Source organism: Crocodylus siamensis, chromosome 1 (assembly GCF_052110815.1).
Source record: "Crocodylus siamensis isolate JL-2025a chromosome 1, ASM5211081v1, whole genome shotgun sequence".
NCBI lineage: Eukaryota > Metazoa > Chordata > Crocodylia > Crocodylidae > Crocodylus > Crocodylus siamensis.
The window spans coordinates 356,300,111-356,444,289 of NC_143395.1; the positions used below are offsets into that span (position 1 = coordinate 356,300,111).

General features: G+C 39.4%; 1 protein-coding gene across 1 annotated transcript; it reads right to left on the bottom strand.

Moving 5' to 3' along the window:
• Nucleotides 1–9,748: 9,748 nt before the first annotated feature.
• Nucleotides 9,749–120,104, bottom strand: PCDH17 (protocadherin 17). Its single transcript, XM_090024733.1, has 4 exons — nt 117,423–120,104; nt 86,580–86,638; nt 86,264–86,436; nt 9,749–14,278 (listed from the first exon to the last, which is right to left on the bottom strand). Exons 1-4 carry the CDS (start codon nt 120,024–120,026, stop codon nt 13,596–13,598), a joined length of 3,519 nt encoding a protein of 1,172 aa, XP_089880859.1. The 5' UTR covers nt 120,027–120,104; the 3' UTR covers nt 9,749–13,595.
• Nucleotides 120,105–144,179: the final 24,075 nt, after the last annotated feature.

Genomic DNA, 144,179 nt, shown 5'->3' on the forward strand with positions numbered 1-144,179 from the left:
AAATATTTCACAGGGAATTGTGAGATTCAAGATTTAACAGCAGCACCTGGTGGCTCCTTGCTGCCTAGTGTTGTCACTGCCTGTAGATGCTTGGATCTCATCCAGGCAGGAGGTGATATGAGCAGCACCTTAGACTAAAGGAATTACTAGTTATCAGCAGAGCTGTCTCAGTTTTACATTCTTGATCCCACGTTAAGCTTGGCAAACCTCCAGCAAAGCTTTTCAAGCATGAGAGCTTAATTCAGATGTCCTCCAGTCTTTCCTTCCTCTCCTCCAATTGCAATAATATGGCAGGTCCCTAGTATTTCAGTTCTGCTACAGAGGTGTAAGCAGCATCTGCCACCTCCAAAACATCTGTCCCCTCTCTTCCCCACTCTCTCAGTTCCCACCTTCATCCTCATTACAAAGATATTTGGATTTTTTTTTTTTTGTGATGTTAAGATTTACCATTTTTGGCAAAGGTTGAAACATAAGGACTTTACAAAGTGCTTCTGGTGGAAATGAAAGTGAATGAAAGCACTGCACAAAATTTTAGCACATTGTTGTCACCGTCATTTTTTGTCATTTTTTATTGGTTTGTTTTTTGTTCAGCTCTCATCTTGTAGATAAGATAGCACTGTTGAATTTAAGATAAGGGGTGTCCTAATAATTGACAGTGGACAGACATAAGGTTTGTTCCATTACATAGTAGGTATGTCAATCATATGGCCCACAAGTCAAATCTGGCCAGTGGAGCCATTGCAGCTGGCACTCCCAGCCACTGGTGGACAACCAGAAGCTGGGAGTGGGGCCTGGGATAGGGCCTGTTGCAGAATCCAGGGTACCTGGACCCTGATGGACATGGCTATTGGTGGCTAGAGTGAATAAGGGCCCGGCAGATACAGCCTTCACTACCCTTCAGCCACCATATCCACACCGCTGTGCCTGGACCTTTGCCGCCTCCTGATCCTCACTGATGTTCCCAGACACCTGCTGCTCCTACTTTGCTTCTGCTGCTGCTAGACTCCCACTACCAGCACTGGACCTGGGAGGAGTCCCAACATCTGGATTCAGCCCAGCGCCTAGTGTGAGTTTGACATCTCTGTCTTAAAAGGATGCCAGAGAAGGGTATGTCATATTTTTATTATTTTGACTTTTCCTTAGATTATTTTTAAAGCCTTTTAGGTTTTCATAATCTATTTTTTTCCCTTTTTCAATTTTGAAATGTACAAGAATGTAAGATCACTGAAATGAATTAGCCTACTGCCAGTATTTCAACTTACAAATGTAACCAAGGCATCATTAGACAGGGGGTGGTAAAGCAGCACTATCCTGGTAGGTAGGAAACTTGTTGGTGTAGAGAAGTGCAGACTTCATCAGTATAGTCATTAGCCTCTGAAAGTTCAGCTAAAGAAGGGCAGGCAGAAAGCTACTTTTTAGCTTTCCACAGTCTAAACGGCCTTTCATTAACACAAACCTTTCTAAGCCTGGATGTTTTTAAGAAGCCATAGAATATAAAAGCTGAGAGTGTAACTTATTAAAATATTTTCAGATTTTTTTTTTTACAATACATTTATTTTCTTCATTTAATGTAATATGAGTCCTTAGCAAATGATACAAGCCCTGATTCTTCACATCCTGGCACCTTGCCTTAAGTGTATACTAAATGCTATTCAACAAAATAGCAGTGGTTAACTCTCACTTTTCACTATACTTGGCACATTACACAAGACAGTAGAAATTCAGACCCGTGGCTGATTATAATGGTTGTCAACCCTTTTACACTCAGAGTACCCCTCTTTAGATTCAAATCTCCCCTCAGAAAATGCCAGCTCTTAGCTGTCACTCTTTTTTTTGACTATGGAAAAATGATAGAGCAATTTTTTTGTTGCAAAGAACTCCAAAAGACCACAACAGACCAGAATGTTTTAGACGCTGTAGATTCCCACTTGAAATCTCTTATGAATCACATGTAGGTGTCTGCATACCTAATTGTGCTAATAGAACATGTCCAGATGAATGTGCATGTGAGTTTCCCTGGGGACAAATAGCAGTGGCACATAGTTGTGCTGCTGCTACTGTCCCCGGGGAACACTCATGCATGTATGCTCTGGCTCACAGCAAATTGCCCCAGGTGGGTTTGGGGAGGCTGGGGCCAGCACTGGGCTGGCCCAAGTAGCCTTACCTGGGGTCCTGGGAGCTTCCCAAGAGTCCAGTATGGATCTGGTCAGCCAGGCTCCAGTGACATGTACTGCTGCCATATGTGCTGCCCCTCTTTTTCAGGCATGGGTTTTTTGACACCGGAATTGCCTGGTTCAAAAAAAATCTGCTGCACTGCAAATTAGCATGGCAAATTCCTGAATGTGCAGCACATGAGGTTTGTGGTACCACAGATGACTCTGCAGCATCTCATAGTGCACACGTGCTCATCTGGATGTGCCCTGTGTCCATATTTTTCAGTATCCTGAAACACTCTTAAAAGGATCTCATGAAACCCGAAGGTACTGCAACACCCTGGTTAAGAATCACTGGCCTAGTATCTAAATATTTATTTTAGGTTACTTAAACATAACAGAACCTACAGAAATAGTGCAGTTTATCTCTAGATCTGTTCTGTCAACATGTATTGAAAATTAGGATATTTAAATTACTATAAACTATCCTACATTTACTAATTATGAAATACACTAAGGGAAGAATTTTATTTACCTATGTGCTCTTACATGGCTGTTTTCTATCTGCGTAGTAGACAATTTTTGGCCCCCATTCTGTACTTGGGATGCAAAAGCGTGAAACTGTAGACTATATATGCTCATTGGGCTATGCACTGGCCAGGCATATACATGACAATATACAGGTGTAAGTCTGGAAAAATTTGGGGGATAGCAAGGCCATCCCATATTTTATGGCCAAAAGTTTAGCAGTTAATGCACTTACCCAGGAAATCATAGAGTCCTAGAGAAGTAGGGTTGGAAGGGACCTCCATTTATCATCTAGTCCTGCCTAAAGCTAGATGAACTCTATCCAAACCATCCTATACAAATCCATAATCTAACCTCTTAGTAAAATTACCAACAACCTTGAGACAACACAAGACCTTAACCTTAACCTGCCACAAGTAAAGCAAGGGGACCACAGCAACCAACATCTAACTTTGGTAAAAGGTTGTTAATATATACTCAAGAGGTCCCAGGTAAAGGACCACACTCCCCCACTACAGAAAAAGGCAAAAACCCCAACATTCCATACCAATCTGATAATAGTATAATGAATCTTGAGAGGGTGCAGAGGAGAGCCACGTGCATGATCAGAGGTCAGGAGAACAGACTTTATGATGAGAGGCTGAGAGCAATGAGGCTCTTTAGCCTGGAAAAGCGCAGGCTCAGGGTGATCTGGTAGCCACCTATAAATTTATCAGGGGTGCTCATCAGGATCTGGGGGAACGTCTGTTCACCAGAGCGCCCCAAGGGATGACAAGATTGAACAGTTATAAATTCCACTGTGACCGATTCAGGCTGGACATAAGAAAGAACTTCTTCACTGTCCGAGCCTCCAAGGTTTGGAATAGACTGCCACCGGAGGCGGTTCAAGCACCCACTTTGAATACTCACTTTGAACACCTTCAAGACACATTTGGATGCTTATCTTGGTGGGATCCTATGATCCCTGCTGACTTCCTGCCCCTGGGGCAGGGGGCTGGACTTAACGATCCTCCAGGGTCCCTTCCAGCCCAAATGTCTATGAAATCTATGAAGTCTTAAACCCTCTTATGCAAGGGGGGCAGAGGGTTGCAACTTGTATATCGCTGACTTCTAAGCACAGTGCTCTAACTCCTACACCATAGACTTCTTTCATTCTCCTCGGCAAGTCCCCTATCACTCAGCTTTTTGAGTGAAAATATTAGATGGCTCTTCTCATTCTCCATCTATTACCCATGAGTCAGAGGTCTTTGGCCACCTATGTTTTTGGGACTTCAATGCACTTGCACTTCCAGAAAGGTGCATGTACATAGCCATGTATGTGCTCAACCAGTGTGTACCCTGCCAGACCTGCTCAGTCTGCTTACACTCACTCACCCATCCATCATATAGAGGTAACAGAATTATTACCTGTATGTAAGTACTAAAACACCACTTATGTCACTAGAAAACTACCACTTGGGTGCACAAAAGTAAAAAGAATTCTGCCCAAATTGTATAGAAACTGCAGACCAAATAATTCGACTGTTTCCCATTTATTTGATAGTAGATCTTAAAATGAATGAGGATTATAATAAACTATACATTTGTTTTCCTGTTACAGTAACAGCTTGATTTAAAACTCTCTTGTCTACTAAGCAGAACAATTAAGGCATAACACCATGAGTGGGAATGTGCATTTCCCCTGGGACAAATAGTAGTGGAACACACTTGTGTCACTGCCAGTTGTCCCTGGGAATGCCCCTACACATGTGCTCTAGCAAACAGCAAATTGTGGGTGGGGTAGGGGAGGCTGGGGCCAGCACCTAGGCTGGTCTAACCAGCCTTACCTGAGGTCCTAGGGACCTCTTGGGGATGTAGCAACAGTGATCTAGGCATGCAGAGCCTGGCCAGCACACAGAACATGGCTCCGGCTGGCCAGGCTGCAGTTTCAGGTGGTGCACACTGCAGCCATGTATGCTGCCCTGCTTTAATTTGGCACATTTTTATATATATATCAGGATTTTCTCGTGTCAGAAACACTGCCATTTTTAAAATTAGTGGAGCAGTGAATACATACACATGCAGCACGTGTGGGTTCTGGTGCCGCAGATGGGCTTGTGGCACTGCAAATCCACATGTGCAAAATCTACGTGTGCCCCATAGGGTATATATAAGCATTGCATAACAGGGCTAGGTTGATATAAATGCCTGGCTGTGCCAGGAGTTCACAGGGCTCAAATTGCCCAGAAAATGGTGCATGCGATCTAAGTTATTTCACCTCAGGAAATTAACTTTAGATCAATAAAGGGTTAACCAATCTAAAACAGGTTAACCCCATCTAGTGAATGCTTCCATACATTCATAGCACATTCTTAGGGCTGGGAAAGTCCAGCTGCTTGCCAGAGTCTCAAAGCTGTGGTGTTCCTACCACCCGCCCTGGCTAGGGACAGACATTCAAAAACCTGAGCCTGAATTGATTCAATCTTCGCAGGTTAGTCTAACCTGGCTAGGCTAAGCCAGCTTGTAACCACACAGACATCCCCTCTGGCCTGAAAAAATGCAGGCATATTACTGCAGTGACCTAGACAGGCTCAGCAAATGGGCAGACAAGAACCTGACGGTGTTTAACATTAAAAAATGCAAGGTTCTCCATCTTGGGAAGAAAAACCTGTAGCATCCTTATATGCTTACCAGTGCTACACTGGCTAACACCACAGAAGAAAGAGACTTGGGAGTCATCATTGACCACAAGATGAACATGAGCCTGCAATGCAATGCTGCAGCTAGCAAAGCGACCAAAACAGTGGCTTGCATCCATAGATGCTTCTCAAGCAAATCCCAGGACATCATTTTCCCCTTGTACTCAGCCTTGGTGAGGCTGCAGCTGGAGTACTGCGTCCAGTTTTGGGCCCCACAATACAAAAAGGATGTGGAGAAGCTTGAGAGAGTCCAGAGAAGAGCCACACGCATGATCAGAGGTCAGGAAAACAGACCTTACAACAACAGGCTAAGAGCCATGGGGCTCTTTAGCATGAAAAAGCGCAGGCTCAGGGCGATCTGATGGCCACCTGTAAGTTTATCAGGGGTGACCACCAGGATCTGGGGGAATGTTTGCTCACCAGGGCGCCTCAAGGGATGACGAGGTTGAACGGTCATAAACTACTACAAGACTGTTTCAGGCTGGACATAAGGAAGAATTTCTTTACTGTCTGAGCCCCCAAGGTCTGGAACAGCCTGCCATCGGAGGTGGCTCAAGCACCTACATTGAACACCTTCAAGAGCAAATTGGATGCTTATCTTGCTGGGATCCTATGTCCGCAGCTGACTTCCTGCCATTTGGGCAGGGGGCTGGACTCGATGATCTTCCGAGGTCCCTTCCAGCCCTAATGTCTATGTAATCTATGAGGGACATTACTAGCTATCTGTTGATTCTGTCTTTGTTCCATCTGCTACAGCACAGATTGTAGCCATCATGCAGTCTGCTACCTAATGCTGTGCGTCTGTGCAAGGCAGATGGGACTGCAGAATCCCTGCTTGGAGGGGAGGAGGGAAGCAGAAGCCAGGCAGTTGCCTGCAGTCTCTGTCAGAGTTGCAGCCAGGGAGCAGAGGGGAGGGGCCAGCTCTGCTGTGGAGCAGAGAGCCCCACCCAGCCCAGAAAGCATGCCAAGATGTTGGGCGACTCTGATTTAACTTAAACCAGCAAGAGGTTTGGGACAGACATTACATAAACCGGTGTGACCCAAATCAGTTAAGATGCTATATTCAACCAGGGTTATCTCAAAGCAGTTTCAGCCATTTTCAAACAGGTTTATGTGCATTGAACAGCTGTTCTGTTACAGGTTTAAACCAGTTTCTGATCACTTAAAATGGTTTATGTGTAATGACTGCCCCTAGACCCTGAGCCTGATCAGGTTATTTATTGCCCCCCAAGTACTTCTCCTGGACTTGGCAACCTCCTTTGAGGACCTCTCAACCTCCTCCCCTAGACCTACCTGCCCCCCTCTGATTCTGCCAGCCCCTACCTCTTCTGAGCTAACCATGATGAGCCCTGTAGCAGTGAATACCTGCACACATTGCTCTGGTTTTGATTTAGGCAACCTAACATAACCTAACTAATCCTCAAGCAGGTCCCATGAATACTTGTTTGCATCCTTACACTTCTTCTGAGGCCCCATTAAGCTCATTGGTGATTTCAGTAGCAAGGAATGTCAGATCTGTCTGCAAAAGGGCAATGGAATGTAAAGATGCTCTTTCTATAAGCTAGAAATGTTAAAATGGCCACACGGTTTTTTTTAAAAAAGCTTATGATCTGTCTACTAAGTACAACGATTACTATTGTTCATATACAAATAATTGCCTAGGTACTTAGCTGATGGACATGGGCTCTTTGTTCCCCAAATCTAAAATATGGAATAAATTTGTAATAGAAAAGTAGAATAATGATAGCTGGTTCCATGTAATACTTTTTGTTATACATTTTTAGTGATTTTTTTTAAAAAGCAGAAGGCAATGGCACCGAAAAGGCTGCAACTTATCAAATAAGCCTATGTGATATAGAAGTTTTTTTACAATATGATCCCAAAATGAATATTAAATTGAAAAACAATTCTGCTGAACATCTAGTAGTAGGTATGGATAATATTCTTGGACATAGGATAACCTTAAGACCATTTGGCAACTGCAGTTAGTAAGTATGTAATTAGATTCAAGGATCTATTGAGGTGTATTTCTCCTTGGGTCTAGGACAGACATTGCATAAACTGGTTTGCACCAAATTGATGAAATCTGATACTACATTCAACCAGGTTTATCTCAAACTAGTTTCAGACATTTTGAAACTCATTTATGTGCACTGAATGTTTGTTCTGTTACAGGTTCAAACCAGTTTCTGACCACTTAAACCTGTTTGTGTGTAATGTCTGTCCCTAGCTTTGCAACATACCATACTGCAGAGGTACTTTAATAAACATTCTCCTAATGAAACCATGAGAGCTGGAAGCAAAATGTTTTAATCAATGAATCTTTGACTATCCTCTTTCTTAACTCAGCAGGCCTTGCAACAAATCACATCTGTGATGCCTGTTCTTATCAAGGTAAATACAAGTTCTTTGTGGACACATATTTCTGAACTGAAACAACTAAAAAACAAACAATGCCCCCCTCTTCCCCAATAATACATTATCACCCCCTGATCTAAAGAGCCTATAGAAAAGAAGTGTTCCAAGCAACATTTTTTGTGAAAGTAAAACAGAATCCACAACCTGACTTTGGCATTGATTATGAAAAAGAAAGATTTTGAATATGAAAAGAAAACCTAGAAACATTACTTCCTAACTGTTGATGTAGGAATGTTTTTTCTAACCTCGAATTTAGGATGTTTGTGGCCTGGATATGACAAGAAGTCATCAAAAATGAAAAAAGGGTGATATTATGTTCCCAAGTATGAATGATACTACAAGCATTGGGAAAAACATCTTTCAAAAGGTTCATTGATGGCTCATTAACTTCCTGATCCATTTCTGTGTGCACTACTGATACTAAACTGACCTTTCACAATTCAGGCTCCACAAGCAGCACTGCGAAGAGCCATCTCTGCATTATTGTCATTGAAACTTAGCCTGTAGGGACACATAACTAAGTGAAGAAAGATACTTTTAGCTGCTTTCATGTCTCAAACACAATAAAGGATGAGAATGAGATATTTATCCCATGAGTGAACGCCCTGAAGCAGTTATATGTGGTTGGCTTAGCAGAGATCTAAGAATCTTCATTTGACACACTGGCCACTTTCCAAATGAGAAATCAATGATTCTGTATTCTGAAGCAAAGGGAAGTAAGAATAGTTTATGACTCTTTGTTCTACATATAGTATGTATCCAGCCAAGCTCTGAATTATAAAGAGTTGATGACGGGAATTCAGCAAACAGCCCCATGTCAAATGAGGACAGACTTCAGTCGCAAAAAGTACATTCTGGCAGGCATCTACACAGAGAGTGGCTTGTTGGCTTCTGGAAGTCAGCCTGTATGGAGATACATGTAGCACAAGGGCAAAAAACAATAGGGATTTTCTGTGTTGAGGAAAGTCAGCTAATTAGATGCAGGATGGTTTTGTTCCTGTGTAATATATTTGCAGAAAATATGAGGTGGGAGAATAGACAGCCTAACAGTATGGCTGTTCAGCTTAGCTACTGCTTAAAAGAATCAAACCAGATATAATCTATGCTGAAATAATAGTAAGCAAAGTATCTGGCATTTACATACATTTCCCTAATACTTGCAGTATTCGTATCGTTTAAATCTGAATTTAAGTTACCAGAAACAAGCACCATTTTCTTGTTTATTGGTAGAGTATTCCACTGTGGAAAACGAACCCTCCCAGGACTCCATGCAGTTCAGTTTGTTACTGTTATGCCACAGGGGTAACAACAGAAGAGGCTGAATAAGAGCACTTATAAAAAGCTCTTGCACATGCTATTTGGAGCATTTGCCTAGTGCTGAAATAGAACATATTTCAGTCTATTTGGGGTTGCACATAATAGCAACATCTCAAACAATCAAACAAGATGGTCACACTGTTCCCCAATGCTTTGCTTACCTCTATTAGTCAGGAGACTGAAAAAAAATATAGCTAAACAACTAACAAAAGAAAGCTAACCTGTATCTTTTAAATTATTTTTTCCACTTGTACACTCAAACAGCGATGTGATCTTTCTGGTTGGGCTGACAGCCTTTAAGAACTCAGACCCTCATTTACAATGCTTTTGGTGAGTTCACATCAGACTACTAAACCAAACTGTCCTAGTACTGCAGTTCCATACTCTTGTGAGCAAATAACAGCCTTTAGGGCTTCGACGCATCAGCTGCTTAAAAGATAAACCTACCCAGCTTGATGAGAAGTCTTCACCACCTTCCTGTTGAGAGCAAATGGTCACACACATCTAATAAATGAAGCAGGAACTGTCATTTTTTTGGCAAACTGATAACTAGCTGCAAGAGCCACATTGCCACAAGTTGCTTTTCCAAAGTAATTACCATCAGGCTCCCTGTGGTATGCAGCGTTTAACACATTTCTTCTGTGTTAATGAATGCAAGAGTAGGCAACACCACTATTAGTAATTGCTTTTTATTCGTAGTCCTCATTTTCCAGATAGGTCACATTAAACACAGCCATTAAACAATAGCGGTTGAGATAATCCATACAATGTATGCTGCTTTTGATTGTTTGTGTTGTTCACCAATGACCTGGTGCAGCTTTGAGCCATACGGGGATATAGGGACTGATATATGTGAACTGCTAACCTATGGAACCGTTGGGCTAAAGAAGTTAAAACCTTAGACAGGTTTCATTCAGTTACACTTCAAATCAGCAAATCGTGATAGCCAAAACTCACATCTGAATTAATGCACTGATAAATGCCGCCTGATATCGAAAGAATGTAATTAGACAATAACGAGTAGGAATATATTATGCCAGACTTCAGACTACTTGTTGACCTCAGCAACTTCTACTCCATTAGGCAACCAACAGCTTGAAAGCTGGTTTGAATAAAGCATCCAGCTCCATTACTAGCATCTGCATGACTTTTATGGTTATATTTCTGAATGGGCAACCTCCTGCATACTGTAATGGCAAATCACAGTTAAGGATAAGCTCACTTCTGATGGACAAGCAAAGAAAAAATAATATTTTAGTGAATTTGAACCCCTGGTTTGTTGGTCAACATCTCTTTGAAATCAAAGGAAATGTTACTCAGTTATTTGTATAAGTGGTATAAATTTCCAACTCATAATTATAATTTTCAACTCATAATTGACTGCATAATTTTGTTAGCTATCTAATGGGCTTTTCTCCATATCAGTTATCTTTTTTTGCAGTCATCTGTTGGAAGGTTTCACTTAGTATTAAAAATCACTTTCAAAAAGGTGCCCTATGTACATAGAGAATACAGGAAATAATTCATGGACCCAAGCTTTAATTATGTCTCAACTCTTCCTCTCAACACTTCCTGGTAGAGACAGTAGGAAGTTTGAAGGATAAAAAGTTGAATTAATTTCCTCCATATATGTTTTTTTTAATCGCTTCCTCTGATTCTGACTGACCTAACAAAACTCATGTTTGTATAAATTCTGTTGGTTGATTATGTATCGCTCCTAAATTCTGATATTACAATCTTGGATACCCTCACTGGAAGCAATGTGCCAGTGATCCACAACGCAAGGCAGTTGTCTGCCAAATTAAATAAAACAAGATTTCCTAAACTCAGCTATAAAGCCGTGAGTCATGAATTCTGAATTACCTCACAAGGGCAAATAAATAATCACTACTAAATACAGATAATGTGTTAAACAGCTAAAGCTAGTAAATCACTAGTGACAGAGAGCCTTAAGATAAATTCCTTTCACACTAGTACAGCCCTTTCTCAGAAGGTTGTGTTTTTATGACTTCAGACACATACAATGAATTGTACAATTGGATACTCGGTGTTAAAATTGTTTATAAAGCACAGAAGACTCCATCACTTAAGTTTTGCTGAATAATGAATCTCGCTACCAGAGCTAAATGTTTGGACTCAAAGACTAGAGCAATGGGCCCTACAGAAATTAGTATAAAAGACAGATGAAACTAAAAAGGGATCCTTTCCACTATGGAATTTCAGCTATCAACCTTGAGTCTCCTGGCAAAAAAAAAATATTGTAGAACAGTCAGCCACACTTTCTAGATACCTAAAATTGTCCAAAACATAGGACATAGTTTGATAAAACACAGACTAGATCATTTGTTCACACAAAATTATAGGTTTTCTAAATGAAGCTTTTGGAATGGCCATCTCCAAGAATCAAATAAAAGTCACTGTAGGACTGATAGATATGATCATTATTTTAACAAAATACCTGGCATCATTACCATCCGTTGGCTAACTTTGTTCCCGAATTGAATAATACTGTTTAGGTATGGCTTTGGGGGACCTGAAAGGGCAAACCTAGTTTTTGTATACATTTAAAAATATGACTCACTTTAACTCGAATATGACTCAATCCAGGACCACAATTTTCTATGCTGGTATATTATGGTGCTATATCACAGAGTTTTTAAAATGTCTATGGGAATAATGTTTTTTCCTTTGCTGTTGCTTAAACTTGTGCTCATTTCATTTTAAGTATATATTTAAAAGTGATATTTTTTTCAGCTTTGACCTGGAACCAGTTTTGTAATTTATCAAACACTGTGAAGAAATTTAGCATGAAACATGGAGAGTAATTCTCTCTCATTTTTTTCCAAAGAAAGAATAGCAAAATCATTTAAAATAAAAATAAAATAATACTAACCCAGACCCATGACTCTACCAAATCTTCACACATTCTAAGGAACCAGACAAAACAGTGTTCATGCCGTGTGGGCATGGACTCATTTTCAGGCTCTGTACTTAGCAGTAGCATAAACATAAGCATACTAAGATCATTTTTTAATTCATACAAGAACGTGATAGTGAAACAAATTGGTTGCATATGTGTTTTTGGAAAAAAGCAAGGAGGTTTCAGGTGTTGGTTCAAGTGTAATTTTTGTTATTAAGCATGGGTTTGCAATAGAAGCTTCTACAAGGACTTGCACATAACCATGACTGATGGATGTATTTGTAGGCCGTTCAGTTAGCTCCATCAGCTGACTCAAACACATTTTGAATGGATTATGTACTGCAGTACTTTGTAGACCATACATTAAACAAGAGACTTTGCTCTGAGGCACTGCTTCCCACACTCCATGTGGAAAAGGAAGCAGGAAAAACAAAACTCATAGAGTTCGACAGCTACTGAGGCAACACTTGCCATTTACAATATAAGCCCAAATATTTTTGCAACACAACTATATATTAATTTAATAAAATACACAATATAGCTCTTATACACTCAACAATTTGGCTCATATGCACTGAATCTGCAATAAATCAATAAAAATATGTCATTTGATGTAAACACACTGAATTTTCTTACATTTGCACATTTAAATGATCATGTGATTTGTGTGGATGTCTAAGACATTTTCACTTTCCTGAGCTATTTTAGTGTCCACAAATGAATAAAAAAGTGTTAATAATGTTAATCATTTTCATTTATTACCCTTCAAAGGTAACTATTTCGGCAAACTTTTATTATACCTCAAATTTATTTAAAACTTACTGCTAACTATTTATATTTTTGTTGGACACTAAAATGCTAAACAGACACTAAAACCTTGTTTTTCTTTTTATCAAGTGAATTAGCTTATGTGTGTGCAGGACAAAATGGACTATATCATTTTACATTTAACTTTAATATGATATGAAGTGTGTTACTAATGACCAGGATATGTTTTGCTGAAAAATGATCTGGAATGGGTTTTTGTTTGCTTTTCTTTTTTGTGGTAGGTAACTTTATACAGAAATGTTTACCACAAATGAATGTTAATGTTTGGTGTCGCTTGGACTACTACAAGATCTTTTTTAGGACTTTCAGTAGAAGCCTGTGATTACTGCTGGAAATCCATCACAGATCTGAATTATTCAACCCTGTTTTTCATGGGGTTTACAGGTAAACAGTAAAGTCAGCATCAACTATTAAGGACAGTCTTAAAAGAGCAGACGTATTTCCATTCCTCCTTTCTCATACCTTCCTATCAGATTGTCAAAATGGCACCGTCTTTCTTCATTTTTAGTTCTTAATGTACTTCACTCTGTCCTAATGAAAGTTTGGTCAAAACGAAACCAGTGTTATCTGTGAAAAAGAAAGAGCAGTGAAAAGAACATACTTGTGGGCACTTCAGATGTTCACTAAAAGCCTTAAAGCAGCATTGGTCTTCCTTCATCCCTGTAAAACTGTTACAACCAGGGGAGATTTTTTGTTTTGTTTTTTAAATCAGCAGAAGAGGCAAATAATGCCAGCCTGTCCCCCCTTTTTTTCTCACTTTCTCACAGCCACAGGGTCACTTCCCCGACAGTCCTGTAAAAGCTTGTCAATTTCTCTCACAACTTCCTCTGCATCCACTGACTCTCTCCCTAGATCCCGGTTTGAACGGTCTAACTGCTCCAGAACAGAGTCCATCTCACTTGAGTCTCGGCTCACTCGGGAATGTACATCTGCAAAGACCCTAGCCATCTGATCTGATGCAATGAATGTAGTGTCTCTTGACTGTTTACTAGGTGATAGATACTGACTGTCAGTTGACAGGTACTGGCTGCTTGGTTCAGCCAAGGCTCCTGATTTTACTTCACAACCATCCAGTGGTCCTTTTGTTGAGGTGCAAGGCTCAATGCATGTCTTGGTTGGGCTGTTCGATGCTGAGGGAACCTCCTGAAGAAGAGGACTCAGGGCACGTTTGGCTTTTAAATAAGGTTTAACATTGGCAATGAGAATAGTGTGCTCTCTCTTGTCTTTTCCAAATGTACAAAAAGTCTTTTTCCCGGTGGGATTCACAGTTTCATAAGTCTCAGTCTCAACATTAGCTTCAACTGTGGGTACAAAGAGATTTGTGCGATAATCTGCATTTTCAGCCTGATTGGCTGTAGGGAACTGTGGCATCCAACACCTGTCGGAATGACCGAGGACTCTGCATTCATCTGTACAGTTAACACACTCTTCTTGTTCTGTAAAGAAGAAAAAAAAAGGGAAAAAAAAGCCTGTAGTTATTAGGGGTTCTTTTAAACTAATACAGAGGCTAGAATTAACTCTCAATGGGCTTGCTTGACCTCCAGGTTCTTAATTATTAAAAAAAAAAGCAATGATTAAAACATTTCAGGAGGAGTGCAAAAACCAACTGGTTGAGACAATAGATTTATATACTCTATTCTCTAGGTATTAAAGTATTCACATAGCCCAAAGGAAGTAAAAAGGGGTCATTAGAGAATCACTCTCAGTGGAATTGAGCTTCATCTGTAAACTAATCTGCTGTAGAAATCTGTTAGGCTTTGTTCTGCAAAACTCATCCTAGAAAATAGTGAACGGTACTTAAAGAACTCAAAAGGCATTATCAGGATTAATTTTTCAAATCAAATAACTGAGCAATGACTGGCTTTTTGGAAATACAAATACTTTACAAAATCAACAAGCTGAAGTTTCATTTTTGTCACCTCCATTTTGTTTCTAATTGTTATGGTGGGTGACAGTCATGAAATAAAAAGGTTTTCTTAAAAAGCCTACTTTTCCTGCTGAGTAGAGAACTGGAATTTTCTATCAGTATGCATTAAATATAAGCTTGTCAAAAAGTGCATATTGCAATTTTATTAGACTTGAGTATGGATCATGTAATCAGTTTTCTCCTTTTTTGTTTTGGAGAAAGCATGTGAAAATGGATTTATTCAATACGTATAATTTGGAAGAATGACAAACCATGACACACTATGTGAACTGATAATGCTGTCAGTCTGGATTTTTATACTTCTGTTTTTATCAAAAAGATGATGGAATATAGGTAAAGACTTCTTTTTTAATCCACTGTATTTTAGAGTCTAAGTTTGGGTGCTTCCAGTCCTACAATTCAATTTAAAGGTCTACAGGAAAACTTTAAAAAATGTATTTTGGCTGTCATCTTATGCCAAACCAATATTTCTGGACTGCCATTATTTATCATATAACACTACTGTTTATGTGACTCTAGCCCTATGTCAATACACCAGAACATTTCAGAAATATCCTTTGAATCTCTTTTTAAGTCATTTTTGATTGTGAAGGGAGCTATACTCTCATCTTCTCAGCCAATCCTGAAAAAGTGTATCTTTTTTGTCTCATAGTTTGAGTTTCCAGTACAATGTTCCCCAGCTGCCAACCATTTCAATGAGTTAAAGTTAACAGAAGGACATACAATCTTTGTCTTTTCTTTCCTTTCCTTTTTTTTCCTTGAAGAAATTGGTATCCATAATGTGTTTACATCTAAGATTATAATTGGACTAAAATTCTGAATTTGTCTTTAAGAAGGTGATGCATTTGTGTATGAATCTAAGATACACACATATGGGACTGATTCTGAGAAATGCTGAGTTTTTGAACCCTAAGGCCAGATACATGCAGGCATGTGCAATTTGTGGTGCCGCAAACCTCTTTGCATTGCATAAACCACACATGCTGCACATTAAACCATGTGGCCCGCTGCTAATTTTCAGCCCTGGAGCAAAACAAATAAAACCCTGCAAAAAAAAGCGGTGCAAAGCACACCAAAGTAACATGTGCTGGGACAAATACCAAGACAGGGGCTCCACATGCCTCAGTGCCAGCCCAGGGCTGCCTGCTGCCCCATCTCAAGACACATGGTACCTCAGCTAGGTAGGGAGTGGCTGGCAGGGGGGAAAAGAGTGCCTCAGCGCTGGGGCTCCACAACACGTAGATACAGGGGAGCAGGCAGCCCAGGGCTGGCTGCTCCTCTGTCTCCGCATGCTGCTCTCCAGTTGGCTGCTCCCAAGGGCCTCAGCATGGGGGCTCTCTGCTGGCTAGCCCCATGCTGATGCATCCTGTGCCCCAGCCAGCCCCTCCTGCAGCACATGGAGCAACAGGACAATGTGTTCTGCTGCAAAACGCACCAGCAGGGGCATGCACTGCAGCACAAAGGAGTGACACAAATTTGTGTTGCTCCTGTTTGTACTGCTGCAAATGCATGCCCCTGCACGTGCAGACGTGGTCTTAGGAAACATCATTTTTTCAGGAACTGACTGCAAACACTTAATAATCTTATACCACATCATCATGGAGATTAGAGTTATATAAACATCCATTGCACAACGACGCCCACAGAATAAAAATACAAAGGTTCATCTAGAAAAATGAAATACTGTAACTCAGCCTTGATTGTAAAAAGACACGAATCAAGCATGAGATAAGTTTAAATCATGTTGTATTATATTGCTTAATTATGACCAGGGATCCTGGCTTTCTCTGATAAAAAATAATCCCCATTTTTTTAAATTAAAAAAGTAACTAAAAATCCACGTTTTTCCATGATTAAAAATGCAACACCACTAATATACATATATCTCTATATATCTATAATTTAGATATATAGACAGATATCAATTGATCGATCAATCAATCGATAGATACCTATATATAGCTATATCTGTATAGATATCTATATATAGATATCCTCTATATAGATGTCTATACCTGCATAGATATAGACATCTATATAGAGGATATCTATATATATCTGTATATAGATACCTTATATATAGCTATCCTATACAATATTTAGGATATATATCTATCGATTGATTGATATATAGATATCCTATACAGTATATAGGATATCTATATACAGATATAGATATCTATATATAGCGGTGTTTCATATTAATCACAGGAGAATGTGGATTTTGGGTTACTTTTTTAAATCTGAAAATTGGGGATTTTTTTTATTAACTGAGAAAACCAGGATCCCTGATTAAGAGATCAGTTAAATTATAGTGAGGGAGTAAGCTTATGAGTATTAATAATTATATATGCAGTGTGGTGAGTGTATGCTGTGCTTTATATATGTTCTCTGCTCAAAATGCTTAAAACCTAAGATAGCCAAGATAAACAAATACAAGACAAAGAACATCACTGAAGGGAGAAGACAGTTCAGAAAATCCTCAAGGCAGACAATACAGCAGGATTTCTGAAAGAAATAAGGATTGTACATCTGAGGAAGAAGCAACTGGGCAAAGAAGATGAGGTGAAGTGAACATTGTGAAAACCAAGGAATAAAAGAAGGTAATGAAGTGAACAAAAAAGATAAGTCTGAGGAGAGTTAAAGGACTGGGATCGAAAAATATGAATGAGATGAAAATGATACGCACGCAGACACACAGCATTATGTATGTGACAATAGTTTGTTGACAGAAATGCAGAGCCATACAAGTAAATACATTTTTCATATACCTGCCATATGTTTATGTATATCAGAGCTGCTTCTCCTTTCTATCCTCTAAGCAGCTTCAAACAGCTGCCACTTAAAACAACCAAATGAAATATTAACTGTCAACCCTCTTATCTCCACCTCCCATCCACACACATAAGGGAAAACATTTTTAAACCACTCCAAACCAAACTAAATAGAACTTCCCTCAGTCTGCAAAGATATGCAATCAATAGTGGCATATCTTCCTGACATTACACAGTCTAAGGTGCAATATCATTTTCCGGACAGATATACAGTCCAATCCATCATAACCTTGAAGACCTATACCATTAAGGGGAGAAGTCAGGTTTTACTATGGGCAGACAAGGTTAGTATTAGCTACAGTAGACCTTTAAATACCGTATTATGTATGGCAAAAAACTCCATCTCTCTGGAGACTTTTTGATTCTTAAAATTTTGGGGTGCTTGCTTACAATTTCATAGTCATACATTTTCTTTCCCTCTGAATTCTATATAGTTGGCTTCATGATAACTTAAGGCACCTGCTTGTATAGGTTTATTAGAGTTCTATGATACAAAGAATGAATACTACTGTTGGAAAATCTTTAAAACATTTCTAAAATTATTTTCCTGTTAAATATGTGGCGTACAAAGCATACATGACAATGTGATAGAAAAGTTGTATGGCACTGTTACAGTGTTTCCTGAATAACTCACTTATTTCCTGATCTCTGAGTTTTGCTTTGTAACCTTAACAAGCTTTTAATACATATTTTGTTTGGAATTTCTGAGGTGTCAAAAAAACCATAGGACCTTCAAATATTATATTAAATAGGCAGCTATAGTAGAATGCTCTGTATTATCAGTCTTTCTTACTTCCCTCTCTGCCCTCAGTTAATCATTATATCAAGACAAGCCAGCTTTCTTTGCTTCCTTTCCTTCACACCACCTTTATTTTTATGGAGCGAGACAGTGCTGACTATGAGTTTCCTTAACATATACTATGTACACATTGCCCAGGGAAAGCTGGCAAAATCATGCATATTATCACACAGCCCAACACAACCACTAAAAGGCACATTTAAAAAGGAGAGATGCTAAATTTCACGTTTCCAACAAGGATCAATGTGGCATCAGACTTACATAAAAATGTGTACATAATTATACATGTAATAATTATACATGGTAATAAAATGTATTTTTCACTGTCTCATTCTCCAAAACATTTGAAACATGCTTTCTTAAAAATATTCCTTGAACTGAGAACAAAACAAACTTCAGTCCAAAAGCTAAAGAACCCCCAAAGTATACAAAACTGAAAATACAATATAGAATGGAGCATATATAAAACAGTGACTATAGATCTGTCTCTGTATCCTGTCTTTAACGTAAAGAAAAAGACTACATGTGACTAGGGTATATATAAAGATTAACTCTGAGTAACTTTGAAATTCCTAGCCTATTTGAATTTATATGTGTGTTCATATATATAGAAAATAGTTACATACCCATGTGTGTGTGCGTGTGTGCGCATGTAATGTACTGTATTTACACTATTCATTTTATCGGGAAGGCACATAAAAGCAAAACCTGTGATTAATATATTTGGTAATCCCTTTAACTGTAATATCTATTTTTTACATATTTATCTAGCTCCTCTCTCTTGTTTCCTGAATTTGCTAAAGCAGTTTTTATACTTGCATTCATACTTACAGCATTGACTAACCTTCCATTTCTACTCCCTGGGCATCCTAGCACTGGCTGAATTAAATATGAAGCAAAAAAGAGAGAATAGTTTTGTGAGGAAACAAATAGAAGATGACCTTGAAGAGAAAACCACCAGGACTGCATGAGCTTTTGCTCTACAGTGCTGAATATCTGTAGCTTTTTAACTTCACTCTTTTATGTCACATCATAAGAAGCAGATTTGGAGTATTGATTATCATACATTATAAGCTGCTCACCTCACCATTAGCCTGTAATTTTGACTGCTGCAGCTAGCAGACAGTGAAGAAAATCGAACAGGCACTTTTGTACTAGCAGCAGAAACTATAAACACAAAGTGAACTATCACCGCCAAGGGCCAAATTAGTATTTATGAGAAAACAGAATCAATTTAAAGGTAAAAATAAATATATAAAATAGGTCATAGGCAACCCTGTACAACAAGGTGCACTGGTAGGGTGATATGCACCATCGGTCTTTATCTCTACTCTTGTCTACCTCCTGTTGAAAATAAACCCTTAACAATCCAAGTGTGTACAATAAACAGCAGCAGCCTAGAGGCTTTTGCAAATCTCTGGAGCTTTAAGGGTAAACAGTCAGAAGTGCTCTATGCACTTTAGGGAGAACGTATACTAAAATAGACCTGCTAAATTATCAGCCATAGAAAGAAAAGGAAACAAGCTACCTGGAAAATTATAGTTACCTAGATTGGAAATCTATAGTGGAAAGAAAGCTAATATAACATAAGAAGAAGGCTTGTTGGCAAAATGTAGATTTTATCATGTAAAATATATATTTTTGTATACTTATTGTTTTAAGCTATAACAAAAGCTAAATCAAACAATGGTCTTTTGTACTAGAGTTACAATAAAGGATACTTTTGTTGTGCTTTCTCTTTCCCTATGCTTTCTCTGGTCCTTGAAAAGAAAATAGAATAAAAATGGTGGTTTCAATACTGTTCTGTTTACAGAACATGCACCTTGCACTACAATAATAACTGCTGGTTCCTTTCAAATAGGTATAACAAAGAAAGAAATATCATTATTTCACTTATTAGTTATATGAAGTTCTGATATGGATAGCAAAGCAAACAAGTAAGGTTTCAAGATCTTATTTCTGATTTACATCATTAATACTATTTCACATTAATTGGCTCCAAGATGTTTATGTTAAATTGGTGAAAAAAAGGAAAGAAAACAGCTGTAGATATTATACAAGCAAATATAAATTAACAAACCACCAAAATCCCAGCATACAAAACTATTGCTAGAAACACTTTCTGGGCTATATTTATAATTTAAAAAATCTTTGCTAATTATATCAAATTTCTGTACGTAATGTAATAAGTCATATTCATGTTTGTGCGTATCTGTAAGGTTGTACTTCACTTCGGTATAAACAATTGCATAGTACACCTGTCCAAAAAAATCCTACAATACTCTGCATTTACAGTAGACACCCTTGGTCAAATCCTGTTTGCTTCACACACATTTCACTAAGTGGTTGACCTGGTAAATGATGACTGGAGTGCATTTTTGGCCTAAAATTTCATTCTTATACTTTTTAACAAGTGTTCCCATGTGCCACTATGTAGGGTTGGAACAGGGCTATACAAGAGAATGATTAGGTAGATAGGTAGATATATTTTGTAACACCGTGTATTGTAAGATATAAACGTTCAAATCAGGACTGTCCAATTTCTAGGACCTGATTGAGCCCCATGCTCTGGGGGCCACGTCAGTGGGACTGACATGCTGTACGGCCTGCACCAGGTGATTCATGGGCCCCCAAGCTGTGTAGATGTTCCCCTCCACTGCTGCAATATGTGTTTCCCCTCCCCCCAAATGGTACACCATGCAGGTGCAATTTCCCATTCTTCCCCTCTTCCACTGTAATGTGTGCCCTTACGGGTATCCCACCCAATCCCCCACTGCAATACCTTTCTCCCCCCTGCCGGTGCAGCCTGGACTCACCCTCAGCTGGCACTGCACTGCCCTGCCCCCTGGAGTGAGCACAGGAAGTGACAGCCAGAGGAGGGAAGGAGAGCATGGAGACCCTGGCTACTCTTGCAACTGGAGCCAAGGTAGGGCGGCAGCCGGATGAGAGCCTGGGGACTGCAACTTAACCTCTTGTAGGCTGCATGCGGCCTAAAAGCCACCAATTGGACAGCCCTATTTTAAATAATAAAGGAAAGAACAAGTAAGAGTATGTCTTCATAGAACAGTACAGTGCTCTGAAGAAATACCCCAAGCTAGCATGACTAGCTCAAGCACTGAAGTTTACACAGTGTAGCACCTTGCAGAGACACCCAAGTTGGTTCTGAATTTGAATACTGCAGAACCAGACGTGATACGGCTCCATCAGCACAGTAAAATAAGCCCTACTTCTCAGCAACTTATCTCATAGTGCCATGCTAATCTGGCTATACTGCTTCTAGTTCCAGAGCCAGTGCACAAAACTAGTTTGGGGTATCTCTGCAAGGTTCTGTCTGCATGGTATCTGCTTTAATTTTTTTTCCATAGATGAACACGAATTAGAAATGTTGTTGGTTTTTTTTTATACAACATTGTTATTTTCTCAGCTGATGCTTGCATAACCTTCATTCATCTCACATATTTAATATACTAAATGCTTTACCTTCTTTCAAAAAACTTGTAGTACGAAATCTTGGTTCTGCAACAATCACTGATTGCCACTGATTTCAATAGGTTATTATTTCAGATTTGGTGAAATGCTGTTATTTCTGATTTTTTTAAATTTGTTCTCCTTTATACATATTGAATATAAAAAACAAAAAAATACAACCCTACAAGCCAGTCACTGAGCACTCACATGTCTAAGGAGTGAGAAAGTGTTTGTGGGACTGGGCCTAAAGCATGCATCATCCTGTTCTAAAAGCAAGTGGCTGCAGACAATGAAATTACTGTCCAAGCCTTGCTCTCAAAATGTTCTCTTTCTTACTGCATTACAAAATGAACAATATTTTCTGACCTCTGTCACACATTAAAGAGAAAAAAGATCTGCCTTTGGATGAATGCACAGAGTTCATACTAACTTCCTGTGGTACAGGATTCACTTAACCTTTAGTTCTGAGGATGCATATTTATTATTGAAACTATTTACATTTGAAACTCAGTAATGAAATAGTTTCATAGCTCTCTGGATTGTACATATCTTTGGTTTGGCTGCACACAAATTAATACAAAGTAAAAAAAAATCAGCATGCACTTTGGACCAATAGAATAAGTTGTTTTAGAAATTATTTTACTGTCTTGACATACGACATAATACTAAATATTGAACGCCTAAATGTATGTGCATATTTGTATAAATAACTGAAAAATTAATTGCATAGATTGTCCAAAAGTGAATATCAATAATTTTCCTTTCAGAACTACAGCTAATTATTCCTGGAATATGATCAGAAAACCTCACAGAAGTGATGTGGAAAGGGTGTCTCACTTTTGATTTGAGGGAGACAATTGCTTTTACTGAAAAAATGTGAACTGAAAAGATTCTTACTAGGTATTTATTATAGAGGAAAAATCATGCTTTTCCTGACATGTCTTACATAATAGGGTTATATGACACTTGTGATGAGAACAATCAACTAAAGTACTACTTCTGAGGTTTGATTCCTATTTAATTACAATTGATTTTGACATAAATAAGGAGAAGTAAACAAACACTTCCATGCACATGCTCCCAGTTATTAAACAGGGCTGTGTGAAATCTGCATATTTATATTGGCTTGTCTATTGAAAGGCCTCCTTCAGTTAGGCAAAGCAATTAGACAGCAGGATGATTGACAGTAAAACCAAAATGGGCTGCCATTTTTTAAGCTCTTGGCTCTTGTGGGCTTTTTTCTGGTATTACAACTATCAACATATAAGGATTATTACCCGTATACAACATTGCCCTCCAGGTCTCCTGGATACAGGATAAGGGGAGTATGTTTCTAATACTGATGTAGCATAAAATATTTCAAAGGCAATAAACAGCTCGTGGGACAGTAGAATTAATCCTAGTTCACTGCTGCTGCGCTATATTTCAGAAGTATTTCAGGGCTGAACTGATCATTAAATCATAGCATATTAAAGAATCTTTAATAAGTAGGCTTTGAAATCATACTGGTTGTTAAAGAGTTAGTGGCAATCTCATATATTTTTGGAGGAAACAATAAGAAAATGCATTTGTTACCTGAAAATTTTCCTTCCTCACAGCGGGCTGGTCCACAGATCCCAACAATGGGTCTTTGGCCTCTGCCTTGCTGTTCTGCAGGCAAATCAGACCTGTGAGTCACAGACAGGGACAGCTTCCACTTCCCCCACATCCCAATAATGTAAGAAAGTCCACAGTTGAAAAATACTGCCTAAACCATGGCAAGTACCATGTAGCCCAGGAATCACTTTTGGCCTTTGACCCTTTAAATTCTGCTCTTCAATTTGTCCCTGACTGTGAACTGAGTCATTCCCACAATTTTTAAAAGATGCTTGAAACAGTCCCACCACTATGGTGGAGGCACCCTGCTTCTCATGCAAACCAAAATAATGCTGATGTGTGGTGAGAGCTCTTTCAGACACTGCTGTCCTATTTCAGCTGCAAACAGCTTTCCTACTGGACACTTGCTGCATCAGAGGGGCTCAGGCACTAGGCACCATATTATCTGCTTCTCAGCCTGACAGTACAAAGCACCAGATGAACAGGAAAAGAAGCAGAGGGGCTGCCCAAGTCTGAGGAAGCGTTCACTTCCCTCCTACAAGGGAAAAGAGAAATTGAGAATGAAGAAAAGGTTTTGGCTCTCCAGCCCTTTGCCTCTCAAGATGGCTGTGGGAGACAGGTGTGTACCTGTTTTAACGTGATAGTTATTGGTTACTAAAGCACCCTATACCAGCTGCAGAAAAATCGAAAAGCACATACAGAGCCTCTTCCACATCCTTAAAATAAGCCATGAGCCAGGCTACAAGGAAGAAGGTATAAGAGTTAGGCTACACTGGCTCTATATCTGAGGAGGGCTGCCCATGCTAAATACAGCTGCTGTTGATTTGCACAGCCTAACCAGCTGGTCTAAACTGACAAACTCTTAGTTTTTAAATTGTGAATATAGTGACTCCTTGCTGTAGAGCCCAAGAGTTGTTTCCTGGAAAAGAAGAGAAACAGAACTGCAACAATGAGCATGACCCAATACATCTATGGATCTATTTAAAAGAACATTACAAACTAACATATTTTCCTTTTCTTGGTCACAGTCATGTCCATAGATTATACAATGCAATTTTAGCTGTATTGCCCCATTAGATGGAATTGCCTTAGTAATGGTATCTGACTGAACTAATTAATTCTTTACAATAATTCATAACATATTAGTTCTCTTTTACTAAGATGCTATATGGTATGGCAGCCCATTAGCAAGTGTATCAACTGATCCCTTATGTCTGAGTCGAATTATTTGATAAACACTATTTGGGTCCCAGTCACTAAAAATAAATAATAGGCTGTACAATCTACTTAGAGATAAAAAAAAGAACACATGGCTATGACAGACAAAAGCAACAAATGGGGGAGAAAAGACAAAGGTAATGAAAATATAATCCCACTACTGATAATTCCTGAAGATAATATAGCTTTCGTTAAAGTGTGTGTGTGTGTGTGTGTGTGTGCGCGCGCGTGTAAAGAGCTATTCCTACCTGACATACAAGCAAGCCACTATTGGTTTATATAACAGCATTAAATATTTTTCCTAGGCTATCAATTGTCTCAACATACAATATCTAGAAAGGTGCAGTTTACTTTGTAACCTTCACAGAAGTCAGAGAGAGGAGATTTCTTTTTAAGGATGTCCTGATTTGTGGGTGGCACTCAACAAACTGAGAGGTCTCTGTTCCGAAGAGGCTCTATCTTGTTGATATACCCTCCAGTGGCTTTATTAACAACCAGAGTATGTAACCATTTTTCTTCTGGATGTGACAGACTGAAATAAGTAAGGTTTTGTGAGAGAATTAATTCACCCATTTCAGGATTACAGGTTTAACATTTGTCAATGGATAGTCAATCCCCTTTTAAATAAGCATCACTAAAAGGTCTGCCAAGCCACTGACACATGTTAAATTAAAGATGTGATGGGATCTGATGTTCAGTCCCAACAATCATGCCTCTGGCTGTGTCACACATGCAGGGCAAGAGGTGCAGTAGTGGGACAGGAGATTAGTTCCCAAGTACTCCATGCTGCTGGTGCAAGGGAAGCCTTGGACCATGATACTGGGCTCACTCTGACTGGCAAATAGAAAATTTGACTCCCATGCACTCCTGCAGCTGGAACCACTGGCTGACTGAATGTGGCTCCCAATTGGTGGGGATCAGGGAGTCCTTGGCTTCTATGTCGCAGGAACATATGGAGCCCTTAGCTTCTAAGGGCTACCCCAGCTGGGAGCGCTGGCCAGCTGTGTGGAGCTCCCAGCCAGGAGGAACACATGGGAGTCAAGGGCTCCATGTGCTCCAGAGATCAGGAGCACTGGCTCAGCATTCCCAGCCACCAGAGTGCATGAAAGCCAAAGGCTCTAATGTGCTCCCCAACTGTGAGCCCCTTTCAGTCTTAAATACCTCCCATGCAGTCCAGGACTGGGAGTACTGGCCACACATAAAATTTAAGGTGCAATAGGAACCAGCCTCAAAGTTAGTACACAAACAAAACAAGAAATAAGCCACAAAGTTATTGCACAAAATATGTGTAAAAACGTTGTGTCTTATTTCTTGTTTTATCACACTATTAATTGCATTAACATGTGGCTGGGTCACTAGTTAAAATGTGATTAATCAGTAAATCACATTTTAAGTGTTAGATCTGACAGGGGCCCAGGAAAACTGTATCCAGATACAGATCCTAAATTTGGCCACTGTCATGGAAGAAAGTACTGCATTTATTCAAATCCAGGACAGATTTTTTCCCTTCATCAGCAGCATGGGGAACAAGCCTTGTCTTGGATTTGATATCCAAGCCTGGAGCTAGAGCTAAGAGCTACCAGCGCTGCTGCAATTCAATTAGCGCAGGTCAGGGGCCGGGCCAGGTCTATGGTACAGGATGGGTGGCAGCCTTTGTTGGGTTGGGCAGATAGGTGGCAGTAAAGTGGGCTGGGGGATGGGGAAGCAACACGGGTCAGGGATTGGGTGGGAGATGGAGAAAGGCTGGGTTGGCATCACAGGTAGGGTTTGGGTTCATTACCAGTTAAAACATCTTATGAGAGATATTAGTTGGAAATGGCTTCAGTCTCATGCTCAACTTTATTTTCCCTGGATGACTGATCAAGAACTTCAAGGTTAGGTTGTTTTCTGATATTTTGAAGTCATAACTAGGCTGGAACACAGGCCTTAAAAACTCTATTGGTGGAACTCGATTGCTTTGATATGCAGCAGTTGAGAAACACCTCTTCACCTCTCGCCTTTTTCATGAATCCATCTCTATTATTAGAATCTTTAAGACAAAATGGTCATTTTGTTTTATACTAAGACCTGTCATTTCTTTGTTCCCCCCCATTTTTTGTAATGATATAGTTCACTTTATTCCCAAATATTTTTCTTTTTATAGCCTACTATTAGTTGGGAGAAGCTCTATCAGGTCATTAATGAACTATATATATATAATCCAAAGCAAATTCCTTTGAGAAACGTCATTAGATTCTTTAGCCTTGAACAGAAACAGCATCCACAGACACAACCAATTTGGAAGATGCTGTCAGTTAAATCTTTTTTGAGAGAGGTCCTCCATCTTACTTATACTAATGTTCTGTAAAGAAGGTGCTATATAATAAGGCATAACATTAATTACAAACACTTGAAACAACAGGCACCACTGCAAATGTTAAACTACCTCAAAAAATCAACCAATGAGTTTGTTCATTGAGTCCTTAGGAGAAAATCTTCACTCTGTGGAGATGACATAGTAGTTTACTAAGAGATGCACATGGTATGAAAGGTGATAAGCCTATTTCAACCATGCAAAAAATATCAGCCTTCTTGTGCTGTTTAGAAAACCATTTAGGTTTACTGGAGCCTTTCACTTTGCTACAAGTATATAATCTAGAATATCAGATACACTTTTTACTTATAATCTTGGTATATTTACTTTATTCGGACCTTTGATCTTTCTAGTTCTTCTGTGGTTATAGGAAAAAAATAAGCTGAGAGGCTTCTGTGCATCTTTTTAGGTTTGGTCTTAAAGATAAAGGGGAAAAGAGATAACTGGGCACCAGCCAGGCTTGCTTGATAATTTTAAAAGTGGCAATAGGATACAGGTTGTTTTTCTTGCAACAAAAAATGTTACTTTAATTATAAAGGAGTCCAGAAGGGTGAGGAACACCACACACAGCTGCATGGTTCATCCTGTCCCAGGCCAACCCATAAGATAATAAAATAGTAAAAAGTTGTTTTTCAAGAGAAAGAAAAAAAGTAATTTTTTTTTTCCCCTTCAGTCTATTTGCTACTGAACAGGTACACAGCATATCACATTTCTTGGATTTCAGGCATGCTATTTAGGTAACAGATAGAATGGCAAGGCTTAAAACTTATCTGTCAGGCTCTCAAGTGACTGTGCAGTTCCCACTGAAGAGGGATACAAAGCAGCTAATTTACTATCACCAAGGGAAAATGTTATAACATAAAAACATTCCCTCCCTTAGCTTCAAAAGTGTCTAGTACCAAGGGAGCCTAAGTATTTGTAAAGCTGATATCATGCATATGCCGCTAGTGTTAACAGTTACACATACACACCTAGCATCTGTTTCTATGTAAAACAGACTTAATCGTCCCAGTATGATTATGGGAAAATCTCTGTCCTAGATATTTAATGCAAAACAAAGAAATAAAAGGATAAATGTAATTTTGGAGAATTACTGCTACATTACTAGTAAGCCTTGAAGGGAAAATTTGCTCTTTTGGCTGTCAACAAAATAGTTTATTTCTTCCTTCTGAATATCTTAAAATAGAAATGCTGATCTTTTTTAAGCCTGACATTTGGTACTTCTTACAGCCTCTTAATCAAACTTAGAAATGGTTCCTTTAGGAAATGCTTGAACTTGAACACCATTTCCCATTTGCTCTCATCTTTCTTTCTTGATTGCCATTCCTTCTTTTTTACTCACATCAGCTTTCATTGCACCTTATTATTTGGCTGGTAAGGCAGAAGAGAAGTCATTTTTTAAAGCTATACCATAAATACTTTTAGGTTGACCTGCAAGGACTCTCTACAGCCTGGTGTGGTATTCATCTCAATAACAGCAAGAGAGAGCAATACTTCAGTAAAGTACCTGAGCTCAGAATTCTCCACATTTTGAAGACATCAGAGATGACTGCACATAAATATTTGGTCTGGCAGCTCACGCATTATAGTGCCTCATTAATTATATGATATTGTACATAAGCAAAGCAAACATCCCATCCCCAGTTCTGATTAAAAATGACATTGGTTGACCTGATCTAACAAGTCCACCAGGCAAGCCAGTCACTATAGTCAATGGTACATGGTGATGTGATTAGCATAACATCCAGCTATCTTTGATTCTCAGCCTGAATGACCAGGTACCCACTTAACAGCATGGTCAAGTGGGAGTAGCTCAGTTGGAATGGGGCTTAAACTAATGCTTCAGAAGCTACAGCAAAACATCATGAATGCTCTGCCATTCTCCTCCAGTTGCTCCTACTGCTTGATGTGAAATTATTTGTATTTTTGTGCTAATGTTTGTATCAGATGAAACAAACATTAGGAATTACATTTTTTTAATTAGAAAAGCATGCACAATTGAAATAGGAATGGATTATTCTTGAAGAATGGCAATAAAATCTACAGTGTGTGGGAAACATGACACCCTTCATGTTTCTCAATAATCAAATTAAATCTGTTCCAGGTCTTCCTTTTTGCAATGCTCTTTTTTACTCACTTTCATTCACCAGTCCATAAGGTTTAAGTGTTTCTTCTGGTGGAAAAAAAAAATAGCCTTGTAAAACCATCCTGGCATTTGCGTGTGTACACACACACACACACACACACACACACACACTACCACTACCACTACCACTACCACTACCACTATGGCTTCCATGCGATATTCATATATTGTATTAACCATACGAGTCAAAAGAAGATTTCAGATATTCTTAAACTTTACTATTTTCATTAAATAGAACTTCTGTAGACTTTAACAGATTCATAAAATTGAAAATTTATTTTCTTGAGAGAAAAAGGAGGGGAGAAAAACTTAAGAAACTATTAGTGCGTGTGAACTTTTCCAGACTTGCCTGCTTTGCTACGGTATAACTGTTAGTATTGGCTTTTGAATTTTGATCTTAAATTAGGTAGATTTCACACAAGTAAGGCATAACTGGGCAGGAGGGACATCTGTTGTATGCACCTTCCTCTCATTTAATAGAAAGGCACAGTTATTGACCAATAATGTCCTCAGATGATTGTTTCTCTGTTAGCATTGCTAGCGATACATTCTGAGTAAGATGCCTGTGGCAGACATTACAATTAGGATGCAATTAATCTGTTAACTGTGCCACAAACAGTAACCCTGCCATGGGTTCAGGGAATGAATAGCATGGTGAAATGGGAAAACGAGCACAAAAATATTCCACAAAATATATTTTCAGGTTGCTGAATTAAGGGGAGCCCATCAATTGGGACAGGGTGCCAGGTCAAGGGGAGCTGCAGAACTCACCCTGACCCAGCACAGTGCTTGCCTTGTTCTACAGCTCCTGCAGGGGTGGAGAAGAAAGCCAAGTTGTGGTGAGCCCTGAGGTTCCCCATGACTTGGCAGGTTGTCAGTCCCAGCACCAGGGTCTCCAACAATCCCAGTGCAGTCCTGGCCCTGGGACTGCAGGTCCCAGCCCTGGCACCACACCAGAGTTTTGAATCAGCTCCAGTGTAGCCACGGGATTACACCAGTCTTGGACTGCCTCCCATGTTGTCCCAGGGCTGGGACTGACAATTACGGGAGGATCCAGATGAGTGCAGCCATGCAGTATGTGGCACCACAAACACATATCCAGGGGTCAAAAAAACCTGCAGAAAAAAAAAAACAGAGCAGCACATACACGTGCATTGTTGAAAAGTGGAGCCAGGCCTCCCAGAGCCGCACTGCAGCTGCCAGCCAGGCTCTGCCCATCAGGAGCACTACAGATGCAGCCCCAGGAAACCTCCAGGACCCCAAATAAAGGTGCTAGGCTCCCCCTACTGCCCCCAGGGTAACTTGCTACGCACCAAAGTGTGTGTGGCACGGGCATTCTCCAGTGACAATCAGCTGAAGTGCAAGGTACGCCACTGCTATTTGTCCCCAGGAAACCAAACATCCATGCTCATCTTGATGCAGCCTATTTGATTATTGGTTCCAACACTGACACTCAGCATTTTACTTGCCAGTATACAAGGAGCCAAGGATCATAACCATAATCAGGATCCTGAGCTCCCTCTGCACTGGCAAGTAGTAATGATGCAATTATGATCAGATCCTTGTGCATCTTGCTATGTAAATGTGGCATGGGAGGGACCATGATTGTTGGGACTGGGGATCAGATCCTGTTGCACCATTATGGCTAGGGACAGAAATTACACATAAACTGGTTTAAGTGATTGGAAACAGGTTCAAATCTGTAACACAACAGAACATAATAGAAGTTCAGTGCACATAAACTGCTTTCAAAATGGCTGATACCAGTTTAAGATAAACCTTGATGGATGCAGCATCAAACTTAACTGATTTAGGTTAAATCAGTTTATTGAATTTCTGTCCCTGATCCTCTCCAGATTCAAGTTTACTTACAGTCCCCAGCATCCCAGGATGCTTTGCACCTTCCTTGCAAACTCCTCATTGCAGAATGGGCAAGCTAGCCTCGGTCTAAGCTGTCTGGGCCAGCTGAACAGGGAAGCATGCTCTAGCTCCCCCTGGTTTCTGGCCTGGGCCACTGCAGGCATATGACTGCACTTCACAAATCAAAAGTGAATGCCTGTCACTCGCTTATCAGTTTAACCTACACAGCTTAAACTAACCTATTAAGTTTGAATTGACTCAGCCTCAGGTTTAGCTGTCTGTACTTAGCTTAAATTAATGTGTGCCAAGGGCCAGAAACTCCTATTACACAGTCACAAAAGTTGCGCTCTATTCTTTTTCATTTCATACAGGGGTGGGCAAAATATGGCCTGCAGGCCTGATCTGGCCCACCAGCTGATTTGATCTGGCCTGCAGGGTAGCGCCAGCCAATTGACTGGATATGGTTTATGGCTAGCCCTGAAGCACTCTGCATGAGGCCAAGCTTGATTTGGAGCAGCCAGGGCTGAGCTCCTGCCAGTACCTATGGGCCCCAGCCAGCACTCACAACTTCTGGTGGGGCTGTCTCAATGTGGCTGCAGCCCCATGAGTGCTGCTTAGCTTCCCTCACCCCCAGCAGCAGCTCCTCTTCCTGCTCCTCCTGTGTGGCTCCAAACCAGAGGGGGAGGTGCAGCAGGGTGAGTTGTTGCAGAGGTGGGAGTAGAGGGGGCCTGCAACAGCTCATCAAAACTCTCTGTGCGACTCTTGGCCTCAAATAATAGCCCAACCCTGATGTAGTGTGTGGCTTTATGCACACCCAACCCAAATATGATTCTTTGAAAATATATTAGCAGTCTAACTGTGGCAAGTGCTTCTGAAGGCTAAGGGTGATAAACAAGGATCCTCATATTGTCAGTAACTCCTTTGTAACATACCAGGCTGTGTTCTTCTGACAAGTTGAGGCAGTGTACTTAGCAGCTAATTTCTTAAACTATAATCAACTGGAAAAGCAGTGACAGCAATCCTGTAGAGTGCACCTGCATTACAAAATGCTCCAATGATATATGATCACAGCTACAGTCACACACTAGATGCACTGGTCTATATTATGTTCAAGTAAATTCAGTGGCACCTGGATGCTCCAATCTGCTTCCAGCATTTGCAGCCACAGTTCAGTGCATATGCACAATTTCAGGAAAGGTTTCAGAGCCTTACTGACCCTCTGGACAGAATGCTAAAACTGCCACAGCATGTTGCAGGATATGCATTGGCAGCCTGTTGAATCTCCAATGATAGGAGAGAAGCTGAAAAGAAAATGGATGAAAAAAGTAACATCATGACCAGTGAGGTAAAAAATAAGTAAAGAAACATGAAACTGGTCAGTAAAATAAAGACAACTATTTAACTGATTAAAGAGGGAAAAGGTGGCGTTAGTTATGCTGAACTTTAAACTGGAAAGCATAGGAGAAAGGGAAATTACATTTAAAATGTAAAATATTTCTCTAATATTTCATAGAAATAGGTAATTAAAACCAATCGTGATAATAGTCTGTTGATATCCAGTCTTTTTATCCAAGAAAATTATAGCTGCAGCCTTTAAATTGACATTGTAGGAAGTCCTGTTTAATAATTCTAATAATAGTAATCCTGTATTACTTTATTTTGCTTGCTGTTAAAAGACAATCACAAAAATATTGCTTTGAATATAATGGCCTTTTTGATCTAGCAATTCAGGTAGGACAAAAGTAGAGAAGAATAAAGCCTTTCAGACATAGAGGGTTGTTAAACAACGGCATGCATATTTTCATTGCTTTATATTTTCTGACTTTGAGGGGAAAGCACAGTGTCTTCTTTATGCTTCAGTGTCACAGCGAGCCAGCTCTAACTGATGATAACATGCATCTTTGATGACATGGATGAACACATCTAAAATTCCTTCTAGCAAAACTGTAATCCTGTATGGAAGGTCAATGAAAATATGCCTATTAAACCCAACTGGTTCTAAGCAGTAAGCAGCATTTCCTTATTAGGATTTCTCTGCTTTGCTATCTGATTTCTACAGGGACATGCATTTATTTACAACACTAAATCCTGTTGTTCATATTTTGCTTCTAACACATTTCCTTTGTTCATTTCCTAGAGGTAGACAAACAGAATTGGTGTTATTGTTAGCATTCTCTGAAGACACATTCAATGCAGATGTAGCTAATCCCCTCCTGCTTATTATTCAGCAATCAGTGTCTGCCAATAGGATTTGGGATTCCCAAAAGACAAAGTTTAAAGTGAAGGGTTAAATTCAACTCATTTAATGACATTCTCTGTTCTTGAGACCATTCATCACATTCATCTAGTTCCATGGAGGGAGCTAAGGTTGCCAATTAAGTTAAATTAAACTAGACGGACAGGTGTCCAAATGAATGAGATCACTGTCATGATCTGAAGGAACTTTATTAATGACACAAAGTAATCTTAGCAAAGACAGTTCTTTTAATCAGTTTTATAGTCCCTGACATGCCTTGTAAAAATTTGGGATATATCACCTGTAGAGCTACACTTCCTAAGAAGTGATCATACTATGAGTAACCTGCTGGGTTACTTAGCTTAAAACTTTAAAGTGAACTTATTGGCAACTCACAATTTTTCTGAAACTAAATGAATCAGCAAGAGCTAAAATGGTGAGTGTGAAGCTTTTGAGGTTAGAGCTATGGACACAGATAAAATACTTAACCATTACCATATAATTTGTTTAAAACAACTGAAATACGTGATCTAGCAATTTAGAATTGTGGATTTTGTTGGTCCATCTAATACCTAGCCTCATTCACCAAAATCACTGAAAGGGTCATGATTCTGGGACAGGAAAAGATAGGTAAGAATCTTTAAAAACTTAGTTAGCTAATTTTATATGAGTTATTTGAATGCTCCCAAGCCTCTCTAAGAGCTGACTGAGCAAGTCACATCAACTTTGTTTTATAGTCACTTACATAGCTCGCCTTTATCGTTCCTCTTTCACAGTCTTTGAAAAGAGAACAGTGTTATCTTGCCTTTCAAGGGACTAAACATTTGTTTCGTATTAGGTTTGTGGTTAAATACCTCGATGAGGTAGGCTAGGGAGACATTACACATAAACTGGTTTAAGTGATCTGAAACTGGTTTAAACCTGTAACAGAACAGATATTCAGTGCACATAAACCAGTTTGAAAATAGCCAAAACTGGTTTGAGATAAACCTGGTTGAATGTAGTATCAGACTTAAATGATTTGGCTCAAACTGGTTTATGCAATGTCTGCCCCAGATCCCTTGTTGGTCTAAGTTAAATCAGAGACTCCCAGCATACTCTTGGGCTGGGGCTCTCCACTCCACAGCAGGGCTGGCCCCTTCCCTCTGCTGTCTTGCAAGAGCAGGGGTGGGGCATGCTGGCCTGCCATGGCCCCTAAGCCAAATCCCTCCATCCATCCCCTCCCTCCCCCCCCCCCCCACCACTGACAAACCCTGTGGACCCCCACAACTTTCAGGCAGCCAGGCAGAGATGGAGTTAATTTTTCCCTCTGTCCAGCTTGCCTGCAACCAGGAAGGGGACTCATTCCCCTCCCTGGTTGGGGAATTAATGGTCAGGGGCAAGGGAGACGGTGACAAGACCCGCACCTGTGAGCCCAAAGCTAAGATCTGCAGGACCAGACCAAGAGGTGGGAAGTGTTGGCAAACACTTGACAATCATCACACATATGTGCTAGAGATGGAGTTAAAGGGAAGTGCACCCCAAAGAATGCAGAGAGCTACATTTACATTATAAAGCAGAACCTGTAAAACCTAAACAAATCCTTTCTGAATGCCTGGCTGTAAGGAGACACTCTGCCCTCAGGATCAGTAAGACTTATCCAAGGCTTTCTCTTGTCTTCCTGCTTTACATTCTAAGTTACACTAACTTCTCTGCTGTGTTTTACTGGGCTGTATCTTAGCTTAGGCAAAGTTTTTTGGTACTCCCCTGTTGTATGCTTTGCAAACAGCTGTGTTTTTACACATGCTTGCTTCAGAGAAAGGACTTTTTCCCATCCCCACTGGTAAGTCTGGCAGCCGCTCCCCCTACCCTGGCAGACTGATGGCTGGGATCCTGTGTGTCCTGCTAGTCCCAGCTGGTGCCTGGCCATGCCCCTTCCACTCCTGCAAGGAGCAGTGAGAGCCTCCAGGGGCATCTCTCTTCCCTCCCCTTTAGCAGTGGCTGGCAGGCATGCTTTAGCACCCCCAGGCTTCTGGCTTAAGTCACTGCAGGCATGTACCTGCATTCCCTGATGTAACAGAGAATGTCTGTCCAGTTATTAATCAGTTTAAACTGCACAGCTTAGACTAACCTGCGAAGAGTGAATCTATTCAGGCTCAGGCTTTTTGAATGTCTGTCCCCAGCCGTAGAGTGTAAAATAATGACAGTTTTAGGTAAAGAGCAGGTGTTATTGTGCAGACTCTGAATCTCACCCACAAAGACTTTGGGAAAGGGTACATTTTGGGGGAGGAATGTCTTGTAGGCTGATTTAAAATAATGGTTGCAGTTAGAAGTGCTTTGGGTTTTGGAATATTGGAATAAATCCTGGGGAAATGGACTAGTCAGAAGGTGACAGGTAAGGCAGGCAAAAGTAAAAGACAAAGGCTATGTATCACATCCCTCTGTAATTTATCACATGGAGATCACCTTCACAGACATATATGTATGCACTCCTAAGTATATTCTGGGATGTATATTATAGGGGAAAACTGTCATCCTACAAATAGATGAAAAAATATTTAATAATGCTATTTATATATTGCAATTATAAAAGTTTAAAGAAGTTATTTTACAGTTGTATGGGAATAAAGCTCACAAGACTTGCATGACAGAACAAAAGGTATAAGACTAACTTTGACCCTGTAAGCCTCCCATGCAATCAAGTGCACTAACAACAAGCCAGAGGTGTTCCCTGCATGAGCAGGTGAAAAAAGGTGATTGTAGGAAGTGTGAAGACAATTCTGTATCCATAATACATTCATCCCAATGTGCAAGGGCATCTGTTAAAATGCTTTCTCTTAACAAGAAGCTTTAGAGATATGTTATGAAAGCAGGTGAAGAATCATAAATAGAGGATAAATTAATAAGGTGCTATGAAATGGCACAATGGAAGTGCAAAGCATGTATCATGGGAAACACCTCACATGAATAAGAGCGAAGATAATTTTAAGTTGAAAATAAATACACTGAGGACCACCTGCTACTCTCAACTGCATGAATCCCTAAACCTGTACTGCCCTTTGCTGTCTTTCTCCCCTTTTAAAGAGGCCTCTCAGGGTACGTAGGCTAAGAGAAGCAGCTGTAGCAGAGTAATTAATAAGCAGGAGAAAGAAATGAATGTGGTACCTTTTCTCTCTAGCATGCCCTTAGTACAAATCTGCCTGGAAGTTACCCCCAAGATCAAAGAAAGGGTCAAGAAATTGAGAGGGGAAAAACAGGAAAAGCTTCTTTTGACCATTTTATATGCTCTTCAGAGTTCACAAAACACATCTTTCATTCAGCCCCCGATATCCAGCAAACACCAAAATCAGCTTGCTCACTTGCCTACTGGTTTGATCACATTACTGCCCACTTCAGATTCCTCTTTAGACTCCCCATCTGTTACAGAATCAAATTTAAGCTCCCACTTACCATGTTCAAAGCTCTATATAGTTCTTGCCCTTACATTGCCCTCCTAACTTTTTCACTGCTAATGTTCCCATTCCTTTGTCAGTTCTTTGAAAAACTTCTTGTATTCCTTTTTATGTACTTCCACCATAGCATCCTTTAGCCCATTGGAAAGTCCACTATTCTGTTCACACTTAATGGTTTCTTAAAGGAAGATCAACTTCCAATGTATTGTCTATAAATGTAGTGAACTTGTATTAAAAATCCCTCTTTGCTGTTCTTCTTTTCCTAATTTCCATCTGCCTGTTCTGAGATTGTGGGTAAGGACTGCTCCCTCTTGAATGTAGTGCCCAGGTGCATCATAGATATTACCCTAAACTAACTAAAAATGATTTTAATAGGCTAAATTTTTCCAATGTGATGAGTAACCAAGTGCATATTCCAAATACCTATTATGGATTGAAGTCACTAAATATGGTTTTAGGTTCCTAGTATTAGGAACACAAACATTAACAAAAAAATCAGATCTAAAACCTAAATATGGACTTCCTAGCTCTTCTCAAGGCAAGGCCAAAATACTCTCTGCAGGCAATTTTGCCATCAAATGCAAGCAATGTTTTGAAGCCAACATTCAAAAGGATTATTTCTGCAAATAGTGATGGACTGACTTTTATTATTAAAGCGTACAATAAAGCAGATGTGTAATGTCTAGTATTTCTCTCTCTACAGTTTTCAGGAAAACTGTTTTTCAAATGTCTTAGAATATATGCTATACCTTACAACATCCAGATACGTTAAACACCCCCCAAGAAGAAATCTGTGCATGATTAAGGAAACCTATGCCCCCAAAACACTAGGCAAAAAAGACCTAACTTTAAGTTAACTTGCTTACTGCCCAACTGACCTCATAAGGTAGAAAGCAGTGCAGGCAGGTTATCTTCTAGAGACCCAGTTGAGGGGGTTACATTTTCTACTAGTATGAGAGATTAGGGAACAAGAAAGCCAAAGAAAAGGCTACCATATAGTCTTGGGAAAGACTACCCATAAAGTCTCAAGATGTACATATGCAATTCAAATATAAATTTATGAAAAAGCAGATATGGATTGGACCCATGATGGACTATGGGTTGGACCAAATTAGTAACCAAATCTAATCCTATAGTTTTGACTCCATCAACACTTCTATTAACAACAAAAAGAGCTTTGTCTAAATCATGACTCTGTAAGTTCTGACTGATCATTCTCTAGCTTGCAAGAAGCACTGGTATATATACCTTGAGCCCAGGATTACTTTTATATTTTAAATATAATTTTAACTGTCACCAAAGTTATTTGGCCACAGAAAAGAAACTTATGAATGGTAGCTTTCCCTATGGAAAAAATGACAAGGTAAGTCAAGCTGCACACCTGACGGTCTTGTTCTATATGGATAAGAAAACAAGCATTCACTGAAAAATAATATTTAGCAATAAAGCATTTTGAAAAATTCAAAAATACAACAAAAATACATTTGCATATGCACACGCTGTACATGCAGGCACACAGACACACAGTGAATAGGAATGTCTGGCATACACCTGCCTTGCTTAAGGGCAAAATCTTTTTAGAAAACATTTACTAGTTACAGAAAAGGCCCATTCCACCTTTCAAGAGAGTTGCTGCTTTTCCTTGCACTCAATCACAAATCCCTGCAAGCTCAACTTATCGCTTTGATAAACTATTGCTATAGTTAAACACAGGTGGCTTTTTTTTTTAAACTGACATCAAGCAAAAAGAAAAGAAAATCCTGTGTAACACAAAGCCTAACAAAAGGAGTTTTATTTCCAGTAAGCTCTAAACAATAATGCATTTCAGCCCAACATTTGTCCTTGCAGGTAGATTCCTTTGTTTAGCTTTGTCAAAAATAAATAAACAAACCATATACCTGGTATTAAATTCTGTAATATGAAACTGAGTGAAAATCCCTTTTGGGAAACTGAATGGGCTGCATTTTGAGAGATGTTGAGCAAATTGTCCTCCCTTGGACTTCTGTGGCATCACAGTTGTTCAGCTCCTGTCAAGAATTCACCCAAAGGGAGTTTTATATTAATAGAGAAACTAGGCTTTGGGTCCTATTGGTCAAGGCTTCCACACTTATAAAAAAAAATACTTATGAAGAACATGGACAACAACTACTAAAAAGAAGTGAGTTTCTGCTAGGCTTTAGCTGCTGACAATGATCACAAATATTTTTATCTATTTATATATCTATATATAAACACATACACACATATATACATACACACACGTATGTGTATGTATGTATGTATATATAGATGTGTGTGTGTATATATATATTCTCTGTTTTACAAGTAGTTTTCAAACTCAGAGACAAATGTGGCAATGTGTTTTTTAGTTATTTAAAAAGCAATACACTGATTTCTAAAGTGCTTGCAATTTACATTTCCATTAATTAAAGAACAAAAGCAAATCAAAAATCAATTGGAAAAATATTCTTAAAAGCTGGCAAAATCTGAATAGTTATCACGTTTGGTTATTTTACTCTACATGTGATCATTAATTCCATATTTTCCACATTAAGTGAAAAAAATGAATGCTTACTGCCAGTATGCAATATCAAGTACAACCCTGAGTCACGCACATGTATACATATGCACACATATAGCCACACACAAGCAACATGTAGAAATAATGCTGCAAACCCAATGCATTTTGGTGGACAGTGATTTAAATGAAAATATTTCTTTGCTCCAGCCAATTTCTGTGTTTTGCAATAAAGTGGGTAATAACTAAATACAGTATTTCTTGCACTTGAGCAAAAACTGCCTTTTCCATGAATGTACACTAGGTTGTAATGAGCTATGTTGTGTAGCAGCTAATCTGCTAAAAAAAAAAGTAAGAAATTCTTCTGCCCGGCTCTCAGGTATTAAGTCCGTACATCTTTTACGTTGACAGTTCAGCTTCGGGCTATAAAATAGAAGAACCTGTTCTACATCTACTGTTTAAAACAAGAGCAGAAAACCTAAACCCCCATCAATCTGATGTCTTAGTTTTACGACTTATCTGTGGCAAAAATGAATCATAAGAAAGATTTGTTCTGATTCCACAGACAGATCCATCAACTTGCTGGTGCTTGTGAACCATGCAATTCCTATAGAGACTGGTAATGGTACAGTTGCAGTATTAAACATGCTAAACTCTTGAGCTACTGATACTCACTTGTGATTAATCACAGGGAGAGCCTGCAGTAAGAGGACTCATAGAAAACATTGATATACACGCACACAGACATGCACACACCCGCCCACCACGCCATACAGACACACACATACAAATATTTTCATTTGTTTTACACTTCTGCCTTCTCTGAATTGCATGCGGTTTTCTGTAAAGCTCTATCAGGACCAATGCAGATATAATAAGGCAGACTGATTTAATTTTGAATATTATTCAGATGAATTTTGATCCAACTCTTTTGGACTATAAAATGCATACAAGTCTACAGTTTCCTTCTTCATATTACTTATAAGCGCTTTAAGAAATAATACAGTCTATCAAGTTCTGAGCTGCAGTCAGGAAAAAAAATAGGAAGCTTTATAATCTTACATGTAAAATTCTGATCACAAGAGAAGACAGCTAGCAGATGAAGTATTTGCTCACCTGGCAGAAGCAGATCAACAGACTGAAGTCTACTTGTGATGGTGTGTAGGGTGAGGATAGCAAAGGAAAGCAAAGTCGGGAATGCTTGAAAAATAAAATATTTTTAGTTAACAAGTTGAAAAATAAAAGGTTGGGAAAAGGGTCCACTTAAATTCTGAATCCCTTTCCCAAAATGGCCCCTGTTTTTGTCTAATACAACCTTTTTTGAATGGTCATCTCTAAAAAAGGTGCGACAGTAATGTCACAGAAATGCATAAGACCTTTAATGAAGGACTAATAGCTAATTCTGCCGAACATACTCAGGAAAGATTCTCGCTGAAATGAACAGTTCAATTATTCCGTGGGAGAAAGGTAATCAGTATATCACAGTGGCAATGCACTTGGTTTCGGATAATAGTTTATTGGGCCTTTTCCTCTCTTAAAGCACCCTAGTTTGGTTGATTCATATGCAGAGATCCTGGTTTTCTCTAATAAGAAAAGAATCCCCAATTTTTTTACTAAAAAAAGTGACCCAAAATCCACATTTTCCATGATATCTATATATTAGTGGCATTTCATTTTAATCATGGATTAAAATGTGGATTTGGGGTTAATTTTAATCAAAAAATTGGAGATTTTTTTAAAATCAGAGAAAACCAGGATCCCTGTTCATACAGCAGCCTCAACACAATGATTGATGACTTATGTAACAGAAGACAAAAATTAAACTCTCTCAAGTAGAAGTTTGTTTACTTTATTTCAATGCCCAAGGTATGCCTGGGATATCTGAGTATAATTTAATGGCAATTATTCCATAAAAAATGGCTCAGATACATAATCGATTCATTATTTAGATATGGCAAGTAAATCCAATAAATTATGTGAGCTATAATAAAAAGAAATCTCATGCAAAGCACATGCAGAATTTTTTTACCAGATTTCTTAGTCATTTAATCTACTTTATGAAACTGCTGAAGGAAATATTCAGCTGTCTGCTGAAAGACTGACTTGGGGATTATTGGAGCAGTATAATTGTTCAACTGATCAGATTTAAAAAGAAACACTTTTTTTTACATTAATCTTGCTGGAATGGGCAATAAATTTGAGAAATAGATCGCTGTCTACAAGTCTTGCCAAAAATGTCTGGCTGAGAGCAACTGCTGCTTTTTATTATTATTATTATTATTTTGAACAGTTTCATTTTCTTATTTTCAATCTTTATTCAACATCTGTTGTTCCCCCCTCCTCTGTAACATAATTATGCAGTATTCCAGCATAAAACAGGTTGAGCAGTTAATAACAGGCAGCTTAAACATTTTTTCGCACTATTGCCCTGCAGATGTTTCTTTCATTTTTTTTTCAGGGGGAGCTTCTTGTTTAATTTGTGTATGTTTCTTTCCTGCTCTTAAAGTATGCTCTTACAACATATGGAAGCACCTGAACATAATCTGGGATGTGCACATGTTTATGCTGTTCCTATAAATGATTTTCAATACATTAAAAGGGGGAGTAAAATCCATTTTATTTGTACAAAAGGAATCAAGTATTTATCCTACACAGATTAACACTGCAGGCACTCTGAATTCACATCCACAGTCTTTCTATTTTCATAAATATTCTTTTTTTATCCAAATAGCCGTATATTTTATTGGCTAAGTTTGACATAGCCCCCCATACATTTTAAAAGCAATCATGCTTCAATGATAAATACGCTTCATTTTGGAATACGTCATTTTAATAAGCAGTACTTGACATTTAGCCCAAAAAGCTGAAAATGTTTCAGTGACAGATGTTAGATCTGTTCAAAAGGTCCACTAAAACATAGAGAAGCCTCTATGGAAACATAATTTGTTTTTCCTTAAATTTTCAAGAAATGTGATTGTTAGAATATATAAGGGGTCCTAATTCTAATGAATTACATGGAATAAGGTGTTGCAACAAGTAGGCGCTAATTCAGAAAAACAACAAAATCTTATTAATGTTCACTTAATTCACATTAGGATAAAGAGTTTAAACAAATCATGTTCAAAAGAAGAAATAAGGATAGAAATAGTTAGGAAGAATCTCAACCCACATGCAATGGATTGTAAGTGAATAAGCCCTGGGAAGTTCCTGGGAAAATACATGTCAAGCAATTTGATACTTTCTTTTGGTAAATACCCTAACTGAAATTCGTCCAATGTATGATAAATGTATTTTTCACAAGCTGAATCCCACTTATGCTTGATAACATATAACAGTGTATTTGTTCTGCATAATTTTGAATTAAATGTCTTAGTTTGCACTCCTAAGACTGGTGGGTGTTGTCTTTTTATACTATAATGTTTGTTTTCTATATTATCACAGTATATGGAAAATTTTGCGTACTCTTTCCATATATCGTGGTAGGTTGTTATTCATAACGTTGATTCTAATCTTTTTCCAGTTCGCTCCGCAGTGTGCAATTTTTTTCTCCTGTGTTGGGTTCCACTGACACTTTATTTTCCAAGGAGAAAAGATATGAAGCTTTATTAATGAAGTAGTATATCATTTGATAAACTTTTCTAGAAAGTATATATTGCTTTTTCCTTTCTGTTTTCTCACAAAAGATGACCTTATAATTTTGGGATTTATTTTCTTTGATACTTATTAGCATTGAAGACAAACTTAAATTTTAGCATTCCTGTTTAGCATCTGCTGTTCTAAAAAAGTCATAAAATTGTTTTGGAGCCCTTTTCTCAGCTTTTCAGTAAAAGAGAAAACACAATTTTGAACTAGCAGAGTAAGCTAGAGGCAGATAAATGAAGAATGTTTTTTAACTAAATATGAATAGAAAATATTTCAAAAAGATCCATATCCTTTCTTTGGGCAAAATTACATATAGGAGAGTTACAGATTATCAGACTATTCCACTTTCTTTTTGTTCTTCTGAATGATGCCTCTTTTTACCCTCAAGCAGAAGGTTAAAAATCATTTTGAAAAGAAACACCTCAGATTTTAAATCTCTCTTTGTGATAAGAAAAGGAGAGGCATTTGATTTTTTTTTAAACAGTGCTCAATGCTAAAAAATGCTTTAATAATGAAAGATTACATATGTAGCTTTTTAAAACAGGCCCTATAAAATTACCTATAAATATGTGCATATTTAACATCAAAATTTCTTTTGTAATGCAAAAAATTTACTTTGGAAATAATATTTTTTTCTTCACAGGGGTTCTTCAGCATATGCTTGCAAGAAATCTCTTTTATAGTTTCACTTTTAAATTACCAAAGTTACAGAAAAAATCCTTATTACAAACTATCCTTACCCATTCTCAACAAAGGAATCAAAGCAGAAGAGGGAGTTTAAAAATGGAGAGGAGATGCTGAAGAATGTTAGAAGGAACTAAAAGACAACACCCCACATTTGATGCATCCTGAAAGTACCTGGAAAGACTGTGAAGGAAGAATACTTTCTACTAACTGTCACATAACAGTGCATTGCTAGTTATTGTGCAGCCATGTGTGCCTAGAAAACTGGGAGTAACGGAATTGATCTAGCTAGGTTTTAACTTACACCAGGGCTTTTTAACTTAACAGTGGGTAAAAAATGACAACGCCATCTTCAATACACATGTGCACATACACACATACACACACGCACACACAAAGACCCCCCCCCATTTTATACAAAATTAATGCAACTGTAATACTGTGTATGGTAGAGTCTTTCTGCCACATCATTACAGCTTGAATGAAAAAGAGAATGCATACTGTATTGCAGCCCTGCAAATTATACCCTGCTCACTTAGCTTCACATATCTTCTCTAAGCATCATACAAGCATCTTAGGTTTCATTGTCTACAGGTGGAAATTCCACTAAATAGCTTTCTATAGGGAATTATGTAGGAATTTAATTTAATTTTTCATGATGTTTAGCTCATCACCTAAGTTGATCTGAAAAAGATGCAGAAGAATAACTTATTCATATTATCAGATCTTGATCAAAGAAAAGTAGAGGAACAATAAGCAATACTGCAGCATATTTTTGCTGCATATTATCTTTCTTTTTAAAATGGATTTTGAGAGTCCTAAAAAAATAGGAAGACACAATAAGCCATATATAAATATATATGGGTATGCCTTATATATTTATCTCCTTTCTTGAATATGGTTACAGAAAAAGAGGAAAAAAGATTTTAAACTTTTTCGATTTAGAGTAAAAATAAAATACCACACTGGAAGCTAGAAGCTGGTCTGTATTTAACTATCTTGCCTTTTCAGAGTCTATATATGAATTCAGAGAATAGTTGTTTGTGTTAAAGAAAGCTCAAAATATAAATTCAATCCCAGGTTTTCTGTTTTCCTTTCCTCAAAAATGTAGATCTTATAACTGCCACTAATTGATGTCTATACATTTGTAAGCAGGACCATAATTGTTCTGGATTCTGAGTATGAATTGTGTTGTATTGTTTTTCCACTTGCCTATCTGCTTAATTCTTATCAGCAGACTCTTCCTTCAAAACCTTTCAGACAGAAGTTTCCAGTTTTTTTGCTGGAGCTTTTAGTTGGTATGGATTGGCATGATCACCTCTAACTTGTTTTCTCTCCCCCATTTTCCCTCTTCTTTCTCCTTTCCTGTCAGAGTCTCATCCCCATTTCTTCAGTTATCAGTTATCTGCAGATTACATGCTGATAGCATAATTGCTATAGGGCACAGAAAGTAAGTTTCTCTAGTGGATCACTGCCTGAATCTATAAAGCTTTAAATATAGGTGTCATTTAAATCATATGTGTGTGTGTGTATCTGTGTGTGTGTATGTGCATGTGTGCATGCTCATACACACACACACACACACTATATATATATATCCATATACCTATTTATCAGCAGTGCCACTAACATGTTTTTCTTCTGCTAGATTTGACTCTACACATTAAAATCAATATTTCTCTTTCCATTCCTGTTATGCTACCAGATTGCTGGTGTAGCCATCACTACTCCAGTGCTATCCATTACCAGGCATTGATTAGTTCAGAACGGCAGTCCACAAGACCTGCCTTTTTTATGACATATAGCAAACCAAACAATTGCTCTGACATTCCCAGTCACAATTCACTACATAACTTTATGCAGTTCGAAGAGGAAAAAACTGTCCATAGAAACAGAAACACAGGCTTAGGAAAGCAGATTGCAGGTATCTAACATCTGTACACTCCATATGGCAGAAGGCCACCTCCCCAAAAACTCTGCTCTGTGACAATTTGGTTAGGATGGGCCCAGCAGAGGATACACACCTTACCCTATCTCTTTAGGTAACCTGAGCTGGATATATTCCTGAGGGAGGGGGGAAACCTGCTCTCTCTGCCTACGTGACTGGCATCACATACCTGGATGAGGGGCTTGGGCTCCCTGGGGAGCTAGGAACTGCCAGTCTGCCCAGCAACTAGTGATGCATTTCAAATTGGTTGGCTGACAGCCAACAGGTTCTGGCTTCCATTGGACCAGGTAAATGAGGTCACAAGGGCTATATAAGTTAAGGACCGCCCAGGAGGAGGAGGAGGCAGCAGCCATGAGGAAAGAGTCAGAGAGAGAAAAGCTGAACCATCTGAAACTTGCTCTCTCTCTCAAAACTCATGATCAAGGAACTGCCCGCCTCCAAAGGGAATCTCCACAGACCTCTGAATGATACTTGTCAGTAAGCTACCTGAGATCTAATGAGATATATAGCTTGCAGTAACTCAGATGTGTGATCAAAGGCTACCCAGCCATGGAAGTTTGCTCTATGGGATTTCTCTGATATTGCTCTACCCTGTACCCTATTCGAACACTACCCCTTGTAACCAATAAAGTTCTCCTTTTTACCTAGTGTAGGAGACTTATTGGGAGTGGGTCTAGATTATGCCTTGGGGTCCCCTTGGTTCGGCTGACTAAGGGAGAGCCCTACTTGTGTTTCTGACTGAGGGAAGCATCCCAAGTTCTTGAAGTGAATCAAGTACCCTCGAGGGCTACTAGACCTGTTTTTCCCAGGGTGTGCAGAGCCAGAATGAAGCCCAGCCCTGGGTGGTGGCAGTAAACCCCCAGGCTACTGGCTGTGCTCCAGAAAGGGGATTGGCCAGACATGAGGTGCCCCCAGGGAGGTACTCGGAGCCTGGAAGGTAGTCGGGAGCAGTGTGGTGGATGGCTCAACACAGCAGCACCCCCTACTGGCCCGCCACACTGCATAGTATCATTTACTAGGTACAGGCATGAAAAAAACAGGTGAAGGTGACACAAACTAAAGCTGATTCTGATCCATGCAATACTTTCTGCTAACAAACAATCCAATGTGTAGGGGGTAGACGGGGTACATGTGCACCCCCAAGAGTGCTGGTACACCCCCTGCTAGACCACACTCCCTGTTAAGCCAGTGGGCAGGGGGACAGGGGGGAGCACCAGTGCACCCCTGCAAATGCCGGCTGCCAGCTTTCATGGTGAGTTGGATTGGCCCCCCTCTATGGTCAGTGGGATTGGGATCCTCCCCTAGTCACTGACATGTGCCCCACTTGACTCAAGAGGCACCATACACCCATACTATATACTCTGTATCAGTGAGTAGAATAGAGGAGGTTGCAAGCTCTTTGCTAACCATCCAGGATATTCAGTTTACCACAGATCCAGCCCTGCAGTAAACATCTCAGCACTACACATGTGGCCCTATTAGGCTGCAGGAAACTAATAAACTCCGCAGCAGGTTACTATTTGTAAATAGTACCCTGTGATCCAGCCAGCCCCTCCACAGTACATTAAGCCAAGCCAGAGCAGCCCTGGGCTGGCAGGCTGACTTGTGCCCCCTGCCAGCCAGGGCTGTTCCAACCTGGCTCAATGTGTTGAGGACCAAGGCCCATGTTCAAATGGTGTACCCAGAAGCAATAACCTCAAGTACAATATTCATCAGAGTGTATTGCTTTGAAATAATTGCATGTGTAGATGCACCCACTGTCAGTCATGCTCTGGACCTGATCTTCAGCCAAGATGTCAAGATTGAGAATATTCCCAGTGAACTTCCTGGATGGGCCATCACCTCATGAGAATAGAAATGTTTCAGCTTTCACGGAAAACACAAAGAAAAAAAAAACGGAACAAAACACAGTGATCTTATTTCAAACTCAAATAATCATGGACTTCCAACAATTTTTTAAATGTGCTTAAACACCATAGCACTCCATTCCACAAGTGAATACCATATTTTATCACATACGACTCCTACCTTTTTTTTTCCAGAAAACAGTTGGTGGTAACTGTTATATGCATTATATGTGAGAAATATGGTAAGAGCAGTTTCAGCTGCATACAATCCAAAAAAAGCAGAACAAAGAGTAGACTCTACTCCCTAGTTGCTGCTACTCACTTACTTATTACAAGAAAAAATCTTTTTTTCTTCATTCTGTCTTTCAAAAAAAAGTTGCATATCTTATTGTGGAGCATACTGTATGTGGCAAAATATGGTAATTATCACTGTACACTCACCTCATCCATCACCATGCTGACTCCCAAATGAATGCTTCCTCCCCATGGCTCACACTGATCTCCTTGGTTTTCTTATAGGCTGCATCATAAGATAGAGGAGGGAGGCAGGGAGGGAACTGACGTACTGATGACAAAAAAAAAAGCTGATACAGACATGATGAAACAAAAAAAAATCCTCAAACACTGTACTAAAGCTGTATTACAGGCCAATAAAACCTTCTTAACAGACTCCACTAAAGCTTCAACATTCACCAAAAAACTACTGAAGGTAGCTGAATGTTTACAGTTTGCAACAGAACTAAGAACTGTGAAGAACCACCATCCTACTATGAAGATTACAGATGTTTGAGAAGTCTTCTCAAAGCACGGGTCAGTGCATCTGCAATGAAAAGCCAACAGTCTACCAGCATTCCCAGTTTTCGGTACACATTGTCACTATACACACTATACCCTGAGAAAGTCATGGTCTAAGAACTGTGATTCTGGTCAAACCCATCCAGACTTGTGAAAAAAAGAGTTGTGGACAACTGGCACCATTCATATCATTATGGATCATTTAGAAAAGGAGTCTTCCTACCTCCTTTAAATATGGAACAGTCTGACCAACACTGAAGAAAGCCACCATAGCTAACTGCCAGCCAGTGTCAAATCTTCTGTTTCTAAACTGTCATAGACAATCTAACCAAAAGCTGACTGAAAGCTCATCTAAAGGTAACTAATGTTCTAAGATAAAAACAATTTGGGTCAAGGCTAGGACATGGAAATAATACCATCTTAATGCTACTATGGGGAGTTATCCATTCTCTTTCACCTGGATTTCTCTGCAGCATTCATCACAGTTGACTATGAAATACCACTTGCATAAGAAAGCTGGCAATGCCTCACTGCAGGGTAGAAGAGGAGGTACACTAAAAAAGTTTAAGTACTTCCTGAAGGGACACACCCAATAAGGAATGATGGAAGTGTACTCTACTCCTAACCCCTTAATAGTGGGCTCTGACAAGGATCAGTTTTATTTCTGATCCTATTATAAAACTACATGCTATCACTTCATGGGATCAAGCATCAGCTATATGTAGAAATCACACAACTGTAGCTATCCATTTTATATACAATCATAGTATTTTTATCAAGATGGTTCAGAGGTGAGACATGAATACAGAAAGCTGGTTGAAGCTGAATTAGAGCAAGATGGTGGTGGACACAGGAAAGCATTTGGAAGAAATATAGTCACTGCATTTTACAATGGCTGAAAGTATGTTCTACCAAAAGATCATATGCAGTTTACTCTTCCACATCTGTTCTTCTCTTGGACACTTCATTGACAGTAAATCCTTTATTTTGTTTCACCCACTTAATAGCCAATGTGTAGCTGATGGCAGTGTCGTGTTGTGGACAACCAGAATCAAGGTGTATTTTATTTTGCCTGTGAAGAAGCACGGTTCTGTATGTTCAAGGGGAAACAAGTATGCAGACTGCAAACCTAGAGATGAACTGTACTACACACTGCAGGAGCACACAGCTCTCTCACTTAATCCAATGAATAGTATTTATACACATCCTCAGTTACAAAGAACACACATTGCTCTCCATTCCAATTTGTGCTAAGACCTCCTTTTGCCTGGAATACTACTTTCTCCTAACTGCATAAGGTACGTGCATCTTAGCAGGACTTCATCCTCAGAAGCTAGACATCTGTGTGGGCAGCAGAACAAGGCTCTTCTTCCTCTATAAATAACCTTGTTGCTAGATCATTTACCCAGGACATGGAAGACTCAGATTGTAGGTGGCAAATAGAAGCTGTAAGTGACTTTTACTGCCCCCTTGTAGCTGGTTTACTGAGAAGTTAAGGGTATTCCTTGAGCAGGCAAGGAGAAAAGAATCACAGGGTCAAAATGAGAATAAATAAGATAAATCCTTACCTTCTAGACCAAAGAGAAAAGCCCAGCTTTGAAAAAGAGTTTACTATGGGTTGTGACCCCTGCTCCTGAGGCTATTCATGCAATTTACCCAATGACTTATTAATGTCAAATACATCATCATTGTCCTATCAAGTCATGTCAGTATTCCAGATCTCATTTTAGTAACATTGGGCAATGGATCTGACTCAATGGAATTGTATCAGTGCAAGTGTAGGGTACTTCACCGTGAAGTGCACAAAGGGCACTGAAAACAAATGAATCACCAATTCTCAGTATGCGCACTTCGCCCTTCTTGTGATGAGAGGTATGTCAGGAAAAAAGAGATTTCAGGAGAGATTCTACTGCATAGAAAGTAAAAGTCAAGAGCCAATTATGCCTTCTCAAGGCAGCATTTATCTCCTGAGCCACAGTCAGTCGCCTTTCTTCTTGTTTTCCTTCCATCCCTGGCTACTTTCCCTTTTGGAAGTCCAGTAGCCTGACCTCAACAAAAAGGTATACTCAAGCTTGCTGTGGCTGTGGCCCAATATTTAGGTTGCTGCCATGTGATAATGATGATGAGGGCTCAAGCCTCCTCAGGAAGGGAAGTCTAGATCTTTGGTCCCCCAGGTTATAATCACTAAGCTGGTTGGCAAAAAGTGGCCCACAATCCAGTTTCACACTACTGCTAGTGGTGGCTTTTGGTTGACTGCAGTTTCAAAGGTTTATGTTGCCTTTCTATGCTCTTAGAGTAGAGCTGAAACACAATGGAGTAAAAGTGATCTTAAATGCCTCTACCAGAATAGTGAATTTGATCCAAGTTCAGTAGGGGTCAACCTAGTTGTTCAGTAGTGGTAAACCTAGTTGTATAAGGTATTTGGCCATAAATGTGTGACACAAGGGGTGCATCTACATGGAAATTAATGCGAACCAATAAACTCTGTAGTTTATTGCTCCCAGACATGCTGTTTGAACATGTGATGGGAGCAACAAGCTCTGGAGCAATAAACCCTGGAGCTTATTGCTGTATGAACATGTGCCTGGGACTGCAGCACGTTGAGCCGGGTTGGACCAGCCCTGGCTGGCAGGGGACTTAGCGGGTCAGTGTGCCAGCCTGGGGCTGCTCCCCCGCCAGCTCAACATGCTACCAAGGGCCTGGCTGGAACACGAGGTGCTTCCACATGGGGCTAGCCTAGCCAGCAGGCAGCCCCCACACTGACGCACCCTCATGCTCCAGCCAGCCAGGGCAGCATCTACATGTGCCTTACCACAGAGTTTTTTACTCTGCAGCAGGATAGTACTTGTATTTACAATTACTTTCCTGCCGCAGTAAATTAATTTTCTGCACCCTAATAGGGCTGCACATGTAGATGCCAAGACATTTACCACGCAGCTAATTAGTCTGCTGTGCAGTAAATGTTTTATATAGATGCACCCAAGGTGAAACAGAATACTAATGGCTGATTAAGATGCTTAAAACTTGAGTGTTAGACTTCTCGTCTAAGCACTTCAACTGAGACTGGAGAACAAAATGTCCCAGGAACTAGTGATCATCTACAAATCTTTCCACTTTTTGTTCATTTCTTTGACCTTGCTGTTTGCAATAGAAATATATATATTTCAAAGAAATCAAATCAGAACTAACCAAAAAAAACCCCAACCTAAAACAAAGCAAAACTCAAATTAAAAAATCTCAAAATAGCATACACGCTTCTTCTTTGGGTAAAGAATGAGAAAACAAACAACCTATGTGAGATGTGCACTTAATGCACTTGGAAAATGTTTAGATCCTAAGGTGATGAGTGAAGAATAAGCACCTAGGTAAAAGAGAAGGAATAGACAAGATACATGAAGTTCTGTAATGTAAGCAGTGAGGCAGGGTTTTCACAGAGCCACTTCTCTCAATCCATGTTTGTAATACGTCCATGTGGATCTGTGATCCTACAGTTTTTTTAACATACTGATCTTTTCTTTTCGTCTAAGCCATGAGGGCATGGTTGGAGACACTTATGTAAGACCCAGATTCTGTAAGTGTCAAGACCTTGACTGCCAAAATGAACAAAAGAGAAAATCAAACAGAAAGATAAGGTAACATCCACGCATAAACAACACTTATGGCAAACTGTGCTGGTTCTGATTAATGTTAGTGGATAAATGGATGGGGATAAGTACAAGAATAAAAAATATAAAAGTTAGAAAAAAGAAAGATCACAGTTTGGGGATGCTGGAGTTTATTTTCAAGTTGGACTCAACATGGAAAATTAAACGGGTAACTTTAAAAATCTAGAAAAATACAATTTCTTTTAGGTTAAATAACATTTTGTAACAAATATTGTATTGATGTTCTTTTTGCTGTATGCAAATGATTAACGTTTGTAATTTTTTAGCTTGAGCTACCAATTAGGGTTGAGATGAAAATACTATATTTCACTCATGAACTAATACCCATCTTTTTGTTAAATGTCAGTCACTGACATATGCTCTCTTTTCAAATGCACCTTAAGATAAAATGCAAGCACTCAAATGTGAAAACTCTATATTCAAGTTTCCTCAGTTATTTATTCCAATAATTTTAGAATATATCCAGGACAGTTTTGCAAACTCCTTCAAATGTATTGCTCTAATCTATGAAGAATTGCTTGGAAGTTGCTATTTAAATTAAGTTTTTAAAAAAATATACAATGCATCAAAGTTATAAACAAGATTAAAATAGAGTATAAAATTCTAAATAGAAATACAAAATAAAATTAAAAGCACTTTTTTCTGTTCACAGTGAATCAAAACAATACATGTTTAACAACAAAAAAGAATGGGGAAGATGTGATTTCCTAAAATATTGAACAAGAAATATAAGAAGGCTAATAGTGCAAGAAAAAATATGAAAAAACACTGAGACAGCACAAAATATATAGAAAGAACGCTAACAGTAAAATGCAGTAAAATGTTGGAACTGTAATGTAATAACTGGATCAAAGGCATGTAGTGGAAGTCACGTGAGTGTAACTAAAAATGATTAATAATAATGAGTAATAATAATGATGATAAAGGTGATTGAGCTGATCTCTTTCAAAAGCAAAAAGTCAGGAACCTGAGAGGCTCTATATCCTTTTCATATGGAAACTAAAGCCATTCACAAAAAAGAGCAATTTCAGCTTCTTGAAAATGCCACTGACATCAGTACAGTCTGACTAAATGTATACTACCTAATGCATATTTTAGTGCCTATCAACAGTACATAAAGTATTACACAGAAATGCATGCATAATAATAATACAAGCCTAAACCATTCAGCTGTATCACAAATAATAATTATCTGGGACACTAAAAGATCATGGCAAAAGCTAATCTAATAAGTCTTCCATTATCCTTTAATACTTTAAATCTGTGCTGTGAGCTAAACAGTTGTCAAAATTGAGTTCTGTTTACACTGAGCTGAATAACAGTGAAATAAACAGAGATCTCTGTTGAGCTCTAATTACAAAAACAAATTGTTCTTTCTGTAATCGAGCTGAAAAGGTTAGCTGCTCTCCACCCCTTGACTTTATACTTATAGTAGGCATAAAAGGCAGATGAAAGATCATTTGTCATCTGATGTAGAGACAGGGACTGTAAAAGATGGTATAAAATATAAAGACCCACAAAATATCTCTGATTAGTAGGTTGCTTGTAGGGATGAGGTCACAGCAAACCTAGTGGCTATTTTATATCAGCTATTGTATTTCAGTATAACTCAGTTAATATTATACTTGTCTCTCTCCAGTGCAGAGTAACTTAAGTATGACTTACCAGCTACATGAAGCCTATTGCTGCCCTCAACTTGAATAGTGGTGAAGTCTGAAAAAACCCAATACAGTCTTCTGCTTAAGACGGAACCAGGTAAACTACATTTTCTGTGGTCCATAATTCCAAATTAAAAATGAATGGCTGCACATGCTCCACTTAATTTAATTTAGACACAATCTACAGGTTACAATAAAGTCAACAGCGTCATCCTTGAAAAGGTTAAAATGTTAGGACCCATCAGAAGGTGGACGTCAGAATCCTCAATAGGACTTTTATTCCATGCTTTTAGTGACCAATTTTAAGAAATGTTTATGGGAGGCTGGATACTTCCTGATAGTCTACATTCTTCCTGTCTTCTGTTTTTTTGTGGCAATTGATGAAAGATCACATGGTACATATTATCAACTAGAAAAGCAAACAAGCTGGACACTAAGAGAAATTCCCCACTGTCCCCAGCATCCTTGCCAACATTCTCTCGTATATCACCACAGATTAACTGGCCTCTGGCACCAATACTAATGTTTACAGCTGAACACAAGGTGCTGTTGACTCCATATTCACAGCCATAGATAGATAGCTCCCTGCAAACAACTGCTACTCTACAGGCATTGCATTTAAGCGCAACTAAATTTATGTGCATTAAGCTAATGCGCATCAAGTGTTTTTTGACAGGTGTCTACACTTGGCACTAAAGTTAGTGCCAAGTCCCTGAAGCCCTGCCATATGCCCCTAGTGGCTGGGCAGACCTGGCACTAAAGTTAGTGCTAGGTTGCATCTATGTGTGCATTAATGAGCTTTAACTAATGACGCCTAAATTCAATAACTGCAGGCATTTTTACATGTGCTTCTGATGCAGCACCAAGCACTTTTAATTAGTGAGCTGCCCGAATTAAATGTGCCCACATGTCACGTGTATCAGCGGTGCAGTGTATCCCTGTACTGAGAATATGGTGGTGGGGTGCTTTGAACGAAAGCACATCAAACATGTAGTATTTCAAAGTGCACTGCCACCATTTTCTCAGTGCAGAAATGCGCTGTGCTGCTGATACGCATAATGCATGAGGCTGCCAGAGCACCTCCTGGTACTGGGACTGGATGTATTTCCAGTGCATCAGAGCATGCTCCCTGCATGTGTGTAAATGCCCTTTATTGCAGGTATCAAATTTAGATGGGATTAGCCTGATTTCACCATTTTAAATAAGCATTAAGGGTGTTTATGGGTAGATGCATGCTTGTAATGCATATTCAATTAGGCTAATGAACATTAACGCATCTCATGTAGACGTGCCCTACAAGCATGTAATTCATTTCCTGAGAGCAATGCTATTATAATGCAATTAATATAACACAGCTGCTCAGAAGGTAGCATTGTTGTGACAGTGGCCCACTACAATAATGGTCATTTTTACACATGCAAGCGCCACAGCCCTGGGTCCTTGGAAGAGCTCCTGGCACTGTGATTCTTACAAATGCAAAATGCGCATCAGTGCTGTGTAAATGGTGGCAGCATGCTTTTGAACTAAAACACATCACAGGTGCTTTAGTTCAAAAGCATACTACCGCCATTTTCTGCATGCTGACATGCATTTTGCCACTGATACAACTGCACGCAATGCAGCACAGTTTGCCTGAGCTCACGTGCAGAGCAGACTCGATTAATCAAGTCTGCCCTGAAGCAGCGGATCTCTGGTGCGTCATGGGACAAAAGTATTTGTATAAAATGCCCAAGCAGACTAAATGAATTAGTTTTACATGAATCATTCTGCTCATTCATTACCACAGATACATTTCACTAGTCCTAGATTGCTTTGCTTATCTGGCATCATAACTAAAAGCTATAGTTTTTTCAGCTCTGCACCCCAGGGAGAATGCTATTAATGTTTAAATAAAGCTAATAGGTTGCAGAAAGCATAGTACCAATTCATTTGGTGAAGACAACTTGTGTCACCATAGATATTCGACATGCTTATGTTCTCATCCAAGAATACTGCTAAATTAGTGCTCTGAAACACTACCAGTTTACATAAACAATTTTATTTTATGAATAACTAATACAGCATGAATATACTCACTGCTGGACTAGTAAAAGTGTAGTACTTCAGTATAACAAGTACACAGATATCCATAAAATAAAAACAAATATATGCTGCTCAAGTCAGGCAAGAAAGGACTGTTGAGAAATTTCACTAAGTGTGACAATGGCCCAGTGTATTGTTCTTTGAATGGTGGATTAAAAAAACCCAGGCAATTAAACCTACTTAATTCCCAGTTCCTACAAAACTACATCAGAAATCCTAAAAATTTAAGGCTCATTTAAAGCAAACCATGTGGGCAATTAACAGCTTGTTGAAGATGCCAATCAACTGGGGATGTGGGAGGAATTTAAGCAGATATAAGTACTGCCAAAACCTCATGCTTTACTATTTTTCTTCTGCTAAAGCAGTAAAACTTCAGTCAGTTTACTCTCCTGAAAGAAGTAAAAAACTTTCTTAAGTTGTTGAATTTCTATTTATGATTCTCTTGAAAGGGATCTTTTTTAATACTAGAGATGTGAAAAAGTCTTACACTTTGGCAATGGAATGATTACCTTCTTTATCCAGGGTAATTGATAAAAAATAAATTTAAATTTCACTCTTACTGCCACTGAATTTCTAATATATTTGACTACATACAATGTATCTGCACTTACATTAGACTTTCAAAGTCTGACTACTATGTATTTTAGGATCTTAACATCTTGTACTCAACAATACTTTAAATCCTTTTCACTTTTTCTGTTTGTCTAATGTACAAATCCAAGCTTTCTATTATGAAAGAAATCACTTCACAGCAACCATTCATGGTATGGAAGAGAGAGCTATTATCTTTGTATATCCTTTTTTATAAATTGCTGTCCTTAAGATGCTAGGACATAAAGTTGTTTTTTTCCCTGAATAGAAATAACTGAAATCTGCACACAGTACAATAGAAAACGTAAAAGGATAATGATTTTTGCAAGATATTATATATCAATACTACCTAAAATATAATTTCTAAAGTACAATATGAACTAATCAGACATATTCATTAATCTGCTATCTGGTATTATACGTACTGACCATTTCCTTTATGAAACCTTTAATACTGGTTTCATAATCAGGAAAATAAGTATACCATTTCAACCTTAAGGGCTAATAATTTTAGAGGAGGGCAAAATAGATTTATGTCTTAAAGCGTGCCTGCACTTGCTGCACACAACCTAAATTACTCAGATAACTGCATGCAATTTTGAAGGCCCTTCCATTATGCCCAGCTTTGAAAAAGGCAATCTTAAATTCAAAGTTTAGGATGAGAACCAACAGTTCTTACTGGAATACGTCCTGCTTTGTATAGGATTGAAAAAGAACCCTGTTATCTTCTATGGCAGCGGTCATAAAAACACAATTAACAAAACCATTCCATGCCATGAACTGTCTAATCTTACCAGATTGTGGAATCCAAATCTGACTAGCACGCTTACAATTATAAAAACAGTCAAACATGTAATTTGTCAAAAATGAAATTTAAGTAATCCTTTCTTTTCGCCGACTATCTTTACTGAATAGATCCATGTCCCTTCAGGCTAATGAGTATTTAGGCCTACAATTGAGGAAATTATCTATGCCATCTTCAGGACAACTTACCTATGCCATCTTCAGGACCATATCAACGCCATCTTCAGGACAAGTGAAGACTAAGTAGGTTTAATTGCCTGGTTTTTTTTAATCCACCATTCAAAGAATGCCACTTCCTCTTTGAAGTTGACAGTCTCTTTCAATCACTCTGTTGCCAAGCTTCTCTTTGTGTTTACAAAATAAACTAAACTAAAGTAAAATGGCATCTGCAAATATCTTGAACCCCTCAAATTCAACCTTCCGGCCAGGACTAGGCATAGAGACATGTCTTGTAAGCTGAAGAAAACTCAAGGAAAGAACTTTGACTACTCAGATGAAAAGCTTGATATTCCTGTAGTGAGTCAGAAGTAAAACTAGTAGGGAATTTCCTGGAAAAAAGGATTTTGTTGGGAAAATGGCAGTTCATTAAAACAAAAAACTTGGACTTGTCTACTTCAGTTAACTTCTAAAGAAGTAGATTTCCTGCTACGTAGATTTTTCCCTTGAGAACATGTAAGAATACTCATTTGTATGACTATGGCTCCCAGGCTTTCAGATCCATGCCAGAGAAGATGGGGAGCCAAGGGTATACAAATCCCTGGGATCTACAGCACTTGGACTGTTAGACTGAATTTAATTTTTAAATTGGCAAAACCAACATTTCAATTATTTCTAAACTTTCTTTTATTTTCCTTCTGTGGAAAGTTTAGATGTCCACTGTTCATTACAAATTAGGATTTTTTTCAAACTTTAAAATGTCCTCTAAAGCATTCTTATTTTTGACACATTCTAGTCACAAGACTCACTTCTAAGACCCTGGCAGACTGGACAGCACACTTGGACAATGGTTTACTTCAATTATTTCTGCTTAAAGTTGCCACATGCAGCTTCTCTTCTTCTCCAAGGGCTGTTACATTTGGAGTTCTGCAGGGATTAGTACTGTTTTCCCTACTTCTTCAGTTTGTACAGGAGACTGCTTAGAAAGGATTAGTTGAACAGACTTCACTCGGAACAGTGAACAATAAATGCAACCCAACCTTGTACCTCCTTCTAAGAAGATGCCATCACAAAAAGTCCAGAGCGCCTTTGAAAGATTAGCAGTTGGATAAAGAGCAGCTGGTTTAAACTCGGCCTATGTAAGAATGAACTGATAACGGTAGGAACAGGAATGCCCAGAGAAGATAATTGCTAATATTGACTTCTGTCCACAAGAAGCACGTGTCCTATGTTTACCTAGGCAGTACAAAGTCTCTGTACATTACTAAACATGTCACTAGTCCCAGACATTTAGCTAGTAGAAATAGCAAGAAATGCCTTCTTTCACCAGTATTTTTAGAGGCAGAAGGTAAGGCAGGATAACTTTAGAGACTACAACCTCCTTCATCAGATGCTTTGAATACAAGCAGATGGTTGCCTAGGGAAGTTCATGCCTCCCTGAATCAGTTAGCTTCTAAAATGCCACTTTGCCCTGTCTTTTGTCTGACTTGAGATTAACCTGGCTAACCACCTCTCTGCTGCATTTTTCCAAAAGACTATGCCTACTTCATTTGGGCTTACATTTAACCACAGACAACAGTGTGTTGGTCACTTCCAGAATGGACTCTTGTCATTTGCCTTATGTACAATTGAGTGTGACAGCAACATGGAAACTTCATTTTGGACAGAACATTGTAGGCTGGTCCTTTAAAGGAAGAAAAACCAAAAAGAAGATAACACACTTTCCACTCGCACCCAATTTACTTCCAGTGCTGGTTCAAGATCTTAGCCATAGTGCCAAGTAGTATGTAACCAAGAACAATTCTTCATTCATTGCACTTTGAGACAGCTGTGTGCTTTTCCTGTATTGTCAAGCAGGTCTCTCTGTACTGTTGAAAGGACTGATATTTCCCATATGGCCTTTCCGTGACATGACTGTCTCATGTTATAGGGCTATCGTGGTGTTTAAAGCTTTGGTCCTATTCCTGATCTGCACTGTTCAGTTGACCCCTCTGTCTTATAATGCATCCTGCCACCTATCTTAAACTAAGAAGCATCATGAACTATGAGGCAACAATAGATTATGGGGTATAAAAATTGGCCTGGAGCCCAAAACTGCCCAGGCAGCAACACGTAACAGCAGTGCTTATAAAGTGGGCTAGCACCTTGAGGCGATTTTGATAAAATATCTTCAAATAACGTAATATGTGGATGACTATACAACTCTGAGATTATATATTTGTTTCCAAAACACTAAGTGAAACACAATTAATGATTGTCTGCACAGAATTAATGATTTTAAAACAAAACAATGAGATGATAATACCTTGTTTATTCTATTAAACTGAGATATAAAAGGAAGGTTAATTGAAAAGTAAAAGAAGGTACTTTATGAATTATAATGTAAAAAAAGGGGGTTTATGAGTTACTAAATTGCAGTACAAGCTGGAACTCTATTTGCTAAAATACCATGGGTATATTAGGGCAGGGGTGTCAAACTCCAGTTGGATCTAGATCTTGGGACTCCTTGTGGGCTGTGTCCAGCACACGGCATCGGATGGCTTTGGTGGTGACAGCATGGGTGCCAGCAGCTGCAACTGCCACCCAGTGTACACAGTGGTACTAACCACTGCTCCTGTTACCATGTGCTGCATGTTCCATGCTGGACTTAGGTCTGCTGCCACTGTCATGTTTTGTGCCATGGCAGCAGCTCTGGCTCTGGCATGGAGCACACAGTGGTGACTGATCTGGCTCTAGGTTTGGCATGGGACATGGAGCACGTGGTGGCAGTGGCAACAGTGGAGCTGGAGCCCAAGGAGCTGGTGCTAGCATGGTGGCGACAGGTGAGGTGACCAGAGAGCAAGCAGAGCTGTGTCATCCCTCACTCACCCTCCTGCTGCTGATTGTCATGTTGTCTGAGTCCAAAGACCCCAGATTCTTTGGCAAACTACTTCATCCTGCCAAACCCCCAACATCCAACGGCCTTCAGTAGCTCAGTGGCTAGATGCAGCAGCAATCTGACCCATCTCTATTTCTGACACCCTTGTATTATGGAAAACATTCGTGTGTGTTTATTCACCCTCTGGCACTCTGGAAAAATAATGGGAATTAACTAAAGATGTGAATTTAAAATGGATTAGTTAAATGGTATCAAACTACTTTCTCAGCACTTCTGTTTAGTTTAGCTTATTTCGCTTTCATGTTTGGAGGACTGTCCACACAATAATACAATGTAATGTAATGAAATCCACTTTCAATTCACCTTTGGAAGTGCATTAAGCTAAACCAAATTAAGGCCACTTAAAATCTCAAAGAGTTACCACGTAACAGTTTAACCCAATTTAACTCCTCCATTTTAAAAGTTAATTTGGATTAATTTCCTGATGTTCACGGCCTCTGTGTAAACAAACCAGAATCACAAACAGATTTACTGTAACAAGGAAGGGGAAACACACACCTACACACCACTGATATTGATTTATTTCTGAATGAGGTTTTGAATAGATGACCTTTGAAAAAGCTTTCCCAAATAACTGTGTTTGCTAATGGTGTGGGAAAAGCGAAAAAGATAATACCTTTTCAAGAATAAAACTAAGTTATGTATTTGAAATATTGGATAATAAAATACAATACTATATTTACGTGATTCAAAGAAAAGTTCTTTCACCCCATATAACAAAGGGTAAAAAGCCCCTCCTCCTAGAACTAAGTATGAGGGTGGGGACAGAGGGTGGCTGCTATGTTCCCACAGGTTTGGGACCATAGGTTTAGTTGAAGCTGCTGCCTATCTAATCCTCACCTGTCCCCCATCACCACCTCTACATACCGCCATCTCATCCCTGCAACCTCTTTCCCCCATCTCCCCTATGCAGCTTCTGCTCCCGTCTACCTCTCTCTTTCCCCTGCCCCTTACCCTTCCACTGTGCCAGCAGAATCTGTACAAGCTGGGGCAATGAGTATGGCCTGAGCTCAGCCCTGTAGCAGCAGCTTGTACGGGTGCTATGGAGGCTGGGCTGGGGCTACAATGGGGATAGAGCCTGCCATGGTGGAGCAGAGCCTGTGGAGGAGTGGGAAACAGAGGCTGGGAGGAGATGGTGGATCATAGGTTGGGAGGAGTGGGGAACAGAGGCTGCAGGGGATGGAGGAGCATAGGCTGGGAGAAGTGGGGTGCAGAGGCTGGTGGGAAGCAGAATCTGGGAGAAAAGGGGAGCAGAGGCAGCAGGGGGACAAGCAAGGGGCTGAGGTGGCAGGCAGCAGGCACAAGCAGAGGACAAGCTGCTTGACCTCCCCATGCCATCTGCCTTCCCACTGCCTGACTCCATGCAGCAGTGAGAGGGATGACTTAAAGATAACCCTCCAGTAATTGGATTCTATACATGGAATATTATAACACATTTATAATTTTTCCATGTATAGAATCTAATTATTGGGGGGGTCACCTTAAATTTAGGATTATCTTAGATTTAAGTAAATATGGTAATACATGTATTCAAAATTATTGTCCTTGATATGTATCAAAAATATACAAAACATAAATAAACCAGTCACTAAATATACAGCTTTAAATCAATGGTCTAAAGGGAGATAATTAGTGATTGCTACTGAGGATTATTGTCATCAGAAAATTCCTAAATGAATTTGAGAAATATTGGACCCCTTACAAGGCAGAGCAAAGACAGAGATACCTGCTTGAGCCTTCAAGTAGGGGTGTAATTATCAAAGATTATTTTCACAAAGAGATGTTGAAAGGGGGCTGACTTAACTCTTGCGTTTGGGATGTAGGATCATGGAATAAAATTCAAGTAATTGAAAAAGCTATGAAGACCTCTGTAACTGATTTGAAGTAATGCCAGCACTAGTTTTTGCTTCCTTTCTATTCAGTTCAAAAGAGGCTTTTAAGACGGCAGTGTGGTACATTATCATCATGGTCTCAACCATTACTGCCTGATTTTAGACTCTTGCTTTCCAGACAGTCTGTGTCTTTATGCACTTTTTAATTCTCACAGATGTAGATCTTACATGCTAAATAAAATGTTTAAATTAGTGTGGTAGTTGCTGAATCAGTGCTTACACTGCACCTTGCTGACAATTTTTATTACACTTGCTTTCATATCCATTTTTCTGAATGTCAGTGAGCTATTTTAAGTCCTAGTTTAATTCAGCCTAAACCAGGTATTAAAATATCTACATCAGAAAATTAAAAGCAGTTTAGATAAGCAACAGTTTACTTTCATAAAGCCAGATGCTTACTAACATGACTGCCTATGAATATAAAAAAACATTTTGTGATATACGTGCAAAATCCCCCTTTCAAAGAAGCACTTTGTTCTACTACAGCAATGCTGGACAGAGCCCCAAGCTTATAAGAAATCACATTAGAAAAATGGTTAAAGATACTAAATGTCCACAGAAAATATGATCCTAGATTCCTTTCCATAATTTTTCACGATTGCTATTACTAAGATGTAATCATTTTAAACAGAAACTTCATTTATTTTTCAAATTTGATCAGCAGTGCTGCTTTCAAGCCTCAGTGATGGTAAAGCAAACTGATTAAAGTCATTCATTTATTTTTATAGTAAAGCATTAAATATACATTTTAATAAATGATAAGAGCCTAATATTAAAATTTCAAAATATTAGTGGCACCAAACCAACATACTCTCTCTCAGACTCCCTTCCTCTAGCTGCCACTACTATCACTGCTACACACAGACTTACTGGCTTGATCCCTCCTTCCCTCTGACTGCCACTGCTGCTACACACATGCATACACACATACGAATGCACACAGACACCCCTTCCTGCTTCCTTCCTCCCCCTTCCTCTTCCCTCCCTCTACTCAACTGTGCTGCTCAGCTGTCACTCCAGGGTATAAATCTGAGATGATAGCTAGCCCACCTGGGAGTGGTGCCTCCTGGGATACTGAAGGACCATAAAGTGATTGCTTATTTTACTGAAGCAGTCTGAAGTGAAGCTAACTTGAGCTGGGTAGCACAACTCAGAGATAACCCTTGCCTGAATTGTCATAATTTTAAGATGCTTTTTGCACTTGTTAATGATTCTGACCATATGAATACTCACATTTTAAGTGCCTTAATGTGATCTACCTGAAATGTGTAACTTCACTCTAAGGCTATATGTAAGTCTATGAACAAACATATTCTTTAACAACTTTGACAGGGAAGGGGAGCTGCCATTCAGGATTACACTTTAGTTGTTATGATCTTCCTGTTATATATGCAAGATTCAGTAGCAATGCAAGTGAGTCAAGTTGCTCTAAATATAAAACTAAATGAACTAGATTTAAAGTCGCAGTAGTTCTGTTACACTTGTACTTTTATGGATTTATACAGATGTAACTTATTTACAGTATCAGCTTATATCATATCATGTTTAAGACCCAGACAGACAAAGCCTTGGCTGGGATCATATAGTTGGGGGTAGTTCTACTTTGAGCAGCGGGTTGGACTACATGACCTCTTGAGGTCTCTTCCAACCCTATTTTATTTTGATTCTAGGACTTCAACTTGTTACACCTCTTGCATCTGTGTATAAGAAAGCATAACTTCTGCACAAACCAGAAGTTACGCAACACTACAAAGGTTAAGGTATATCGAAGTTAAGGGTTTGGAAGGTAAGCAATATGAAGAGAGGCTGAGAGAATTAAACACATTTTGCTTGCAGAAAAGAGAATTAAGGCGAGACACGAAAGAAGTTTCTAAACATCTGAAGGGTTATCATAAAGAAGGAGAACAACTTTTCTCCCTTCCTGCAGAGGGCAGGACACGAAGCTTTAAATGCCAGAAAAGCAGGTTTAGATTTGATATCAGGAAATTCTAGAGAAAAAAAACAGACTCACAACTAGGAATGAGGAGCAGTGCCTGGAGCACGTTGTGAAAAGCAACAGTTGAAAAGACCAGGAGACGCACACACATGAATACCCACCAGGGACCTCTCAGGGCATTACTCAGAGGACAGGGCCACCCTCAGTTTGCAGAAGAATGGAGCAGAAGTCCATACCTGGCTTGGTTATGAAAAAAGATTAATGGAGCTGGGATACATTTATAGAAAGGAATACAATAATAAAAAAAGAGTGCTGGCTTTCCAGTCAGGGTGTGTGATACGTGGAGATATGAACACAATTTTCAGTGCAAAGTAGAGGGTGTCTAGTTATTCCATGCTTCTGGACTTTGCTGGTTGCCATGTGGGACAAGGAAGGATTTTTTTTCCCCTCCAATTTGCAGCTGGTACCTGGATTTCTTTTCTACCTTTGGCAAAAGCACTGAGTGATGGCCACAGCCAGGGCTTGATATTCCATGTGTATTGATGGGTGTGCTGATTCTCTTGCTGGGTCTTAAAAAACCCAGAAGCTTCTGGCTAGAGGTTCCTTGGGTTCATGTTTGGGATCAGGAAGGAAATTTACCCCCTTGGTCAGGCTGGCGTCGACTGTGAGGATTTTTGCCTTTCTCTGCCTGGGGAGCACAGTCCTTTTCCTTGGATCTCTTGAGCCCTCTTTTCCCATTTTGCCTACATCAAGTTAAAGGGTTCATGTTTATGCCTGGTAATTGTGTGTAAAGGTTCTTCTTCAAGTTCTTTAAGGGCAGATTAGGTGCTTGTCTAGGATAATTTGTATAGGGATGATCTTTGAGCAGAAGGTTGGACTAGATGACTTCCTGTATTTTCTTCCATCCCTGCTTTTCCCTAATTCTAAGGTAGATGTTGTTTTAAGCCACACCTGATTCTGCCTTCTCCGTGTACAAGTTAAACAACTCAAAACCTCTCATGCACCAACAAAATAGATAAAATGTTTGCTACAATTTCTAAATCAATGGATTGATATCTAATTTAGACTGCTTTCCCTGTCATTTTAAAATTTGACCTTTCTGCTTATTCAAAGAAATGTGCATATCTCATTTCAGTGATACAAGGACATTCTCAAAGTTCAGATTTTCAAATCTTATTTTCTTACAGTGTAAATCCACTCTCCCTTTGCCAAGCAATTTATTTTAAATAAAATATTTACTTAAATATTATGCTTAATTTATTTTTTATTTTTAAAAAATTAAACTTTGTGTTTAACAAGAGGGTGGACAAATTCATAAACTACCTGTTCTCCTTATATGCATAAAATGTCATCTGTGCCAGTTGGTTACTACCTGTCAAAACTGAAAAGAAAAGCAAAGCTGCCATTGACAACTCTAGCCCATGAGCTTTTGACTGATGTAGAATATACCCAGATTTGCTCCGAAATAAGTTTTTCATTGAGCAAAGTACTTGATAATGATGTTACTTAGAAGATGGAAATTTATGAAGCCTGCTCAATTCCTGGAAAGTCCTGTTAGATTTGCCAAATACACAGCCCTCTACTACATCCTTAAATACATGCAAATGCTGAGAAGAAAGAATATGTTCACTGTTACTAATATTGGTGCTATGCAGCATTTTGGTAACCACAGCTTCACTATAAAATGTTGAGAGCAGCAACTGGGATAAACACATGTATCCCAGCAAAAGATGGTCTAGCTGGCTGATGTCATTTAGGGAGTTTATGTAGTAATGGTGGAAGAAAAAGCCTTTATTGGAATATATACAGTGTCCCTAATACCAACACAGCTATTTTATTAGAGATATAGCAGCTAGGTGCTCCTTCACTATAGACAATCCAAGTAACCTGCTCTGAGTACCGTAACCTGGGATACAGTCTTCAACACTGTACAGATCTGAGACTAGTAGAGACTTCCAAATGCCAGTATATAAGTCTATACTAGTTCTGAATCTTTCCTCCTCTGTACTATTGTGGTATCAAGCGGGCATATCTACATATGTATTTACATGTGCCTAAATTTAATGCACCTTTGCTTAAGGCACATTAAGGCAATTTAGGCACATGTTTACACATGGATGTGCTAATGCACATTAAGGTGCATTAAATTTAGGCATGAATAACTAAGTCACATTAGCGCATGTACAGACACTCTAATGAGAATTAATGCAGTGTCTGCCCATTGCTGCTTACCGCAATAATGCACATCAGTCCATCTGCACATGCATTAGTGCAATTTAGCTATTTACACCTAAATTTGATAACTGCTTTATTCAGGTATCAAATTTAGACTCACATAGCCTTAAATCATCATTTTTAAGGTGCATTAAGGGCCCACACATGTAGACACATGCCTTTAATGTGCATTAAAGTGGTGATTTTGGGCTAAAAGTGTTAAAAGAGGCACGTGTAGCTGTGTCCAGTGAGACCTAATCAGAGGCAGGTCTAATTCATTCAGGTACTGCAGTGTATATAGACATCTGTATGGCTTCCAGTTCAAGAAGTAGCTCAGATGGGAAGCAGAGTAGCAGCTTTATGTTTTGCTGCACATGACTAACTGGAAGAATAACACAAGCTTTCAGCAGATGTCTTATGACACACTGGCTGTGTCTACTCGAGACGCTTACTGCACAGTAGCTCATTACTACTGCACAGTCAGTATCACTAGGAAGCCATGTGGGGACACTACTGCACGGTTGTTTAGTACCTAGGTATGCAAGTACTAAATGACTGCACATTAAGAACTGCTCAGTCAGCATCTTGTGTAGACACAGCCACCGCCCAACAGCATAGGAACATTTAAGTGGGAGGATTCAGCGAATATAAGATTACTTTTTCAAATTTGGGACAAAAATTGTATTTGAGAGTCTTTCTGAGGACACTGGATACAGCCCTGAAATGCAGGACTATTTTAGGAAATTTGAAATGTCTAGTCACTTTAAGACAAGCCCCAACTCTAATGCAATATTTATAGCTACTCAACTATGATGAGAGTAATAGGACAGGACAAGGGCCCAAATGTCTTAAACACATATTTATTTTGATTTAATAAGATTGTTACTGTATGTTTATTAAATGACAATTGATTCTTAAACATATTTGCCAAGGATTAACAGCTGTTTAAGAATCTATCCTATTTAATGAATATACAAGAACTGTCTTAGATTTAATAAGTTTGATTTAATGAGATCATGAATGATTTCAAACAACCAAATGATAACATTTACTAAAGATTAACACGATGCAAAATAAAGATAACTTATAGAGAGGTTAGTTTTTAATTGAATCATCCTTTGGTATTTAATTAACCTAATGTATAACAGCTCAAGTGGTCAGATATATACACATATTATTTTGACTTTTAATTAGACTCCCATATAGTCTTGGACCAACAGTGAATATTTTCTGTCAGTCATTCAGAAAGAATATTTCAATAGGCTTTCCAGGGGTATCATCCAAGTTGATCGCAGATTCTAATTTGGAATATCAAATGCACTATCTTTTACTGCTTTTGGCACCCAAGCTACATGCCCATAATCATTCCAGAGCAAAGCTAAATAGATGAATATTTAACTAAAGCATGAAGAATTATGGGTTTTATACTAGTCTTCATTTGTCAAGTGAATAAAAAAAGAATCCTCTAGAACCTAATTTGGAGATATGAAAGTTGGGATGCATTCAGCAATGCCTCCACAAAGACCATATTTCTAATGAATGGAAAACAGCTGTTCTCTGTGGCATTATCTCCCCACTAATACAGTAAAAATTTTAGAAGTTAATGCTGATGCTTCTGCTATTAATTTCATATCATAAACATACTCTTGTGGGAGGTGGCTTTTAACATTCACTGTATAGTACTTAGGAACCTGGCGCCTGCAAAAACCTTGTTTCTGTGAAGCAGAGGGCCGTATAGCAGAGGATGCTGGATAGAAACATTTGGTCCCCGGCAGATTCTGGGACAATCTGCAGGTCTGGAAGCCTGAATCTCTTTTCCACATTTTTATAAAGTAACAATTTTAAGCCTAAATTTTTTGTTTCCCCTCTGGTAAAATAACCTAGCGGGGGGGAATTTGGACTTTAGTTTTTAATGTATTCTTTAAAAATAAAGTTTGACATTCTTTAACTAAAGATTTCTTTATTGCTGTTCTTGCTTTCTCAAAAACCGAAGTGTCTTAAATTTCATTAAGAATGTGATAGATATTTTCCTGTCCTTTTGAAAATTAACAACACATTTTTGTTAAGAAATAGGCTCTTATTATAGGTAGTTTGTTTTACTTTTGTGCTATATTTCTGAAGCTGCTTACCTCCCAACTGCTTTCAATAATATAGTACAAGAGTAACTATTAATCAGAGAAACATAACCCAACCCCCAAATTTTACTACTGTGAATGTTCTGCAAATCTGTTTGTCTTTGGTTTACACATAAAATATCATATAAACAGCAGGGAAAGGTGACATTTGGCAGTGGATAGTGAAAACTTACAGTTAAGTTATTCTTAGTCAACTTATAGCGGTAACCAGAGATCATAAGATATTGATCTAAAACAGAGAAGGCAAGGGATACTCTGCTTATTCTGATTAACCTCCAATGTACACAACTATGTGTGAAAATAATATGGTAAGCCTAACTCCAGTTTAAGTTTATTCCAAATGTATTTGTACCAATAGGAGTAAGAAAAATAGCATTCAGCAGACAGCATGCTATGCATCTCGGGCCTTGTCCCTCATAAGCATGTTCAGTTTGCAGCACCACAAATCCACCTGCGGTGCTGCAAACTACATGTACCACATGTGCATGTGTTTGCCACACTGCTAATTTGCAGTATGACAGGGGGGGGTTTTAACACCAGAAGATCACAGTGTCAAAAAAACCACCAACAAAAGCAGCACTCTGCATGTGCTGCCCCAAACTGGAGCCTGGCTAGAGCACGCTCCAGCTGCCAGCCAGCCTCTGTGCACCCAGATTGCTACTGCTGCAGCCTTGGGAGGACCCCAAAACCCCAAGTAAGGCTGCTGGGGTCAGCCCCGGTGCTAGCCCCAGCCTCCCATACCCCACCTGGGGCAATCTGCTGCATGCCAGAGTACATGTGTAGGGGCTTGCCCGGGGACAACTAGCAGTGGCACAAATGCATGCTGCTGCTGTCTGTCCCTGGGGAAACACACGGTCCCGCTCATGGGGACACGCCTCATGTGGGCAGTGCAGTCTCCGGCTATTGTGAAGGGATCTAACTGTCTTGTACTTATTTGCCAGTTTCTCTTCTGTGCTAACAGCTGTATTCTTAATTTGCATGCTTGTCAACCAAATTCCTCTCTCCTCCCTTGTCCCTCTTTCTCTCTTGCCTCTCTCTCTTTCCATATTCCTGGAAATCAGAAAAAATTAAATCTCTATTCTGGGGAAGGCAGCTATGCAGTAATTGCCTCTCTGCTCAGCTTGCAGAAAGTTTAGAGGTAAGAGTCTATTTTTATCAACCATGGGCCAAACTCTGAAGTTATTTACATTAATGTAAATTAGAGGAACTTCAGGGCCTTTACAAAGGACTGAAAGCAGCATTTGGCTCCATATATTTAACAGCAGTATTAAGTCATTTCTAGGCTTTTAATTGGTGCTTACATTGTCTTAATTAAAACAGGTTAAATGGCTCTTTAAGGCAACTTAAAACTGTGAGTTTACTGAAATATTGTCAAGGAGATTTTCAAAAGCACAAAGGACAGTTAGGTGCCTAACTCTAATAAGCTAACTTGGCTTTGTGGTTAGGGACAGAAATCACACATAACCCTGTATAAGTTATTGGAAACCAGTTCAGATCAGTCTCTCGGCTTGATCAGAGATCTAACTAACTTAAAATTCCTGTTGGAAATTTTATGTTGTGCAAGCATAAATGAACATACACATAAAGACACATAAAGAATGCATAAACGATCACTTGTTATTAACACAAAGAACTTCATATATACTAGTCATTGGCAGTTTAATATAGATATATAGCTATATTCTCAGACTCTTAAGGTGTTAAAGTTTGGGTTATTTATCAGTAATCATGGATTAAACAAAGTACTTGGATGTTGGACTTATTCCATAGGAAACACGGGACATTTGAAGTTAATGGCAGCTTAGAATAAACTCAAATAGATTAAGTATGGAGTGAAAGCATCCAACCACTTTTAATTGTGCTTGTTTACAGCCACCTGTCAATAAGCTTGTGCCTTTCTGAATGAGTTAGTCTGTAAGGTATTACCCTGCCCCTACCTTCTGCAATTATCATCAAGACATTTTAGTGCTTCTGGTTCACTCATTACACACATTTTTAAAGATTCATTTTCTTTCTTTTCTCATGTCAGTGTAGGGTAATCCTAAATCTGTTTATGTGCTTTAATTGTACTTTAATTTACATTTTTGGATATAAGCTGATTTAAAATATAGCTTTCCTGAATTTATAGGATAGTGCTTACAGGTAAGTGCAACAATATTCTAATGCACACAATAATTTATCCTAATTATTGATGCATTCCCTCCAGTATCTGAATATAGCTTTGTCTGGGATGCCTCCACTTTTCCTCTGCATTAAAACACAAATATAGAAAAATGCAAAACACCCCCTCCGCCCCCCGAAAAACCCTCTGTGCTACTAAGTGATATTTCTGATGGCTAGAAGATAAGCATTATCAACTTTAATTCATCTGTTTTAGTTTACCTTTTACAGCCAAATTCATGGGTATGCTCTGGCTACTTTACTGCACTCCAGAGAAGCACAAAGCAGCCATAGCATACTTACTGGTTAAACTGAGTTTATAGCTATTTTGCATTATCACAGCAAGCATAATGGCCCCAGCATACAGCCTTCTTTTCCTTCCTTCCACCCTCTACATTCCCTGTATCTGTCCTCAAATAAACTTCACCTATATGTATGACATGCAACTCATAATATTTCTTTTATATATCTTGCATAATATTAATCTGCAGCTACACACCATGTATCATATACACTAATGAAAAAAGAGAAGAGGGGAGGATACAATACTGTACGTATGGGAGCTGAGGGAACCAGAACAATCTTGACCTGTCACTGCTTGAGCTCAAAATCTCAAAAACTTGCCTAAAGAAATATGACTAGATTTTTTTAATGGGAAAAGAAAGATAAATAAATGATCATTGCCAAGTTCAAAAAAACTGAATGGAATTAGTTCAAATTTTCTGAACCTACTTGCCTTGGAAAGATGCCATATATCTATATCTATATCTATAAAAGAGCTTGAAAGCCTGAAAATTAGCTTACTTTGTTTTGCAACCTTTATTTTGGTTGCCCAAATCCCTTCCAATCTTAAAACTATATTTTAAAATGTGCTATTAAGTACACATGAAGAAATTCCACTATCAGCGTAACACTACAGAGCAGAGTATAGACTGGCACTTAATGAAATAATTATTGCAAAAGGACAGTACACAACAAGAACAAATCAATTCGTTTTGCAATTAGTAAGTGCAACTTTGAATGAACTTACAGACCAGCAGTCCAATTTGGCCCTTAAATGTGAGCATTGTTCACAATAAACACAAAAACACTGGGATAATGGATGAAATTTTCAGCCCTGCTAGCATATGTAGGCTTAATACTTGAAGAAAAGTTGTTGAGGGTCAATGGATCTATACAGTACATATGTCTAGTGGCCGCTTCCCTTGATAGCTCAAACTATAGAAACATATCTCCAGGATATTCCGCATTGCATAAAAATTGGCACCATCCTCTTTGGGTTTCTGTTACTATTAAGGAGGCAACTCTTAACTTTTAAAATTGTTTGAAACTTTCTTAGGCATGGGAGGTACCCACAGCACTTCAGTTTTTAAAAGAAACTGTCTAAACTTATTCAACCTAAGCTTGGTAGCAAATAATTAACTCCAGGAAAGATGGCTGATGCAAATTACTGTGAAAAGGCCAAGTTTACCAAGACACTGTAGGAATGCCTACGGTGCCAGTCCCTATGCAATTTAAATGGAAATGTCTTACCATGTAAAACTTATTTTAGAAAGAATGACTCCTTTTTCATAGAACAGTCAGTTTTAATCTGCTTCAAATTTTACCTCACAGTTATTAAACTCCACATAAAGGGCTTATGATGGAAATATTGCCAGGCTTCCCAGATTAACATACTTGCAAACTGAATTCACTTATTTGTCATTTATGAGATATGCAGTTTTGATAATATACAAGTGATGTTGTAGACATGATGGCACAGGAAACATGTGAGAAACAAGAGTTTTTATTAGGGCTGTGTGAAGCTTTGCTCACTGATTCAATACAGTGGAGATCTGGCTCAATTCGGCAGCCAAATCTCCGAATCTGACGCGAATTAGGAAACCCATTAATCACTCCAAAGTGAATCAGAAGCCTGTGATTCGATTCAGAGAGATTCAGAGAGATTCGATGATTTGGCCATAGACACAGCTTTATATGTTTTTTCTACATACCTCAAGATACCAGGCAGCTCGTGAACACTGAGATGGTGGGGCAGATGGCGTATCTCACAGGCATGCAGGGGGGTCCCAGCGCACTCAATGGCAGACCCAGAAGTGGACCAGAAGCACTTCCGGTCCACTTTCAGGTCCACGGCGGAGCACGTGGGAGACACCCCTCTCTACCCCCCCCGGCTCAGCAACTCGGGCCTCCTGGGTCTGGGGGGGCACCTGGGGACCCCCATGGCCAATTGCTGAGCCAGGGATATGTGGGGGGGTCCACCATGTGCTCAGCAGCAGACCTGGAAGTGGACTGGAAATACTTCTGGTCTACTTCCAGGGTGGCCGCCGAGCACACAGGGGGTCCCTCCGTGCTCCTGTGGAATGCTCCATCTGCCCCACCATCTCAGCATTTACGAGCTGCACCTGGTACCTCAAGGTATGTAGAAAAAAACATTTAAAGCTGTGTCTATGGCCAAATTGCTGATTCTCCGAATCAGAATCGACTCTTCAGAATCCAGACAGTGATTCAAATCAACAAATCAAATCACTGTCCCCTCAATTGGGCCAAAACTGAATCCAAATTGAATACAGCCTGCTTCATACCCCCTAGTTTTTATGTGTATTATGTTTTATTGCACCAACTACTCCAACTATTTAGTTGGTCCAATAAAAGATATCCCATAAAAGTTCTTGCCTCTTCATTAAATACATTTCTGGGCTTGCATGTTTTTTAAATTAATAATAGTTTTTAAAATCAAAATTTTAAAAAGCACATTTCATACACTAGTAGTTAATAAGGCAACATTTAAGAAAAAAATACCACATCTGACATATCAGAAGTTTTTAGATATAGATTTCTTGTTTTCTTCACATAAACATTCTCACAGATTTTGAAGAGACTAATTGTACTAATACAGATAACAGTATTGGTTCCTAAATTTACACAATATTGTATTTATCAAATCCATGTTGCCTGACCCCCCTCCCCAGCTGCTTACTTCCAGCTCCAGCCCTGGCTCCAGGCCTAGCTCCAACCTCAACCCAACTGGGACTGAAGTTTCTGCTTCTGCTTTTTCCTGACCAGGCTGGCTGCTACCAATGACTGTCCTGAAGCCAGAGCCAGAAGTGCTCAGAAGGTAAGTGGTGGGGGCAGGTAGCAGGGGCAGGGAGTAGGGGAGAGGCACCAGGCTGAACAGGTGGCAGAGGAAAGGCACAAGCAGAGGTGGGTTGGGGGCAAAGAGTAAAGGTCTGGCCACCTGGCCCTCACTGCTCCTTTCCCTACCATAGCAGCAGGGGGAATGAATTTAAGATGATCCTCCAAAACTATATTGTACACATGTAAAATTATATATAATTATAATTATATTGTAATATAATTATATAAATAGCATTTTCCATGTATACAACCTAATTATCAGAGGGTCGTCTTAAATTCAAAGTTGTCTTGGATTCAGGTAAATGCAGTATATCTGTATCCTTTCAATAAGGAATGTTAATGTCACAGAACAACTTAGTTACACTAGACATATGTTCCTCTCCACTGTGTGTTGCAGAGGGAAGCAGATGGAATTAAATGTAGCTTGGCAAGCTGTAGAGGGGCAGCTATGCAGCATTATTTTTACTACCACACAGCTACTACAAGCTCCTCTGGAACACATACCTCTCAGAGCTGCAAGACAAAGCAGCCATGTCACCTTCAGAAAAAAAGGTAGTACTTAGAGGCCATCTGTTATGTAGAGAGTGTTTCCTGTAAAAAGAACTGTAATGTGATGAACTGTGCATCAGAAGTACTCAATCTGAGATATAATTCCCTTGCATACCACAAAAAGCCTACTTGGGGCAGAAAAATTATATGAACACGGTAGCTGGGATGAGGGGAAGTGGCAGCATGATACAGAAGCCATTTATACTGATATTTTGGATATGGGGGTAGTCAAATAGGTGCACAGTCAAATGCACTTTATCCATATGTAACACTAATTCACGGGGCTTAGACCCAGTTTTAATGAGCATACTTAGTTAATAGTGTTATAGCATATGTCTAAGAAATGCCTTCTCTAAATACTAAGTTTTATTGCCATTGCTATATTCCGTGAATAATTGCTTCAGATCAAATTCATGGCCAGCTTTGCACCATGGCCAGCCGTACATCATCAAAGAAATGATATCCATGAACAAAAAAGCTTTTGGAGTATTCAACAGATTTTTCCCTCTTCTGTGCATTTTTATGTAGAAAGGGATGACATACTTCATTATTATATTTAATTACAGAATAATAGAATCATAAAAATGTTGAACTGGATGAGACCTCATGAGTGCATATAGTCCAACCAGCTTGAGGTATGTTCAAGTATACCCTGAGTTTCCCTAAAGCATTTTTTTAAAACTTCTGAAGTTTTGCTTTCTATACTTATCATTCTTGTTTTTCTTCTCTGTATTCTCCCCAGTTTGTCTACACATTTCTGAAAATGTATTTCCCAAAACTGAATATCAAACTCCAACTGAGGCCTCACCAATGCTGAGCACAGTGGAATAATTACCTCCTTTGTCTTATGATGACAATCCTAGTAATACAAGCTACAATAATGTTTGTCTTTTTACAACAGCATTAATTTTTCAGACTCATATTCAATTTGTGGCCCACTGTATTCTGTCCCCTTCCCCAACCCTTTTCTGTAATAATATAGCTTCAACAGATATTCTCAATTTTGTATTTTTACATTTAATTGTTCCTTCATTAATACGGTCCTTACTAATTATCGTAACTGAATTTCATCTTATTTCAAACCTTTTCACCAACTTATAAATATTATTTTGAATGATAATCCTGTCTTCCAAATGCTTGCAATCTCTTTCACTTTGGTGTCATTGGAAATTCTGTAAATGTAAGGCCAAACCTTATTTCTGATCCCTATGTAGATTTTAGCATTGGTTTACAGCTGTGTTCTCCATGTGTGAGCCTCTGGGGTATGCTCAGAGGACTCTGTTCCACCTGTGTAGGCTCCAGGACAGAATAGAATTGTCCAGGTCCACATGTAACCCTGTGTAGGCCCATGAAACGTTGGTTGGGAAAAAACCCACAACCAGCAACTACAGGGGGAGGCAAATGGCCTTCCTAAATGTTGGCCCAAATAGTCCCATGATTAGAGGACCTTTCCTAGGTAATGAGCAATCCAGGTTCTAGCTCCCTCCCCTCTTAATAGTTAATGAATAATAATAATTGATAGATCCAGAACCAGTTGGGAATCCTGAAGGACCTCATTCTATATGTTCTGCCAGTCAGACAGAGACATAGTGGTAATTATCTTCTGAATTCAGCTTTTCAACCACCTTCGTACCAGCCTAATACTAATGCATGGTACTATACTTCAGGAAGAACAATTAAAAATATAGATGGGTGACACCTGGCTGGATGGCAGCCCTATGGAGAAGATAGAGAATCTTGGTAGATCAGTGTCTATATGAGTTTATAGTGTGATGCAGCTGCACAAAAGGCAAATGTAGTTTTGGGATGCATAATAAAAGTGTCAGGTGCAAGACACAAGAGGTGTTAGTGCCTCTCCATTTGGCACTGGTTAGGCTTCATCTAGGGTATTGTATGTACTTTTGAGCTCCACATATTAAAAAGGATGTGGAGAAGTTAGAGACGGTCCAGAGGCAAGAGACAAAAATGATAAAGGGCTTGGAAAGCAAGTCATACAAGGAGAAGCTGAAACAGGTAGGCATGTCCAGCTTGTGAAAAAGGCACTTAAGCAGGGACATATAAAAGTCTTCAAATACTTGAAAGGCTGCCAGACAGAACAGGAAAAACACCTTTTCTCTCTCACTGCAGAGAGCAGAATGGCTGCAGACTAATGGCTTCAAGTTGCAGCAAAGTAGGTTTAGATAGAATTTCAGGCAAAAAAACCCCTGTCACTGTTGGAACAGTGAGGCTGTGAAACGGACTGCACAGGGAAGTTGTGGACTCTCTACCACTGGACATATTTAAGAAAAAGCTGGACAGCCACTAGCTATGCCTATGATCTACTACGACTATATCGTATGCTTCTGAACTTTTCTGACTGCCACATAGGGCTGCAAGGGAATTCCATCCCTCCCCCACCCTCCACCTCCCTTATGCCCTACTACATGCATTGGGGTATTTTTTAAGCCTTTCTCAGAGGCACTGGATGTAGGCTGAAGCCAAGCCTTGGGATTTTGACTGCTGGGACTTAAACCCAGAGGTTTCTGGTTAGAGTATCTTGCACCTCCACTCAGAGTCAGGCTGATCATCAGTGGCGATGTGTAGGGGATGCATGGAGGTGCACTTGCACCCCCAGAGAGCTCTGGTGCCTCCCCTGACAGCCAGCATTCCCAAGGAGGGGGGGCAGGTGAGAAGGCTGGTCCCCCCCGCCGAGAGCACCAGCTGGGGAGCAGGGGCACGAGGAGAAGCAATCCCCGCGGTCCCTCCAGGGCTGACTGTGCCCACCCAGAAGTGCCAGTGGTGTGCTGCTGCCAGTTCTAGATTGGTGTGATAGGTCACAGGGGGACCTGTCCCCCTTTCACCCCCCATTGCTGACTGGCCGCTGGGGGGGCAAGTGCCCTCCCTGACTCAGGAGGCACCAGTTGCCCATGCTGATCATCATATTAGGGGTTAGAAATTTTATCCTATGGTTAGATTGGTATGGACTGTGGGTGGGTTTACCTTCCTCTTTAATGTGGGTAGGGGTGTGGCCTTCTTCCTGGGATCTCTTGAGTGTACATTAACAACAAAAGCAGGATGTGGACTGCCATGGTTCCCCTACTTTACCTGTGGCAGGTTAGAGTGTTATGTCTAATGTTGTGGCAGTACTGACTGTAGTTTTGCTAAGAGTTTATACAATGGATTTGTATAGGATGGCTTGGATAGTGATGATCCTGACTTAGGCAGGGGGTTGGACAAGATGACATATGGAGCTCCCTTCCAGCCCTACTTCTCTATGGCTCTATGATTCTTATTTAATCTATACTTTTTCACTAATTTGCTTCTGAGAATGTTATGCAGGACCATGCTTATTTTTTTCCCTAATATAGGCCATATCTACTATTTCCTGAGTGGAACAAGGGTGATGTGTGGGAATGCAGCCATACCCCCCTTTGACTTTGTACAGCAGCATATGTGCAATAAGTTGTCTGAGCTCACCAGCTTTCTATCACAGATGCTGCCAGAGAGTACATTGGTACTGTTTTCCAGCACAATTGCTGCCATAGACTCCTCTTCCCTTAGTGTTGAATTCAGTGGTGAGCAAGGAGAAGGTTGAGCCACGATGGCATTCATCCCTTTGGTTCCAGAGCCACACCAATGTGGGCTCTAGTAGCAGCCACACTGGCAAGCAAGGGAGCTCAAAGAGTACCTGTGTGTGTACTGCATGGCTGCACCTTCTGCACTTCTCCACAAATCTGCCCCCAGTTTCCTTCTATCCATTAGGCCAGTTATCCTTTCAAAGTAGTAGTTTAGGTCCACTTTCTAATGGTGGGTTTGCATAATTGAACACAAAAAAGTGTAATTTTGTAAAGAAGAGGAAGCTGTAACATAAATCCACTAAGCAAGGACTTTTAAAAAAGCTAAGGAATCTTTTTGTCATAATGTTTGGGGTTTTAGGAAATCCTCATGTATTCATAGCAATGCATGACTAAAACTTCCATTAAAAAGAGTAAGCACAATAGATCAGTCATTTACTTCTCAGAAAAGTGTATAGAGCTAAAACAATGAAAACTGTCTCTTTTCTGCCTTCTTCAGTCCAAAGTTGTTGATTCCTCAATGCCCCCACTCATATTTCAATTTATATAAAGAAGCTGAAAGAACAGTTCTTAGCTGACGATAATGATTTTCCATAGAAACGCCTCATTTTACTGAGTACTGAGAGCTCATCTCCTGTTGTTGCAGCAACAATGAACAAAGACTGTACGTAATATTAATGAATTCCAAGAATCCAACAGCCAGTTACAGCAGAATGATTCTGAACAGGGCTTTAAAAGGGTGATGCAAAAAAACCCTAAAATCACCATTCTTTAAATCCTAAGTAAAATTAGATGATAAAGAACTCTCAATTTAATGTATACAAAATAGAATCTTCCTCATCATATAATATAAATACATAGGGTCTTCATAGGTTAATTGATCTAAGGCCAGAAAGAATTATTATAAGCATTTAGTCTGACCTCCTGCCTGACACAGGTGATATAGGAATTACTGAGTTAAATCTTGTGTTGCTACCTTCCTATGTGTTTTGGTCTCAGATAAGAGAACTGAATAAGATGTTAGAGGTCCAGAATATTGCAGAGACTATCTCATTTCTGTTTGTTTTTTTTTTTCAGAAAGTCTGTTTTTGGTTTGTCCTACTTTAAAATCTTTAATCAGATATTTATTGCTATATGTATTCCAAAAGGACTGGAAGTTGTAGAGATCATTGCTCAAACATCACATTAACAAAAAGTAGACTTCTACAAAACGTTTCTGAGTATTCCCGTAATCAAAAATGGAAAATGTATCCAAATGTAAAATACCAGTGGAGGAAATATATAGTTCAACCTGTTCACTGCATCTAGAACTTCCTTGAGGAGGAAGAGACCAGTGATAGGGTGTCTACACTCTTAAGTTTACAAGTGCAGTTTACTTGAAAAATCTACTTACAGAACAAAGAAGATGAAACCCATGTTGGTTTGTATAAAAACCACATGAATTTGCTGGTAAAAAAACTGGTAAAGGTTGTGGTAAAATTAAGAAAAACACGTGCTTTATTCTTTACAAGTCTGAAAATCCAGAGTGGATACTTAGTCTTAATACAAATTTCTATAGTTATATAGAGCCATATTACCCCAGTGTCTATAAAAGTGTTGACAATTACTTTGATCAATCAGAGGCAGCTATCAAGATAGGTGCATTCCCTGGTATGGCTACCTAATATCTAGCTTTTCCCAAAGTAAATGCTGCCTGCCCCTAAAATTGAATCTATTTGCTTAAAATATAAAATTCAAGAAAGGACTATGACTAGCAGAGAATGTACAATAAGGAACAAATCCAATGGGAATAAAACTGTCTATAACTATAGAAACAGATACTCCTAATACAGAATACATCCATGGTACATTAAAAGACTAGAGACTCTTTCTAAGTACAAACTAGCCACCACCATTTTGAAACATGGGATGCTGAATACATGAGACGCTGCAGACATTTTAATTAGACCAGCTCCCAAAAGTTGCTTTAAATGCCACCCGCCACCCCAGAGCACAGGTATAGGTGCCAGGATTCTTAGATATTATCAGAACAAGCAGTGAGTTTGACAGTTATTCAAATTCTGTGTGCGTATAGGATGTGTGAGAAGACAGTCTATCCAGGGGAAAAACTTAAGGGAGGAAACAACGTTGAACAAAATATTTCATGGTTTGTGTCAGGCCTACCAGTCTGAATCAGTTTCTCAACAGAGACAATCATTAAACTGTGAGGAAGGTTGAAAAGGTATCTGTCTTCACAATCTCCTTGCTTTTCTCACTTATTAAATGCATGCAATTATATGAGAGCTGACCATTCCCGATGCCATGGGAAACATTTGTGATGGCATTATAGTTGTCTCTGATGATGACCTTTCTGCATTGACCATTCAAGACTGTTTTTTATTCAGTTAAACAAATCCAAGTGGACATTAATTATCCTAGAGATTTTATGAATTGTGAAAAGGCTGTCACTGGGAACTTCAGAAAATTTATTAAAAATTCTAATAATTTAATGCTTGCTGTTAGGGGATCAATGTATGGTAGTGAATTTCAGGAATAAATGATCACACTCTTGCCTAAGAATAAGGGGAAAAAATCAACAACCAAGAAAGTTATAACCGATTTTAAAAGACATACTGGCCACATCCACATGAGCAGGAACGTGTGGTTTTCAGTGCCTCAAAAGGCTTTGAGGCACTGCAAAATGCATGCAACACACATGAAAAGGTTCTCCATGCTGCATATTTTCAGTGCAGAGCTAAAATTAGATACTGGGAAATCTTGGTGTCTAAATAAAAAAAAGCAGAAAAAAAAGCAGGGTGGCATACCTAGCTGCAGCACGTGCCACCTGAAACCAGAGCCTGGCTGGCCAGAGCCATGCTGCAACTGCTGGCCAGGCTATGTGTGCCCAGATTGCCAGTGCTGCAGCCCCCAGGGCCCCAGGTAAGGCTGCTGGGGCCAGCCCAGGTGCTGACCCCAGCCTCCCTTACCCCACCTGGGGAATTTGCCATGTGCCAGAGCACACGTTCGGGGGTGCTCCCCAGGGACAAATAGCAGCAGCACAATTATGTGTCACTGCTATTTGTCCCCAAGGAAATGCCCATGCATGTTCATCTTGATGTGCCCACTGAAGAACTGAGAAATACCTTTGGGATGTAAAACACTGATAATTGTTTGCTTGTAAGGTTGCTGTAATCAGAAGTACTTCAATTATAATGCATATGAGTATATGTAGTTTTGGTGTGCAGAAGAAGTGGTGCTATATTTTAGTGTTGCTGCTTTTTTGTTTCTTTGACATTTCAGCGCTTTTGAACTGGTTAGCTATATTTTGTAACTGAGCTGAAAACTGCAGAGAAATGAACAAGAGACTATAGGTCTTAGGGGACATGAACATTTAGAGTTTCCTTTTAATCTTATTCCAAGGATGCTCCTCTGTCCTTCCTCTCCTTTCCAATGTGATTGTTATGCTATTGTTAACCAGGCAAGAACTCAAATGCAAACTCCCCTCTAATGGCTACAGGAGCAGATGAAAGCCAAACTTTGGTACTAATCATATATTTGAAATTATGATACCATACTTACTGATATAGCAAATAATAAACAACAAGGCTATCAGAGTCAAAGGTTTCTGATCTCTATGATAATTTCAACAATAAAATAAAAATATGTAGAAGAAAGCAGAAAGCACGGGGAGCATAAATCAAAATAAAAATAGAAGAAACCAGGAAAAGTATTTAGGGCTTATTAGTTCTTTGGATGGCTAAACTAAATATAAGGCAAAAAAAATACTAGAATACACTAAAAAAAGTCTAAAATACAAATCAAAATAAATGAGTTTTTTTTTTTATATTAGCTACTGGTTAGATACTGTACTGTACTGATATACAGGCATTCAAGCACATTTTTTTTAAGACTATTGTGTTCCCACTAAAGAAACATTAGTTCTTTACAACAGCAACTTTTCAGAAGTGCGACAATTTCCAGTACCACATGTAATGCCTGTCCAGTTACCCAGAGTATCACAGGGCATGACTTTGTCTTCCAGCATCCCAGAAGACTCTGCTCCTCACTCCCCGACTCCCACACATGCCCCCAGGGAGTCTGTATGGCACTCCAAACTCTACTGCCTGAGAGAGGATAAGTTGGGCTTATAGATCAACATGTAGTCAATGCTCTTTCCCTATAAACAAGATTGTCTTTGCTGCCCAAGGAATAGGGCAGGAATTCGCCTTCAAGAGTCTCCTCCCAAGCCAAAAATATCTGTTCTTTTCACATCCGCATCACAAGCAAAGCTGGAGGGAGGGCTCTGAGGAGGGGGATGTTTCTGCCCAGTTTTGAGCCAGAGACCTTTGTGAGGAACATGTAATAGTTGCCAGACTACAGAAATCAAAGGAATTACATAAAATAAGGTCATCACCAGTCAAGAGCTAGTGAGTGGTTAAGCTTATAGCCAAAACAAACAAAAATTTTAACCATAGCTTTGTTTGTTCCTCCATTTAGGTGAAAATGAATTGACTTACAACTATGGTTATTTTCTATGGTGTCCTCATTACTTTCTAAAACCAAGTCATTTGGATCAGAAGCCACAGGTTGAGCAGGTGACAGGGATCCATTCTGGCCTGGAAGTGAAGCTGATCAGATTTTCTGGCAATAGAAGTTGTGAACAGGTGAGGCATGGCTCTGCACTCCCAGCACAAGAGGAGCGGGGAAATCCCTGGTGGTTTCTTCAGACAGCTAGCTAATTGATACTTTCTTCTGTGCTTGGCTGTCCTCATAAACCTCTGAAGATGCGGGCTCCTGCAAAGTATTTTGGTATCTGCATTCGAAAGTGCCAGCAGTACAGGCTTTGTGGCATTAAAGATGGTGTTTGAACAATGCCATGTGCATTACTTGTCACATTTTTGTGGCACTGCAATTTTCACAGAAATTGTTAGGACTTCAAATGAATGCTTTTATACTCCTGGAATAGGACATTCAGCTTGGGGCAATTTTTCAACGAAAAGATACTACTACCCTTACATGCTATCTATAGGGGAAAAAAATGGAGATTCGCTATTTATATATACATATATAATTGAAAAATACTATGAGCCGTTCTAAATGAATCAGAGAATATTTTCAAGGGACACATCTACATAAGACTAATTTTACTGCGTATTAGCGTGGTAGGCAAAACCCATGCTAATGAGCTAATGCACAGCAGATTTAATCTAATGCACATTAACATCATGAAAGGCCATTTATTTGCATTGATGTGCAATAGTGCTGATTACAATACATTAAGTTAGTACCTGTCATTACCTGTCATTACAGGTCCTAAACTTAATGCGCCATAATTACAGCTCATTAATTAACATGTAGGCATGCCCAAGGTAACTTAAACAAAGTATGTAAAGTTGTTGATGTGTTTAATGGAGGAGGGAAGAGTTCAGACTGTTCTGCCTGCAGAGGGGTTTAAAAATCTCAGGGACAGAATCCAAAAAATAAGGCTTAGACAAAAAAATGTAGTCAAAACCATTCCATTTAAAGACTAGTAAGCATATGGAAGTTGCTTAGAGAAACTAGTGAATCATATAGCCTAAATAAGCTTAAAAGACAGTTAAACATTTTTATGAAGTAGTGGGTTGAAATATACGGCAGGTTGATATGGTTGAGATAAGTAAAAGGGACATATTTGTTTTTACACAAGATTGTCTCAGTGATATTTTTTAAATGTCTCTCCTTCAATGACTTTTTTAAAGTTTCTTTTTCTGTTCCCTTCATCAAGGTCAAGTGTCCAGGAAAAGCCCTAATTTTCACTGTCTTCTAAATTTAATAGTATCTTATCCAGGAAAAAGCAAAAGTTGCCATCTATGGATCTCAGGCCTCAGAATCATGTTTTTTTCATAATACTGGATAGTGTTTTTTTCATAATCTGGGCTTTTTCCTCCATGTTTTGTTTCCCTGGGATGCAATCTGTAAAGTGGGCTAGGACACAATCTAGGCTGGTCACATTAAATATATTTTCATGATATTTTTCCATTGTTGCTATCACTGGTGGAGCTCTATTCCTGGTTGCACACATTAAGTGGCTGTAGGTGGCCCAAACCAGAAGAGGGCTAAATGATCAAGCATTTAAAATGCAGTAGCATTACTACTACTACTGTTACTATTAGTGGACTTATGCCCTTATAGATAGCACTGGTTGGACATGGTTCACAAAAGAGTACAGACACAGATTCAGGTCAAAGTTTTCAAAACCAAGAGCCAAAGCTAGGCTCTTTTCTGATTTTCAAAATGCTAAGCACCTAATAACTGTGACTGACCTTAGATCTATAAAGTAACAGCTTTTTAAATCTATTTAAACAAGCACCACCAGACCTAAAATTTTATTATAAAATAATAGATTTCTGTCCTGGAGCACGACCTGAAACGTTAAAAGAGCAAATGCTTCTGACTCCCCTTTAAGCCATTTTCTGACAAGTTTACCATCTCCTTTTTCTAGAAGTCAATTTTTCTTTACGAAAAATAAGATTCTGATATTACTTTTCACATTTTCCCCTTCCCCCTTACACCTGACTCATTTGAAAAAACAAATCCCATTTCTCTATTTTATAAGGAAAAAAGTATACCCATTCCAATACACCTCACGGTAAAATCAATGATAAAACAATAATTGATTTCACTGGGAGCAAACTGCAATAACAAAGGGCGAATCTCTCTGTATCTGTATGGACCTTGTTGTAGGTTTTAGTCTATAAGATGTACTAAGTATATTCTTCAGTATTCATTTTATTACTTAGTTAACAGGAAGCAACAAATGGATACTACTCTGCTTTTTAATTCCACATGAAAAAGGGATACTCTTGCTGTTTTTATATCTATATGTAATTTTTTTGCACCAAGAAAGATTCATGCAAGTACCTCCTGCTGATATTAAGCAATTCAATTCCTGAATTGAATTCATCTGAGCCAATCGCATGAGTTGTTTTTTGATGAATAGGACCCCTCATCTAGAGATGATGACAAATGCAAACTTCGGAATAGGTCCTTGCATTATTACAAAAATAAGCAGTAGGAATGGTTGACTAAATTTGCTTACTAGTCTTCTTGCATTTTGACCTTCGCCTGACTTGATGTGCACAGCATGCTGCTGCACAGAGTGCAATAGTAGGAACTAGGTTTTTTAATCATTTTCTAAAAAGGCACCTGTTTTGTTTAGATTAGGAAAAAAAATCCTAATCGTATATTTTAGTCTTTTGAGATTCTACTTCATTTTCAGGTCTGTTTATGTATACAAAAGTCTGGAGATGCTGTCCCCTCTTAGCATACACAACAGAGAAACTTAGATCCATGTTCATACAGTTTCATTAAGAAAAAAAATCAAATACTGCATCTTTATACAGATCAATGTCCAATTATAAGCTGAGAGTCACTGTGGTAAAAGGTCAGGAAAAAATAATCTTTCTGGCATTTATTACTTGGAAAACAAGGTCCTGTGTGAGGTCAACCCTCAAATATATACAGAATAAATTATACTGCAGCGCTCTAAATATTCTACACAGCAAAAATTATATTGCAATCTCAACATGATCAGAAAAATGAAGCAGAGCATGTATTTGCTGATGAATATACTACAGATCAGACTATGCTAGAGGCAAAAATCTAGTTCCAATTAATCACCAATTAATAAAAATCTTATAATGTATGTCTGCTTAATTATAAATATAGTTTCTCATTAAGAATGGCTTAATTAATCAGAATTTAAATATCCTAACTCTGTGAATCATCTTCCATAGAAGAAACTAAAATGACTAACAGGTATGTGAAGTAAATCCAAAATAACTCAGTTGTGTATTTCCTCGCTGCTTATGTGAATACAAGCAAAACACACAAACACAGATATGGCTGGAGTATTCAGTTTGGCTGATATTGTTAAGAAGTGTTGTGTTGTTTTTAAAGGACATTGCAGCTAGTTAAAATGCATTTGGAAAGAATGAAATGGACACCAATTTTGAAGAAATAAACATGCTTATTTGTCACAATGTATGCAAGACCACTAGCACCACTCTAGAAAAAAACTATTTTGGTAACTACGCAGATACCTATTTGAGATGCTGAGGGTGTGAATTAAATAATTATACTGAAAAATAACGTTCTGCCATTTATTGATACTTCACTTCTTATGTTGCTATTAATAGTAAAATCAATACTACAATAGGAAAGTCCAGTTATGAACTAAACTTCTTTCTCATCTACTTTTATGATCACCAAATCTTTTCCTTTTTCTCTCTCCAGACTAAATGAAGAATGGATAGGACTGATTATTGTTTTATCTGTTGTAGATGATGAATCTGATGATTTGAATTTGCAAAGCATGCCTGGGCAGAAAGACTGTACACAATATATTACTGGCAACGTCCCTGAAGATAAAGTATAGTCATTTTGGAAAACTACTATTTTTTTTTAATATTATTTTAATCTACTTTGGGGTAAAAATAACAAACAATACTGCAGTTTCAATGCATGATTATACTGCAAGATATTGAAAGTTTTTACTCTGGTTTGGCTATAAGATTTATTATTTCCTCTAATGGTATTATCAATGGACTATTCCTGCAACTGTTGTACTAATAGGTTTACAATGATTGCTTAAGCTTTATACTTTGTAGGCATTGGAGACTTCACTCACCTGGTTCGAGCGGCTGGCTTTTAGTTGAAGCAGTTTTCATCTTGAGTGCCTCCCTAACAGACATGTCACAGCAGGAGCCTTTGTTAGTGTCTTGGTCACTGTCAGCCTGATCACTATCCCCATGCCCGCTGTCCCTCAAGCTGGCTCTTTCTGGGTCCTTGAACGTGGAGCTACTGAAATACATATTGAGAGAAAGAGAAGAGAGAGAGAGAGAGAGTTGTATTTACTTGTTCCAATTTGAATTGTACTCTCTGGCAAAGCAATTTTGACAAGAATGCAAATGGGGAAGCCGAGAAAGTTATTTAATAGGCCTTACCTTTGAACAAACTGCTGCCTGCTGCCCATGTAATTGGGCTCTGCGGGAAAATTGTCTGTCTGTGAAAGAGAAGGAAAAAAATACGTATAGTTGTACACTGGACAAATCTCCTGCAGAGCAACAAGATTTCCTAGAGGAGAAATGATTAATAATTCAAAAATTCCCTTAATCTTCAGATTTGTACATTTTAATTAAATTGGAAAATGCTGGCATGTAATTATGTGCTCAGAACAATTAAATGATTCCGGTCCACAAATTACCTGCTAAAGTAAACAATGAGGCTCCAATAAGTGGCAGTCTCTGTTAGTAACCTGACAGATGACACAGTTTATGTTTTTTCATTAGTCAGATGTTAAGACTCATGGTTATTGAAGAGGAGAGGAAAAATTACCTAACTTTCGCATATTACAAAAGTGAATTATTCAATCATTCTAATTTTTAGGTATAATAACACCATCTTCTGAGATTCAGATGCCCTTACTGCTGTAATATAATTTCACGGGAACAGCTACATTGTTCTTGAACTGGGGAGGGGAATAGGTTGTTTAAGTCTGTTTGTGTTTGTGGCTTATGGGTCTTTCCTTTTAAATACTGTTGGAAACAAATACAAGTACTACATATGTTGCTCTTTCCTTTCTAATTAATTTTCATCAGTATTAATAGAAGTTTCAAACAATGAGATTGTATATAAACAAGAACATCAAGTGATTGTTGTTGCTAAGTATTTTTTTTAAAAAGGAGATAATTTATGAAGTCTGTGATGGTATATTTTTAGCAGCATGAGCTAAGTAACTGTAGAAGCAAGAGTATTTACTGCATACAGACCAACATGGAGTTCTGCCAGAGGGAACTGAATTCCCCTTGTATCATCAACTAAAGTTCTTTGGGAGAAAGAGAGACTGCATCTTTCACAAAACTCCATATACTGTACAGTCATACACGTCACTTCTTGCAGCTGACCTACTGACAAAGCTTCTACTGTTTTCTGCATCACTTCATATCATGCCATTATGCTCCGCAGAAGCTATGAGTTTGCAACAGCACCTAGAGCATAAGTATCAGTAACACAGAGAGCACTCAATTAATGAAGCAGAAGGCCCAAGGTAAGGTTTAATGTTGCACGACAAGTGTTTACATAAATGACTGGTCTCTTAAATATTTGTTTTCTCCCCTCCCAACTTTATTTCTTAGGTTTGTTGGGGTTTTTTATGTGCAAATTTATGAATGTCCACCATTATAAGGATTACTAACTGCTGTGAACAGGACTGCATGGGATACTGGCAGTTTAGAAAAATGTGACCGCATGTGTAAAACCTACTGTTCTATGTTGCTTGCTACAGACCACAGTCAAGCAACTCTCATTCTTAAAAGAATGTACAAAATCAGACTTGGCTCTCTTCCTTGTGTATCTTAAGTGATTTAAAATAATCCTACAAATTATTTGTTTTTGTAAAAGAGATGTTCCCATCCACCAGTTAATAAAGATTATTTATACTGTGCTTCTTACTGCTTGTTAAGTCTTTGGCACAGACAGTTGGTATTATCAGGCACTTTGTGTTAAGATTCTCAAGCAGTTTCTAATTTCAGATCTGGAGTGTGTATCACTGCATATGTTGTTTTAAAAATAATTGGATTTTGCACATGTGTGAATTTTCTTTAGGATATATAGCAATGAAAGCCATATGCCTGACAGTAGAATCGGACTTTACTCCTCTGTTTTCAAAACACTGCATAAAATGTTTAGTCTTGTGTTTCCAAATGACTTTTGTGGTCTTAAGATTGCACAGGACTATCAAATGCAGGGCTCTGTGTGTACTTACAACAGCTGATTTTATTAGGATCTAAAAGGTTAAATGGAATGGTATTAGGGGACAATTCATGGGTATAACCTATGAAAAGAGGAAACATTTTAGACCACACATGTCCAATGGGCACCCCAAGTAGTGTGCAACCCACAAGTGGTTAACATGTGGCCCCACAAGTGGTTAACATGTGGCCTCTGGAGTCCCACCTGGCTGCTGCTGCCCTTTTTAATTCAGCTGCAGCAGTAGCCATGGTCTCAGAGCTCCGCTTCCTCCCGGTGTATGCCCCTCCCTGAGGGGGCAGGACAGCATGGTATGGCATGGCACAGCCCACAGTTCCAGAGTATTTGGCATCCTGGAGTGCCCATGAGACTTGGTGCCATAGGAAAGCCTGGTGGCAGGTGAAGGTGAGGTGGGGTAATACTCTGCATGAGTGAGTGCCCAACCATGCATGTGTGGTGCAACAGAGTAGGAGAGGGCCACCTTCGTGGATATTGCAATACCCACCTGCATACCCACCTGCAGGCACATGTGGGGCATACAGACCTTACTAGCACTGTCCCCATGGTATTCAGCCCCTGCTAATGCAGCCCCTGCTTTGAGGTTGGACAGCCCTACTCTGCAAAGCTAGATCTCAGAAGTCATGGGTTCTAGTCACAACTGTCTGCCACTGGCACTCTGTGACCTTGGGCAAGTCCTTAGGGCTAGCTTTTCAGAAGTTCTCAGAGCAAGAATCTTTTCAAAAGTACTCTAAAAAAAGAAGTTGCAGGAAATCAAGCTAAATCTATCAAAGTACATGGTACCCAAGTGGGAGCTGTTTGGTGCTTGGCTCTTTAGAAAACCTGACCTTGCTCACCTAATACAGGACAAAAACCCTTTTTAACTTTTTTATGTATACAGTATTAAGCTCATCCCTTAACAAATAACTTCTAATGTATTCACATCAATGATACTGTTTAAAAATAGGCCTTTAAAGGCATAACAATAAAAATCATATAATTAAGGAAGACATATTTAAATATTTTTATAGTTTATGCAATCACTTAAATATTCATACATACACCAAAAACAACCTTAATTCTTCTCTCATGTCACTGCCAATATCAGCGTATAGAAAAGAAACCCAGTTATGGTCTCCTACTCTGCAACATCTACATTTCCATTATGGTCTACACATATTAATGAATTACCATGTATCCTCCCAGCATACATGACCTGTAGACCCTACCAAAAACTAACTTCCAATTTCCATTCATCCCAACCACTATTGGGCAAAGGAAACAACCTCTTACTCTTACTTACATAAAAAGTTCCTGTAATCACAAACTACTTAGGATGAAAGGTTACCCAGAAGAGGTTACTCAGACTCAAAAAAACTGAAGCTACATTGTTTACTTTTGACATGGACCACAAAACCAATTATCATTTCTGTTATCATGCTCCAATTGCAAGAGATGCTATTTTGCAGATGTAGATCATATTTTAACTTCAGCTTAAACCACTCCACATGTATCACCTCCCAAAAATGCCCTTTTCAATTTGTTACCTAAATTCTTATAACTTCACTCATCGCTCTCAAGAGATATCCAACTTCTCATATTTGTCTCCCTGAGAAAAATCCATTCCTTTCCCAAGGCTAGTATGTTACTTAATTACAGGAAGAAAAAGAGGAGCAACGTTATTTAGTACATATTTAAATTCCATTTATATTTCATAGGCTCAGAATTGATTTTTCATCAAAATTTTGCTCTCTTCATGCAATATCTGTAGTTGAACTGACTCCTAGCACAAAAGTTAGAGAAGTCCCAGAGCCATACTATGCTGGTATGTATTTTGTCCTCCTAAGAGTATATTCTGCCTATGCTCCCTACAGCCTTCAGTGCCAAAAGGGACAAGAATGTGTAGTGTTCAAGGAACTTGCCAGATTTATATAACCTAGGGATTTGCCTATCCAAAAGGAAACATAATACATTTTTTAAATAAGCTTTCTCCACTCTTTGGGCTGCCAGAAAAGCAGAGGAGAGCCAGGGTAGGATCAAAGATCTGATCTAAGATTTACAAAATGTCTAGTATTGTAAATATTATGGTGTAAGCATAATTCTGGTAGATGGTAATTGGGCACAAGGAGGCACATTATTTTTTTTTAATATTGGATATAATGCTTAATATATACACATTTAGAGACAGTTTGAGAGTATTCATTTTCCTTCTTCTAAATATTCAGGGGGGGTTAACTAACATTCTTTGATACATATACATTGAATATAAATATTAAAGTGCACTTGGTACTCCTCACGTATTTAATCTAGTGTAAGTAGTGAAAATAATGTCTTCAGATAAATAAAGTTTTCCTATGCCAAGTTTAAGGGGCGAGAAAAGTAGGGTTTAAACTGTAATTGCAATCTTAACTACAGAGCTGCTACTGAAAATTTCCATACTCAAAGTAATTGTTACTGACTTGCAGCTCAATAATACTTTGAACAATTTTCTTCATACTGTACACTGCAGAAAAAACAAACAGGTGGGGGTCATCCTAAAATATGTCCATTGCTACAAAAGAATAAACATAATTATTAGATAAACCACCAATACCTGAATAGCTGGATGTAGAATCTTCCTCCTTTATTTCCATAAACATAAACCTTACCATACAAACTAGTGGAAAACCCACATCAGTGATAAGCTATATCAGGGTACTGTAAGCTGCAAGCAACCACAAGAGGGCAAAATGCTTACATATACTGCATATCCATTAATGATAAAGTTGAGAGGGTGGGAGTTTCCAAGAAGACTAAGGGAATTAGACACTGAACTTGCATTCAACTTCAGAGAGATTTGGATACCTTAATTCTTTATGTTGATTTGACAATCCCAGCCTTACTGAATAGTCAGACATTTAAAAAAAGGTTTTTTATATATGTGTGTGTGCATATATATAACCCCCTTGAAAGATATTCTATGTTTTCATTAAACTTCATTGGAATAATTTCAGCAGATGCATTAATCACATCATTTTATACTGCACAACTGTAGTTCTAAGAAAACTATTGCTTTTGAAAAAGCTATTACCTATTAAAAAAGCCTTTCTGTTGCACTCTGAATACCCAGATTTTTCTGGGTGATTAAAGTGATAGACATTATTAGTACAATATCTTATGTCTATATTACTTACTAACTTTTGAACTCAGTTACATGGAACAGATTGATTTTTCCAGTTTCACAAATTTACATCATACGAACCAAGGATGAGACCACGAGTGCTGCTGTCACATAAGCACATCAATCCAGTTGAACTGTAGAAGTCACTGGAAATACCCCAGCAGAGAATTTGGTCTCTATTTTTTTGAGCTACGATACTATAGTCTGCTTAGGAACTGGCTATTGCCTCATCCATTATGGGACGTTATGGTAAGACCATAATGATTTGTTGGAGGTAAAAGCAGAGACATGCATCTATAAAGTGTAAAATGTTTAATGAAAATATTTGTGAGATGCTCTTTCAGTATGGAGAACTGTATCTTAACAGCCCATACCTCTTCTTTCAAAGGAAAGGCTGTGTTTTTATAGCTTCATCTCATGGATCCAATAAAACTGATCCACTTCCAAATGGTCTTGAGAAAGAATAATGTATAATATACCAATTTATTGAGTATTCATATTTCCTACCCTTGGCAGTTCCTACAGTGGCCTCTAAAAAACTGCATCACTGGCCTTGTCATCACAGGGGACCATGGTATACATATGCAATATCAGTAACACAACTATATTCTTTATTCATAAAATTTCTCAAGGATTTGAGTCTGTGTGTGGAATGCAACATTCTTGGAAGAGTACCACCCCCAAAAACTGGTATTTTGAGTCAGCCAAATATTTTGGTCAACATGTGAATTCATCCCTTCCAAAAAACTGTAAATTCTTTAACAAATTTACAGCCTTTTAGAAAATTTAGTTCAGAATTACTATTCTATTACATTTTTTTCAACGGTTTTGTGCAGGAAGGAAGTAAAAGGACAAACTAAAAACCTACTAAGTATGATATGAGCAAATCTACATGAGACACTTTACTGCACAGCAGACTAATTTGTTGCTCAGTAAAGCATCACCATCTACATGTACATGGTAATTAGGGTAAAGTAGACTAATTTACCGCACTGCTGGATAGTCCTGTCAGATACAAGTGGTATCCGGCAGTGCAGTAAATTACTGCGTTTAAACGCACATGTAGACTGTTAGTTGGGTTGAACTATATTCAGTTGCACTAGATGCATGTGTAGATGTGCCCTGTGTGTGTATATCAGGATTTTATAAAGCAAAAAGTTTGTGCATCTGGTATACATGTGCAAACAGTTCCTCTGATAATTCTGTTTTCTGGGAAACCATTTGCTGGTCACCCTTGTGAGAACAAAATGTAGTAGATAGGTTCAACAATTGTTTCATATAATTAGAATTTTCCACACAGCCAATGCATAAAGGGGCAAAGATGGAATGGAAACAATGGGACTCCTTTACCTACCCTACATACTATGGTTTCTTCACCAGGTTCAAATGCACTGGTACAGAGTAGTGACTACCCCCTTTCTGACACAGGCTCAGTGCGGGTCAAAAGTTCCCACACAGAACACAGCAGGAGAGCTGCTATGCTGGGGAATAGATTAACCAACCCAAGGGCTATAATGAAGTGTCATTCCCTACACTTAAGTAAGCAGATTAATAGCACTAACCCATCTTGCCACCAGTTACTAAAAACAAAAGTAGAGTTACTTTGAGCTGGATTCATCAGTTTCACTGATTAAAAATGACAAATGCATTGGGCTAGAGAGGGATCTAGCAGTGTACACAGAAATGTTACTAAGAAGCTAGTGACAAAGAAGCTAGTCCTAGAAAACTGTATATTGTACATCATGGAACTCACCTGCATACACTCATGTTATGCTATGGGGTTTCAGTACACCAGTACCATTACTGAGTAACACTCAGTTTTCAAGTTTAAACTAATACATATACACATTTAAAAGTCTTTTAGTTAGGTTTAATTAGTTTACTTGCAAAAGAGATTAATTTAAGAAAAAGGGGAAATATTTTAAACACAACTGGATAAAGCATCAAATGAAGAATTACAAGGCTTAATTTCAGTGTTGAGGGAGGTCCCGAACTAATAATTATTTTCTGTTTCTAATTTCTATAAAACTATGAACACAAGGAATATAGATGATGAAATCTTCTCCAGTTGAAATGACTTTTTAATGTTTTGTAGAAATGAATTTCCAAGATGGCTCTAGGGATTCTATTCTTTCAACAAAGATCATTGGAAAAAAGAGAGCATCCCATATATTCTACATGGTTCAAGAATACACCACCCTTCCCCAGTGGAACAATAAAGAAAATCTAGAGATTTCCTTTCCCAGAGACATCTTCTCTGGGTTTAATAACAGAAAAGAAATGACATGTGTCAATGTTAGAAATCCAGAAACTTCTTTGCATATGGGAAGATCCAAAATTCAAAGGGCCCAAACTTTACCTCTACATTTTTAATGCAAAGAATTCCAGGCTAGGCATGCAATTATTTTTACTGGTGCAAATTTGGAAGATGGCACATATGTAGAGTTTGGATAACTATAATTTCAGAATTGCTTTGTCAATTCAAACTATTGTTATGCTGAACTTCTGCAGTCTGAAATTCACTATTGCTTAGTTTCAAAGTAGCTTATGTAAGACAATTAGAAAAAGAAGGCAGAATTTTCCAGCTTTCGATTAAACAGCTCCCCTTGAAAAAATTAGTCTGAAAACAACAAAACTGCAGAAAATTTTAAAGAAAAACAGCGTTCAAGTATTCCAGATTACTTATACCCAAAAATATTTGTCCTATTAGAAGAAGAATTGTATTAAAATCCAAAAAAGATTTAACATTAATCAGATTTATGAATTTTAGGCTACTAGAATATTCATTTTTTTCTCAGAATTACAAGAACAAGTATCACATTTTCAGAAATGATTCAGTGCAGGTCTATTTTATGTAGGTGTTCATAGCTGAAACTATAATAAAGCAAAATGTCTTTGCTGACTCTAACATCTTTTTAATTAAACATTACTAGAAAATGAAATGAAACATCTCTCCCCTTTACCCAACTGCCACTTAGTATCTTGTTCAAGCACCTTCCAGTTTTTTCTCTAAAAACTGTAATTCCAGGTATTTTTCCTCTCCTATGAACAACAAAGATCTGATATGTTGGCAATCACTTCACAAAACAAATGAAGTATTCTGCCAAATCTAGTTTTGCAAGGGCAACTACCTTCATTTTGTTAGAAACTGTCTGAGACAGTACATTTTTTCACAAAAAAAATTCGTAGTAAGATTGCTGCTGAGTATGTTTACTTGGCCTGAAGACTTAGTTTTCAATTTGAGTCTAAAAACTTCAGATGTTTTCCATTAACAGAAAATACTGGCCCAACAGGAAACAATGAGTTGGACATAAATCACTAATGAAGCATTTTACTTATTTGAAGGACAAAATTAAAAAGCCAGGCGATTCTAGCCATTCTAAATAAATCTAAGGCAATTGTCCTATTCTATTCTACACTTTCATCTTTTTCTGGAAGTGCATCTTTGAGGCATATTTTATATGACATACCAAAAAAGCTTCTACTGACTGTAAAATGAATTCTCTGTTAAAAGAACCTCACTGTGTTTATATTAAATTTTAAAATAAGATGTAACATTGGGCAAAAGTACTTTCACATTAAGAAACACACAACAGCAAAAATAATAAAATAACCATAGGATGATGGCTACTACCAGCTTCTGCGCTTGGTGCAGTTTTTGAAAGGCTGCCCATGGCCCTCATTCCTTTCTTTCTGTCTCACTCAAAGGAAGCAGTATTATTATAACAAAGCTACAGGTTGCTTAAACCTATGGACATTCCCCTTCCCCCCCAAAAAAGAACAATCAGAAGAATAAATGCTATCCACCTCTCCAACCATCTGATTTAAGAATCTGTAACTGAAAGAACATAGGTTCACCTGGCCAAGTCAGTCTCCCATCCATATAGTATCATTTGTTATTTGCCAAATTCTGGCAACAGTCTATTCACAAACACATAAGGCATACGTGGCAGGATTTTATTACCCTTTGTACACCTAAATGTCATTTTGGAACTTACACACAGTTTGCAGTTCTCTTACCCATGTACTGTAGATACATAAGTGTACGTGCAAAACCTGAGCAGAGGAGCAGGAGCCTCTAGCCTGGAACCTCTGGGTGTGTTAAACCTTATTCGCAAACCGCAGGCAAATTCCCAGCCTTGTCTATGGCTGATACCCAATGCTTCTGAGGAAAGAAAAAAAAAGAGAGAAAAACCTAGACACCCATAGCACACAAGAGGGGAAGATATTCCTTCCTTGCCACACATCGTGACCAGAAAAGCACAGAAGCATGGGATAACCAGGTACGCTCCACTCTGCAACCTGGGAACACAAATCTATGTATCACATACTCTAAAGAGAGAGCCAGAACTCCCTTTTCTATCTTCTCATCCCCTCCATCAATTTTATACCAGCTCCTTTAATCTTCATTTTTAACCAAGCTGATTATGATTCTCCTGCAGCTGAGTATGGTCCTTTCCTATTTCTTATCTTCTCTGGGATGCTAAGCTCTATTCATGGTTTCTGAATGATGCTTTGGGAGGTCTCTTTGTCTGTGCTTGTGGCCGGAATCTCCTGGGCCTTCCAGCTGTTGCTCTTCAAACCACACTGGTGGCACTGCTACTCTCAAATCAACCCTAGCCAATGATTATCCAACCTGTTACTGAAAACCTTGATGAAGACAACTTCCCTAAACAGTCTATTTCACTGTTTCATTGCTGTGATAGCAAAGTCTGCTATCCAATCTAAATCTTTTTCTGCTGCAGTTTAAATCCATTGTTAAGGATCCTGCCTTCAGCTGCAAGACAACTACCATGTCCTCTCTTAATTACCTTTTCTGCAAGCTGAACATGCTTAGTTCTTTCAAGTTCTCGTTGTAAGGCTTGTATTCAAACCATTTTATAATGTTGATCATCTGTCTTTAGACCCTAACTTGTTCCACATCTTTTTTTTTGGAAATCCAGAGCCTGGAACTGGATATAATATGCCAGATGAAGCCTAACAAGCCCTGAGAAGAGTGGAACTACTACCTCCCATATTTTATACCTAATATTGGTATTAGAATTGTTGAGGCAGTCTGAAACCCTGGTCGCCTTTTTGGAGATACGTTGACTTAGTGATATGGAAGTTTCTACCTGGGAATATGAGGCTAGAACACATGGACTGTTCTCTTCCAGGACAGCATCCATCTCATTAAGCTACAAACCCAAGAGTTCATGCTTTCCATCCTGGTTTTGCATATTTTCCTCCCTTGGCTGCTCAGGGGACAAGCTTCAGCTGGAAAGGACTGTTTCATAATGCCTACCCTGGTGATTAAAACATTATGCTGGGTAGTCAAAGGATATGCATGTTCAAAACCTGTTTGGGTAAGGGGAACCGGGAACCCAAATTTCCCACTTTTAAGGCAAGTGCCCTAAACATTTAAAACAGGGGAGGTGTCTCCTCCTGTGGGGTGTAATACCCACTAACTATGTGTTCTTTTCTGGCTACAGTTTTGTAACTTATGAATGTACATTAGGCATGCATAGCTGTGGCAAATACAAAACCTACCATGTATATTTAATATACCTGAGTACAGTATGTGTCCAAGCTACACGGGTAATAGAGGATAACAAAACTGCAAATTGTGCGTAAGTGCCCCAAAGGCATATAAAAAATAACAGAACTCTGCCCAACAAAAATAGGAGTGTGGGGTATAAAAAAGGACTTGCAAGCATACAACCTAATCCATATCCATTGATTTTAGAGATAGTTAAATGGAGTTCTAAGGCTGTAAAAGCTAGAAGAAAGGTAGTCTGACCTGGCCAGATTTTTTTTGGTTTCCCTCCTAAAGAAGTAGAAGACAAAGACAAGTAAAGATGAGGAAAAACAGATTTTCCCATCTGAAATAAAAAAACCCTGAGAGAAAGTCATTTCTTCAGAATCAGGTCTTTCCCACACTCCGAGGGAAAGCTCTCAGCCAACCATGCCAATTCTTATTTTTGTTTTAACATCCTCTGCAATAGAAGATGTAAGAGACAATCTTTGCAGCCACTGATAAAGAAAAGAATGTGGGAAACAAGTGGTAGCCTATCTTCAAGCCTCCTCTTTTACTGAAGTGGGATTTAAGAGAAAAGACTTCTCAGATCCAAATCTTATTTCCTTTTGCCGTGAGATGGATGTTTTTCATTAGCAGGTCTTAGAGTCTCATTTTGATTTGAGACAAAGAATCTAAAATGTGAGTATCCAATGAGAATACAAACAAGATGTATAAAAAAAAGCAAGAAAATATTTATTTAACTGTAACATGATTTTTAATGATGAACTACATTTTGGAGAAGGTGCAAGACATGCTATAGTAAGAGGTGCCAAATATCACACTATGTAAAGAGTTCCAGCTGAAAATACAATAGCTCTGCCTCTGCTATCATAGAGTCAATAAATAAACATAATGAAATTCATGACACATTATTGCATTACTCTCTATTGCTTCTATTCATTTTAAAAAAAGATGAGCACATTTAAAATAATTCACAACATGTCAAATGCCTATGAGCATTGCAGTTAGACTGATGCTGTAAGAGGCATTTGTGAAGATCTTGGGAGAGGGTTTGATACGGCTTCTATCGAAGTTAAGATGGAAGTATGGAAAACAAGCACAATGACTACTTTAACTTACTGGTCCTGTTGTATCCTATATATTTACATTGCTCACCAAAGATCTGTACTGAAAATATGCTGTCAATAAAAACCACATTAAAAATCTTTTGAAAGAACTACCCTACCAATTAGACAGTTGCTGCATTCTATCGTTCCTGTTTTCCTGTCAATTTAATATACTGGATCGTATTAACAGTACCGGCTTGTCAATAAGGCAGATCTGAATCCTATTAATGGAGTTATACCACCAGTATAATTGGCTTCCTATTTATTGAGCTCCCCAGTACTTGGAAAAGCTGTGAAATGGGATTATAAGGTTATGCTGCATACATCTGTCCCTATATTGTATAAATATATTAGGAATTGATCTCACTAGCTTAAGAAGCACCTGTCTAATCACTTCTTGCTCCGTTCGTTACATGGTCTTCAGACAACAAAACAGTATACTGTCACTGAGAGGACATTAAATCTTGCTCACTTATCACAACATGTTTCCTGCTTGTTCTAAGTAACCTGTAATTTTACAAGACTCTTTACCTGTATACCACACATGTAGGAGACAAGCTGGAGGATGCGTGTGTATTATCCCACCCACATGAGATAACATCTGTGCCAGGAGGAACATATTTAAGGAGTGAATACCTGAAGTACTCCATAATTTTAGTGCTTATTTAGCCCTGGTGCCATGCTGTATAATCTGGGTGTAATTGGAGCCTGTAAGTATAATCACAGTGTAACACAGACCCCTGGAAATAATTAATAAGAGGTACTAGTTCGCGCATAAAATAACAGTAAAAAGTTCAGCAAGTCGTCTATTTAATAGAAGCCTTAATGGAGTTGAACATTAGTTACTTTTAACCACATTCAATATTAAATAACTGCTTTGACTGGATTAGCAGAATATACAACAGACCATTAAATCTGATTATATTAAAAAAAGAAAAAAACCTTTGGATAAAAAAATTGGAAAAAAAGAAAAAAAGTAATTGCATTAAAATCTACTTGGCATTAATGTTATCAAATTAACTCCATGAGTCTAACTTGCAAATATGAATTTGAAAACCATGGTCCAAAATAACAGTTAAAGGTCAATGAATCTGGTTTCCAATTATATTTTCTAGTAGCAGATGGGTGCAATGAAACCTCATGATTGAATTTGAAATGCTTTAATGAACCTTTTATCTATGGCTCTTGCCATACTGAGGCTACCTTAGCATTCCTAACAGGATATTATGTTTACTACAATTAACTGACTTAACTACAAATAACCAACTAGAATGATACCCACACCATCTTATCACCGTATCAGCTTACTTTAGGAATGCCAAATCACAAACAACCACTACAACAAAAATCTTTGCTACTGTCTTTTATACCTATATTGATTAGTAGTCATTGATTTGACTTCCCTATTTACATATTAAATGCTCATTCTGAAAACAGAACCTACTGCATTATACGCAAGCTTACAAAAACTAAGAAATAAAAACTGTAGAAAACATTCAAAAGTATTTCTCCATAATTCAAAAAAAAAAAAGCCTCCTTCCTTTCTCCCTTTACAACTCTGTCTTGAAAGAATGAGAAATATCTCTTTTTCTCTTGCAGTTTTCCTTTTTTCATGCACTCTGGTTTACAGTTTCATGCCCTGGCATTTTTTGTTTAATTTTAAATTTGAAAGATCTTACTCAGATCCCATGAACTCCCAATGAAGTTAGTAAAGAATTTAAAATGCGTCTTATTCTTACTTCTACTCTACTATTATTTGCCTTTTTCTGAGAGCACCGAAACATGTTTTCTGTGGAAAGAAAAAATATAAAACCTGAAATATTTTATGGTAGATACAGGTTTCCCTCGCTTTATGCTGTACATGCGTGCCTGGAACACGGCGCATAACTTGAATTCGCATAAAGGAAACCCACTTTATAATGTCACAAATAGTGATACGTTCCAAGACCTCAAATCTACTGACCCATAGACCCATTTCTACCACTTTTACAAGACAATTTTGGTACTCACCAACAGCAGACAGTGCACACAAGCACAGAGTACTATCATAATGGGCATGGCAACTACAGAAACACGTGTCACAGACAGCAAGCGAGGAGCACAGATCCACACAGGAGACTGTATTTTGGTGTGCATCACTCCCACAATGCATCGCACAAAGCAGCTAACTGCGGGCTTCCACCACACCAACTGCATTTATCTCGCATATCACAAATTTTTTGTATAAAAAGGGTCATCACATAAGAGCGAATTCCCACATATAGAAACCACATAAAGTGAGGGAAACCTGTAAGTAGATCAAAATCTTTCTCTAAGGCTGAGTAACCTAAACTTATAATCTATTAATAGGAGAAAAATAGAGACATTATTTCTGAAGGTCTTACATGTATTCAGTTTATATCAAGACCTTAATATTATGTATACATCCTTCTCAGTTTCCACCACAGACTTCTACCAGCCCTGATCTAAAGCTCCTGGAATTCAAGGCTCCTATCAAATTGTGTAAGTATGTCTTGGATCAGCCCATTTAGTTTAAATGGAGCATGGCTGAGTCTTTAAGCATGGCTCTGTAATTCCACATATATCTATGATGTATATTGAAGAAAGCTGCCAAGGAACAGGAAAAATGTCACAATGTCCCATCAGTCAAAGAAACCACATTATGAAGACATTCCTGTACAGTATATGTGCAACCTCTTGGTTGTATACACCTAAGAAACTATTCTGCATGGTTAGAGTTCAGTAGATTTTTGAAAGAATTGTTTGTCCAGGAATCAAACACTATACGTGGCATGCTCTATGCTAAGACTCAGCAGATTTCTAAATGTAAGTCTGCACAGGAGTTAATACTCTAACTCCATCCTTTTCTTCTCAGGCTTGAGCAATAGTATAGTTTTGGAGCAATACTGCGAAAGAAAGAAGACAAATTATGACTAAGGCACTTCAGCTGTCTATTTGTATGACATTCCTGAAATCTAGAGAGACAGATCTATATTTTCCAAAAGCTCATTGAGCTCATTTTTTCTTTAGGCTGTGCACTAAACTCTTTCACCTTCCTGAAAACTTCCCCCAATCAAGTAGACGCTTACCCTGGCACTTCAGGAACTGTAAAGGAATTTGTAAAATATTTCAGAAAGATTTTCTAATAGGCGATAAAAGTAATCTGATTTTGATAAATCCTTCATTGAAGGCTAAAAAAAGTATTGCTATTTACTTCTGTTTTTCTATTCATTTAGGGCATGCAATTATTTATCTATATATTATTTTAGTAGAAGCTGTTTATTTTATTCCATATATATTAGGGTATGTAAGCACAAGGGTCTACTCTCCCACTGACACAGTTGCATTATTATTGTCTACTCTACATTGGTGAGAGTCAGACCCTCTGAATATGGTGCTGAATCTATAACTTAATTTTGATAAAGGGGCATCAGACTATCAAATCTGGTAACATCACATGCCTGTATAAGTCAGATTTGCGATGGTAAATTACAACAATTTGATTTATCTGTGACATAAAATGAATAATTTGGCCATGTACAAATTTAACGAGAAGTTACATCTCTAAATATATTTTAGAAACATTGCACTTGTCTACATCTGTATGAGCACTTTGAAAAATGCTAGGTTTGGATCCATTACACTAGGGCTGTTCAACTGGTGGCCTGCAGACTCCATGCAACCCATGAGGGGTTAGATGATGGTTGGATATTTAGATGATGGTTTGGACCTATAAAAACCATGGTCTTGGATAAGACTACATTATCCTGGCTCTCTCCTTAAATAAAAAAAAAAAACAACAACAAAATCCAGACAGTCACAGTTGCAAAAACTCTTTAAAAACTTGAAACAATAGGAGATATGCTGAATGAAGTTCTTTGCAAACAGTCTGGAATATGCTCTGCCCTGTTCCAGAATACTCCAGACTTGTCATCTATCAGGGTAATGCTAGAAGATGCATTAGCTTCACCTGAAGTAGGGAAACTGAGGTTTAGGTCAGTGCATGTGGGTGTTAATACTACATTATAAACAGCTGATTGGTAGGAGAAGTGAATTGTTGGAATTTTGGGTTTGGAGTTTATAATCCTATTTAATTGGCAGGGAATTCAGAGACAGCATATGCCCACTTGAATCAAAAGAAAATTATTAGATACACAGACATTTTGGTGTGAAGCACAAACCCTTTTTTTCAATGATTTTCAAGAATGAACTGCAAGTTCTCCAAAGGAGCTATTGCAATCTTCTGTGTGTGCCCATGTCAGAAAAATCCCCATGAAATTAACATAAATAAATATATATGCATCTTTCCTCTTTCAAAAATTAACCAAAATAAAACAGCTATATGACCACAAGAATAAAATTAAAAAGTACCAGCAAAAAATCATGTGCATGTGAAGAAAATGGACACTTGTTAAGACTAAGTTGCTCCTCCTGAATATTGTACAGTATTATTCTATAACCTAGATTTTAAAAAAACCTACTTGTAGGTGGGTTTATGAGCTCATGCACAACCATCACACTCGGTTCAGTGGGAATCGATATTGAAGTAAGGCTAATCCTTCAGATAAAGCTTTTGATATGGTCTCTCACAACATTCTTGCAAGCAGGCTAAGGAAGTATGGGTTGGATGAAAGAACTGTAAGGTGGATAGAAAACTGGCAGGATCTTCAGGCTCTAAGGATAGTAATCAATGGCTCAATGTCTAGTTGGCAGCCAGTATCATGTTCAGTGCCCCAGGGGTCAGTCCTGGGACCGGTTTTGTTCAATATTTTCATCAACGAACTGGAAAATAGGATGGAGTGCACCCTCATCAAGTCTGAAGATGACACCAAGCTGGGGAGAATTATAGATACACTGAAGGGTAGGGCTAGTATTCAGAGAGACCTAGACAAACTGGAGGACTGGGCCAAAATAAATCTTATAAGGTTCAATAAGGACAAGTGCAAAGTCCTGCGCTTAGGATGGAACAATCCCATGACCTGGTACAGGCTAGTGAATGATTGGCTAAGAGCAGCAGCTCTGCAGAAAAGGACCTGAGGGTTACAGTGGACAATAAACTGAATATGAGCCAACGGTGTGCCATTGTTGCCAAGAAGGCTAATGGCATACTGGGCTACATTAGTAGGAACACTGCCAGCAATTTGAGGGAAATGATTATTCCCCTCTATTCAGCACTGATGAGGCCACAGCTGGAGTATTGAGTCCAGTTTTGGGTCCCATACTTTAGAAAGGAGGTGGACAAATTGGAAGGAGTCCAGCAGAAGGAAACAAACATAGTTAAGAGAGCTGGGGCACATGACTTATGAGGAGAGGCTTAGGGAGCTGGGTCTATTTAATCAGGAAAAGGGGGATTTAATAACAGACTTCAGCTACCTGAAGGGTGGTTACAAAGTGGATGGAGCTAGACCAGGGGTTGGCAACTTTCTGGGGCAGAGTGTCAGAAACACCTGCAACCTCAACTTGTAAGATATTGGTGTGCCAGAGATGGATGGTAGGAGAGCTGTGAGGGGCCCAATCCTTGTTGCAGCAGCGAAGCCCTGGCCCCTTCCCTGCCATCCATTCCAAGGCATGGGTGTCATGCAAAATGCCTTCATGTGCCATACTCTGCACCCATGCCAGGGGTTGCCTACCCCTGAGCTACACTGTTCTCAGTTGTAGCCGATGACAGAACAAGAACCAATGGTCTCAAGTTGCAGCAACGGAAGTTTGTCACGTATTAGGAAAAACTCTCACCAGGAAGGTAGTAAAGTACTAGAATACGTTATCCAGAAAGGTTGTAGAATCTTAATCTTCAGAGGTTTTTAAGAACTGGGTAGACAAAGCCCTGGCTGGGATGATCTAGTTGGAGCTGGTCCTGCTCCAAGCAGAAGGCTGTACTAAATGATCTCCTGAGGTTCCTTACAACCTGAATTTTCTATGATTCTGTAAGGGAGTTTAGGGTATCAGGACCCAAACGTGATCCTACTAATGTATGCTGGTGCACAGAATTGCACGTAAAGTTTGGTAGAAGATTAATAAAACCACTAGCATGTGGAAAGTAATCCAGGTGTGTATTCTCAGAATCTGGCTCTGAAAACCTGTAGCTATTACACTCTAAATAAACTTCCTGAATTGTATGCAACAATGAATAAAACAAAAGATCCTATTTGAAATCACGCATAGTACAGGGTCTGACCCTGGGAACAAAATCTCTTTGTAACATCATGTTGTTTCATTAAATGAACATACTTTAATACCATACTCTAAAGCAGGTATGATGATGGATTTGCCTTTTTTTCAGTTTGTTAATTATTTCAGTTTAACAGGGCACCATTGCTTTTCTTTTAGTCACTATTGCTTTCCCTTGTACTACATACCATTATAGAATTGGGACACATCCTGAATTTGGGTAAATGAACAGTTCAGATAAATGATGCTCAAATAATCACCACTCAGTTGTATATATTTTAATACAAACATGAACCAGAGCTTACCATATGACCCAAAGAATGACTAAACCCAACAGAGGCATAACTACCAGGGTCTGCACTTGTGGGCAGTGGTAGTAGGAGTGGTAGCAGGGGCTGGATCAGCAGTAGCAGCAGCAATGGCTATGAACACGGTAGGCATTAGGAATGGTCCCCAGTCACCCACAGCTTGTTACACTACTGAAATCAAACAGTGTGTTCAAATCTGGTTAGGAGAAAGGTAATGTAACAATGTTGCTTCCATTTTCAGACAGACAGCAGGTTCTTACTCCTTATCAGAGACCTTGTATGTCAAGTTTCAACTTGGAAAGAATTTTTCAGTCAGTGTTATAAAACCCTATTTCTAGAGATTTACAATGAAATGCTCATTTAACCTTAACCAGAGCATTTCAAGTAGTACCAGTGTAATAAGTAGATGATACCAAACCACTAGCAACCCTAAAATGCAAAAGGAACAGACAGATCCTGGCAGGAATTAATCTGCCATTTTCACACATCTGCCCAAGGGAGGTATTGTAATTGCAAAAATTTACTCTTCGACTGCTGAGACTCCTAGTAATTATGTTTTTTTTTTTTAATAGAAATAGCCACAGGTGGTAACAAATTGGGTTTTGAGATGGGGAACTGGGCATGCATTCTAACCCAAATTACTATGTAATTGTCTTGATTATAAAATACTGTAGAAAACCTATTGCTCAAAATTTAAATCAGAACAAAAAGTCGCCTTTAAATATCTCCAGTCCTCCTCTGGCTACTCAACATGTGCCTATTTCTTCATTTATTGGCATCAGCAAGACTGATATGACTGCAAGAAATCCATAACAAATCTCTGCCAATATTAGTCCACAATCCTGTAGCTTGCATTTGTTTAACAGAAGGAGGTTTCTCTTGTTTCACCTTTATCCAAGGATATCCTAGTCTTACAGAATAGGTCAAGATCTGGAAACCTCACCACTAATTATTAGGGTTTCTTTGCCAGAAATCAAAGTACATAGAGGGGTGCAGGGAATGGAGCTGGAATGTAATATTTAGATGAGATGAAACTGAAGTACTGGTCAAGATTCTGTACGCCTGTCTGAAACAGACACATTACAGCACAAGAGCTTTTTTTACTTCTGAAGAACTCTCCTTTTTTAATTGTTATTGTATTACTGTGATAGGGAAAGATATACTCTGCACCATCTATATTGTGTGGTCAATGAAGAAAATGAAACATGTTTATGCAGTAAGGTCTATCTCTTTTCAATATTCTGTTCATCTAGGTCTGAAAAAAGCTACAGGTGGTTTAAACAGATAGATTATGTTTATAGACTTAGACAAAGGCAGGACTATGCTTGGAAAGAAATGTCATGAAACATTTTGCTTTCCCCACTTTTCACCCACTAGCTACACAATTGACTGATTTGTTCCTTACCAGGAGGATGAAATTACTGTGTACTTTTTAATACCTAACGCTGTTAATAAAAATGATGGACTGTTGATTATTCTCACATTCCACATGAATTATACCTCCTCTTCATCATTATTCTAATTCTGAAGGTTGACAGTGGGATGTACACTTTTAAACAAGATGTATAACTTGAACCATAGAATAGAGAGTGAGGCCCTTCCTTCACTACTCTCTTGCCTCAGGACAATCTGACAACAGAATTTGTCTGTAAAGTTGATGCTTGCTTTAGTGTTGCATAAGAATCTACAGTTTGACAATGACTTCTCTAAGACTGTTTAGCAGTTGTTTATACATCAAGTAACGTGAAAAAAGCCATTAGAACTGCATTGTTAAGTAACATTCCCTCCCATTCAAATGCTAGATATTTCTTTTTGAAATAAACGGATCTCTCTTTTCCACTAACTGCATACACACACACACATTTATTCTGTCTGAAGTATGGTTTCGATATTGAAATAGTTTCTAAGGTTTTCTTGATTGCCATTTTTAAAAAGCTTTTAAATCTATTATTTCCCAGGCACTCTAAATTCCACTATATCCTTATTGTCATTTGATCCACTGAAATAATGAAGAGATCAGGAAAGAACACACTGGTACTTTACAGCTGTGGCTGGATAATCTTGCTCATGATCATCAAAGCAGGATTGTTTTTATGATCTTCAAATCTGCATATCAAATTACACAAGTGTATGCAGAACAGCAAAAACTATCAAATATTCAGTCATCAGGATTATCTCAATAGAGTACTAGAGAATGCAGTTTGAGGCTAAGTGAAATGAACAGCTTCTGCAGCTTTTGCAGTGTTTTTAGGAGGGATGAGGGAAAGCAACAGGGAGCAGTGTGGCTAATAAATTCTGAGCTGAGATCTGCACATACGTACGCACATGAGCAACTTCACTTTGTAAGTGATTCCATTTAATTCAGTGGGTCTATTCATGTGAATTAAAATACTCAATAAACATTTGGAGGATGAGGCCATATGATTTGTAACAGTGGTGCAGTTGTTCATATATAAAGAGGTTATTTTTACAGGTCTTGGAGTAACTGATGTACAGTTAAAGACATGATCCTGCTCCACTGGGGTTTGTGGGAAAACTATCTCAGCTTCAGTGGCAATGGGATCAGAGCCCAAGCACTTTATCTCGATGCAATAAGAACTATTTTGTTCTTGTATAGTAATTCTTTTTTGAAGTAAATGACCTTTACAGTTTTACACTATTAAAACATTGGCACCAGGCACATTTTCTAATGTGAACTTGTGTAGTCCAATTTAGTTTTCTTATTGAATGGTAACCACAACAATTGTATCCATAAGTGGTTGCTTAGCAGTCAGTAATGATCCATACAGAAATATAGTAAATAAGGGTAATGACTGACATGCTCTGTCTGAATGAAAATTCATTAAAAATACAAATTACCGTGAAGAAAATTTGAAAACAAAAATCTATTAATGAAAGATTAAGTATAACTGCCTTTAGGAACAAATTACTGATTTAAAAGCTTCAAATTGTGATTCAGATGTCACCTATGTATCTCTGCTAGGTATAAAGATTCTATTATTAAAAATGCATTAAAATCCATCAAAATTTTGATGAAGCCATTATTTACCTTTTGTTTTTAATTCAATTGTCAAGTGAGCACCCAATCATTTTTAAAAGACTATATATCTACAAAGCAAGCAAGAGTTTATGGCTTTGAAGACTTGAAATTGATTTTTAATGCACCAGCTTTCAAATACTACAAAGGCTGCTTTCCACTGATAAAGACAGTAAACAAGAAATTGTCCTTTAAATGTTCCCTTTAATGTTTTTTCCTTAATTAAAAATCAATCAAAAAATTGTAAGTTTTTTTTTTCATAAAAATGTTTAAGGATGTTGACACACAATGTGGTCAAAATAAAATGAAAACTTGTGATTTGTCACATCTGGTTTCTTGCGTTATTTTATATATTCTTTGCACTGTAAACACTGTTAATCAAGAAATAAAAACTCATAAAAGTAGTTTATTACTGAGCACAGCTATTTTATTGAATAGAAGTGTAAAAAATAAAATAAAACTAAATGTTATAAAACTACTGGAGCAAAACACTTTTTTAATACCTTTAAATTATTTTAATGTATTCCTTTCCTCTAATCAAACCAAAGCCTATTTATGTAGATTAGTTACATCTAGAGTCTCATTTATCCAACCTGTATTTATCCTTTGATCACAAAGCTTGTTAACTTAAATGGTCTTTTATTGTTATGATTCGTTTTCCCATAATTATGCAGTTTAACTGCCTGATTTTTTTCGAATAAATATATGCAAACGCGCCAATCATATTCAGCAGTGTTATGCTAGATGCTCAATGAACTGTAAGAGCCATTTCAATACAATAAAACTGCCTGGAAGTGTTCCAGGGCAAGGACTGCAAATACCAGTAATCATGGTGTCACTAGGACTAGAACAGGCAAATATAAGTGTGTCACACACATATCAATAGATTGTCTGAAACAGTGTCTGAAACTAATTTCACGTCTGTCACTAAAAGAACTTACAATGCATCAATAAGAGGTCCCACCCACACAGCTGAAATTATGCATTTACATCTTATAACAATACATTTCTTTTTACCATTTGGGTTTGGGTGTGCCACTGGAGATTGTAGCAGACTGTCTTACAGCATGGAATGTTGATGTCATTAAAGACTTTTTTATGAAAGATAATTAATTTTAGGAAATCAGAGGATAGTGATATATCAGTGTCAAAACCACTAGTAGGGACTAATATGAGATACCATATTCATTTGAAGGATTTACTTGTCTACAACTCTTTTACCATGCTAAATTGACAGTAGATCAGCAAGGGACTGATTAACTTTAGAGCTGAAAAAAGAGACATGCTTTCATTGAAAGGGAGTGAGAAATGCACTGATCGCTATTCTGTCCTTCTGCATAGGTAGAAATGCTATTGTTGAAGCAATTCAATAATAAAAATAGATGCTTCTGTTGTGACCTTAATAAAGCAGGAATTGTATGCAGCAGCTTCTGGGATTTAGCTAAAAATATATTAGCGCTTGAGAAAGTTCTATAAAGCACTGCCTAATATCCCAATTAACAGGGGCATATGTATGAAATGGTTTCCTTGAGTATAGTACTTAATGCATGAGTATTTTATCCAACAATCTTAATAATTTAACTGACTTCTTTTTTTCTCAGTCAGGATTTAAAATAACTCTTCCAGAGCCCTGTTTTCCAAAGTTATCTACATGGGGGTACAAAACAAAGCTTACAAAGAAAAACAACCCAAATCATGACACATTTATCACCAGGGATCCTGGTTTTCTCTGATTAAAAAAATATCCCCAATTATGGGGTTAAAAAAAGTAACTCAAAATCCAAAATTTTCCATGATCAAAATGAAACACCGCTAATACAAACACACACACACACACACACACACACACAAACAAGTTGTGTTTCATTTTGAACATGGAAAAACATGGAAGTCAGGTTACTTTTTTAAATCCAAAAATTTGGGATTATTTCTTTTATCAGAGAAAACCAGGATCCCTGTTTATCACCATGACCTGAAAGATTCTGAAAGTGTCTAGTACTGAGTCCCATCACTTTGTATCCCACAACCCAGCTATGCTAGCTTCACCCTCCACACCATTAATACAAAAATAAACAAAACGCACTTTAGGAAATGATATCCCCTCCACCACCTTGAAAAGATGGTACCAAACTCTACTTGGTGCTTTTGTGTGTCCATGAAGGAATCCGACTAGAAGCAAATTTCACTCATTCCCTATCTTTTTATACTCATTATTATGATATTTCTATTTCTGTTTTTTACAACTTAAGCATGGATATGACTGAAAAAGTAGGACTTTTTCCTAGGTTTTTCTCCTCTATTTTCTGAAATTTTTTTCTTGGAAAAAGTTGTCCAAGTCATTCTCCTCTGACCTCCTGACATCAAAGTACTGTCTTTACATTGCCAGAGACTAAAAAACAAAAGAAAAAACTTATGTTTCTGCTCGTGAAGAAATGGTTGTATAACTTGCTTTCACAAAAAAATTCTTAAGTATTCCAAAATATTGGTAGAACCAGTAGAGTGTCTTTCCTTTATCTGCAGGGCTTCCTCCATCTTACAGAGTTGCCAGAACCACACACGTGCACATACATATGCATACATAAACACACACCAAATGCTTTTTTAGAAAAAAAAATGTAAAAACCACACACACACACATATGTGCATGCACTTCTTACAAAGCCTGATATGGATTTTGTGTAACAAACCCTGAAATGGAATTGGCTCAGCATCCTCACTTTTGAATACTATTAATGCAAAGAGTTCTTAAGCATGGTCTTTTTAAATATGAAGCTGAAAAATCATAAAGTGCCTTAAATTTAACACTGGAGAGAAGAGAATTGTTAAAAAGAATAACTGAAGCTTTTACATTTATATGTATATCTATCTATATCTATAGATAGATACATCTATCTATCTGTCTAAACTGATTAGGGCTAAATTTTATGTTTATTTCAATGAAACTCTCTTCATTTGAATCAAATTTCTGCCTGAGTAGAAACCACAGGCTAGGTCTATTCTGTTACATATCTAGGAGAATGTTGCAAAAGCTGTATATTCACATATCGACAGGTTTTCATAAGACTACATTGACTGTACATTTAAAATAAATTACATGTATGTTTTAAAACAACCGAGAATATTTGTTTAGGCAGCAAAATAAAAACAATTAGTTATTTTTACAAATTCTTTAAGGAAGTCTTAGATTTTACTTGCTTGTATATTACTTCTACATATGTTATGTAGAAGTATGTCTATGTTATGTATGTGCTATTATTATAAGAATTCTAAATTCCTATTAAATCTCCTCGACTATTTGTTTGAACAGAAACTGTTTAAAATAAAAAAAGATGGCAGAAGATTTTTAAAGCTGAGTTTGAAAAATAAAGGGTGAGATCCTACCAACTTTACTTGCGTTTAATAAAAACCTGAGGGCTTTGTTTCGGCCTGCGAATGTGAATGGGACTCATGCTATTGTTAAAATGAGAGCAGGATCTGGTCTTCAGTATAGAATAAAATAGTAATCAACATGAACAAGGGTTACAGAATTGGGACTAAACTTACTACTAAACCAAAGCTAACTCAAAGGACGCAGTTGAAAAAACCTATATTTTGCTTTTTGAACACTTACTGATGTGAGGTCTCTGAAATCAGTGGGACTAGTCATATAATTGGTCACCCACATGAGTAAAGCTTTGACAAGTGTGCAGACTTTGGGAGTCAGGGGGAGCTGTATCCATGTAAGACTTCAGGATCAGACAGCCTCCTGTCATTTATTTTAATTGCACTAACATTTTTTTAGTTCTGGTGAAACTATTTTCAAAGAGTCAGTTATGCATAGAGCTTGTACATCTAAATGGATTGGCTAATGAGGATTTTTATTTTGGAGAAATGGTTGTTTTTTTTCCTTCTGAGACTATCAGCATTCCCTACCTGCCAAAACCCCACCTCCTGATTTGTCACCCCTCATCCCTGGCTATTTTGTATGGTTAAATGCTGTAATACTTAACACAGAAAAGCATTTTTAAAAGGTTTTTGCATTCACCTATGTACATCAGGAGTACCTCCACTGAAAATAAATGGAGTAACAGGGCTGTAAAACTGCATTAGTAAAGCAGATCAGAATCAGGCCCACAGTTTCTATAGTATACATAATACAAAATAGGAGCTCAGTCCTACATCCCTTACCTACTTTAATAGTTCCATTGGATACTACCATGACCTACAGGTTGCAAGATCAGACCCTAAAATATATGAATATGCCACTGTGTTATGTTCACACATAACCATTAAGAACAAAGATGTTTATTCTTGTGTAAATACAAGACAAGGGTCCAATCCTGTGGTTCTTACACAATGAAATATAGGCCCAGAAGCTTTAGAAAGGTGTATCATGAAATTATAGCCTGTGCTGCTTGAATTTACAAATCCCAAGTGTACTTAATAGCTATTTTGCACTGTGTCTAATTTGATCGTACACATTGTGAAAACTAGTCATGTCTTTCGGCCAGGTATCTCTTACAGGTGGTTAGTCTAAAAAGCTAAATATCTCAGAGGTTTAGGGTCCAGGACCTGCAAGCCTGCAAATGTGCAGAATGTTCACTTACTTCTACCCTATGTGTATCCTTAACTTTTATTTGCTGTAATAGGAAAATCCGAAGAATATACCCTCTTTGCAAAGGATAAAAATATGAAGCTTCATGTGAATCTTTTGAGATTGGTATTGTAAATGCTGACAATGAATGTCATTTTTTTTATTATTATTATTTCTGTTCTCATATTGCAGTGTCAGCATGCTTCCTTTTGCAATCCTGCATGCTGAAGTCTCAAAGTAAACAATGTCTAAAAGATTTAACAGCATGAATACAACTTATTCTACCCCCTCCCCCTTAAGTTTATCTCTTCTTAGATACCACTAGACACCTGGTGATGAGGTTGCACTGGGACTCGACAGTAATCTGTTGACACATCGTAAACAGGTGCCTGGAAGTATTAAGAATGATCTTTACTTTATCTCTAAACCTTGCACACCTGCCTGCTACAGCAACTGTGGTGATTCCCAGCATGGGAGTTCTTTATAATACAGTCTCTTCTTCTTGGTCGTCTTCTTTTTTTTCCTTTTTTTTTTTGTTCAATAAAAGCTCTGACCACAGTTTTCCTATCCTGTCTCATTGTTGATGTATTTACAAATCTCTCCCTGCTGCATCAAAGGTATAACAATAAATATTCTCTATGATCATCAACATTCCTTGCATATATAGGTAGTTTTCTACAGCACTGTCATGTCACTTTAAAAAGCCTATTTCTACTAGTTTCCCTTTATCCATCAACTCTTTCATCTACTGGAAAACTTGAAGTAAAAGAAATCGTGGCTTGTTTACTAGCACAGCCATTTTCCTATGTTAACATGAATTGATTACATAATTAACCAAATAACTTTTTAGTGGGGTTGGATATGAATATTTAAAAAATATAAAGCAAAAAAGAGCGAAATTCTGTGTGCCTTGCTCAGGGAAGTAGTCCAGCTTGATCTATTCACTTGAATAAGATGAGCAGAATTTTAGCTCATAGTCCTTAGACTCAAGGGTCAATATATATCTTCCTTTGCTATGTACAGATTTGCAAGTCCTCTCTTTTTCTACCAAGACTGAGTATTTTTAGACCTTACCGTGTTGTATGGAAGTTTGTCTGGATATTAGCCATATGACTTACACCTTTTGTTTTCTTATCTGAGCCATTTAAAACCTGGAGTTGGTAAAAAATTTTTGTTTGTGTTTATGAAATACGCTAGTAAATTTAGATCTAAACACTTTTACAACTAAATTGTTTTTAAACCATCTTTCTTTATTAGTTGATGCTTAGAATGCACAGTTGAAATATTCGATAACAGTGAGATATGCTAATGCTTAGTAGTCATCCTAATTTCCCATGCCTCAAAAAGCAATTTTCTACATGTATGTAATCGTTATCCACTAATTAACCTACGCAGAGCCTAACTGTCATAAGAGCTAAACATCTGTGACTCTCCCTGAAATCAGTGCATGGCACAAGTGCTCAGCACCCTTGAATAGCAATTGACCATTTTATTTATACATCATATAGGTGTATGTAAAGATTTATGTTCTCGTGATTACAGAACTCCACTAATTCACATTCCCAATCCTCACCCTCACTGAAAATTACTTATTGGTATGAATCGGTGTGTAAATGTACTACACACACACACACACACACACACACACACACACACACACAGATAGACAGGAATAATCCATAGGAAAGTGTATTTAACAGAGCAAAGTTAAGCAGTACATGCAGAATAGCACTTTACTCAGCTAGCAATTCTTTTGGACAGGTTCTAATAACCATAATCATGTCAAGTAGCACCACAGTCCATGTGACCATTGACTTTAATGGGCTTATCTGACAGATAAGGTGCTATTCATCAGGAGTAAGTAAATGGGAATCTGAACTCCTGATTTCAGCATAAACAGATGCAAATAAAATGAAGCACGTTCTCTGAGAAAAGGTGGGAATACCTGCAATTTATTGACAAAGTAACTGGTATTTGGATGTCAGTGTTAATAATGCTTTAGTAGCACACTACCTAACGCACTATATTATGTATATATATACAAAAGTATATTTCGTAAATATACAAAGGTTTAATACCATAATAAAAGGCCTCACTAGAACTTTGTCCTTAAATCATTGTAGAATGAAAGCCTAGAATGAAAGTGAGCAGTTTTGCTGCATGAAAATTAATGAAATGTAACTATATATGTGAGAAAAAAAGAAAGTGAACAGTCACTAGAGAAAATACTATAGATAGCTTCGTTTTCACTTACTTGAGGTAATGAGCTACCGTGCATACTTTATTAGTTAAAGAAGGTTGGTGTTAAAACAGATGTTTGGATACTGATTGTCCTTTTCCTGTCTGCTTCTTTTGCTTCCTGCAAGTATAGTTTATTGTTCCAGAAGCAGTCTTTTTGGAACTGGACAGGTAACCACTGGGTGCAGATAAAGGAGAGCTGAATTCTGTACTCCTTGCTCAAGCAAAACTCTCACTGATGTTACTGCAAGTTTTGCATTAGCTGGAAGTGCAGTGGTGATCAGACCCAAAGTTTTGTCTGCTTTCTGGTTTTAAATACAGTGCTTCTATGTAATATTTAGTCTGTGAATGTGGGGAAGAGGGCAAGTGTAAAGGGGTATAACAATTACTTTTTGTGGTGTGCAAAACCTGATTGCCTTGCTCACAGCTAAGTACAGCAAAATGCAAGCTTCCCCAAATAGCCTTACTAATGCAAAAACCTGCTGCTTTAAATTTGGGCCTCCTCTGAAAAAAAGCCCCAAAATCATGTCAAGCTGCATATGTGCACTATATTTATGTTGTGACTACTAAGTTCAGTGCCACTTGTGACCTAAACTAAATTTGAACCAGGTTTTTGTAAGCATTAAAGAGAAGTGTATGCCTTAACCCACTGGCTGAGCCATCTAGCTTCAAAACACTGTATAGATAATTCAAGGGAACATAGAAAGGAAAATATTATGCATACCAGCATGTGCTATCAGGAAGTTTTGCTTAAATTTCCCACAGTTATCATACCAAAGCTTTTATAGAAACCACAGCACAACTTTTTAAGGGAGGAAATTCCTCTTTCAGTTTTATATTGATCTCAAAAAAGTCACGATTGATATTATACAGTGAACACTGTTAAAAAAGAAATCATATTTGCCAATGGGATTTTACACTACAGTTGAATCTTTACTATCAGTACATGTATTAATTGCTTTATATAGACATTACATGGTTGTAGGAAAATATAATTTACTATCTTTTAGTAGCTATTACACTTGGATTTTTTTTCTTTTCTGACCACTCCATTTTACAGTAAAAAAATGACATGACTTAAACACATCTCACTGAAAGTTAGTTGTCTTTTAAAGCATGAATTGTAAATCAAATTATCCTTGGTTTTGCCCTAACCTAATATTCTTCCTGAAATGTCACTTTTTGTTAAAATCAATTTCAGGTTTTGAGTATTGCTGAACTCACCTAATTGATAGCAACACAAATTCATGATAAGCATAAAATGAAATTGTTTCTGTGACACAACTCAATAGTGGGTTGAGAAATAGTTCACAGTGACCTTGTGCAGAGGGCATTTTTCTGCAGTTATCAAAATATACAGCTATACTGGATCAATTATTGGAAGTTTGTTTTTGTTATTTGCCAATTATCAGCAGCCACCTCTCTTTAGCTGATAAAATTGCCCGCAGCTAGAAAGCAGCAAATTTGGCACTGGCAACACTACACAGCACAACAACTCATATGCATTATGAATTTCTTTTTGGTACATCGAGTGTCTACAGTGCAACTTCTTTCCCATTAGCTGGGTACACAAAATGAGTCTGTGTCACTTTTGATACACTCAGCTCATTCCCCTATGAATCAGAACAGCATATTAGGAGAACCACAAGACAAAACAGATATGACATTTCAAACATATTTAATAGTCATTATCCAGAGCCTGCATTCATTCCAAATGGTAAAAATTGCTTTGGAATGTACCTGTAATATTTGAACATTAAGCCACACTAATCATTAAGTAGTAATTTAAATAAGATCTGCTGGGGACAAATTCTGCCCCCAGATTCATTGTGCAAGCCCACTGCTCTGAAACAGTTCTGAGTTTGAACTTTGAGCCACATACTAAGAATTAAGAGGCTCTTTGCATATTAAACTCGGTCAGGTGGCCCATATTCTGCCATTATTTGTATACATGAAAGTGGATGGGGCAGCATGAGTGGAATAGAAAGCAGAATGTGGTCCACTATCATATTTTTTTCTAAAATGAGCTTTAATAAAATAAAAAAACAGAGCCTGTCTTTCTCTATATAGCAACAACCAATATTGATTCAGGCTACTGGAAACCTGACCAGTCATTTTGCTGATTTATGACAGAATTTGAGTTTTGTTAAAATTTGTTGGGGGCTAGAGGGAAGGAATCACCACATACATACTAGACTAGTTGGTCTAGTAAACTAACCAAAGTTTTCAAGTTCAAGTTTTAAAAGACTGTTTTTTTTCTGAGAAGAAAAGGTGCCAATGGGGTCCCAAATGAGGGTTCTGTGAGAAAAATAAATATTTGTGTGTGTGTGTGTGTGTGTGTGCATGTGTATGTATAAAAAGAAGTATATATGTGTATATATATACATTTAAAGAAGTTAAAAAAAATTAAAAGCATACATCTTGGAAAGAGAGCTCATATTTACATACAGGATTGGAGGACTATATACACTGTTGCATGAGATTTCCTCAGTGTGTACAGTTTATGCCATGTCCTGTTGGTTACAGCAGGTGACATGACTCCTTAAATATCCCCACCCCATCTGCCCAAAACCCAGCTACAGAGAAACCTGCATAAGAGACCACCTATCTTTGGTGATCTGCCACTTTAGGAAACCACCCCAAAGTATCCCAGACTATTGAAGCCTCAGTGTTGCTCTTGCATATCTGTTTAACACTGGTATAACTCCATTTATTTCATTAGAATAACTTCTGATTTACACTGGTCACAGCAGTGTGAGGGCAGTCAGACAAGTGTGATCTGCTCCACGTTAGATTAATAAGCAAGTCCACCTCCCTTAAGTGACTTTTGCTGGTCCCTCCAGTGGTGCCTTACAGCAGGTTTCACTGCAGACAAGACATACAGTTTAAATTTGGATCTAAAGTATGCTCCAGGTTATTCTAAAAGTCTCCTACCTGTATTATGGACATCCGGCTCGGTGGAGCCTCGCTGGCGTTAGTTCCTTGCCCCGTGAAGCTGGTGTGGCAACCCACATGTCCCGGGGGTACAGTCAGGTTGTTGGAGGCAGGCTTTAGGTACATCACCTCAGACCGGGGTGAGCTGAGGGGCAAACGGGTCTGGTAGTCAAAGTACATGGGCGAGGTGGCCAAAGAGGGGCTGCTCACCACGTTCATGACATTTAGGGGGCCCCGACTGTCCTCGCCTTCACTGGGCACCAGCATAATGTCATTCTTGCTGATCTTCTTCTTTTTGCCCTTGCTCCCTCCACTGCCACCTGCACCTGCTCCCCCACCACTGCCTCCCCCTCCTCCCAGCTGGGGGTGGCTGTATTCAGCAATGCGACAATTATACGTGCGGATCTCCTTGTTCTCCCGCTTGCATTTCACGGCAATGGTGATCATGGCAGCCAACAAGATGATAGAGACAGTGCTCAGGGTCACAATTAGGGGTAGTGATAGGTCCCAATGAGGTCGCCGATGCTGCTCACCATTCACCTGAGGCTCACCGGCTTCAGGCAGGGGTCCAGCCAAGGCCCTGACAATTAGCTTGGCCACAGCTGAGAGGCTAGGCTTGCCATGATCACTGACTTTGACCACCAGCTCAGCCACAGGGCTGAGCTCTTCCCAGTAGGGATGCAAGGTGCGGATCTCACCACTGGTTGGGTCCATCTCAAAGAGGTGCTCCTCATTGCCTTCAACAATCTCGTATGTGAGGCGCCCACTCTCCCCAAAATCACTGTCCAGGGCTCGGACAGTGCCCACGGGGTAGCCCACGCCAGCATTGCGCGGTACCTGGAGCTCAGCGGTGTCGTTGATGAGGGTGGGCAGCACAATAAGCGGCGCATTGTCATTGACATCAAGCACAGTGACACGCACGGTGGCGTTGCTCTCGCGGTGGGGAGAGCCTGAGTCCTTGGCCAGCACGCGGAACTCAAAGTGCTTGGTCTGCTCATAGTTGAAGCTCCGCAGGGCATAAATGGCACCATTGGTGGGGTTGACAGAGACATAGGTGTAGATGGAGACATCGCCTACATGCCCAGGCAGGATGGAATAGGAAACAGTCCCGTTCTGCCCCAGGTCCGGGTCCTGGGCCAGCACAGAGCCCAAGTACTCACCAGGGATATTGTTCTCTGGCACCTGTAGGACATAGAGGTTTTTGCTGAAGCGGGGTGGGTTGTCATTCTCGTCGAGGATGCGCACGGAGAAGGACTTGGTGGAGTTGAGCGGGGGGCTGCCACCATCGCGAGCTACAATGGTAACATTGTACTCATCCTGTGCCTCACGGTCCAGTGGCCGGTCAGTCACCACCGTGTAGAAGTTGTCATAGTTCTCCTCCAGCGTGAAGGGTACGGCACCTGGCCCGCTGCCCCCGCCACCCAGCACCCGGCACTGGAGCTGCCCATTCTTGCCTGAGTCACGATCAGTGACCCTCACCAAGGCGATGACCGTGCCTGGCGGGGCGGCCTCGCTTAGAGCCCCCTGGCGAACAGAGACGAAGCCGATGGCGGGCGCATTGTCATTGCGGTCGACGAGGCGTACGGTGACCTTGCAGTGAGCGGGGATGGGGTTGGGTCCCAGGTCGCGGGCCTGCACGTCGATCTCTACGAGGCCGCTCTCCTCGTAGTCCAGGTTGCCCTTGACGCGGATGAGGCCGCTCTGGGGGTCGATGCTGAAGAGGTCGCGCACCCGGTCGGGGGCATAGCCGCTGAAGGAGTAGAGCACCTCGCCATTGGTGCCCTCATCGGCGTCGGTGGCATTGAGGTCGATGACGGCCGTGCCCAGGGGCGCGTTCTCGGGGAGCTCCACCACGTAGGAGGCCGCTTCGAAGACGGGGCTGTTGTCGTTGGAGTCGATGAGGCGCACGTTGATCTGCACGGTGCCCGACCGTGGCGGGTCGCCCCCGTCCAGCGCCGTGAGCACCAGCGTGTGGTGGCTCTGCTCCTCGCGGTCCAGCGGCTTCTGGATCACCAGCTCGGGGAACTTGGTGCCGTCCCCTCGGGACTTGACGTCCAGCGAGAAGAGCCCGTAGTCGTCGCGGGTGAGCAGGTAGGTGCGCAGCCCGTTGTCGCCCGCGTCGGGGTCGTGGGCGCTGGTGAGGGGGAAGCGGGTGCCGGGGGCCGCGTTCTCCGAGATGTCCATGTCCACCTGGTCGGCGGGGAAGGCGGGCGCGTTGTCGTTGAGGTCCTGCACCTCCACCTTGATCATGCAGATCTCCTGGTCGTTGGCGAAGACCTCGAGCGAGAGCTGGCACTTGGCGCTGCGGCGGCACAGCGCCTCGCGGTCCAGGCGCTGCTTGGTGTAGAGCAGCCCGCTCTCGCCGTCCACGTCCAGCAGGTGCGGGGCCGAGTTCTCCAGCACGCGGAAGCTCGCCTTGGCCCCGCGCCCGCCGCCCGCGCCCCGCTCCGCCGGCGGCGCCAGCCCCGCGGCCAGCCGCGCATCGCGCCCGATGTTGCCGATCACCGTCCCCGCGCCCTGCTCCTCGGGCACCGAGTAGTTGAGGTTCTTCAGCGCCAGGGCGGGCGCCCAGCAGAGCAGGAAGCAACAGATGGGAAGGTGCATCCCCGAAGCCCGCGGGTGGCAGCTGCAGCAGCCCCTCGTCCTCCTCCGCTCCTCGCTTCCCGAGCCCGCCCCTCCCTCCCCGCCGCCGCCGCCGCCGCCGCCGCCGCCGGACCTGTTGCTCTAAAGCATCCGCAGACACGCAGGCGATGGAGCCCGGGGCTCACGGGCAGGGAGAGAGATGGAGGCGGAGGCGGAGGAGGAGGAGGAGGGGGGAGAAACCACCCGGCAGCTCCCGCATCAAGCACCTCTGGGGCTCCAATGCCCGGTTACTTCGGCCGTGCAACTTCAGCAGGGGGAGGGGGAGGGGGGAAACAACTCCAGATCGCCTCCGGATGGATCAAAATGTCCCCCCCCCCCGCCTTTGGTCTTCTCAAGATCCGTAGATCTCCTCTGGACGGATCAAAGTGTCCATGTGGCTCCCCCTCCCCCCCGCCCCAAAGTCTGCTCTGGAGGAATCAAAATATCCAAGGAGGCTTTGCCCCAGCCCCTCTCCGGGTCCGCAGATCTCGCCCTGGACGGATCAAAATGTCCAATGTGGCTGTCCCAGCCCCTCTGAAGGTCCGCCGATCTCCCCCTGGCCGGATCAAAATGTCCAATGTAGCTTTGCCCCAGCCCCTCTCGAGATCCGCAGATCTCCCCCCGGCCGGATCAAAGCGTCCCCTCGGCTTTGCCCCAGTCCCTCTCAAGGTCCACACATCTCCTCGGGGCGGATCAAAATGTCCAGTGTGGCTTTGCCCCAGCCCCTCTCAAGGTCCATAGATCGACAGAGATCGAAGGAGAAGAAATCAGCAGCGGTGAGTGGCGTTTTCCCTCCAGATCAGTCCAAAGAGGAGGGGGGGGGGAAGAAAAAAAAATCTAAAAAATATATATATATCTGGAAGGGAAAAAAAATATTTCGAGGTGGGTTTTTTTGGTGTAGGGGGGAGCTTAGGGGCTACTAGTCGCTTGTGATGCGATCGCTGGAGTAGGAAGAAGAGGTGGAGGGGGAGAAGTCTGGGCTAGGCTGAAGCCCGCTCTTGGCGTGCAGCGAGAGGCAGGGAAATGTCTGATTGCACCGCGGGGCGGTTGGGTGTGTTTTTTTTTTTTCCCAGGGAGTGTTTTGCTGCAGTTAGAGATCTAATCTTGCCTGGCTTGCGGCGGAGAGCTGCATCTCGCTGCCATCGGTGGTTCCCCTCTCGCTCTTCCCTTGGAGAAGCAGAGGAGGAGGAGGAATCGCAGCGTAAAAAAATACAGACACACATACACACACACACACACACACACCACCACCACCACTAGTGTCCGGATTTGTAGTGCTATCTTCCTTGGGAGGGGGCGATGGGAGGGGGGGATTAAAAAAACCACCAGCTGATGCTCATCATCAGGAGCCGGATTTAAAATATATAGGTAGATCTCCCTGGCTGGGCTCAATCAAATGCACACTTGGGGAGCTGCCACCACCACATCCTGTGTGTCTAGCTCTCTCCCTCCCTGTGCTGTGTGTGGCGGAGGAGCTTGCACTTTTCTCTGCTGCAGTTTAATTCCACTTTGCTTGGCTCTCCAGGCGAGGGGAGATCAACAGGCAACCCACGGCTGGATGCAGAGATTTGGAAATCATCATACTACTACTAGTAATAATTAAAAAAAATTAAAAAAACGAGGGGAAGGGGGGGAACCAAGGCCCCCAGCATACACACACGCGCGCTCAATACCTCTTGCTAAAAGGGAAACAGGCTCTGCATTCACAGGGCTGCGCTAAGTGCCTCTCTTTTCTTTCTATTCAGCATCTCCTTCCAATGACACTGCCTCCTAGTCCTCTTCATTTAGTGGGGAAAAAGGAGGAGGAAAAGGGGATGGGGGGGGAAGCAATTTTGGCTCTACATAAAGTGACAAATGTGATCATCGGCTAAGTCTCCCCCCATTCAATTCAGTGTTTGGTGTGGTGCATTTTGCAGCCTTGAATAGTCTCTCTGGGCATCTTGGTACGAGAGGTGGTGCTGGGGAGAGGGGTGGGAAGAGCCTGATGGCTGGTTTTCCTTCCCCAGTGGTATTATGTAGAGGTAAATATGGAGGGGAGGGGAGGGGAGGGGGGGTGTTAATTTTTTTTATTATTATTTCAGGTCTTTTTAACAGCCAGAAATAAATGAATGACACATCCAGAAATGCAAGGTGTTTCAAATCAGCTGGATGAGTCAGATCCAGCGGAACAAATCACAGCCACTATCGCCTCATGTTCCTCCCTTCACAGACATTAGTTGCAGCTTCTTCCTAACGCTTCTCTGACTCACTCTCTAGACAGAAAAAAAAATCAGATGCATGGTTTGAAGCAGAAAAAAAAATAAAGGGGGGGGGGAGGGAGGAGAAGGAAGGGGGTGGGGGGTGTTGGATCCGGCTGCACTTTTACTATACCTCTTTCTCCGGGAGACTGAGGATCAGGAAAACAAGGCTGTTATCCACGTCGGGCTCCTGCTTTGCTGAGTGTTTGTTTTTTTTTTAACCCCCTTTCAGTGCTATGTGTGAAACACCCAAGATCTCTCCCACTGAAAGAAACAACAACAACAAGAACAACAAAAAAGAATCACAGGCTTCCAGTCACTGCTCCCAGCTCTCAGTTCTGCACTGGGGGGCGGGTGATTTTTTTTTTTTTTTTGTGGGGGGGTTGATTTTTTTTTTTTGGTCCCCCCCTCCTCTAAACTGGAGTCCGCCCCCGAGGCAAGGAGGGGATCCTGCGAGGTTGGCTGCTTAAAAAAAAAGAAAAAGAAAAAAAAGAAAAAGAAAAATCCTTCTCTCTGCCTCACTGCTGGGCGGCCCCTGGCAAGCAGCAGGCGGGGGCCGGGAGGAACCGGCCCGCGGGCAGCAGGAGCGGCGATATCGCGGGAAGCAAATCCATCCGGGCAGGCGGAGCGGGGATCCGCGCGGATGCAACAGTTTGGAGCCGCGTCTGGCTGGGATCGGCCCCCCTCGCTCCTCTCCTCGCCTGCGCTGCAGCACTGGCGGGCGCCCGGCGCCGCCGCTCCCTCCCGGCGCCTCTTGCTGACTGCCCCTATTCAGCTCACGCCGCGGCTTAAACATTGATACTGATTCCTCGCCAGCCAATCCGCGCCGAGGAATGGAACCTGCCTCCGAGGCTGGCGGCCAATGAGGAGCGGCGGAAGGGCTGGGGGGGGGGGAGGCGGGGCTAGAATCCCCAACGCTTGGGTGTCATTGATGAGATCAGTGCGATCGGAGACTAACAATGTGAGCGGGGCTCGGGGCTCGTCCACTGCGGCGGCTCGCTCCCGCGCGCTGCAGCGTCTCCCCGGCGTGAGGATGATGATGATTCCGCCTCCCCCCCCCACGGACGAAATATTTCAGGATCATGCCGGAGAGGGGAGGCAGCTTGCCACCGAGACTTGGCTTTGTGAAATCAGCGGCCGTAGCAGGGTAGGGGGCTCACATTTGAACCCACGCCCGAGATCCCTGATTCCCACGAGATCCCCTTTCTCCTCCGAGGGCAGTTCTGGGGAGGGCAGGATCGGCCTCCTTGCGAGCCAGACGCCTGCTCTACAGATCTACACCCGGCAGGCTCCACCCCGAGCCTGCTTCTCTTTAAGCTGCCACTGGCTCAAGCCATCCCTTTAAACGCCCCCGTGGACTGAGGCAGACAAGGTTGTTTGGGTATGTAGTTGGGGAAATTGTTCCGTGCCAGCTCTCGGGCACAAGCAACAGCCTGTGTACTGAGACACACCAGCCCCGTTCTGTCGTCATCTTTCAGGCACACGTTGTGGAGGATCAGGCAGGATCTAGGGGCTTTCCCGCTCCCTTTCATCCCCTCCCTTGTGCCCCACTAGACACTGCCTTGAAAACACGCGGCTTTTGGTGTGCCCCCCACCCCCTCCCAGTAACCCCTGGTGATCGACAGAGATCTGGTGGCCGCCTCCTGTGGGGTGCTGTCAAAGTGAACAGCTGGAAGAGCCAGCCGGGTCAGCTCCACCCCAGGAGTCCCGCCCGCAGCTTCTGCATCCACTGGAAAGCACCTGGCGTTTTCTCGCCTCCCCTCCCTTTGCCTGGATGGGTGTTTTACTAGCGGAACTGGGAATACACCGTCTCTTCCCACCTTGTCTCCAAACGGCCACTGGGAGGGCTCTACAAACTTTGACTCTGAACATCAGACATCCCGGGCGAAGGTTTAGGGAGGGGTGGAGGGGATCGGATAGATGGATACAACCGTTGAACTAGGATAGATAGATAGATAGATGGATAGATATAGGGAAGGGTGGAGGGGGTGTTGAAATAGGAAAGATGAGTGATATATCTATCTCTATAGATGTGTATACTATCTATCTATAGATATATATACACATGGATATATGTGTATATGTATGTACATAAATCACTCGCCTTTCCTATTCCAACATCCTCCTCCCCCACCCTTATATCTCTCTATCTATCTATCTACCTTCACTTTTTATGCGTGTGTCTGTTTATAGCTAAAGTATTGATCTCCATTCCTAAATGCTGAAGTTGAGCTGCCCTTTATACCTTGTGCATATGTGAGTAGCAGGAATCATCCAGGGAAGAACGAAAATCAAATCCGGAGCAAGTACAAGAGGCTTCTGCAAATGATTTTAGGCTCGGTTGCTTCAAGGTGTGGGTTTTGTTTTGTTTTTGTTTTTAAGGTGGTGTCTCGCTTTAGGCAGTGGGGTAACCTTCAGACTTTCCTGGAGTTACTGTCATCGTCACTAGCACTCAAGGAAGACGTCTTGTGGATGGGTGCATTCAAATCGCTGCTCTTTCGAGGCACATCCCCGGTCCTAAAACCTCTTTGGAGCTTTGAAACGGATAGTTTGCCAGGCAGAACGATTCTGCTACGAGCCCTTGTGAAGCTAATGCCGTGTAAAACCGCTGCATGGGAATCAACTATGCATGCATTCGTTGCACCGTGAAATCACTCAACTCAGAATGCATGGGCACTGAGGGAAGGAGAAGGGTGTGTGTGTGTGTGGCTGAGAGAAATTGTGTAAGATACCTTTATAAAAGAAAACAGGAGTCTTGATTGACTGATGGAGGTTCAGAGTGGATGGCTATCTGCTATAATTAACCCCCTTTTTAAAATAAAAGCAACACTAAAAGCAGCACATTTTATATAGCAGAAAAACAAGAGTGTCAAACTGACATCCCAGGAGTTGCATGTCACTCAGCCTTAGATCTTGTGCTGTTCTGTCCTTATATAGCTGTGCAACTCTTGCCAAGCTAAATCCTGCCCAGGATAGTTTCAGATAGCTAAATATATGACATAACATGCTCTGCGAAGATGGGGAAAAGTTTCATTGCAATTATGTATTGGCTCCCTCTAGTGTACTGAGCCAGTACTACGGCATTTGGGGCATATTTTCTGTATGCTGTGCATGTGTGTGTACAGGTGGTGTCTCTGTTTTGCCTTTGTTTTGGACCCAATGGGGGGCTCAAACGTGCCAAAATAACCACTGCACTGTCAGGGCAGACTCTGATGTATAATATTCCTCTAAAGACTTGTTTTTATTTGCAGCTGAAATAGGATAACTGCCTTTTCTCATTTAATACATTTATGTATTTAACTTTACACAATGAGCACCCTGCAGTTAGTGGAATTGAGGGAAAGTCAATGCACCCCCTCAAGTAAGGGCAAATTATGTAGCCCTTAACAACACTTTCATTCAGATCAGTGGAATACTGCAAAGCCTGCCTGGGAGTTTTGCCTACCAGGCCTTAAGACCTACATGCTACATCTCATTGAATTTCTCAGTGTGGGCTATTTGGGGAAAATTTAAAGTGTCTAACAACAAGTCTTTAATCCATGATTGATGACCAAGATGAATGATCTTATGCACTTCTGCTCAGTAAAAGAGACTGGGGGCTTTGACATGAACTTCACCAGGGCCAGAGTTATAACCTTAATTTCTAGATTTGCTGAATAGCTCTAGATTCCACCAACATATTAATCATTAATATGTTTATGCTGATTTATTTATATTTATATTGATTTATGCATAGGTGTTCATTACCTTTGAGGCCTCTCTCTTGGATTCTTTGGATCTGATAAAGGAAGCCAAAATATGAAAATTAGACCTGAATGCATAAATGTCATTCTTGCACTCTGGTGTTTGTTCTGACAGAAAACTTGCAGGAACAGAAAGCCATTATTTATTTATTTCAACCACACGTGAAAATCAGATTTTATTTATTTGTTTGCCAGGTATAAAATGTCTCATGTATTTTATTTTGTTGCTAAATATGTGGCATGGAATAAAAACACTGTGGTTGAGTGTGAGATAATGGTTTTACCTTCATTTGTTAATTTATGTTTGCTGCATTGCTCATGAGTGGAGAAGCAACAAATGAGCTGATGAATGTCAAATCAAATGAATATCTATGTACTGCACCATGTTACCACATATTCAATCTATGACCTATGTTTGATGGAAAAAAATAACGATATATTTTCATTAAGAAAATATCCTGAGAAGGGAGCCCCACATAGCATAAAGTGGATGGTTATAAATCTCAGCTCATCAGATTCTAACTCTTTCAAAAAGATTATATCATCAGCTTTCTTATCAAGCAAAATATAGTGAGGGTGTAATGTTTGGGAAGACCAGGAAGACAACCGAGTCTAGTGAAACAGCTATAATAAATTACTTCAGTTATCTGCATGTGAACTGGTCGAATGGCAAAGTGCTTTGGAAAAAAATTCTTCACACTTGTTAGTTTTTAGGGGAAAAAAAAGGGGAATAGTTCTAGGGCAAAAAGAGGAATGTAATTCTCAACTTAGTCCTTGTAAGAGTACATAATAGTTGGTTCAAAGAATAACTTCAGTTGAATTACAAGATAATTGCGATCATAATGATATTTAAATTCTTTATGGGAAGTATTCTTAGCAAACTCTAGTACATGGTGATCATGTCTTTAAAAGGAAGGGTTTTTAAAAATAAATAAACAAACACACTAAGGTAGTTATTAAACTAAGGTTGCTATTAAAATGCCTAGTCTCTGCCTGAAAGTCCCTTTAGCATATCACACAGAGCGTACATATTCCCAGACAAATAGAAAGAATTAGGCAGGCAAGAAAAAAAATAAAAATGGTTAAGCACCAAGTTTCAAGATTTAGGCTGCTTGAGTCCTTTAGAAAACCCAAATTCAATCACAGTAAAAGGAGCATAAACAATATTAGTAAAATAGATGGGTTAAGAGAGACTTTGAGGAACAAAAAGGCTATACCCCTTACTAGTGGAGCTCAACTTTTTTGGCTCCACAGGCCAGTTAAGTGTCCTGGGGCCAGTCCACAGGCCACATCAAATCTCATGCACCATGATAAGGTCTGCATGCCTGCCTTGGACCTTGCATTGCCTCAGCTGGCCCCCATGTACTAGGAACAGGCCCTAGGCTCCACACCATTTCCATGTGGCCCTGAATGCTAGGATTAGGCCTCAAGGTCTTTTGCTGTCTCTTCCTGGTCCTGTGTGCTGGGATTGGGGTCTAGGGCCCTGCACCACCCGCACCTTGTTCTGCATGCCAGAATTAGGACCCACACTGTCCTGCACACCAGGCCTAACTCTTAGAATCACAGCCACAGGGGTCCCCATGGATTTGTGGGGATTCCCAGGGCTCGATGGCAGGGTGATGCAGGATAGATCTAGTCCGTAAACTGGAGATTGATCACTCCTGCTTTATACCAACCAGAAAGAGTCAAACAAACATATTGTTTGAGTATATGCGAATCAGATAGGCCATTCAGAAAAGTGCCAGAGAAATAGTAGAAGAACATAAAGGCATAATAGAGAGATGAAATTAAAGTTTTTGCTGCAGCAGCAGCAGCAGCCTTTGTAATAAATGTTGGGGCAATAGCTACCTTCGCCCAATTCTATTCAGGTAACAGGACTCAGGTGCTTTCATATGAAGAGGTGTCAACAGAACCACTGATAAAGATTAACAGACACCAGAACTAGATGATAGTCATCAAGAGTTATGAAATAATCTAAAAGTGATGTGACCGACCTGTTAAAAAAATATGTATTCATTAAAAATCCATTGCAGTACCAGAGGATTAGAGAGTAGTAAATGTACTTATCTATAAAAAAAGAGAAAAAAAGGCTCTAAAAGTGATCCAAGGAATTACAGTTTAGTAAGCCTTGCTTCTGTACCAGGAAAATTTGCTGCAATGACTATAGAAAATAGAAAAATAGAATTATAAAAGACCTAGACTCACATGATATAAAAAAGAGATCAAATGCTCACAGTAGTCAATAGAAAACTTACCATTGATTTCACTGGAGTTTGAATCATCCCATAGGAACAAAGTAAAAGAGCTTCCATGAAGTAAATTGGTGTTTCTTTGTCTTAGTATTCTTTCAGTGTGTCAACAACAAAATAAAAATGAACAGTTGACATTAGATATTTTCAGTTATCTAAGTCCTACTCTATTCACACAGAAAAGTTTTACTGGTTTAGCTAAAGGTATTATGTTAAAACATTTCATATAAACTCATATAAATTTGCAGGTGAGGAAGAGAAGTTGTGGAGCTGGGGCATGTGTAGGCACAGAGGGACAGAGAGGCACAAGGAGCCAAAGTGTGGAGGGTGGATTGATGTAGGAAGAGGAAGGCAAGAGACTAGCAGGTGGACAGAAGCAAAGGGGAGGAGCAAAGGTGTGGGAGACAGGACCAAGGATTAGGGATGATACAACAGGGGTGGCGGGGGGGGATGCTGGTTAGGAGTAGAGGAGGAAAGGAGATGGGGATGGACTGGAGCAGAGTGGGGCAGAGACAAGAAATGGTCTGTGATAATGGATAGGAGGACAGCAGGAAAGAGACAAGCTGTGGGCAGAGGGGACCTGAATGGTCCATAACCACTGGATGATGCTCCCACCAAAAGCCCAGAAACAGACCAATAGATATGATTTCTCATATTCCTTTGCTGTGAGCACTTAGTTGTGAAACGTGCAAGTACCTGCTCACTTAAGCTCCCTGCGGGGCTCAGTCTTCCAGTCATGTTCTGAGCATATCTGCAACACGCAGCATGGAGTCCACACCACACACAGTGGATAAAACCAATTCCATTAAAGAAAACATGGCCTTCAAGGCCAGTGGCGATGTTGCCTATTCTTTCATTCAATATTTTAGTAATGGCAGCACCCACCCAAAATATGAGACATGTGGGCAATATATGCTTCTCAACCTGAAAGGGATCCAAACCCATATGACCCACTCCTACTAGACTACAGGTTGTCGGGGTGGGACATTCTTCAAATCTTGTGTCTCAGCTGGCTCACTATGCAATAGAAAAATTCAAGACTCATTAGGAGAGAACATGATTCTCTTAGTGATCAACGCAGAATCCCGAGGGGGCGTAATACAGAGCGGCCTTGGGTTTAGGACCCTGCTTCCAGAACTGTCTATGCAGTTTTTCCAATGACTGCTTAATAGAAAATGCAGAAATGTCACATTGTATCATAACAACACAAGTGGGAGATACTGTGATCTAGAAAATAATGTGTTTTAACAGACTGACTAGCAGCTGTCCCTAGTAATTAAAAAAAAAAGAAATTTGTAGAATATTTTGACAATCAGATTAAGTCATATTATGACATGCCTGTAACATGTCATAATATGGTGTATAATATGACATGTATCATATTTTATGACTTGGTATGAAATTACATGTCATTTAATGCACCATTATTATTGGCATGTGGGGAAATAATGTAAAAATAATAATTCTCATTAAAAAATGGGCAATTGTTAAAGAAATTTTGAAATTAAAATTTTAATTACAAAGTCATATTTCATTGTATTCTGAAGTTAAATGCTTGATTTTTTAAAATTTTTCCCTTTGGAAATATTGGCAACATCAATCACATTTCCAAAATGTTAGGTTTAATCAAAACGGCATTTTTAATGAAATAGTATTTCAGCATAATTATTTCAGCTAGTTCTACTGTGTCATATACATGCACACACATTCTTTAAACAAGACTATTATATACTTTTAAAAGGTGAAAAACTCCAACTTCTTGGTCAAATTGCAATATGGGAAAAATCCTTTCTACCCAACAAGCAATTTGCATATTGCCAAAGCAAAAAAGCAGGCTCAACCACATGCAACAACCCCAAATTTGCCATACTTGAACCATACTAGAAAACCCTAGATACAAGTTTAAAGGCTGGGATACATCCATGACACTGCTATTTTGGATCCTTCTTTTTGTAGCAATGTACTTCCTAGGGAACATATAGAATATCATGTAGAAACATAATGTTGCCCCCAGTAAAGGTGTATTCCAGTTTGATAAACACTATGGGAGCATCCACATGCAATATAAATGTCATTCAATAAACTCTAGTCCTGTTTGCACTGGAGTTTATTCCCCCTAGGGACAGCATTTACACATGTGCCCAGGACCACAGCACTTTGATTTGGAGTGACAGCCCTAGCTGGCAAGAGAGAAGGAGAGGGACAGAGAGAGAGAAAGGAAGAAGGAGGCATTATTATACTAGCCAAGATTATTGGGAATTACAGGGAAGTGCTGTTTCTCCAAGCTAGGAGGTGAACTTTTTGTAGAACTGTTAGGAAGCAAAAATGAACTGCCCTGTCTTCCTTCCCATCCATGTCTCATACTTTCCACTTCCCCTGCTTCAAGCATGACTTTGTGGGAAAGATACATAGCTGAGTCTGAGTTACACTGACATCCATGAGATGTCAGGAAGATAGACTAGAATTTTATTTTGGATGGAAGCAGGCAGGCCTGCTTTAGGGAGACATTTCCTGGGTTCATATGGAAGATAAATAATGCTGTATTTTCAAATAAGGTATCTTATCTAGGGAGGACAGCAGATGAAGCCTTAATGGACCCCACAACAGAATTTAGAAAAAGAAGAGGGAAGGGATGAGGAATTGGGATTCAACAAATGAAAAACAGAAGGAATTACAGAGGTAGAAGGTAAACCGGAGAACAGGTTCATAAAAAAATGTAGAGAAGGTAAACTTCTAAGAAAAATGTAGTTGTGAATGATAACAAAAGTGATACTGAGGAGTAAAAGAACAGACTATAGGCCATGAGGCTATGTCATGCATAAAGAAATCATTAGAAATATTGTGCACAGTTTCGGTTAAGAATGGAGGGCAAAAGAGTGCCTAGGAAGAAAGGAGTTGATTCAGCCAGTGAATACAGAATTCACATTCTTTGAGTTTGAATGTAAAAGGAAGAAGGGTGATGGAGAACTAATTGGAGAAGATAAAAATATGGATAACTTTTTGATCATCACCCCCCCAACCACCCTTTTTTCCTTTTCTTTTTCTCCTCTTGTTTCTTTAAACTCTTTTAATTTGTATACTCCTGTGTGAGCTCCAACATAAACAAAACTGGTAAACAGCAGACTGTGGATAAGCTTTCAAAATGTTATGTGGCATTTTACCCACATATCCGTCAAGTAAAAGGTTACGATTCTCACTTTTTAAGGAAAAACATACCAATTAGCAGAACTACAAGGCTGTCCAAGGCATGAAGTTTTCAAAGTTTGACATGTGTTCAGGTACAATAGAGTCCATTTACTTGTAGGATGCTTAACTTGATCTTTTTCATGAGAATAAGAATCCAGCAGGCCCAACCCTATTTGGAAGTACAAGATCTAGGCCTTTGTCTAAAGCGTACTTATTGGAATAACTGCTTAATTTAGTTATTTACATACTAATATTACACATCCACACTGATCTCAATAGTGTAATACCCAACTACATACAGTGTTGCCACATCCCATTATAGACGGGGATCAAGGACTTCCTCCTCTGCATAGGCTACCTGCATTTCAGCTCACAGCAGAGACAGGGAGAAGATGTTAGCAGCTTTCCAAAGCTCTGACCCATCTCCAGAGCTGTGCATTAGCAAGCAGGGCCAAACAAAAAGCAGGGTTTCAACACCATCTCCTCAACATGTTGGCCAGCTAAAATGAGTTGACTTAACAGGAGTCAAAACAATGCCTTTATATCATAGCAAAATAGATTTAGATTAGATTGCATGAATAAATCTCTTACTGTTAGCGCATAGCGAGGACATGGAATAGACTGCCCAGGGAAGCTATGGAATCCCCTTCATTGGAGTATTTCAAGAGGAGGCTGGATGATAATATAGGAACAGGGATAATATAGGAATAGCATTTCTACATTCATGCAGAGGGTCATGCAGATGACCCTTGATGTCCCTTACAGCCTTTGATTCTATGATTGATATGGCCTCAGGAGCAAGGCCAGGAATCACTTTATACGTAGCCAAGCCTACAAACCAGACAGAGTATTGTTGGGGCACATGCGAATGCAACCTTGAGTGGGCCCTGCAACACTATGCTCAGGCTCTCCAGGCAAAGAAACCGGGGAGGAAAACATGCTCAGGACCACTCATGCCTGATCTATCTGGTCTACCTTGGATGTTGGCAGAGCAGGAATAAGTAGGTGGGGCTTATCACTCAGCAGTGATCCTGGGCTCACTCCAGAAACCTTGTAGACATACAGATTTCTTCCCAGTCTGCTCCTGTAGTTGTGCCTCCTACGCCAGGCAAATTATTGTTGTCATAATTAAATCAGAACTAAAAGCTGGAACCAAATACAATGACCAATATATAACGTCCTTTTAAAAAGGAAACTTTCGCATAATTTTAAAATTAAAAAATGGGTCCTTGAAATTGGTCAAGGAGATACCGGATCATTAAGACCAAGATTTCCAAAAGTGCCCATTGATTTTAGATACCTTCATTTTTGACACGCTAAGAGCTTATCTGCTTTGCAAGCCTCTGCCAACAGAAGCCTTCTGCTGGCTTTGGCAGCACTACAACCTCAGCTGTGCCGGCAGGCTCATTGGGAGATAACAGCTGTTAAAGGGGCCATGGCTGCCAGCAGAAAGAGTGGGGACATCTCCACATGCTTTCAGGCAACTTCCTTGTGGTGGCAGAAACCTTCTGTTGCTCACAGGCTACTGCTACTGCAGGAAAGCTGTGAGTGTGGACACACTCAGAGTTCTGCTGGCAAAACGATGTAATATAGATGAGGCCCAACAGGACAATGTGTCAGAAACTGCCAAATACTTATGATCTGAAAATAAGATGCTTTAAGGCAGGAGTGGCCAGTCTGAAGCACAGCAACAGGTAGGGCAGGAAGCAGAAAGCAAAGCAGCAAAGCGTGCAGGGAGAAAAAGCTGGGAGCAGGAAGGAGAGCAGCAGATCAGGCAGGGGAAGGGAACTGGAGTGGCACTTAGGAAAGATGCATGGCTAGAAAGGTTGACCCTACTACTTTAAGGTGTCTCATGTTGAACAACACAAATCATTTATCACTTCTAAAAATCTTAACAATATTCAAATAGCTTATGCTGTTTTTAAACAAATAGAAAAACATGAAAATATCAGTAGGAGTTAGTACCATATTTACTTGAATATAAGATGACCTTGAATGTAAGACAACCCCCCCAATAGTTAGATTCTATATATGGAATTTTTAAAAATGTGTTAGAACTTTTTAGGTATAAAATCTAATTACTGTAGGTTTGCCTTGAATGTATTTCCCTCTCACTGGTACAGCAGGGAAAATTAAAATGGAGGGTCAGGTCTCTTGCCCAAATTCTTACCCCTGCAGCCGCTTCTCCCCCTTGTCTGTCTCCTTACTGTCACACCCTGCTGTTCCTGAGTACATGGAAGTGAAGGGCAAGTTTGAAAATACTGACCTTGAAATAAATACACTTGTAGTAACTTGTCTATAGGGAAATTATTACAGGTACCCATAAACCTAGTTTATCAGGAATTGATACAATTTACCTTTTTTTTTGAAACAGCTGTAAGTTTTAACACAGTTACTCTATAAACACACTTGTCATCAGCAATTTTATATCTACTTCTACATAGTAAAAACTATACAAACTATATAAACTATTAGTCCAAAGCCAAAAGGTTCATGATTTACCATACAGGTCATTGGAAAAGAAGATAAGCACACAACAGGAGTCCCCCTTTGAGCCTGTCCAACCCACTTCTAGCCCCATAGCTCTCAGATTCACTGGGACCTGCAGATGGAAGGAAAGACTCTCTGGAGTACAGCTCTTAGAGGAAGGTAAAATAGGAAGTTTGTTGGATGCAATGGACATGGTGAATGGAGAAGGTAGAAGAAGAAGAACACAAGCTGAGAAGGAAGGATTAGTCTAAAGTTTGGAATCAGAAGCAGTCATGCCTAGACCTAGACATCAGTACATAGGCAGGACTTGGAGGGTGGTATGCACTAGTACCTTAGGATAAATATGATTATTACATTAATATCAGTAAATAAAGTATTCACAGCCCTGGGAAATGGGCAGGGGTGTGCCAGTATTTGGGACAGATGGAGGCAGACATTAGCATACACTAATGTGGGATACCACAACAGAGACAGTATAAAGATGTCATAGGAAGACAGAAACCTGACCTATCTGTGTTGTCAGGCAGTAATTAGAACAGGGTGTGGCAGCACTAATTAAAGATCCACAGCTGTGACTAATAAGCTATCAGGAGATCATTGGGAGAAGAGTTACAGGTGATAAGCAAAAAGGGAGGGGAAAGATTCAGAATACTGAACATTTATGTACTGGCATAGTGGAAGGCACACTGCTCCCTTTTGGAGGAGCTAATAGTACTCCTACCAGGAGCACTGCTCCAAACACCGGTCGGAAATTTTAATTGAATTTTGAAGGTAGGAGACAGGATGGGGAGTGATGTCTCAGCATTAGATAGATCCTCATGGATACTAGCAAAGATAGTAGTGGAGTATAAACTACAGGACACCCAAAAGCAGTGCCTAGAGTTGAGAGTAGGTTTACTAGAGCAGGTGCAGCACACCATTCATAGTCCCACATAGATTTCATTTTTAGGTCCATAGCCTGGACAGTTTGAGTGACAGAAAGAATATTAGTCTTCTTCTTAGACTGCCTGTTACTGAGGACATTGTTAGAAGTGGGAGATCAAGAAATACCAGGCAAAAGGCAGTGGTAGTTAGATATGAAACTATTGGAGGATGAATGAGAAATATAGTAACCTGTGTGAAGAATGGGGAGTAATGAAAGGAAAGTATACAAGAAGAATGAGATGGTGCGAAGATGTTAAAGAAAGAACATGAGGCTTTTTGCAGAATGTGGGGAAAAGAAGGGCCTGGGAAAAGGAAAAAAACCATGGACATTGGAAGAACTATGGAAGACAACCTGAACCTTCAAGACAGGAAAGTCCCCGGGAATGACAGACTCCCAGCAGAATTTTACAAGATTTTTGGAACATACTAAGCCCAGACCTGGGGGCAGGAATGGACACAGGAATACTAACACTATTGTACAAGAAAGGAGGGTGGGAAGAATTGAAGAACTTGAGGCTGATAACCTAATTGATCTTGGTTATACGATAATGGCCAAGGTGTTGGCAAATAGATTCAAAAGTCATGGGAACTTCATGACTAGATGACTAGGTTTGCACCACAGTGACTAGGTTTGCATAGTCCCTCGCAGTGTAGTAAATAAGACACTGCAACTAATAAGAGATGTGATTTGGTACTGTCAGGAACAAGGATTGAACATGGTACTTCTGAAAACTGATGTAGAAAAAAGTGTATGACCAGGTGGAACATGAGTTTCTGTTTGGCATGCTGAGCAAAATGAGGGTCCCACCAAAATTTCTAAGCTGGATCGAGACTTTATAAAAAGCAGCATGGTATAGGGTAGGATTGAAGGTGCAGAGTAGGAGTGAATGCTCATCTAATGGTGGAAGTCAAGTCAGATCAGGCATGAGACAGGGGTGTTTCTTGTCACCACTCCTGTTCATCTGCACCATCGAGCCTTTGTGCAGAGGATCAGGATGGATCATGTCATTGAGGACGTGCCGATCCCCAGAGGAAAGGGCACGTAAGCAAATGCATGTTGTATATGAGTAATTTTAATATCCTAGCAAGATAGGAACCTGTGTTCCTAGAATGGGTAATAAGACATACAAATGAATGCAAGAAGGCATTGGGGCAAAACTAAACATACAAAAAAGAAGTGCCTGGTGCCTGGGAAAATGGAAAATGGAAGAAATGTGAAAACCGGAGTTACAGGACACAACTGACTAAATCAAGATACTGGGAGTGGAGGTGGACACACTGACAGGCAAAGTGGCCTGGGAAAAGGTGAAACAAAAAGTGGGGAGCCAGTATGACCTCAAGCAGTTGATGGCAGGATGACTAAACATAAAGGAGGCAGTGGTACTCCCAATCTTACTGTTTGTAGGGATGGTGTTCCCTACGTTTTGGACCAACATATGTAGGATTGAGTGTGAACTAAAGGTATTTTTTTGAAAACCAAAAGGGAAAGGCTTAGGAGACCAACACTATACAATAGGAAAGTGAATGGAGGATGGGCCTTCCCAGATGTATTTCTGTTTTTTTATCCAAAGTCCATCAACCTATGCTGAACAACAGGGGTAAAAGGGGGCACCAAATGGGCTGGGCTTTTCAGTATTATGCAGGGGCATTATTATATAACTATAATATGTGTAAAAAGTCACTCTTATGGCCTTGGGCCATCAATATATGAAAAGATTGTAACATTTGTGAATCAGTATGGGATGCAGACAATAGCCGGCAGTTGGTGTTTGACAAAAGCTTACAGAAGTAGCAGTGGGACTTTCGTTGGTTGTTAGCACATTGTGCTGGTACAGGTGCATCATTATAGTTGGGGATTGTGTAGAACAGTGGAATGCCCTAAACAAATGTGCCATGAGGAAGAAAGCATATGGCATGTGATGAGGGAGTATCAGTTCATTACAGCAATCCAAGATCAATCCAGACCAATTCCTGTAGTGGCTGGGTGTTAACGGCCAACTCATGCTAGAAGCAGTTCTGTCAGGAGTATGAGCCGGGGCCCAAAGGAATGATGAAGGAGCATAGAAAGACATTGTGTGATTTTACATAGCATTATAGATGGCAAGAAGCTGACTAGTCTTGTAACAACTAGAAGTCTCTGTAGAAGGTATCTTGTCTTTGGGCTTGAATGACTTGAGGTGGTACTGATGATGAGACACAATAGAACTAAATAAGGAAAGATTTATGGAAAAGAGAAGAATGGAGATACCAAGTAGATATAGGAAGATAAAAAGATGATGAGGCCTGGGAGCTATGGCTGCAGGCTAGGTGTTGGCTAGGAACTGGCATGATAGGAGCTAAGGCAAGACATAGATGGGATAAGGGATGATAGCTGTTAATAGACAAGCCAGGAAGGCAACAAGGAATAATGCAGTGTTAAAAAAAACAACAGAAGTGTCCAGGTCCCTGAATTAAAGGGATTTTGGGGAAGGAGAGAATCTTTGGAAAATGTACAAATGTTGGTTTTATTTATCAAAGTTTTAGAAGCTGATGGAAGCATGCTTTTAGTTTTTGTAATGTAATGTAAGCTGATGGAAGCATGTTTTAAGTTTTGATAGTTTATTGTTTTGTTGATGTTGGTTTTTTGTAACATAGTGTATGCTGATGGAAGCAGGTTTAAGTTTTGATACTTTTGAAAATAAAAAAAAAGTTCCAAGAAGTATGTTTTGCCCAATATTGCCCATGTGTTTTATAATCATGTTCATTGTTGGTTGCTTTTAATCATCTTCATAGTTGGTTTCCATGACTGAGTACACAATGCTGTTGGCAGCAGTGTAATAAGATAAAATACATGTAATGAGGTTTCCTTGTATGCAAATAGGAGATGAGGGACTTTCCCCCCATAATGCTTGGGGAAGAAAACCCCTTGTCTTCTATTCAAGTAAGTATGACATTTTGGTCACTTAGATCATGTGATTTTTATTTGTCAAGAACCCAAACAGGTTTGATTCTGTATAACAGAAAGAAATGGCTGCTGCCCAAGAAATTCAGATCTAAATAAATGAATATAAATGAGCTGCCATGACTCTATATTTTATTATATCTTAAATTGTTAATAGATTTAACATCTTAATGTGCAGTCCAAGTTAAAATTTGAATTGCAAATAAAAATAGTATTAAAATGTATACTGTATCCTTGGTTTTAATTTAATGTTACAGTGGAGCATAAGCTATAACATTAGCCATCTATTCATTTTTTCCAATGCATACTAAATACAAAGTCATAAGCAGGACCAGAATCCAACATACCTTCCCCACCTTGTCTGTGATTATCCCACTGAGCCATATACTATCTGCCTTACTTACCTTCTGGTCCACATTTCCCTTTTTGCTTCCTTGCGGGGCAGCTTAAATAGGGTGAAGGGTACGTTGGACCCATGGTCTGGGGTTAGGGCACTTTTCTAGAGGTTTACTTTAAGTGACCTAAATCTTGAACAGGAGCAGCATGTGCAGGCATTCACTGTCACCAAGTATTTTGGGATGGGGGACAGATTGGCAGGATCAGGGTGGGTTTGTGGAGGGGTTGGCAGTTCTGGGAGTGGGAGACTTCAGGGGGATTGCCCAGTTGGGAGAGGGAGGTTGGAGCCAGAGTCAGGAGTAGGAACAACACAGGCCCATGGCTGGGGTGAGTGGCTGGGCTTTCCCAACCCCAGGGCTATGCTACAAATGCATGTAGGTGTTCATTAGATCAGGTTAACCCCTTCTAAAGTGAACAAGCTTAGACTGGGTACACCACTTTTTGGTGGATTTAAACCTTGAGAAACTTTTGGGCATTTAGATCAACCCTAGTCAGATCACTCTAAATGTAACACTTGTATGTACCCTTGGTCTTCAGTTTTCCTGAGCAAGTCCTTTCACCATTATGGCTAAGAAACAGGAGGGTTCCCTCCATCCACATCCTCCTTAATCACTTTTCTGCAGTGTACACAGAGTTGTACACCTTCCCAGGAGGATAGGGTCTAAAAGCATTGTAAATGGCCTGAAATGACAATTATTTATTTTAAGTTAGTCATATATGTACTATTTACCAAGGTAAAGGTGGAGTTGGGTTTGGTCCTTAATGCATAGTAATAAAAGAAGATAGTTATTTTAAATACATTGATTCAGATTTAAGCACTGTGCAATTGATTTTTATCTGTCCTTAAACTTATGCATTTCTTAATACCTAATTCAAATTTAACATTCAGCAACTCTTTTAAAACCTAAATTAAAAGCATATTTGGAACTATGATTTAAAGTGCCACTGATGAAGCTGAGTTAATTTGCCTGTTAAATTCAAGTTATATTGATTGACCAACTCAGGTTGGCTAGGACAGTCTGTTCCATCCTGGCGAATGATGACCTGGCTTTAGTTATGAATGTCTTTGTCACTTGGCTGATCTACGACAAGGCAATCTACCTGGGCATAAAGCCTTCAGATGTTAGCAAACTCTAGCTGGTGTAGAATGCAGCAGCGTGTCTTCTCATCAGCACTGTCTACCAAATCAAACATTTCCTTTTATAGAAAAAGAGATCAAGTTCAAGGTCTTGATCTTTAGCAATTACCAAAGCAGGAAATATTAAATTATTCAAATATTACCCAAACTCTAGTACGAAAGCTATGGTTAACAAGTTAGCTGTTCTCACAGAATGGAGTTTCCTGCAAGAGGGATAAAAATTCCCTGTGTAGGAGCTTTTCGGAAGGCCAGTCCAATGCTGTGTAATAAACTCTCTCAAGAACTAAAGACTACAACACACCTCATCACCTTTCACTCTAAATGCAAGGCATATTTGTTTCCTCTTACCTTCTCTATCTTAAATATATAACAACATGCCTGTGTCTATGTTTATATTGCTTCAATTGGGTAGTTGAAATCATCACTTAGGCCCCTGGCAGATGTGCAAGTGAATGTGTGATGGGATCTGATGCATGACCCTCACAATCACATGTCCTGCCATCCCACATGTGCATGGCAGGCGGTATGACTGTGGGATCCAGCATCAGATCCCATCAGGCCCTATGCTGGTGCAGGGGAGCCTGAGACCATGATCCCAGGCTCTCCTTGCACTGGTATGTAGCAAGCTTCCATGACTGGGAGTCCCAGCTTGGCCACATGTTCAATTAATGGCATGATAGGAACCAGCCACAAAGTTATTAAACATTTATTACATGCTGGTTAATCACATCTTAAATGTAATGTGTGCAGGGGCCTAAGAAACATGTAGTACCCACTGGCTTCGGATCCATAGGCATCAAACCACCATCACTTCTGTCAAGCATCCCAGAGACAGAGAACTTGAGTGACAGTAAAAGGTTCCCCATGGAAGCTTCAACACCTTATTGCCAGGCTTCATGCATACAGCATGGGTGAGAATGGTATGATTTTCAGCAGGGCTTTCAAGAGTGGTGTAGAAGTCACCCAAACATATATTTGTAATTCTTACTTATTAAGAAAATCCTGAAATAAATCCTTCTTCTTTCCATGGGGAGAGGATGAGAGAACACACACTCAATGCATTTAGCCACATTGCTCAATGAATTACTGGAAGGTTCCTAGATAGTAAAGTTATGAATGTACCTAAAAACCCTCCGTATGACATAGACCACATATAAGGCCAAAAAAGCTGATATTTTATATCCACATCTGATGTGTGGAGTTCTAGGACCAGAGATATATTAAGAATGCTTAGGTCACCAATATGATTAAATTCAAAGCTTGCCCAACTCTAAATGCAAAACTTAATCACCTAGAAATGCTGAATAAGCACATATTAAGTTACCCTGCTGTTGTCTTCTCTAAGAGATGGTGACCATTCTGTTCATTATCACTGTTCTTTAAGGCCTCTATCAAATTAATATAGCATTCACTTCATTCCAGAACCAGGACATACACTCATTATAGAGACATGACTATAGCCCTTTGACATCAACAGAACTCAAGCTCCCTTTGACATCAATAGAAACTTTGCTAAGCAGCTTCTGCAGCACTGGGTTTTGTCTGATTGGAACTACTGGTAAATTAAAATATTCAGCTACGTGGTCACCTTACAATCAGGTGAGCAACATGATGTAACAACTATAAAACTTCCCAATCAACTAAAATCCAACTAAGGCGCATTTTAATTAAGTGTATACAGTGTCCAGATATTCCCAAGGCATTTTATTGAACAGTTATAAAGATATAGAGTTCATGCTGACTTTATTCAAGTCAATGGAAAGATTCCCATTGGCTTTAATAAGGTGAGGATATCACTTTCTGTCTATGCCCAACTTTACAATCTAATAAATAGTACAAATTTGTAGCAGTCACTCTCATAAAATAAATGCTTGCCCACTACCCAGATTATATTGTCTGCATTTGAATTTGTTGTCAAAATTTATTTTTTTAATTCATATTTTACATTTTTCTATTTCTTTGGTCCATTGGTTCATTGTAAGCATGTCCATTTGGAGTGGAAGCTGAAAATTCTCTGACAGATTCCACTAAATTATTTGTTGGGTCAATGAAAATAAGAATGGCATGAGCTAGCATTTAGATCCTGATCTCACAAAGGAAAGGATGATGATTAATAGACAGAATGATAGACAGAATGAGCCAAATCCTTCCACTTCCTGAATTTTGAGTCAGGTGTGATTGACAGCCATCTGAAAAGAGTTTCTGCAAGTTGCTACAAGCTAATTAAAGGATCGGTTCTGATCCCATAGAAGTGAGGGGGAAAATTCCTCTGGTTAAATAGAAACAGGATGGTTTCCTTTGCTGAGAACATATATTTATGTGTTTCAGTTAAAAGACAGTAAGCATGGCTACACATGCATCTGACTGTGCAGTTGTTGCTGTGCAGTCATTTAGTACTTGCCTTAGCAAGTATTAAATGACTGTGCAGTACGTGCTATTACTGTGCAGTCTGAGTAGCACATGGGTCATTTCTGACCCTACTGCACAGTACTGAGGAGCTACTGTGCAGCAGCTTGTTGCTACTGTGCAGTAGCATCAGTGTCGCAATTCACTCCCATTGATGCTACTTCACCTTAGCGACAAGCTACATTGCTGGAGCGTGTCGCTATGGCAGTATAGCATCTCGTGTAGATGCGCGCAGTGAGGATGAAACATATTGATTTTTGTGCGGATAGAGAGAGGGTAAAGCATGATTCAGAAGCTTCTGTTGCTATTTTAGTATAGTTTTGGCTAATGACCGAATACAGGCAATTGAATATAGTAGTAAAATTTGTTTTAGCCCTTTTAGTAAACATATTTAAAACACTGCAAATATAGTAGTACATTCACTCCTAAGTCTATTAAAGAAAACAGCCATAGCCAGTTCAGCACGTGACACCTATATTTGATAGCAAAACATCTCTTCCTCCAATCTGGCCTAATCTGGAAAAGGTATAAAACATCAAAAATAAACCTTTCAAGTAATTTCATAAAACAATGACAATTGCAATGATGAGCTAAAAAGGAAAAAGCATCCCCTAATAACAGGAACACAAAGGACTTATTTCACCTGACCCCTCTTGCAGTGAAGTGTAGGTGAAAGTAATTAACTGTCACATAAGTTTCATCAGTTAAATAGCAAGTCTCATGATCTTCCACTTTTTTTCACTGAAAAAGTAAGAACGTTTCTCCTTTTACAAACAGTAACTATTTGCTTAAAAAACAACCATCATGCTCTACTGAAATTAATTGAAGTTTTTAAATAGACATTTACACCCCTAAAAAGTCAAACTTTTCAGCTGTATGTAAATCATACATCCTCATGATGCATAATCCTGATCATAATAACTCTGATCCACAGTGTCCACAGCTACAGTTAAACAAGGAGCCAGGCTTCCTCAGTCTTTATAATTTCAAGAGCAAGGAAAACACCACAGCCAAATTTATATACCCGTATATGTATCTCTGTGTTTGTATGTGTGTATTTCAGTGAAATACAGAAGCCTGCTCATACATTAGAAGACTGAAACCCTGAGTTAGCATCATTTTAGATGCCTGATGGATACTGAACTGTGGCTCCAGGTTGAAAAGTCAACCACCATTAAAAATAAGATAAAATTAAATAATCTTCTTATACCTTTGATACTGCCCATATGCAAACTATAAATGATTGCTCCTTTCCAGTTGTTTGTTGTATTATTCAGTCCAGTAAATAACTCACAGCAATTTACAATGTATAAATGTGTGCAGTACATTAGAGGAGAAAATCCTGGGGACAAGATTTCAACAGAGGAAATTATCTTCCTCACACTGAAATCAGATGGGGTTTTGCCATTGATTTCCATGGCAGGAGAACCATGTACTCTGTCACCAGGAGCATTTTTTAATCTTAGTTTAGACAAATATGGCGATGATATGATCTGCAATCAATAAATTGTAAGATTCTTCACATAACAGCCAGAGTAAAACTATTTCAGTAAAAGGTAATGTAAATTATTTAAAATTAAGTATGTAAATATATTTTGCTGTCACAGTGAAATATTATTCTAATTTTGTTCAGAGATATACTGAAAAAGAAATACTAGTCTGTTTTAGCGGATTATGAATTGTCTTTCATATAAGATGTTTTCAATCAAAATATTTAGACTGTTACTCACTATCAACATTGACTCACTAGCACCACAAAGTGGAGAGCTGAGTCATTGATACATTTTTACAAGGTTCAATGCACTGGAACTAACAGGTGTACTCGAATTTAACAGGTAGAAAGATGTGTATTAGTTAGATGTCAAGATGTTTCTAAATTTGGGAATGTTTAAAAAAATGAACACTTAAAAGAATTCCATTAGTACTTTCTAAAGGAGATCTACTACAAAATGAAATATATTATACATAGTCCATGTTTTTAATTATGGACTCTCTCCAGTGAATATCACAAAATATGGTAAAATATGTTTGAATTTATGCAAATAGTGATTCAATTTGGCATTACTGTATGTTAAATACTTGCACAGAATCATTTCAATATGATTTCCTAATCTGCCTGTTTTACATCTCCTATTGTTTTTATGCTCAGGAGGAATTTAGCTTTTATTCCACAGTGACATTAGATTCACAAATATGTTAACTATTTGAGTCATGTGTTTTTGATAACTAATCTGATACAACAATTTAAAAATTATTATTGTATACTGTGTTGTATTCATATTTAAAGAGGTAAACCTAGTGTAGCTAGACATCTTATTTCTTTTGCTTGGTTATTTTAATTTCTAAGTTAAATAGAATGAACCACATGCCACATTTTCATTAGCAGAAGGAATTACTGATTTGCTGCTCCAAGCTTTTACTTCTA

Coding starts and splice junctions, on each gene's coding strand:
- PCDH17 (XM_090024733.1), bottom strand. CDS start 120,026: ATGCACCTTCCCATCTGTTGCTTCCTGCTCTGCTGGGCGCCCGCCCTG. Junction 86,437..86,579: donor AGGCAGCAGTTTGTTCAAAG/GTAAGGCCTATT, acceptor TATGTATTTCAG/TAGCTCCACGTTCAAGGACC. Junction 14,279..86,263: donor AAGCCAGCCGCTCGAACCAG/GTGAGTGAAGTC, acceptor TCTTCTTTACAG/AACAAGAAGAGTGTGTTAAC.